This window comes from Cyrtonyx montezumae, unplaced genomic scaffold (assembly GCF_038088225.1).
Source record: "Cyrtonyx montezumae isolate F1298 unplaced genomic scaffold, pur_monq_1.0 scaffold_3, whole genome shotgun sequence".
NCBI lineage: Eukaryota > Metazoa > Chordata > Aves > Galliformes > Odontophoridae > Cyrtonyx > Cyrtonyx montezumae.
Genome location: NW_027072034.1, coordinates 129,004,033 through 129,139,157, shown reverse-complemented (window position 1 = coordinate 129,139,157; position 135,125 = coordinate 129,004,033). Strand labels below are relative to the sequence as shown.

Below are 135,125 nucleotides of genomic sequence, written 5' to 3'. Positions count from 1 at the left end.
TTCTTTTTTGACAATACACTTAAAATAATTGTATTCCTGAAAGTCTTTGGTAGAACTGAACTGTACCATTATATTAATCACAAGTGCAATCATTCACTACATTCATTGTTATTCACCTATCACTGTTGCTTGTCAGAGGCAAAAAGTTAAAAAATAAATGTTAAACCAAAAATCACTTAAAGAAGAAATACATATTCATAAACAGTTACTGACTTTGTTCAGGCATTGCTTCTCAACTATGATCTATCCCTGATCAATAGTGGAAGACCAATAGTAGATTCCTTAACTGAAAATGAAACTGCCTCAGCAGTTTCAAAGGGTTCATGTCTGGAAACGGTTAGAGAAAACACAAACCAGTTAATGTAGAGCTTGGTAAAACGCAGAAAAAAAGGCAAATTTTATTTTTGCTCTCAAATTTTTATAATTACCATCATGCAGTTAATTGAAACGTGAAGCTAAATGAAATCTAGAGGGGAAGAAAAATCACTACCCAATCCTTGGAAGACTATACCAGGAAGAAAATGCAAAATGAAAATTATGTAGGAAAAAAGCTCAATGATATTTTACAATCCCAGTGGCTTTCATGTTCTTCTAAAATATTCATAATGACTTTATACAAGAAATTGACTTCTCTGTTATAGTTTGGTGTGCAACATTGTGTGATGAAGCATTTCTGTCTAGGACTTTGCTGTCTACTGGTCACCTTAACCTTGTATTTATTCACAGCTTGAAACTGAATTTCCATTGCCAAGTCTTCCAGTGGTCTAAGAACTGAAACGATGTAGACCTGCTGACAGATCAGTCCTTCAAAGCATGTTTTCCCCACATGTGGTACATGGTCTATATGGTCTCTCTGAGCCCTTCTCCAAATGAGACCTGACCTCCATGCAGAAGGACACCCATGAGTGTCCCATCAGCATTGCCAGTATGATGTAGACAAGCTCCAGTGGCTTACAGCAGGCAGGAGAGTGCCTTCAAGGCAGCATCATGTAACAGAGGAACATGAAGGGAGGATGAAGATATGCTGATAATGGCTACACCAGATGACACTGCCATCCATATGCAGAAGCACTCTGAAAAGCTAGATATTTGTTTTACACAGAACATACATATGATACACCTTCGATTCTACTTCAAGCAAAGAGCATCAATGAGAAACTAGAGTCAAGAGCTCTACCTTCTTACAGGACTTCAAGTTCTGCACATACATCTTCACCAGGCTGGTGGCTGGAGAGAACACTGGGAGGACTGAGCTTGACTAAAAAATACTCAACTGGCACGTTTCTGTACAGAAAACTGTGTCTAAATAAATGAACTAATATGAGCTCTGGGCAAGTGACTTATTTTTTTTCTGAGTTCATACAGTTTCTGGGAAAATGGGAGTTGGTCTTTAACTGTAGCACCACAGCACACAGGAAAAACTTGAATGTCAATCACACCACCAAGATCCAGCAATACATCTGTCTCTGACTCAAGCAGGAAATCAGCAGATTTTCAAACAAAGCTGTCATGAAAAAGCAATTTAAAACCCCAAATCAGCTGAAGTAAAGTGCTTTCACTATTTTTAAGAAAGCAAAACTGTAAGGAAGTGTCAAAGTTATTAAAAAATAAATAAAAATAAACGAAGAAAATGTCTCTCTCCACCTTTTATTTATTTATTTTCAAATGCAGGCAACAGCCTGCTTTACTGTGCTTAAGAGAGCTGCTTCCTTCCTTATCCCAAGCTAAGTGAATAATGCCTTCCACTCAGGAAGCAGTGAGAAACCGTTCGGGCTCGCTATTCTTATGCTTAACAGAATAGAGCATCCAGTGAACCCTAACAACCAAAAGCTGCTAAGTTTTGTTATCTTTTTCCATAGCTGGTAAGTTTTATTATCTTTTCCCATGAGACATGAGATGCAAATTAACTTGACCAAGCGATTGAACACATCACACACATTCCCTGCTTGGATTTTCAGGGAGTTATAATTCATTAGTAGACACGTAACATATATGACTGCCTCACACAGGCTGTAAGTCTTGTCTACCCATGTTTCCACTCATACTGATCTCTGTTTTTTTCATACATTTCCTGGAGAAAATAATCCCACTTGATCAAACACATAAGATGCATGTTTCTTGAAAGTCAAATGATGTCACAAATGGAAAACAGCGTTTAAAATATAATGGAAAACAGCAATAGCAGTTGAAGACATTTTCCAGTATTTTGTCAGCATGGGCACTGAGCTTACTGACTTGCAATTACTTGCATTATTCAACCAAACCTCCAAATTACAGGGGAAAAAAAAAAAAGAAAAAGAAAAAGAAAAAACGTATATTCTGGTTTAATTAACCACTAAGCTTTGTTCCTGAGGCCATCTGCACTTCACTCCGAAGCAGCCATTGGCACTTTCCCACATGACCAGCAGCCATTAAAGCTCCACTTCCCCTCAGCATCCCTTTGTACAAAGCAAACACATAATCTCATATAACAATACCATCTAGTGGCAAAATATATTCATTACACTTAGAATTTCTCTTCAGGACTACCAGATGCACACAGCGAGAGTAGGGCTGACAGAAAACATCTCCTCAGGCTGCCTGACCACACATGTCTCAGGCCAGCAACTAAACACATGTGCAGTTCTTAATTTCACCTGAACACATTCCTAACTGCAAGCACTAATTGCTTCTAACAGATAGATGAGCGAGTACCCTCCAAAGGACATGAATATATTGATGCCATCAACTTTCACCTACAGAGCAGACACACACAACCAGGCTGAAAGACATGGCAAAACACAGCACTACCCATTATGAGTGTCCTGGCTACAACTGCAAAGTGGTGCCCACCACTCCTGTCTGTTGTCTAATAATATAAGAAATTCAATTTTCACCTGTTCTGAGTTAGAAAAAAATTCCAGTGCTCTCTCCACGAAAAGATAGAAGTTGTATCCAGATGGTAGCCTGAACCTACACTGTTTGCATGAATCCACTTGCATGTGGTATCTAAAAAGAATGAAAATTAAACATAAAGGTAGAAGCATTTAGCTGCAATCCCACCAGGAAAGTGTGAGTAATTAGAGACTGGAGAATAAAGGCTCGAGTGAGTCAGCAAAGCGGAAAGATGACAAATGGGAAACAGCAACAACTTGTTCTACAAAACAATGAATACTGGTTACACTGACGATGCAGAGCTAAAAAGCCAGTTGACGTGAAATAAAATTATTCAAAGTTAGAACCCTGTAGTAATGAAATGGGACAATTTGCTCTACTTCAGTGGGCTTTGTGGGAACATTAGTTCATTGTAAACAACATATTAACAGAGTGCATATTTGTGAAGGGCAAATTAAGTCAATATTCAAGCTGTAGGAATAATTTAGCACAGAAAGCAGTGCCACGTACAATTCTGGCTTGTCTCTTGGATGCTTATCTCTCAAAAAGAAATATTTTTGCCCAAAAACTGAAATATTTCTATCATTAGAAAAAAAAGAAGATAAATTAAACATGTACCCTATCACCTCTTACATTGAGATCAGTGTGTGACAAGCTGCAAAGTTCTGCTTACATGAGCTTCTACAAAAACTCAGTTGTTTGAAATATGCTCTTATAAAATCAATGTTACTGCTTACAAAAGCAGGAGGGTCTGAAAGCCTTCTTCGGAGGTGTTGCTTTTCTGAAACATATATGCTCATCCAATAATTCTGAGAAATATGTGGGTCGCTCTGAAAGTAATTCATCCTATTTATTTTCACAGAAACTACAAGAGATACAAAGAGCACAATAACGCTGTTTGATAGAGAAAATTCTCAGTAACAAAACAGTTTTTCAGCACAGTCATCACCATTAGTTGTGCACTGTCACTGACTTCGAACAAGAGCCTGCATGTCACGCTTGTAAACATCTACACCACTGGAAGTTCACCCACTGTTGCTGTCACTACTGCTGAAATATACAATCCACTGCTTCACTGTGCTCACATCCACTGGTTGGTCTCCATAAATATTCCAAGCATCAACGAATGTCAGTGGGTGCTATTTTTTCCACGTGGAGGAATTCAGTGCCATACCTTTGCTTCGTATGCACTCCCATGTCAGACGCCACCACCAGAGTGCCTCTCTGCTGCCATCTGCCACACGGCAACAACATCTAAAGGAATATTGGTGGAAAGGTTCATCCTCTACTGCCATACCACCAACATCTGCCTCTGAGATGTGGGCCAACACAATAAAATAGGAGGTATTACTTTCTGAGCATGCCTTGTATATAAATTAAGGGTTTCCCTTCATCATACTAAACCCTCCTAGTTATCCAGCTCAACAATACTGATAATGTAACCATCACGCTGAAAAAAACTGATGTTCGTAAGGACTACCTTTAAGCAATGACTGCACTTTAAAAAAAATCAGCAAAAAAAGCAAGTTTCCAAACATGAAACATTTATTAGCTAGCAATAACAACTTACTATTAAAAATGGCCAATTAGCAACAGCAGTGAATCCAACCATTGTTTAGAATGCTATTAAGAGTTTTGGATGTTAACAGGGGAATATGGTGACAACCTCTTATGAATAAAAAATGACTGTTAATATATTTAAGGGATTCTGGACATAAATGTCATTGCCATCACCAAGTTTCTTTCTAATCTGTATTTCTGCCACCTTCAAATATACAGTTATATTACCATGAGCTTCAATTTATTATTTTAGATATTAGTTATCAGCTCAAAGACATTTTGCTTTTAAATCTATTCATAAAGCTCTTTAAATGGACAACTGAAACTAATTTGAAACTCAGCCTTAAGAGAATCAATATTTAGTTGGTATCTGTAATTTATTCAAGGCTGTTTACATAGGGAAAACATTAGTTTCAGTGCAGAACTGAAGACAGAAATTGACTGTATTCTATTCTCCAAGGTTTAAAAAGCCGAGAGAATGAGGATCTAAAGACAGAATACTTGCTGGCACAAGACTGCTGAAGAAGTATACCTGCTCTGCTGAACTTGCCTGCACTCCGCTGCTTATAAGCAGGACACATAGCTAGGGATCTACAAAGTTTTAACTTGACACTAATGATTCCTGACTAATGATTTCATTCAAGGAAATCAAAATCAAAGGTCAGACTTAAAAACCTATTTATAGCACAGAATGGAATTCCTTTTCATTTTCAGAGAAACAGTTACATTTATGGACAAATGATTTGTCGTTGACTCTTTGCTTCTACCTGCACTTAAGTTAATGCCTTATGATACATCAGTGCATGCAAGATAAGATTGCCATAATTGTAATGATCATAGAATAAAGCTGCTTACATACTGTAAAAGCACTAGAGGTAGCATTCTGTCACAGAAAGTGGCTTTCCATCATTCCCACCTTCATAATATTTAAGATAAAAAGCAGAAGGAGATAATCACTTCCTAGATCACAAAAGCAAATAATGAGCAGGAAAACATTCACATCTCCACATCTGCAGAGATTTATTATTGAATTAGAGAGATAAATTCCTTGAAGAGGCATGTCTCAATATTTTAATGTCTTAAAAACTGACAAGTGAAATATCTTATGAAATTATTAAACTGTGTCAGCAGATGAAGAAACATGGCTGAAAAATTTTGTCATTCCTCCTCAACATTTTAGCAGAGGCCTGGAGGAGGCAATGAAGTGGAGTCTCAGCGAGGAGACAGGTGACACCAAGCCATGAAGCGGATATTCTGGAGGGCCAGGCTGTGATTCAGGGAGATCCAGATGGGCTGGAGAAATGGTCTGACAAAAATTTTGTGAAATTCAGCAAGGAGAAAATCCAAGTACGGGCCCAAAGAGTGGAGCTCCTCTGCATCATCCCAGGATGGAATAGACCAGCTGCAAGGCAGCTCTTTAAGAATCAGTGCCCTGCTGGGCAACTAGGCACAGACAAGTCATATGCATTGACAGCAACAACAGCCACCAGCCTCCTGGGCTGTATTAGGCAGAACACAGACAGCAGATAAAGGAAAGAAATCATCCCCTTTACTTGAACCTTAATAGGTCTTATCTAACTGCTTACAGTTTTGGATCCCCCAGTATAATAAACAGATGGACAAATTGGTGTAAGTTCAACAGAGAGCCCACAAGGAGGTTCATAAGTTCATAAGTTCATAAGGTTGGAAAGGACCTATAAGATCATCTAGTCCAACCATCCTCCTATCACTATCTCTACCCAACTACTAAATTAAGTCCTTTAGCACCTCATCTAAACGCTTCTTGAACAGCGCTAGGGATGGTGCCTCAACCACCTCCCTAGGCAGGCCATTCCAGTGCCTGACCACTCTTTCAGAAAAGAAATGCTTCCTGAGGTCTAATCTAAATCTTCCCTGGCGCAACTTGTGGCCATTCCCTCTCGTCCTGTCATTACTTATCAGGGAGAAGAGGCCTACCCCCTCCTCACCACAACCCCCCTTCAGGAAGTGGTCTTTGAGTCTTGAGTAGGTTGAGTCTTGAGCATCTGTTCTGCAAGGAGAGGTTGAGGGACTAGGCCCTGTTTAGCCCTGAAAGGAGACAACTTTGAAGGTACCTAACAGCTGCCAATCATTTGTCCTAAGAGGTTAACAAGAAGACAGAGCCAATTTCTTCATGGTGTGAGGGCAGGAGACACTGACCGTAAGCTGAAATAAATTGGTTTTATGGAAAAAAAAAATCCACTGTGAAGACAGGCAGTGGAGTAGACTGCCCACAGAGGTTGTGAGGTCTCCATTCTTGGATATTTACAACATAAGTGTAGAGCCTTGCACAACTCATTCTGACTTCACATCTAACCCTTCTTTGACCAGCAGTGGACTTCTGAGCCCACTGTCCTGTTAGCCTATGAACCTAAGACTAAGAGAGAGCCTATTTTCCTCATACCATCCTATAGGATGCAGCATCTAAGAGCTGGTTAAATAACTAGAAGAGTAGAAAAAAAATTCTATTACTTGAAAGCAGACACATGTCTCTCTTAAAATTGGGGTGAATAAATACAAAAAGAAATACACTGTCAGTGTTGAAATACTTCATTTTTGGCGTTTTACACATTGACAAATATTCCTAATGAAGTTCTGTTGATATTTTGAAAACAGTCATGCAGACGATGAATTACTCCCCTTTCAGCTATGTAGTTATGTTTTAACCTGAAACAAACCTCTAAGAACACCTGAATATTCCAGTTTGAATATTCACTGACAATGAAGAAACTGATATTCCCTTCAAAAAAAAAATTTATTTACTTCCTCAGAGAAGGAAGAACACACATAAACTTTTGCACTGTGATAACACACATCCAAGATTAGATGAAAACTTAAACTTTATTTTTTTGTTGTATTCATAAAGATCGGTCACTACAGATTTTATTTCATTAGTCACCTTGATTTTTTTCCTTATTTTGACATTTATTTGCAACCACACATTTCGAGAATTCTTGGAATGCATGCTAAAATTTTACAGCCAACATATTTTACACATGAGCAATCAAGAAACTTCTAGATAAATTACAGTAAGCTTTACAGCAATCTTTATCAATTCCTGCAAAATATTTTTTTCATTTGTTCTGAAAATTGTGAACCGTATTTCTACTACCTGGAGAATTCTGACTTTTTAACAGTTATTATGCTACAATCACCATCAAAATCACAACCTTGAAATAAACTCAACCAGCTAAGAATTTTAACATTCAACTTAATATTACAGCTTTTCTGCTCTGTTACCTTTACATCCCTGTGTCTAAGCCAATAAATCTCAAATATTTTTCTCTATGTAAGATTTATCCCCATGACAAATACATGGAATAAAATGATGTTTGACACAAAATACATAAGTAGTACATAATCCAATTTGCAGTACTTTTATATGAGCTATACATATTCCCAGAAATATAGGTGTTCAAAACTCATCTTTCTGCACTTCCCTCATAGCTGTATAATGTTTACATGTTGGATCTTCTCACATTCTTGGATGAGTGATAAGCAGATATAAGCTATTACTGCCTCTATTTTAAAGTACACAGGGCTGCCCTCATGCTACAACTTGGAAGTCTCTTATGAGAGTGAGCATTCGTAACATTTTGCTAAGTCCTTCTTACTAGCTGGTGAGGTTCATTAACCTCATCATAGGATCTGAGTAATCTTCTGCCTCAGTTCCCTGAAAATCTCACTTAGTTCTTGTCCTTAGTGAAAAAGGATCAAACTCCTCTTTCCATTTCTATTACATGCCCTTGATATCCTCCTGTCATTTCAGCAATTCAAAGTGCAAGACACACACTGCCGTGAAGATGAATAAGGGTCGGCTTCATTTTATAGGCTGCAGAAATCAGATGGAAGAATCAGTGCCTCTCTTAAGGCCACCAGAAATTTCCATATCCCATCTGAAGATAATCCCCTACGATATCCTATCCCATCCAAAGTTTTCACTCAGTGTTTGAAATAAAACTGATAAGTGCCTGTATGTGACAAACTTTTGCTTTTTACATTGTTTTTCTTTTAAGAAAAAAAAAACAAAAACAGAATTTTTATCCTTCCATTTTCTTATCTAGGTAGAAAGAATAAAAGAAAGACCCTGTGTAATACCAAGTTCTAACAAGATCTGAAATACAAAGCTACCACTATACCACTTCCATTTCATGTGTGCAACTTAAGTAATCTTACGATACAAAAGAAGTTTCAATTTTATATATATTAAAAAAAAAAACCATAAAAGATAAGGTTTATTCAATTTGCTTAATTATTAAAGAAAATTAAAGGAAAAGAATCAATCAGTGGTTATACTCCTCAGTATTGCTCTGCAAAAGTTTATTTGGTTCACGTTTCCTCCTACAGACAAAAACAAATAACAGGCACTCCTTCATATAGAGAAAGGTTATCACTATCTTAGAGCAGCACAAAGCTGATGCAGAAAATCATCTTCAAAACATAAGGTGTTTTTGGCAGCTCTCTTTAATGAAACAAATGTATTTCTGAAGACGGATGAGGATGAAGTACAGATCATCTGCAGGGTGAAAAATGAATAGCTCAGCACACCTGCTGTGGGTGCTCTGAACTGCCCTCTGGATGTGCCAATGATCTTTACTGACTGTAAGAAGAGCCATGGAAGGACTAATACAGCTGTCTGAAGTGCAGGAATAGTGATAAAGTTAAGAAAAATAGTAATGGCTTTTAGACTCCCGAAGTACTCAGTGACAATTTGTCCTACAGTGATTTGGCCTACTGTCTCACACTGGTTCTACATAACTTCTACAGAGACAAACTCTGCTGAAGTTTTGTTTCTCTCAGTAGCATTTTAGGAACTGGACACGTGATGCAACAGCTTACATTTAACGTAATTTTCTCTGTAGAAATTTTCGCTGTATGACAGTTCACTCAGACCTAGCTTTATCAATACATAGCATCTATGAAAAAATGAGTATTTACTATGAAACAGCCATGGAACATAATTGCAAAATGCAAAAATCAACAAAATGTCATTAAGATTACATTGAAATATAATCGTTTGCTTAACTACAGGTTCCTAGCAAGCCTCTATCTCTCCTTCTAGTTTAGCTGAAAATTCTCTCAAGTTAAAATGAAGATGAGCACTGTTAATGGAGGAGAGGAACCAAATCAGAGCCAAGACTGTCCTGTGCCAACACAGGCCTTGACATGGCTTAATTCTTTCAGGTATTTGAATACAACAATCCTATGCACAAGGATTTAACTTGGTTAAACGGTGATAATTCAGCATTAGGAGGCTCTGGAAACACAAACTGCTTATTTCATTCACAGCTATTAGTTTTCTAAAAATACCATATAAAGGCAGATCATGGTATTACAGCCATAAAAGCCGTAATGCTTACAAAGCTGCACATCCCCCTCTGTGTGCTGTTGGCACTGTCACCTGGCCCCATCTCTCCACCATTCTACATAGCCAGAGGTGAGCAGAGCTGAAGGCAGGCAGCTGGGGCTGGGGCAGGTGACCTAGGCCTCACCATCCACTGCTCCCTCCCACGTGTCACACAAACACTGCCCATGGTAACACAATGCCCAGATTCTCAATTTTCCCCATGATCTCTGCACAAGTATTCTCGGATCTTCCAGGGAACTATGCAGTTTGGTCAATACTCCATCTTACAGGCTATATAAAAAAAAAAACAGACTCCCACTTGTTCCACTTCACAGATTTGCCATGCCAAATCAAAGAAGGGGGAATTTGGGACCAGTGCGGCACTGATTTAGCTGGGAGAGTTGTTTATTTGAGAGGCTAAATTCAACCTTTGCTTGGTCGAATAACTTAATTGTGCTTACTGGGAGGCTGCTTTTTAAACGGTTCAATTCTTTCTGCTGCCAAGAATCAGAGTTTGCTTTCAGCATGTTGAAATTATCTCAGGGGAAGGCTTTTGTGAGCCAAACCATTCCAAAAGTATTCTTAATTGCTTTACACACTCTTGTGAAACAGGAGATCATGCACTGAATCCACAGTTGAAAACAGGAAAATTACAGAGAGAGAAGAGCGAAAAACAACCTGGCAGAGAATAGTAATAAACTTAACAATATATTTTCAACACTTTTTTTTTTTTTTACTTAAAATGCTAGGAGTTTTTAATAACTATTGTGCCCTCCACAGAGCATAGAGAACTGCAATCAGATTACGCTAGTGACAGAACATATACTACGCATCAGACACAAGCAAACAAATTGTACAGAAAAGTACAAATTATACTTGTAAACTGTTTTACTGGTTTATGTAGATGCATATCATCTTTATTTATAAATTGGCCCATAAATTAGACACAACAAGTAAGAAGAGAGTCTTCTGAAGAGTAAATGGTATTTTCTTTTTCTTGATTTACTTTATTAAAACGTCAGTAATCTGTTTTGGTTAGGATGAGATTATCTTTCATGCTAGAATAGCAATGCTGACACAACAATGTCAAAGCTATCATTGAAAAACATTAGTCTGGAGATAGTTTTCATCTACCATACTGAACTAAAAATGTATTTTTCAGGTTTTGGTAGCAATACCTCAGTACAAAGATAGACAAAAGGAGCAGTTTGAATATAGCCTCTCTAATCAACAGCTTTATACTCTCCAAAATATCTCAGATTATGCCAGGGAAATTCAGTGTTCTCAGGATTAGAGAACAAAGAGCTAGAAAAGTTTGAAGACAGATTAGTTAAAACCAAAATGTCCATAAGTATTATGAATCATTTAATACAGATATGGGTGCAAATGGGTCAGATAGATATTGGTCTAAATTCATACAAGATGTGACAGGTTTTGTCTCTTCTGTCAGTTTGAATAATTTGCAGAGGAATCTGCTTTTTTCCCCTCAGAATACATCTCATTCTATCACTCAGTAAATGTAAGTATCAGAGACTAAACATCTCCTAAATGTGTTCCCAAACACATTCGTGCACATGTCTGAAAATAATTGCAAAGCAAGCTCAAAGAGTTTAGGTGATTTGTAGACTTATAAAATAGGCAAATTTATAACAAATGATATAATAACAAATAACAAATTTAATATGCAATTTAATATATAAAATAACAAATTTATGACAAATTTATAAGTGTACTCTAACCATTTTTTCTGTAAACAGAATACAAGAGCAATTCACAACCAGTGGTAGCTCAACTTACAGCTGGGGAATATTAACAAACCAGGCATCTGGCATAACGTCTTCCAGGCTCAAAGCAATCTTAGTTGAACCACTTGCTAAAACAGACAGTTGACAGGAACATGCAATACTGGTTAGTCAGTGCACTGTATAAAATACTTCATCCTCTGACCATGTTTAAAATTAGCATGCCAGTCACCAAAAATAATAACAGTTTTTCAGTGCATTATGTTATTTCTGATTAGTGTGGCCTGAGTTAGCTTGAAACAATGCACATAGAAAGGTAAAAGGTCTGCAGTCTCTACTATTTCTGTGTAAATGATAACACATCCATGGGACTTAAAAGCTGCCATGGTAAGGTATGTCTGCTTGGAAATGATTTAAAGATGTTTGATCAAGTCCTCAATCAGAAAGATTTTATTAGACTCAATCTTATTAAGTATATTCAATTTACATTTCTTTCAGGCTAGAAATACATCTGCAGAAGCTGGGTATTTTCAAATTTGGTTGATATAACAGTTGGACATCTATGAGGCCTTTGACAAAGCACTGTCTGACATTCTGATGAAAATGAACTACACAAAATCAATTTGGCACATCTTAAATAGATTAAAAGCTGATTAAATGAGAGAAATAAAAAAATAATGCTTCTCCAGTGTTGCTGTTTCCAGTTGAATCCCATAGGATCTGTTCTTGATTCTAGACAAAAATACCCAAAGTTATTGTTCACAATACTTGCAGAACTCATCTAAATCCTACATAATATTAAGAAAAATATAGATTCTAAGAAGTGACTTGATTGTTTAGTAACTTGGGCTTATTTGAATTATTGGTAATTTAACAGAGAACTATCACACCTGCCGAATGAGAAAATCTACTCTGACAAACACAGCAGGAAAGATGGTTAACAATCTAACCATAAGAGTGCCACCTATGTCCCCCAAAATGTCATTCTCATTCTGCAGCAGAGTTCTTTGGAAAGAAAGAAATGTTTCTGACCCTTACTCCTTCAGAAATAAAGTAGTAGCTGTTGAAAAGAGACTGATGATAATTGGAACTAGAGAACTCGTTTAGAAAACAACAGGGTATATAAATTAGTTCCCTACTTCATCTATTTTCACATACATGGAAAGATAATCCCAGTATATTTTTATTAAATAGGAAAAAGTAGCCAGGCGCTACACAACGTATCAAATTAGCATCTTTCAGTAGATCTGCACAAACACTGCCATTGCAGCTGAGGTTGTAAAAGAGAGTCCGTACTTTATTATTATTTATTTCTATCCGGTAAACAAAGATGACCTACAACAAATCTGTTTAAACAAAGAAGATCCATCTGACTCAGAACAAGATTTTTATGGTTTCGGTGTCAGTTTATAAAATCGTCATAAATTCTCACCACCTCAAAAAATGTAACATCGAAGGATAAATCAAATAATTACATTTTTGTAGCTGCAGAACATTCTGTGTATTCACAAAATAAATATATATGGACATTTGTCTTAAGAAATAAGCAACACTTCTATGTTTTGAAACTTCCCTTTTATCCCAAAACAAATACATTTCTCAGATTGCAACCCATTTCACATTTCAGCCTCTCCTTACAGTACCACTGAACCTGTAAATCAGGTGAAAATCTGTTTCGGGATATGTAAAATAAAAAGGCTACACTGTGTGAATTACAATCTCTAAACATCATTGCTACATTATTTCATACTGCTGTTCACTGATCTTTCCTATCATTTCCTTTTTGAAGGACTGCATTTAATGGCTGAAGGAGAGTCAAGGCAAACATTACACTCAACAGTATTTTTCTCTTCCACAATGATTATACGGAGAGCAAGTCAAAACAAACGTAATGACTCATAAAAGATTAGCAAAATGTCACCTGTAAATTGCACTCCTGTGATGACATCTATAGAGGAACCTCACTGGTAATCTGATGTTTGACAAAGCAAAACCATGACAGGAAACAGTAAAAGTCTGGAAAAAAAACTCTCAGCTAAATGATGCTCTGAAGGGAATTCACTGAAGATGATGAATGGGAAAGAGTTCTTCCATACCAATAATAGTATCATGGTATGAATAAATGAGAAATGCACATACAAATTGTGCCTGCATGCTCTAATCACTCTTATGATGCTGCTTTCCTAAATTCGTTGGAAGATTTCCCTAACAGTTGCCTGGCTAAATCCCAAATGCAGCAGTGAGTACCTCAAACATACATTTAAATTATTTAAAGGCTGCTTACTTTTGAGTATCATTAGATAGACATAAGAAAAGCTTAAATCTGCATTTAGACAAACTATTTGCAGGGCATAAAAAGTAATTTTTTTTTTCAAAAAAAGTACAAAAAACTTAATCCAAAATTAAAAACCCCACTAAGAACAAACATTCAAAAGGTTTGCCATGTACTTTTGATTGAGCACAACAGAAACCTAATGACAAGCTTGTGAAACCTATTTGGAGAGAGATAACCTTTCATTAACCTAAGTACACTGTTAAAAAGAGGTTTTGCTTTGTATTTCTCATGTGGGAACCATCTACACTGGCAGATTTTTTTCACAATTGTATCTGATATTTTCTGACTTGAACTTGTTTTGATCTCAGTTATGGAACCTTGAAAACCAGATCAATGCACGGTTTTGAAGAAATTATAAATAATGTGAATCACATTTGCAGTGAAAAAACAGCCAGGGTTTAACAGTTTAAATGGACAACTTAAATTGTGCTTAAAATTTGTCATTAAGTAGAAAAAGCTGGTATGATTAATATGAAATAATTCCAAATTAGACTGTATTACTAGAGAAAATCAACAGCTGAAAATCAGTGAAGATGACTAACACCTTTTATCTTATTTGGTGTAGAGGTTATGTGTAGCATCTATATCATTCCTCACATTTACACTTAATTAGAGAAACAAGAGTAATTAAATAAAAAAAATCCCCCAAATGCCACATTTGCAGATCTTCCTATAAAACAGCTCCAAATAAAATCTCAGACAGAGACTTTATGGGAAATGAACGTGGTCCATGCCACCTGTAAATGTACTAAGAGTTGTTTTTACCGGGTAAAAAAAAAAAAAAACTAAAGATATTTTGCCATTCTCTCTCCTCAAGAAAACATATAAATCCTAATTCTGATTTAGACGTTTTGGTTTATTTCATAATCCACAAGCTGGCATGATACAGTCCTTTCCCTTCCCAGAGGACAATCTATTCTCCATAAGTTTCTCACAGTTGAAACCCAGTCTGCCTACCATGAGAGAAGGATCAGACTGAAAACACATCCCTAGTACATCATTTTAACAGTCACCAACAGCAGGTGCCTCATAAGAAGTCTGTGTAGAGCTTTAAACAGGGTAAACCTGAAGTGGTAACTTCCCCAGAACACGTTCCCAACCTTGACTGATTTGCACCTCGTGAAATTCCTCATGCAGAGAGGGCATTATTATATTTAAGGAGATTTGGTGAAGAGTTCTTCATGGAAGTGCCCAGTTATTTTTAAAGCCATGTAAACTTTCAAAGCTCACAACACCTTACAGTGAGGAGCTCTGAAGCTCAACCAGAAACCATGGAAAGACCGTTTGCTTCCCTACAATTCCCAGCCTGATTCTCCTCTCCTTTCTCCTCTTTCCCACACTGACTGGTTTCTTTCTTTCCCCTTCAGTGCTCTGTTCAAACCAGGGCAATTCAAAATATCCTGATTCTTAACTGATCAAACCTGCTTGAAAGTCAGCTGATCCACTACAAATCTTGATCCTTCAAAATATGAATTACATAGTTCACTCTGAAAATAATGCCTCCTATTTATTTCCATGAAAACTACAACAGATACAAAAAGCACAATAACACTGTTCGATAGAGAGAATTCTCAGCTACAAAACACTGTTTTTCAGCATAGTCACTGTCATTAGTTATGCATTATCACCAGCAATGAACAAAAGCCTGCATGCCATCCTCATAAACATCTGCATCAATGCAGGTGAGCCACTGTTGCTGTCGCCAGTGCTGAAACACACCACCCACCGCCTCATTGCACTCACATCCCATGTTTGGTCTCTAGAAACCCTCAGCAAGCATCAGTGAATGTCAGTGGGTGCAATTTTTTCCACATGGAAGAATTAAATGACATACATTTGCTTCATGCACACTTTCATGTCAGACATCATTTTGTCAGACTGTCCCTCTGCTGTCATCTGTCACACAGCAATAAAATCGAACGGAGTATTGTTGGGAAGCTTCAACCTCTAATGTCATATCATCAACACCCACCTCTGACATCGTGAGCCAACATTATAACACATGAGGCATTACTTTCAGAGCAGCCCTTGGACCAGAACATTTGCCTGTTGTCCAGGCTCCACTGACAGATCACTAAGGTTTTCGTCTTTAATACTCTCATTTTCCAGTTTTGTTATGTGAAGAAGCACTAAGGCACAGAATCAACTTATTTTCATTCCATGTTTGTAATCTGTTGCATCTTTTGTCTTGTTTGTTACTTAGGTGTTTAAGATGCAAGCTTAGATAAACAGAGATCAGCAGTACCGCTTTGAATCATAACACTAAATTTAACAGAAAGACTGTTCTGTTTTGAAAGCATGTTGTAATGTATTTCCTACAACCCACTTTGCTAAGAATATGAGACAAATACCTAGGAGTCATGAAAAAAATTTCAATTACTGGAGTTTGAATGAGATTCCCAGCTAAGAGAACGTGTTCTGCTGAGTGCCTGAAGGAAACCATGACCTCCACGTGGCATTACCTTGGAAGGTACAGGATCTATCATGAGCCTGAAGGAATAATTAACTAGAAATGATCACAATACTGAAGGCAGATGGCAAGCAACTAACCAGGGAAATAATTCCTTTTTCAACAATCTTCTGCAGTTTCCCATTCTAGAATGATCACATGAAGTGAACCTGAATCTAGGTGCTTCCCACAACTAAAAGGCCACCTCAGCCACCACACCTGATCTTCTCTCAAAAAGCTCACTCTGAAGTCCAAAATAAAATTCTGACTATGGAGAAAAAAATTAAAGGGAAGGTTTTTTATTCAGTTCCCTATTATAATAACAAAAAATTCCTAACATTCATACAGCAAATAGAGTTGATATTCTCTGATAGAAGCTACAGGGTTTTTTTTCCTCATTTCATTGGGAAACTTGGTCAGTTTATTCCATAAAAGGAATCTGGCTCCTACCAAGGCTCCGAAGTTTTCAGCTACCATCTTTTCCCATTTCAAAATTATCCTAAGGAATTCCCCTACACAGGAGGAATAACATCTCTGAATATAGAACATTCCTGTACACAGATAAGATACTCATATGCCTATCAAAATCATATACCAATCAAAAAAAACCAACATAGCTACTACTGCACTAGGCCATTGGTCTTGCTTTTTACATAGATCTCCAAGGAATTGTTGTCTCCTTGTTTCTCCAAGGAATGCAAGTAATCAGAATGTCACACAAGGCTTTGTGATGATTTTTGCTAACTTTAACAAAACTTGAACGAAAAATTGATTTGAAATAAAACATGGCTCTAAACCAGTTTTTCCCAGATTTGTATCTGTACAGAGATCTCAAAGCTTTGTTACATCTTTGAGTATTTGGAAATCACTTAATGGAGGCTCTGAACACTAAGCATTCAAAAGTTGATCTGAGATCTTTAAAAAGGACGCAAGCAGTCAGAAACCATAGTTAGAGATATAAAAGGTAGAAAGCTTTTGTGAAACTACTGCATTCATTAAACAATTCAATGATAAGTTTTCCAGTATTTCGTGGAGGCTGAAAAGCCATGATAAATTTTGATCACTGGCTGGCATGGGCAGGTCTTCTATAAGAGATCTAATCACCTGGTTTAGTGTGAATTGAGCAAGTCTTTTGCTAAATCAGTACAAATTATTTTAGTGTTTATGACAAACAATAAGGAAGTGTAACAAGTACAGACCATCACTTATTTTTTACCAGAGCTGACAGAGATACAGAAATCCTTTGCTGCACCCACTTGACAATGCTATAATTTGACTTCCCTACCTGTCTTGTAGGTGATACCACCTCCCAAATCCATCTTAAGCCTCTCTTGTGCACTGAACAAATAGTGACCTTCTCACAGTTATAATCTTGTTAAAACTGTGCAAAAACTTCTGTGTAGTAATGCTGCTGGAAAGTAGTCTAACTTATCTGAAGTTTTCAGTAGAAGACCTTCTTCTGTAGTCACAGGATGCATCAGGACAGATCCTGGTTCCAAAATAAAAGGCTACAGTGTTTTACGTAAATCTGAGTATTGAGTGAAAAAAGGGCAGTGAACTGGAGGTCATAAATATTCTGGCTATGCTTACTCCATATGCTCTGAAGTCCAGCTATAAATAGCCTTCAAATTGCTAACACATTTCAAGAAAGTTGAGTGACCCAGCTTTCACTTTGTAATGTGAGGGTAAAAGTCTAATGATGTCACAGAAGGGCAGAGGAAAAGAGCCGCTGAAGCCATGTAGACATCTGCTGAAAGGGGCCTAGCTGTGAATTTCCATAGAGAGAACCAGCTGGCTTTAGCACAGACAAAGAAATGAGAAAGTACAAGGCCAGCCAGAACAAGGTCATCTCTGTGTGGGGAGAGAGCAAAGCTGCTAACACTGATGTGAGTGGTTTATGGGAGGGAGAAGGGAACACATCCAGACACACCTCTGCTTCAGCACTTCCAATTCTCATCAAATTCTACAGTCAGACTGACATTAGACTTTTTTTTTTTGTGTCCACACAAGTCTTCATATTAATACGTTAAGCAAACAGAAATGTCTGCAAACAGAAACTGGGTCATTGGCAAACTCCTTTCTAGTCTAATATATTAATAAATTCCATTGACTTTGAAAAACATTTCTAAGGAAAAACTACAGACGCGTTGGACCTTATGCCCTTCATGTGCCCTCTGTTCTCCCAAGACTATTTTAACCTTCTTGTTTTCCTTCTAACAGCTATTACTGACTATTCCAACCATTAAATAATGCTCCCAGGGAGCCACTATCTGAATGCGTGCACAATCATCTGCACCTATGGTGCCAGGGTTGCTTCTGTCATACTGTCCTTGCAGCAGCTCTCATTGAGTTCTCAATATGACAGCAAAAAGGGCTCTGTCATCTGTTTGGCTTCACACACGAATGTCATCCATCACTTTGGAAATCACTCCTCCCACACCCAAAATTACAATTTTGGAAAGATGCTGAATTGTAAACAAATACCCCAAGAGCACTCCAAAGAGAATCTGACTCATTCCCCTTTTGCAGCAACAAAAGCAGGTGAACCACGGCACTTCAGCAGGCAGGAAGAAGATTCTAATCAACATCAGATAGTTACAGGTAATTCATATTAGCATGGTACTTTCCTTTTGACATTTACATATTAAAAGTTCTCAAAATATGCAAAGAAAGCAATAAGTTACATGCTAATTCTTCCTCAGGATATTACCAAAAAATATCAATTAAATTAATCTCCCTGTAATAACAGTCATTTTATTTTTGAAAGCAGAAACAAAATAAATATTGTTAAGAATATTCGTCTACTTAAGACAATCAAATAAAGCAGATCAGGAAATCTAGGATGTTACCCATTTTTCATAGGCGTGGTCAAGGAAACAGCTATGCTTAGGCCATAGATTCATATGTAAAGAACTTTTAGAAGCCTCTATATGAGCTAAGCTCATCGATCCAAGATTTTGTGGATTTCAAATTTTTGTAGGGCAGCCAAAGTTTCCCTTCATTTTTCAGCTCCTTCCAGAACCTGAAATCTTGCATCTTCTTCTGAAAATACTTAAACATATTTACACTGTAAACAACACTGTGCTGAGATGTATGAAGTGGGAAAGATGCAAAAAAAAAAAAAAGAAAAAAAAGCATCCCTACTGCTTTCCTTTTATTTCAAGTTAACCATAGAGGGCATATTTTATTCTATAAACAAGTATTGAGCTCTGAATTGAAAACCTACGTGTTTTCTGTTTGTTTATTTCTCTTGTCATAGTCCTCTATTGGGTTTTTTTTTGAGATGCACAGATGCAATTGTTTCACCCCGTTTCCTATAAAATGCTTTCTGTTAACACGAGGATGACCTTTCTCCATAAACTCCCATCTCACAGACATTGTCTCTATGTAAGCCCTTTGAAGGACACATTATAATTGAAGTAGGTAATTTTAATTGACAATATAAAGATTCTGAAAGCATTTACTCTGCTTCAGACAGAGCACAGAAGCTTCATACTGAACTAGAATATTGCTCAGTATTGGTTATTTATTGGGATTCCCAAGTTATTTTTCCAAGTGTCTGCTATTGTCAAGCAGCTCTCATATGGAATATGTTGTATTTTTGCAAATTTCCCATATACGTAAGCATCAACAATACAGCAATATCTTGAAATCAAACAGAATGTGTAAGTCAGGTAAGATTTATAAAAGGTGATACTTTTTCCCTTAATATTAAAACAGGTCAGTACAAGTTGTGCAGGTCATCACAGATAACTGCATTGCTATTCAAGCTCTCATTTTCCACAATTTTGAAAACTGCTTTTCAAAAATGTGATGTGGAAACAGAGCATTTTCAGTAATTAAAGGCAAGGTCATAAAAGCATTCCTTTGTAGAATTCTGAATTCAACACATATCAAGGTCCAAAATGTAATAGTCTTGAACTACAGGAAAATAAGGAAATTTGATCAGCTGAAATCCTCCAGCCTGCAGCCTCAGCTTAGGCACATTTATGCCAATAAATCAAAAACCACCCCAGAAAATTCAGTTCTGATCCTCAGAATACTATGCACCTGCAATGATAGCTTTGTTCAGCTTAGAAAAACTGATTCAAATGCTGTTGGGATTAGCTAACTTGATCACTGTTTCAAGGTTCATTCACCAGGGATTGAAACAGTGCGTGTCACAGCTAAAAATGAATCCTCTATCATCTCTTGTACTACAGAGCCACATCACTGTATCTCAAAGCTGTAACTACTCTCCCTAGCACCCAAAGTCCACAGCAATTCTGGCCTTGGATGAGCTCCACTGACACAGCGCCTTCTCCTGGCTAACTGAGCTTTCCAGCTAAAGCACGAAGGCTAAGGTCTTCTCACCCATACTTGGGAATAGCTCCAGTCACTGAACTAAGTAATCTGAACTAGTTACTTTGAGAAGGCTACTTGAATGCAAGACTTGCTAAAGTTCATCTCATTTTTCCAGGGCTTTCTGACTGCCTTTGGAGTAAGCTATATCTCAAGAAAGTTTTCAAAATTTTGATCTGGTAGTGCCTTCACATTTAGTGTTGAGTAGGCTTCATACAACTCTGAGTTTGGTCATCTCAGTAAGACACAGCTACAAGTACCTGAAATACAATTTTAAGTGGGGAATGTCATTAAAATTCAGAGTTTGCTTTTTAACACATGGGCCTCTGTTTTATGCGTAAAATCTTTTTACACGAACAAATGAGCGTAGGTTATGCAGGCAGTCTCACAATTTATATGCAGCATCTTAATTTCTATTTATTGAAAGTTTCTACTTGGAGTTGCAGAACTACAAATTATAACAGAAGTCAATGGAAGCTATAAGGACATAATATCCTCAACATAAAGTACAATCAGCTGAAAATGCAGACATCCTCTCCAAAAAAATTTTGACTGGAGGGAGAGGGAAAACTGAGTTTACTGGCTCTGAGAAAGACATCTGCATCACCCAAGGTAAAATCTGCTGTGCCCTCATGTGAAGGTTCATTCCCGTTAGCACTAAGCAGTACTGCTGATCTAGCCAACTACCAACATGCCAGCCAGACACAACATGAAATGAGGCGAGCTCCCCAGAAAGCAAAAATCCTGGTCTGTACTTAGAGTGAAAACAAGATGAAAGTGAAGATTACAGTGAGTTTTTCTGATGCTCATTTCTACACTGCCATGAAAAAGAAATGGGACTGTACTCAGAATATTATTTTTTTTCTGGGAAATCTTCTTTGGGGATTTGTAAGGAAAAGAAAAGTTAGACAAATCAGAAGATCTTCCAATGTTCCGTAATCTCTCTCCATTTTTAATACAAAATGAGGACTGATCTTAAATGCATCTGTACAACTATTGAAGTAAAACCTGCAAAATGCTACAAAGTTAATGCTTCGAATTTAATGCAAATAGTGAACCCAAGTTAATAGCAAAATATGCTTAATATGGAAAAAGGAATTCATGGCTCTTGACAGGTATTTACTATAAGTACAATACATGCATCCTCATTTATACAGGTCCTACAAAAGGTACCACATTAGTAATTTAGAAATACAGAAATCAGTTTTATTTTCTGTTCTTTTTCAAAGCCTATGGCTGTCCACAGCAAGTATGAATGCAGGTATACAGCATGTGGACTACTTCCTAGAGACCACTCGGGGTTATAACCTTGAAGTACTTCTATCCCATAGTTGGGATACAGAGAGTGGAATGAAGTGTATTCAGCAGAAAAGTCCTACTTCACACAAGTACTGCTGGGCAGCTGTTTGTATTGATTTTTGTGAAATACTATTGTATGATCTCAGGAAAAAAAAAAAAAAACCCAAAGCAGATGCAGTATTCCCTTATTAAAATAGGTGCCTTGTTTTAAGTTGTTATGGGCATTGTACCCATACACAGGTTTATGGGTTGGTCAAAAACCTACAATGGTTATTTTGAAACAGAGTTGAACAACGTTCCTCCTTCATTCATTTTTACCTAAATACTTCAGGATCAGTTCAGCTGTACAAATTGCTGATGCTAATTCTTTCCAATAATGAAAAGCCCTAGGGTATTAAACCACATCCATCAATCTAGGTATATCTATGCACTTTAACATTTAAAGACAGATTAGGTCATTAGTTATGAAACCTCTGATAACAGTTATCACAAGTTATCACAAATAATATAGTAGGAATTTTTAAATGCTTTTTCACTATATGGGCACTTTAAAAGCAAGTTTAAAACATTTTTGTTGCTATAAAAAAGGCAAAGAAGGATAATGCTTATTCAAATTCCTTTCCTTGTCATAAGTTATTTTATATCCGTCTTATATGTGTCATGAGAAACCTTCTTTTTGTCTCAAATATCTTCCATTATTTGCATCATTTCTTGCAATTAAAGCTAAAAGAACTCTTCACAAAATGGTACTTAGGATCCTCCCAACCATAATTAACATTTTTGTGTGTTTTGCCATTAATTGGGAAGTTAGAAAGCTGCATTACTCAATTCTCATTGGGCATTTAATCTCTAATTAGTCACATATTGACTTTCTGCTAATACAGGCGAAATGCAACAAGAGCTTCTCAAATACTGATGCCAGGGAAATCAAGATTAATTTTTCTTAGTCCAGAAATAGTAACAAGCCTTGAAGACCCTCAAAAAATCAAAATGCAGTCAACAATTATTTTGCTGACAGTGAGAAATGAGGACAGGAATGCTGTAGAAGAAAAAAAGAGGGGGATATGAGATGAGGAGAGAGGTTTACTGTCTAATCATGTAAGGGCTGGGGCTTAACAGTTTTGCATTTTTTTATCCAACGACTTCAACTGTTGTTGCCTCTCCTAAGAATCATTTCACAGGACACATGGAAAGCAAAACTTTTTAAATTTAAGACTGGCTAATATTATGCAGTAAATAGTTAAATAATCTAAAAAGTACTACAGAAGATGTCCTTCTTACATCAATTACTCCCATTACAGACAAAGAAGCTTTGCTTTGTTTTATTTTCTTGTTACGGTGGTGGTGTTTTTTTCTACAGATTATCCTGTAGCAGTCCTTTAGTTTGACTCTGTGAATCTGGGGACTGATGTCAGTAGAGCTATACTCCACGTAACAGCCAGACTAAAGAAGTTTAATGATTCTCAGTCAAATCCTTGATGGGAAAATCAAAACCATGAAGATCTCACTGTTTTGATAAAATAGTGGCAGACACTGACAGTTATATACTTCTTGGTCCTGCTAGTTCAAGACACATGGACCACTGCTGCAATTAGGAGAAAGTTCAGACTTACAGCTACAGACTCAGAGGCAGGCAGCTGCAATGAGAAGGACTGAAAGACTGGCTTCGCAGGGGTCTGCTTTGCAGCTAAACTAAAACAGACAGTAAAATTGTTTGCTTTATTTTTGTGCAGCACCTCATCCCTAAGTGCCACTGTCACAAAAATAATGAACATGGAATATGCCTCTAGACTATACATGTGGTTTACTGTTCTGAAACTCCACAAGCAGCTTCTCATACTCATTCAATATATACTAATTCATTTGTGTGAAAATTCTTCCTCTCATCTCCACCTATTATAGTATAGTACATTAAATTCTTGTTCTGAAATTAATTACCCTTCTAGACAGTGCTCAGCAACAGAAGTTGACCTGAGAAATAAATTCAATTACTGTCATGTACTTTATGATTTACGAGGGTTGCTCTGAAAGTAATGCCTCCTGTTTTATTATGTTGGCCAACAGCACCAGAGGCAGATGTCAGTGGTGGAGGTTGAAGTTTCCATTATATTTTGTTGCCATGTGATGGCAGCAAAGGGGCAGTTTCAAAAAATGGCATCTGGCACAGAAGTGTGTATGAATCAAGTGTGTATCATTTAATTTCTTCATGTGGAAAAAAATGTACACGTGTCAATGCTTGCTGAACATTTATGGAGACCACCCAGTGAATGTGCCCACAGTGAGGCAGTGGGTGCATTTCAGCAGTGGTGACAGTGACCATGGCTAACGTGAGCTGGTGCAGATGTTTATGACCACAGCATGCAGACTCTTGTTCATCAAGAGCCTGCTAGTGGCGGTGATTATGTTGAAAAACACTGTTTTGTAGCTTAGAATTTTCTCCATCAAATAGTGTCATTGTGCTTTTTGAATTTGTTGCAGTAACAAGGGGAATAATTAGGATGGCATTACTTTCTGAGTAACTTACATTGTTCAAAGGGCAAATTCACAGTTTCCACACCTGTTTAAAAAAAAAAAAAAAGTTATGCTCTATTTATTTCTCTTAGAATTATCAGAAGCATTCAATCTAGTTTACCCAATTTGCTAACAAGTTTTAACAGAAATCAAACCCAAGGTTAATTAATTTCAATAATTATTGTGTATGATGCTGTTATTCTTCCTGTCGCCTATCAGGTCTTGGGATAGGATTCAGTTCAAGGTTATGACATCTAAACTTGGACACTGAAACATAACTGCTCCATTCAGTTGACTAACAGTCACATCCATGAGTTTCATGTCATAGATCTGAAACAGTGCCAAAAATCCTATACAAGTAACTTAGATACTTTGGCACATTTTAAATTCTTAATACAGATTGTTAAACCACAAGTTTAGAGCAAATTATTCAATTTGACCAACTTGGGCAAATAGAACTCTACACATCTGTTGATAAGGGCCAAGATTCAGTGGTTCAGGTCCCTAACAAAACCATCCATTGTCACCTCAGATGCTCCAAAGGAAGAGACTGGCAAGGCATATCAGATTCTGCTTCCTCCTGGAATAGCAATTGGAAGGCACACAAGATACTCTAGAACATAGGTGTCCAAATTTTTGACTTGCTAAGTGAAGAGGAATTGTCTTAGGATAATGTTTTGATTGCTGTTGAGCAATGGGTGTGTGCCCAGAGAAGGCTGAGCCAGGCTGCCTGGAAGGGAAGAGCTGCCACCATGATGACATAGGGTGAGGGGCAAGGCTAATTATTAGCTGTCCTGGGCTGCAGGCAGGTTGCTCTAGAGTCTTCGAAGTGCTGTGATGCACCAGAATCTTATCCCTGATTTCCCTTGACTATGAAGTTAAACAACTGCCACAGAAGTAGACAGCTACATGTAGAAACATTTTAGGTTCAATTTCAAGTTGAATTCTGTGTCTAATGTCCTCTTTGGTAGGCTGTGAACAAATTTCCAACACTAGAAAACAATCAGCACTGCATTCCTCTTTATAACCACACAAAGCAGCAGTAAGATGACACAAAAAGACTTTTACCCTTTGTATATCACTTAAATCTCTAAAGAAGGATTTTCTATTATCATTAAATTAGGACACTGCAATTTTGAATGTATCTTTGCAAAGGTTCTTCGTGTAACAATAAAATGAATCTCAGCTACAGGGATATTTACTTTTAATCCAATGTAGCTCATTTGGGGTTTTGTTTGTTTGAAAAGATGTCTAGAAAGATTTTCTTTTCAAAAAGTTTATGATTGCTCAGGAATTTTATTTGATGATGCACCATTATTACTTTTCACAAAAAAAAACCTGGGGATTTAATATGTTTTTGAGCAGAGGCTTCAAGATTAAAAAGAATGACTTCAGCAAATAAAATTACTTTCATACATTTGGACAGGCAAAGAGACATAATACCATGGGACTACTTCTTCACCTAGCTATATGATTTCAAATTATAAAATTGAATCACTGGGAAAAATATTTTCAGGCCAATCGAGTAACACGATAGTAAAACACAATTTAGCTGTTCTCCTACTTCTAGACTTGCTAATATTGGTTAAAGGTAATTCCAGCTACAAGTTTTATTAGTGTTGAAAATGCTGAAAGGTGGTTCCACCTTCACCTTTTCAATCAAAACCAGCCACCCAAAGAGCTTGTATTATGAGAGATTCATAGAGTGAATTTCAGAGTATCCGCAACAGTTATGTGAAGGGCTCCACTTTCTTTTGTCTGACAGATTTAGGCCATCTGAGCAGGTTTTCAAGTTCGTTCATCACCTCAGAGACCAAAATTAAAAAGGAGGTGTGTGGCACTCAGTCTGAAAGCTTTAAAGTATTGAGAACTGCTTAGCAGAGTACTGAACACGTGGCGTTAACCACAGAGAGGCATTATGCTATTTTAATAACTAACAGTAACAACAGGATAGCTAGCAGTTATAAAATTAGATGCATCCTTGTCCTGTTGCTGAAGACCTTTAACATTTTCTCAAAAAGTTTCTCAGTTAAAGAGATCTTTGAGCAACTGCAGAAGGCAAGACAACCTGGGCTACCAAATGGAAGAGGGAAACTGAAGAGTAAGACAACCCTTGGTATTAAATCCATCTTATATTTTGCTATAATTGATTCTTAGCATTAAAAACAACTTTATTTTTTTTTCTGATTGTTTATTCAGAGCCAGTTACAGACCAGTTAGACCTATTAAGGAAACACAGAAACACAGTGTTGAAAGTGAGAATGTACTGGCAAAATAAAAACTACACTCAAGGAGAGAGAAATGAATAGAGGCTTGAAAGCACTCAGGGATAGAAGAAATGCCCTCAAACAGTAAAGAAAAATAGACCTAATTTGGGATTCATGACAAGTTCACTGGAAATTTAAATGGTAAATTAAAACTCTTGTGGAAAATTACTACTATAAATTATTATGCTGGTAAGCCCAGAAAAAAAAAAAAAAAAGAAAGCAAGTTCCACTCTAGTATTGCAACACTACTGAAGTAATCCAGCATTACTATTAATTCCAATTAGAAGCCCATTTTTTGTAGAAGCATGCATTTATAAGTATGAAGAAGTTCTTAATCGTTAGTACACAAGTACTGATCAAAGACAACATTTCATTCAAACAGTCAAGGAAAAAAAAATCTAATGGAATGATAGATTTGGTTTCGTCTAAGGAAATGTTTCTTGGACACAAGCCTAAGTTAAAGACTGTTAAAATTTAAAAAAGGAAGGGCATTTTCAACTTCTGGTTTCTCATTCTCCTCTTCCCCAATTATTATGCTGTCTTCTTTAATGCTAGAAAGTATTTACAACAGTGTAGAATGAAATGGCCAGGAACAAACCAGGGTTCTATGGTGACGTCATAGGCAAGCATGCCTTTCTCCTATATATGGCTAGAGATTTCTCAGAAACACAAATGAAATTTCTTCAATATGTGAAAAGAGCACAAAACAGAGACAAAACAGAAGGCATAGGTCAAGGCCAGTTTCATTTCTCTGAAACAGCAACAACTGCTCAATATTTGCAAGCATTAGCATTATTAGTCCTCTTGTATTAGTGTTACTTGAAATTTGGCCACCACCAAACAACAGAAAACATGACAAAGCATTAGGCAAAGTAAGAAGTAGTATTTTTCTCCCTGTCTCGCTTTCTAATTTCCTTTTTTTTTGCTAGGGTCAGTTCCCAATTGTTCTCAAAAGTTTCTTAATGGAGCAACTTCAGAAGAGAGAATTCCTGGATAAAAACTAAATGTCTTTATCACTGGAGAAAGTTAACCACAACTTTTCAAAATGAAACAGTGGAAGATTTTAAGCTATTTCCTTTTTCAGTGGACTCCAATGACAGGCTTCTTATTTCTTGGAAAAATAAATGATTTCAAGAACTCTTCTGAGATGAGGAGAAAGAAGAGAATAAAGAGAATAAGGATTTTATAAAGATAACCTCTACTAGACACAATTACAGTGCATGAGCCAACATATAATTATGCACTGAGCTCCAACATCACCTCTGCCTCCACAAAAGCCATCTACTACCAAAAACCCCTACGCCTGATTCATTCTGTGGCAAAGACCAACTGAGAAAATGGTACTTCACCAACAAACAACCCTGAAGATGTTAAAACAGAGAAAGGTGCACCTCTCTAAATTTTTACAATCCATCATTACTGTGATCTGAACTCCACATCCCACTGCTTAATCAGGTATGTACTGCAGACAGAAAAATTATGCACATTTCTCTCTAGGTTTCTGTTGATAATGCAGACTGATACAAATAAACTTTCTGAATGTCACAATACTGCTCATACATAAGCAGCTCGCAACTCTGTTAGAATTGTTATATTTATTGTGACTAAATGCCTTTTACAAGCAAGTGGAAGTGCCTCCGCCCTCCTCCTCACTACCATTCCACTGAAACACGTTGCAGAGAAAAGTGCCCAGGTGGGTTAGAATATCTCCAGAGAACAACACTCCAGAGGCTCTCTTCAGAGCCTGTTCCAGTGCTCTGTGACATTAAAAATAAAGGTTTTCTCATGGTCTTTCTTTTGTTCCACTTTGTGCCCATTGCCTCTTGTTCTGTCACTGATCACTGCTGAAAAGATCCTGGCCTCATCCACTTGACTTCAGCCATTAGATATTTAGAAGCATTAATAAGATCTCCACTCAGTCTTCTCTTCTCCAGACTGAACAGTCCCAAGCCTCTCAGCCTTTCCTCATACAGGAGATGCTCCAGCTCCCTATCACCTTTGTGGGCTTCTGCTGGATCTCTGTAGAAGTTTCCTTTCTTTCTTGAACTGGAGAGCCCAAAACTGGACACAGTACTCCAGATGTGGCCTTGCCAGGGCAGAGGCGGAAGATCATCTCCCACAACCTTTGTTACACTCTTTGTTACAGGATCCAGGATACCACAGCCCTTTCTTGGCCACAGCAGTGCACTGCTGGCTCACAGTTAACCCATCGTCCACCAGGACACCCAGATCCTTCTCCACAGAGCTCCTCTTCATCAGGTCAGCCCCTAATCTGTCCTGATACATGTAGTTATTCCTCTCCAGGTGCAGGACTCTACATTCGCCCTTGTTGTATCTCATAAGGCTCCTTTCTGCCCACCTTTCCAGTCTGCACAGGTTTCTCTGAATGACAGCACAGACTTTTTGGTGTGTCAACCATTCCTCCCAGCTCTACATCAGCAAATTTACTGATGGTGCATTCTATCCCTTCATCCAGGTTACTTATTAAGATGTTAAAAAATACCAGCCCCATGTGGAATACTGCTAGTTACAGGCCTCCAACTAGACTCCATACTGCTGATCACAGCCCACTAAGCAATGCCAGTCATCCAGTTCTCAGTCCACCTCCCTGTCCACTCATCTGTCCCACACTTCCTAAGCTTACCTGAGAGGATGTTATGACAGACAGTATCAAAAAGCTTACAGAAATCAAGGTAGACAACTACTCTCCCCTCATCTACCTCTCATCTACATGTTGTACCGAGGGACATGATTTAGTAGGAAATATTGGTGATAGGTGGACGGTTGAACTGGATTTTCTTAGAGGTCTTTTCCAACCTCGGGGATTCTATAAAGTAGTAAAGTTCAGGTAGTATTAGGTAAACTTATATTTTTTATTCCTTTGCTTAATGGTTAAGAAGTTCCGAGGAATAGCAGATATTTTGCTTTAAAAGTGCAGTTTTGAATCATCTTAATTGTTCACTAGTGAGAAATATTTCAGGTGACAGAATCAGGCCTGTCATGTTACTTTGACAAGAAAACAGAAAAGTTTGCTACAAAACTGAAGTAGTGTTGGACCAAAACTTTCCAGCTTCAAGAGAAAGTGAAGATGTCATTCAAAAGGGAATGGAAAGGCATCTAAGACACAGATAAATTGTGAATTTAGAGTGTCCATATGTTTATTGTGCATCGTATGGATATTGCACTCTTTTTAACCCAATACTGATTCAGAGAAATTTACCCCCAACTAATGCTTTTGATATTATTTCCAAAAAGTAACTGTGAGAACTGGACACAAGTTCTGGTAAGCAAGAAAGGCTGTTAGAGACATACTTTGAGTGCTGCTTCAACACAGGGTTCACAACTGAAATATGATGACTAAAAAACATATATTTCTACTTCCTGCCATGGCAAGGTCACGGACAAAGTTTCCCTCTGTCAATCATTTTCATATTTTGCTAAAGCATAACTCTAAGTAGTAGAGGAAGAAAATGAAGATTAGAACCACAAGCAAAGCTACTAGTAGAATGCTTATATATTTCCAGCATTTAGCTGGAATAATCAATAACTAGATATAATTAAGCACAATGACAGAATCAGAATTATATCACCTGAACTAGTAGATACTGCTGGATTTATTAGATACGCAAGGTGAACTATGAGCTACAAAGATTGAACTCACTCAACTGAGTCATTTGCAGTTTCTTACAAAATATTTGTTAGGCAACAGCTTAATTTTAAAAATCATTCTAACAAACTGAACATTCACATTAATGAATGAAAACATGAGAATAACATCCCAATTCCAAAAAGACTACTCCTATGCAATACGTATGGAGTACTGTTTGCATCTGCGTACAACTTAAGTTTCTTCAAAATGCTCTCCTGGGGTGGAATCAAAATAAGAATGAATTACTAAGCCATCCATCTATCTATTTTCATTTTGTGTGTTATTAAAATAGCATATGCGGTAGTCTTGTCTATATTACTGTTACAGCATGGTGGCATTGGACTGACATAACAGTCTTAAGGAGTTTCCAAATATAAATATATTCTAACGAGATAATCCCTAGAGAATAGATATGGAGGAATGCTATCTAAATAATGTCACTTCTATTGCAGAATTGGTTTCAAATTAATTGTTTCTTTCTAAAGCTATAATTATCAGGAGGAATGCAGTTAGTCAGAAAGGATGAAGTTAAAAAGTGCATAATGCTTAATAGCTCATTAAATAGAAAATATACTGTAAATTTGGGAATCAGAATGACTCGCAGCTAACTGTGAGATGATGGGTCATGGCACATGAAAAGAGACTTTTTTGGCAGGAAAGCAATTTGGTAATGCTGACTGCAGACTGCATTTTCTTGACATTCCGAAAGATCATATGACACCAATGCAGATAAGGTGAACAGTGAAGAGAAAAGGAAGGGCAAGGAGAGCTAGAGGAGAAAAAGTTACATTATGAGTGGCTGGGTGGATGATGAGGAAGAGGGGAATACAAGTGTCATTATTGCAAGTTCAAATTTCAAAGTGGGAATGAGAGTAAGATTGCTGAAGAGAGGGCATTCATGCAGCTATGGTGATAGCAGTGTCAGCATTTTTTTCACATGGGCTTTTACTTAGAACTCATATAGGTGAATAATTCGCATTTATTTATTTACAAGAAATCATGGTAACTGTTATGTGTCAATTGCTCCAAGTATGTTTTCAAAAGCATACTTCATTTTGTAAGAGTGTGAAGTGTTTATTTGCCAGACATCAAATCTGTATTTATAACAGATGCAACAAATCAAAGCAACTCCAATGAAACTCTGAAACATTTAGGAATAATTACACTTGTAAAAACAAAAAGTCACATCATTGCCTCAAAATGAAAGCTCAGAAAGGCTGAGCTAAGCTCAGACTTCCTCCTGGTACACTTAGACGTGATCAGCGACTCTAACAACTATATGAGAGGATGCGGGTGTGATCAGAACAGGACTGTGCAATTGCACAGTCACAACAAGACCAGGCCACGCAGCCCATACTGTCCTCTAGAAATGTGACAGTTGAAGCCTAACACATCCTTGTAACATCATCTAAAAGCACGAAGTGATGTATGGAGCTCTGCAGCATGTGGGCTCAGATTCCCAGGTGAAGCACATACATCTGAAAAGGGGAAGAAAGTTCCTCAGAGTTCTTTTTGACCACAAGATGATCTAAGTGGTAAAGTAATACTTCTATCAAATTATAATGTTTAAAAACAGAATATAATACTGTAATCTTGCCATAAAGGAAAATCAATGCACATTCCTTCTCCTCTCGGGGAAGAAACACATCTCCTAATGCTGGAGTTCAATCAGCACCTGGGTTCATGGCTACATTTCTTTGAGCAAACACCATGGTTGAGAAGGTCTGGGTGCTTTGGCAGTAGCGTGTTTGAAGTATTATCTTAATCCCAGTGCAAAAGAATTCCTTCATGGTTTTAGATTGAACAGAAAAAAGCAGGATCATACAATGAGAAGTGTCAGGCAACATTAACCATATTGGCTGATAACAATGTATTTGAATTTACAACTTGTTATGTTAGCATACAAATACAATTTTTCTTGTCTTGATTCCAGTAAGCTTATAAACCAGAACTTATCTCACTTTATTTACTGCCGCTATCAGACATCAAGATAAAATTTACCACCTTACTTGAGTATAGCTTATTTGTTACAATGTAGAGATTAAAAGAAGAAAAAAAAATCAAAGCTGAATAAACACAGGTAACACAGTGCAGAGAGTATTGTTCTACTGTCATGGCACAGAAATAGATCTTTTTTTTCTGTGGTTAAGCTTTAAACATGACCTCATTTCTTGCAGAAATATCACAGCCTGATATACTTTGTCAGAAAGGGGTATTTTACTTCAGTGCTACACCAGTAACTTCACATTTGAAGAATCACATGACTGTAATTGTAGTTTCTAATACTATAATACAGACCAGAATCTTTCTGAACATTACTTGCTGTTATATAGTCTGCTCTGAAGATAAGAGAAATGAACGCTTACAGAGTTGTAGGGCTGACAACCCAAAGAAACAACGCTCAAGTCCTGAATTTGTACCCAGAATACAGACACAAACAGCCATTTCAGCAGCACCCCACCCACATGCCTTCAACATGGATCTCTCCAAGCAGTTGGCAACATTTATTCAGGTTCCCTTCAGAAAAGTCTGCAAGCACATAATTAATTTGACTAGTCCCATTGAAGCCACATGCTTGCAGCTGAAATGCCTTGCTTGATCAGAGCTCAGTTTCTGCCTCGCTGTGCACACAGCAGGTGCACATCCTCATTTTTGCCAGCGGTCACTTTTATGGTCTGGCCAGATCTACAGTAAAAAACAGACTAAGACTACTAACTCATTTTAGATAAACCATGAAACAAGCTTCAGATAGTACTAACTCTCATCCATTACTGGAAAAGATCCAAATCCCAGTCAGTCTGCTACATACAAACAGCACAGAATGACATTATTTTCCACCAAGCCACCCTGACATACTTTGCAGTGTCATTAAGTGCAACGATACAGCAGCTAACAATGAATTATGGTTGAGCCTAGAATTCAAAACACCAAACAGATATCTTACCAGAAAGTCTCCACTGAAAGGGGATCAAGAACCACACAGTTCTAACACAGTGCTCACAGATCTCCCATTTGCACAGCCATGAAGGACCCTAATCTGAGCCTGCACATCAGAGGCCTTGGGATACGTTTGCTATGAGTGGTTTCCTATGGTGAGGGAGAAGCCACAGGCAGAGACTGTATCCAAGAAAAGTGCCCCATAGAGATGCTCAGAGGGGCACAAAAAGCCATTGGGTGATCCAGGGGCAGCACTATATCCCCTGCCCCGAACCATGGTACAGCAAGTGAGACAGACACGAGCACAGGATCAAACACTGCAGAGCCCTTCAGGTTGTAGTGAGATGTAGCAGAGGCCACCACTCCACCTTATCAATATGTGATGCAGAAACTGCAGTGAGGGGAGCAGGAGGGAAAAAGCTGATACAAAAGCATCAGTGCAAATGCGAGAGACTTGTCAGGTCTGTGCTCTTGTCTCTAAAGGAGCTGGTGTGAGACTGCATGTTACTGAGAGATTTATTTTAAAATGTATTATATCTTGTTTTTCTTTTAAAAGAAAAAAAAAGAATCGAAAACAGAACACAAGACAATTGCAGTTTGGTTCTAATAAGCCAGTTAAAATATACAGTGTTGCAATTACGCCTCCTTGTATTTCAAAAGGGAAATTGTTTTATCAGATCAGGACAGTGGTCCATCTAGTCCAGTGCCTCATCTTCAAATAGTGGATGTTAATATCACAACAGAGGCAAGAAATCTTCCACAAAGCAAGAGACCAGCATGCAACCAAAAATAAAGATTCAGTTATTCGTTTCAAAAATATTTCATATTAAGTAGTCCATTCCTCAATTGTTTTTTTTTCTACAGCTGAGTAGGTTAGTTGAACTGTGCTTGTGCATTTATTCATTTGCAAAGTTTGGCAGTCTAAAGCACCTTACACCACCTCAGTTCCGTGTCATGATTTAAGTACAGAAGAATACCAAACAACTCATTGTCTTAAAAAGTACTCTACTTGCTTTTATCTGCACGCTGCCCTGTCCTGTGGCTCTCCCTTCTGCATTGTTAGATGGATGCTCGCAGTACAGGAGGCTGTGTACAGTGCTGTCCTGGTGCTGTGAGACCTGTGTTCAGGTTTCCTATTACAAGATCAACAAGATGTGAAGCGGGACTGCTTGAATACGTAAGCCATTAACACAGTGCAGACTGCAAGGTTTGATGAGCTTTAAAAACAAGGGACAAACATCATTTCCTAATTTTTATGCATACAATCATATATGCAATTGCTTCCATAGTGCCAGGGGGAGGGATCTAATCTATAGGAAACATTTGCAATGGCTACATCAGGCAGTATCTACGGTTAGAATGATTCCTACAAATCAGTGTTGTAACACAAGCAACACAAGAAAAAGCTAAGAAAGCTTTTCTTTTAGTGACTTCTTCATATTTTTTCTAAGTATATGGTGTTCCACTGTAACTAGTACTGTAAACCATTATGTCTATTTTTTCTTTCTTCTTGGATAGCATTTTTCAAAACACGTTACATGAAAGAAGTTCTCTACAAATGCCTTGAATTGTTTATCTTAAAAATGTGACTGTTTTCCACTAGCAGTAAGAAAAAGTACATTAGGTGGCCATTATTATTTTATCTTCTCTTCTGATAAATAACTGACTCTCTAGGGTAACTACAAATGGCTGCAAGTGTGTATAAACAATCAAAGAACTGAAATCACTACCTCTCCAAGTTCTACCAAGAGCAAAAGGAGATCGCACTCGACACTGAATGGCATTGCTGTTGATGTTTCCACATTTATTCCTATGTCTAATATTATAGTTCTGACTCAGTTACGAAGAGTGTTTTGAAGCATACATTGACAGCTTGCAAAACTAAATAACTGGGCCACAATTCCTGTTATAATAGCTCCAACGGGTAGTTCTAAACTATTTCAAATCCACTTACAATGGCTCCTGTGAAGCTCAGTATAGTATGTAAATGTTTTCTCACCCTAAAAAAAAGCAATTGAAATCCTTTTTGGGTTCACACTTAAATTCAGTGATCTAAAGATAATGGAGCAAATCTCCAGCTGGTTTAAAATGTCAGCACTTCAACTACTTCAATAGAGCAATGAAAGTATACATCAGTTCAGGATGCCCCTCTTAATACATAAAAATGGTCATGAATGGGGCCAGATCAGTGTTCAGCTCTGCTGACATGGGAGGACCCTTCTGTTATATTCATCGAAGTATAACTTTTGTCTCAATCCCTTTAAAATACAGCACCGCAAAAGGAAAATGGAAAATGTGTTTAGAAATGAAAAGTGGTTGCTACCTGAATTATCTGGAGATACAGCAGAAAATCAATGACAGAAAGACAACAAACGCGTCATTCAAATGAGATGTGTAAATATGAGACTGAGCACTAATTAATTAAATTTGTTGAGTCTTCACTTGCTGTAGCCTTTGTATCATTGTGAAGACTTTGTTTGCTTTCAGTTATTTCCTTTGTTTGATGACATTCGACTAATAAATACATTGATGAATTGCAACAGTAAATGCCACCCGTTTATCACAAAAATAAGTGCTGGTGTTTCTGACACAGTGAAGTTAAAGGATTTTTTGTTGTTGTTTGAACTTTCAGTACTTAACAAGGGAAATAATACTGATCTCCTGGATAAACTTCCTGATTTTTATTTTAGTTTTCAGTGAACAAACAGCTTCAGAATAACACAACTTAATGAAGCGTTTCTAATAAAATACTGCAGAAGTGAAAAGAGAGACACAGAACTGCTTGCTTACTGATACTTGTATCAGTTGGAATAATTTTTCAAGATGGGAATCACATTTTTCTGTAGATGAGTATTAGGGAATGTGACTTCTCTGTCTTCCAAAGTCAGTGATTTCCTTTAACATGGATAACGAGTTTGCAGTTTTCCATTACTTATTAATAGTAAGTAAAACACACAATATAATTAATGCATCATACTGCTCATGCACTATTTATGCTTTACACAGGTTGGTGAGTAGTAATACAGCCAGCAATAAATTTACGTGCTAAGATGTTCAGATCTAAAAAAAATGCCACAGTACGTTTTTCTCACCAGAAACATAGAGCCTGCATTTGTAAAGAAGTCCTTTATCAAGCCTGTCATCACCTGCCACAAAATTATGAAAGTTCTTGGTTGCTACATGTTTTTCTGCTGCCACAATTCAGTGTAAAGTATTATTTGCTCTGTGTAAACCTAGACAGGGTTCAATGAATCATCACTTTGCAACTTGCCAGTAAAGCAATCTCCAACATCCATCTGTAGACACATCTATTTACTTCCGTGCAGAACTAGTTATTCATGTATTCCCTACTGGAATTATCAAGTGCCTTGCAAGAACCTACAGGCAGAGCTGAAACCCCTCTGCTTATAGGAAGAGATGGGAAAAAGGTCACCCCGCATATCCAGTGTGATAGAAGACACTGCCACATTACTCATCATTCTCTGATTATAACAGTATGACAGGAGTCAAGATTTTATCTCAAAGTCAGACGCTACCGGCAGCATATATAAAATTAATAGCACATTTCTGAGAACCCCCTTATGCTCTAACAACACATGAAGCACTGAATAGTAGTAATTCTGACCTCCAACCAACTAGTTGAGCAAAGCTCTCCTCTATAACTACGGCACATGGAGAGTTTACATTTATAACAGTGACAGTACTGTAGTTTGGGGAATTGGGACTCCGTAAAACTAAAAAACACACAGCTTTTAGTATTGCCTCAGCAGCATCAGCTCTCCCAAATAAATTTTTAATAATGAAATTTCTATGAATTATTTTACCACTGTTCATTACCCACAAAATAATTTAGAGGCACTGGTATGAAATGACTGTGCAATTACTGTGGAATAGCTAACCCTTGCCACTCCTGATACCAATGCCTCCATGTGCACTTTCCCAACTTCAGCTGAGCTGCACTCTCTGTGCCACTGAACTACTCCTTCGTGCATACTCTGCTACACAACATAATCTTCATTTACCAATTCGACTTCACTCGGATCAGCCCATAAAGTAGCTTTAAAGTATTAAACATGTAGCGGGCTGAATGCTAATGTCTGGAACTACTCGGTGAAACAGAGAGACCAGATAGCAATTATCATTTAGTCAATAGTAATTTAAATGCATCCAGTGCTGCCAGAAGACCCCAGGACCTCAAATGTTTTACGGGGCTTCCCGGGATAGGGGTTGAGTGTGTTTATTATTCCAGCTGAGGGTTCTCCAGGAGCTGAAGCACGGTTCTTTGAATGCAGAGCCGGAGTCGACCATGGGGTGAGTGGGAGCAGTGAAGTGCTCAGTGCTTTGCAAAAATACTGATTATCTCCGAGCAAATGCTGGAAACAGACAACTGTAACTACACATATAATTTAAAATGCTTGAAGCAATGATTTTCAACTCCTGGGAGGAATGAAGCATGCTGCAGATATGTGTCTGAGAACTCCTAACAGGGCAGCGCAGGCTATTTCTCCGTATTCTCTGCACAGATTAGGGGTGTGCAATCGTACAGTTCAACGGGAACAACACGGGTTATGTTAAAACTTTGCCTTGCGGAGCCATGAACGGCACGGAGCAAGGAGAAACCTTTTTCACTGCGGAATACAGAATCTGTAACGTTTAGTGCTAAACGAGTTCACTGAAACGGAAGGGAAGCAACGCGGACGACAAGATAGGCTTCGTACCCTGCACCACAACTTGGGGAGCGTTACGACCAGAAAGAAACGAAGCTACGAACCATCCCTTTATGGCAATATTAACCTCCACCTGCAGCCATCCGCCGTCCAAAAGCCCGCGTCCCGAGGGTCCAGCGAGTTAGCGGCCCCTTCCCCCCCTCCCACGCGGTCGGACCGACAGACCGGTGGGCTCCGCAGGTCCGCCTCACCAAACCAACTCCGATTACAACCAAAACGTCGCAGTTCCGCGGCCGGAGCGGCGACGGCAGCTCCCTCCGAGCCACGCTCCCCAACTTTCGGGCAGCGGGAAGGAGGTCGGCATCGCCCCGCGGTCCGGCCCCGCGCACGGACATCGCCCGCTCCGCTCCCACGTACCTGCGGCCGCTCCGTGCTGATGGAAGGAAGCACCCCGCGCTCGGCCGCCTCCCGTCAGCGGGGAGCTCCGGCCTCAGCGCCCGGGCATCGCCGGCACACGGCCCGCGGCATTGAGCGGCTCCGCGCCCGGCTCCACGCCGTTCGGTTCAGCCTCCTTAGGAGAAAGCGGGGATCCGGCGGGGCGATGGCGCTGGGGGTGTTAAGTGCGTGAGGAAAGGGGGGAGGGGGGGGGAGGGCACGAAATGTTTCTTGTACACGATTTCAGAGTATTAAAGAAAAATAATAAAAAAAAGAAGAAGAAGTAAAGGGATTCGCTGTTGGAAAAGCAGCGGGTGAGGGAGTCCTGCAGCCCGGTGCTGCTCCGCCGGTCCGTGCGGTCCCGATTCAGCCCCGGTGGCAGAAGATGGGAGGAAAACCCGGCGCGTCCTGCAGCGATCCCTGCGTTACAGCGGCGCTGATTGGCCTGCCCGCCCCGCACAGAGCCGCGTCCCCCTCCTGCTGCCTCCTTCTCTCTCTTGGGAAAAGTAAACGGAGAGAGAGAGAGAGAGGGCTTCACCTGCAACAGCAGCCGCCGCCTGCGCGCTCGGCTCCGCACCGCGCAGGAGCGCGGAGGGGCCCGGGGCTGCACGGGCAGCTCCCAGCGCGCAGTGCCGGTGGGCGGGTGGGGAACGCCCGTCTCCTCCCGGCCGCGCGTCGGCTCCGTTTGTCTCCTTCCCTCTCGGTCCCGCGGCTGTGTCTGAGCTGGGAGCGCTCGGCAGCGGTGCCCGCGCACGGCGGGGCTGAGCCGCCGCTCCGCCCGCCCCACGCGCGGCTCTCCCTCCTCTCTCCTCCCCTCCTTTCTCAGCAGCGGGACGGGGGGCTGCCAAGTTTCACACGCGCGCACACGTGGCCGCCGGAAAGAGCGGATCCCCGCGGTGCCGCACTGCCCCGGGACCCCTCCGGGCGATGGCCGGGCAGGGGACGCGGGGCCGGGCAGCGCCCCTGGGGCGCGAGCGGGGCTGAGGCCGGGGCAGGGCAGGGCAGGGGCAGGGGCAGGGGCAGGGGGGAGGCGGCAGCGCCCTCAGCCAAAAGCTGGACTGTGTCTCCCTCCAGAGGGAGACAGGAGGCACTTACGGCGGCTCCGGCGGAGGGAAAGCCCCGCTTTTCCCAGCGGTGCCGGTGAGTCCGTTTTCGCTGGCCTGGGAGGCGGCAGGTGGTTTTATTAGGAGTCACAGCCCCGAGGGCTCTCCTCTTTCTGCCCTGTTAACGGCCACTGCAGCTGGTTGACAGAGGGAAGCGCTGGTGGGTGAGGATGAGTAGAAGCGCAGCTTGCTGCTTTATTTCGCTGTGGTTTGTGCTGTTCAAAAAAAAAAAAAAAGGATGAAGGGAACTGGTGAGAGCCAAAGGGCCTTCATTAATCCCAGTAATATCAAACATGGGGTCAGATTCTCAGTTTTCTCCCAGAATGCTTGTCCATTCTTGTTTAAATGAGAATGATCACATGCTGGGTTAGGAAGCATTGATTTACTTAACCATCCATTTTATTGTTATCTGTACCAGCCACCAGAACAGCCAGTTTTTGGAAAAGAAGCTTTTGTTGAACCTTTAGGTGTCAGCACATCTTGCATGATGCTGATGGTCAGCCGTGTGAGAAGCAAAAGAAGGAAGCAGTACCCCAACTGTTACGGTCCATGCTGGTGTCTATGTAAGTAAGGATATGTAGAATGTTTGAATTTATCTTAATTTTTTTTTTTCCAAAGCAAATGCAGACCTGGAGGCCCACACAATCAAAAAGACAAGGCAAAACAAATGAGGAAAAAGCTTCATGCTCACTACCTCGCACACAGATGGGACAGAATACAAAGAGGCTCGTGTGGAAAGGGCAAGTTAAAAGTAGCTTGGTGTGTGGTTGTCACACTCACAGCTGAGGCAAGCAGTGCAGTGCACAAGGCTGGGTGCACCTGCAGCCAAGTGAGAAGGCCCTTGGTTATGTAGACACATGTGGTCTTACTCATTGGAGGCTGCTAAAATAACATCACAGTTTCCCATGTTGATAACTGTGTTTCTGCATTCACAAAGGGCTAAAAATAGTACAGAAGAGACTGAAACAACGATGACTACTGCAATCAGCAGTATAATTTCAGCACATCGAGTAGACCTAGGTAGTGTGAATCCATAGGGGCTGGATGCGCTCTCCCACCAATGCAAAATGGCCATGGAGCCTGAATACGTAACAGAATGGCTATCTGTTACTGTTGCATGGGTGAGTGTAGAACCACAAATATTCTTAACTGGATTAAAAGCAGCCAGATAACGCCTGAAGTACAGCTGTTGCACTTTAGACATAGCTAACACCTTGTAATTATAGGAGCGCACAGATCTATATTAGCTGCTTTTATCATTACACTCATGTTGACAGTGTATGGTGAGACCAGACAGTACTTGGCAGCTTCATGCTGATGTCCTGCTATTAGAGGAATCAGGAAAAGCATGTCTAGAGACATGTAACTAGTGTAGCCAAGTTAATGCAAACAAGTCACATACAGAAGAAAAAAAAAAAGAGAAACTGAAGGAAAAACCAGTAGAAAAAGCAATAGATGAGAGGTAGCCCACTTTGGAAAATGTAATTGTTCTTTACAGTGTGATGTTGTTGCACATGAGAAGCTGTTCCAGATCTCTCTGTCCAACACCCCAATACCAGGAGAGATGCACAGCACTCACGTGCAGGTTGTCTGATGCCATGCAGGAGTACACGCCCTCAGGAAGGTTCCTGTGCGTTGCCACAGTATGCCTAACAATCCCAGGAAGGACTGAAATAATCCATTACACCTATGCAGTACAGCTGGCTTTGCAGATGCTTACTTAGTAAGGCTGACTCATCTCCAAAGGTGCATTTGGGCATGCTGCACATACACGGTATGATAAGTCCACCATTTTATGGAAGTACCAGATCGGCAGTCTTTACGCTACACAACCTCTATTTATATCCTTCTGACTGGAAAATCCCCAACAGAATACTGCAGCCATAGAACACAACACAGTTACAGAACACAACTATTATATGAACATTCTTTCTTGCTTTATTTTTTGAACTAGTGTCACTACATCTTACTTTTCTGGCTCTTCCACACACTGAAAGAAAATCATGAAGCATAAAAATGGGCACTGGTTCTCACAACAGGTGTAACGTTTGGAACAACTTCAGTACTTCTATTTCAAGTTGAACAGAACAGCATAAAAAGGAGGAAAATTAAGAAGTTATTTCAGAATGTGGCAGTTGCATATATGTTGATTTAGTATGTTTTTACACACTGATTTTACTCAGAGGCATGCATGTTCTGAGGTGCTCAGTAGATGAAAGGAACATTTTGGTGGACATGATCATTTTACCTCTGAGAACTGGTGAGTTCCCTGGTGTCTACCAATAATTTTGCTCCTTTTTCTTTACCATAAGATCATTCCCCTCCTATAATTCACCATGCTATTGACTTAAATTAACTGCAAGTGCCAGTGACAGCACTATTAGGTTCTCAGTTTCTCATTTTGTACATAAAGGTAGTTTTTATTTGGGCCTGATATACAGCATTTTCCTGTATCCTTTTATTGCCATTCTCTAATCTGGAGGTGAAGCATTCAACTTGTCCACCAGCATCCACAGGCCTTTTTCTGCAAAGGGGTTTTATAGACAGTGTCAAGCTGGTGCTGTTGCATTTGAGTTATTCTGTACCAGGTGCTGGACTTGCACTTGTCTTTGTCAGACTTGAAGAGAGCTCACTTCTCCAGCCTGTTTCGATTTCTCTGAGCATTGGCGCTGCCCTACAGCATATCGACTGCTCCCCCACCTCTGTATCACCTACTGAGAGTGTTTGCCACTCTGTCATGCAGGCTGTTAGAGAGAGCCGTAAGCACATTGACTCCAGTATTGAACACTGAGGAATGCCACGATAACTGGCCACTGCTCGTTAAGTCTGCCATTTCAGCCAATTTGCACCCTTGCTGTAAGCCAGTACCATGTTATAAGCCATCCAGCATGTATCTGCACAATTTGGCTACAATAATTTTATGGCAGACCATATCAAAAGCATCGATAGAGTGAAGATAATCATCCACTGCACTCCTCGTCCCTACGCAGCCAGTCATTTCATTGTGGAAGGCAATCAAATTGCTAAGACATAGTTTGCCTTTGTTGAATCTACAGTGACGTTTCCAAATCCCTTTCTTGTCCTTCATGTGTGTGGAAATTGCTTCCAGTAGAATTTACTTCATAACTTTCCTGGGATTTGGTTTGTATGACGGTTGCTCCAAAAGTAATGTTTCCTGTTTTATTGTGCTGGCTCACAACATCAGAAGCAGGTGGTGGTGGTATGGCAGACCAATATTCCACTTCATTTTGTTGCTGTGTGACAGATGGCAGCAGAGGCATAGTCTGACACAATGGTTTCTGACATGGAAGTGCATCTGAAGCAAAGGAGTGGCACTGAATTCCTCCACGCAGAAAAATTGCGCCCATTGTCATGCACTGCCACTTGCTGAATGTTAATGGAGATCAAACAGTGGATGTGATCACAGCAAGGCAGTGGGTGGTGCATTTCAGCAGTGACAAAAGTGACATTTTCATGTCATGATAAGCCATGTTCCAGACAGTCATACAGATTTTTACAACTGTAGCATGCAGGCTCTTACTCATCACCGGCAAAAATGCATAGCTAATGGTGGTGATGATAGGGTTCTGTAGATAAGAATTTGTCTGTCAAATAGTGTTATTGCCCCCCTCCCCCAGTGCTCTTGGATGTACCTGGTCCCACAGGTTCGTTTTCTTAAGAGGGCCCCATTCATCTTCCCCTATCATGAATCACAGAATCACCAGGTTGGAAAGGACCTAGAATGGTACAGTGCTCCCTTAAACTCATCTGAAAAGCAGTTAAACAAAGACAAGGAAATCCTAGACTGAATACTGTTTGCCTGACCTACTGCATAGAATATCGCGCAGAAAGATCTATCTTCTTAAGCTATTTCATCAAAAAGAGCAAAATCCCCCAGGCTATAAGAACTCTAGCTATTTTGAAACATAAAGAACCTTCTTTCTAATACTTTGTAAAGCACCTAAGCTCCCTAAAGGGGAGAGATTTAAAAATCTGCACTCCTCATTTCTCATTTGTTACCCCTTGAGAAGTCATCACTGACCTTTTTTTTTTTTTTTAGGTCTTTTAAATATCATCATAAGGCACCATACTTTCTCCAGGTGTCAGAGACCCTGTGCTACCAGGTACAGTTTTTGAGTCTCACTCTTGGGAGGCAAGTACCAAAAAAAGTTAGGTGTTAGTAAATTTTGTGTTGTGGCTCCAAAACTTTTCTGAATCTACTTAATCTGTATAGGGAAAAAAATAATCAGAAGGGTTCAGATTAAAAGTAGAACAATATTCACCAACTTCTCCTTTGGAAATAGTCATACATTTTCTGCTGAACAGATCATTTGCTTGGTGACATTATGTATCTAATAAGCAATGTGTCTGTGCTTTATTACACTAAAAGGAATAAGGAATAATCCAGGGGTAAAACGTTGCAGGGTGGACATAGGGCCATCTGTATTGCACAATAAAGTTGTAAATTTCAGCAAGATTGAATGCAATGCTGGTTGCTTATTGGTGGAAAACCAAGTACTACTCTTGAGCATGGGAAAAGCCCAAAGCTACAAAACTGTAGTCAGGAATAAAATGTGAGTAGTTTTTCCTTTTTTTTTTTTTTTTAACTATTCCTTCTACTACATCTGCGGAACTCAACAGAAAACAGAAACATGCATTAAATCACATATTTCGAGAATGAAATAGGAGAGGTGGAAGGTGCTCATAAATGTCTGGCCTGAAGCCGGACAACAATATAGTGTAAAATGTTCGTTGGCCTTATATGCATTTCCCATTAATCTGATACAGATTAATAGTTTCTATTCTACTTTGTCTAACAGCATCCATTCTTGCAGCCATGTTTACAAAGAATTTTTTTTACCCCTGTTTAAGTGCATGTTAATTTTATCACAGTTCTGTGTTAAAAGTTGCACTATAGACAAAATGAGGAAGAAAAAATACCAGTTTTTAAAAAACTTTACAATCTTGCAGGAGAGTGATGAGCTGACCTCCTTACCTAATGAGGTATTAATGTCAATTTAAAATAAATAGAATTATTTCCAAAATGAGGTCTTGAATTATCTTTATGAATTAATCATATTTAAATAATTCAATTATGTTAAAGAAAACAGAGAGTCGGGTAGACCATGAGCAATAAAGGTAAGGAAGGATCAGGCTGATTTCACAAAATGAATCATACTTAGCTTTCTTCATGAAAACTCTTTGTTGAGGGCAACATATGTTGGCAGATTGGAGAACTCATCTGCAAGAAGAATTAGGCTTCAGTGTAGAGCCTCGTGGTGCCATTTATTATCTCGTGATGGAGCCTTTTCTAATCTGTGTGGTGTCATTTTAAAAACAGGCCTCACAAATTCTGGTAAAAAAAAGGTGTTGATGCTTATTAGCCCAGTAAGTCAGTTCCTGCACAGTGGGAGATAAATTAGGGAGCTGTAAGACATGTTGTTTGTTGCAAAAAAGGGATCACTGTGAACTTATCTGGGTTATTTTTTTCCAGTGAAATAGTGTTGTGTCTGTTTTATAGTTAAGACGCAGTCTTTCAAATTATATAATACAAAGTTTTGTGAGGAAATTTAGTGAAGGGTACAGTGCATTAAATACGAATAAGTTGTTCTGTCTCAGTATTTCATTCTGACTTAAAGTCTTACTCTGAATTGTAACCACTTGAATTTTAATAGGGAAGGAAAAATAAAAGAAAATTACATTCAAGAAAGTACTAGACTTGGGTATGTGAGTTAAAAAACATTAAAAGATGCCTTAAATGTTATTACAGACTTTACATTTTATCACGCTGTAATGGCAAGGTTAAAAAGGCATTTTTTTAATATCATTTTTCCACAGCTTGAATGTGGACAAAAGTAGATCTTCTAAGAGCTGAGGGCAAAAGTACCATTATTTAGAATATTATCTACTGCATTTATTTCATAACAGCATGAAACTGTGAGGGGAAAAAAAAAAACAGGAGACCAAAGACTATCACATTTAAATGGTCTGAATTGCAGATTTCATGATGTTTGCAAAAAAAAGACCACTGAAAAGGAAATCTTTTAAGGGGGAATGGGGGAGATGGGACAAGTGGATATTAATTCAGAATGAAAAAGACGTCTAGTTAATGAAGAATCTAAAAAAAAATCAGCTGTGTATATAAAAAAGTTACATTTTTCTATTTAGAATATCTGTGCTTTTCAATCCCATTACAAACGTGTAGCTAGTGAATTGCATCGTAAACACTCTGAATATAAGGCAATTCTCTTTGTGTAAATGTGAAAATGTGAAATGTGAAAGAAAACTCTATGTACCTAGAGAGGATTATTGCCACTTAGATCTCAGGATCTGCAGGGTAGGAAGTCATACATTGTATGAACTCTGCCTCTCTTCTTCATCAAACACAAAGCAGGAGATGCTAAAGGATCTGTGGCTTTGAGTTTTTCTGCTTTTGTGGCTGTCATTGTCTGGTTTCTTTGAAGGGAGTAAGTTTGTGCTCAGCAGTCCTTCAGATTAACCTTGCCTTATTCATGGCTCAGACTGCATGGCGGTAGAGTGCTATGATGTCTGATACTACTCAGAAGAGTGACTGCAAACCTCCCTCTGCTGCAACAACCAAGGCCATACTCGCCTGACCAAGGTGAAATTAATATCTGGATCCCCATGTTAAAAGCCACCTGTCAACGGTTTACGGGCAGGTTCGGGAGATGGGCCTAGAAACAAAACAGAGGCAACGATCTGAGGAGGAAAGCTAATTTACTAAATAAGATATCAGAAAGCAAAATAACACAATATAATACAATATAATTGGAATTAAAGCTAATAAATCAAAGAAAATGACAAAGAGAGTGTCCGATAAACCGAAGGCCTTACTCTAACGCTGAAGGTGAGACGGCAGCGAGCACCCACTGCTGAGTGGATCCCAAAGGAAAGAGAGTGTCCCGTGACCGCAGACAGTTTTTATCTTTCCCTCTGAGTGTAAACACATAAAAATACAAAGCATCGCAAAGTCCTCTGGGGAATGCAGTTCTTCCTCTCTTCTGAGACAGGTATACCTGCAACTATCGATGATCCACAGAGCTGGAGCATTAACTCTTTAACTCTTAATACACCACATGATGTTATGATGTGGAATACCAATGCCAAAAATCATAAAACCATGACAACACCTGATGGACCTGATTCTTCACAGCCCACACACATGCAGCTGGGGCAGTCTGTAGAAACTCTCACCCTGTAGGATATTCCACTTCAACTCTCTACACCATGCAGAGCTTCACCACCTGCAGGGTGCCTTCATGTGGTGCAACATCCATTCAAATTCCCATTCCTTTCTCACTCGTGGGACATGGTATAGATGGTATTTTGGCTTGGTCTTGGCTGAGGCTAATGCTTCTTTTCTGAAATCCAGCCCAAGCTCACTGCATGAATGGTGGGTAACAATTGGTGAAGCCCTAGGTCTTTGGGGACATATGGTCATGAGAATCATTATGACATTATAATTCAGACAAATGTTTAACCACTTATCTTTTCTCCTAGGACCAATCCTTGCTGTGTGCACTTGTAGCCCAGGAATTCAGTATTGACAAAGAAGGAAACAAGGACTTTCACTTGTGTTCTGAAGGGCACTCACATGTAGCAGCTGCAGTGGCAGGCAGGTACGCTACAATTTGGCTCCTGGAAACAGGCTCATTGCTCGGAGCTCTGCACGGACAAACTTGCCCTCCCAAGCAGCTCAGAGGTATCTTGGACAGAGATGCACAAAAAGCACAGCCTCTGAGGCAGAGACTCCACTGCTGCTGCTAGAGCAATAAACCCGCCGTGTAAATCTGCTTTGTTCTTCTCCCACTTTAAGCTCCATGGCAGATCCGCTGTTCCCTTCCTGACTCCAGAATTACCTCATTATCCTCAAGTGCCCTCGTTTTCGCTGTCGTTAAGCACCCACAAATGTCGGAGGAGCCCGCAGACTTCTAGGAAACGGGAGGAGGGGGAAGATTTCTGAAAAAAAAAAAAAAAAAGAAAAGAAAAAAAAAAGAAAAAAAAAAAACCAAAAAAACCAGGGCAAGTACTGGGAGATTTTGCCACTAGATGTCAGTATGTAGAACACAGAACCTATACACTACCTCACAAAATCCTGAAAAAGGACATTCCAGTTATTCTATTTCCTTTTCCTTCCCCCCTCCTCCTCTCCTGACACATATATGCACGTACACATAGAAAGAAAATCATCCTGGGAAGCACTTCTTTGTGGTTTGTTTTCTTTTTTTCACTGTAGTCTCACACAGATAAAAAGCAGAAGATCTAATACCCAGTTAAGCTTGAGGTGACATATCAAAGAAAAAGAGTTGTCTAAAAGTTGAAGTTGCTAAACAAGCTGAATAGTAACAAGTTCTGTGAGCTCCAGAGCTAATGAAGTCTGGTTTCCTATGGATTTTGCCTCATGGTTGATTGAAGCTTTTCCTATGCTGGGGAACTTCGAATTTTCTTTTTCTTCTGTAAGGATGGTCCCAAGGGACAGCCTTTCAGAGCCACATTTGTGGCTTTTCCCTCTCCTTTCCAGGCATCTTTTATTATTGTAACTGAATTCTTTTAACACTGCTACACATCTCCTGCATTTTGCAAAATACACAAAGTTTGCTTCCATACAAAGCGAAACAAAATGCAGTCACTTAGACACGTGGATTTACAATACCATTCATTTTACAATATAACTCTTCTAGAATTACTTAACACCTAGATTGCATGAGATGTAATCCTTTACACCAATTTTCCATATTCCTCCAGTGCAGTGAAACAGGCAGCATTGATACCAGTTGGAAAGAGTAGATTGGCCTTCTCTCAGCATGTTTCAACTCCAGCTAAACTCCATAATTTCTACCATGGTTCCAGAGAGAATAAGATTAAATGCTCAGCACTTTTCTCTTTTTGCAAGCTTATGCTTACTCCAGCTCTTTTTGATTGTATTTTTTTCTATGTTAAATTAATGAGCTTTGCTTTATTATCCTATCACATTTTAAGCTTTGATTAGTTTAGCTCTTAAAATGTACATAAAATGATTTTGATTTTATTAGCTATTATTTAAATGATCACCTAAAATTAATCCCTTTGTAGTGTGAAGCTGTTTTTGTTGCATTACAATAGTTGCTTATCCTTCCTGACCTGACAATATATGGCATCATAAAAATATAGCAACAGATTTTAAAAATTAAAGGGAAAATTTATGAAGCAGGAATGATAGCCATGCAGACTCATCTATACTAGTCTGTAATAATGATCTGTTCTGAACTATTTTTACAGAAAGAAGTCAATGCTGTGAAAAGTTAGAATGTATCTAAACTGGCTTTTACATGTCCAATAAAAAAAAAATTGCATATTTAGAATAACATCTTCAACAGGTAGATCACAGCCATTTCAAAGTTCTGCTATGATGACCCTTGTTCAGAAGCAAAGTCCATGTACCTTATTGATTTCCTGGGGTTAGATTTGCATGTTTTTCTGGGCTATGTGTTGTGGTTTTTAGTAGCGTGATAACATCTTAGCATACCCTCTCTGTACTGGAGTAGCATATGCTTTCTCAGATCACCTCTACTCTGTCACCTCTGTCTCAGCCCAAGCTGTCTCTGTCATGGTAAGCTTGTTCTTCCTTTTTACCCCTTTGCCATATTGTCAATACTGAACACACTGTGGGATAAGGGCAGCTTTCATCCCAGAGTCTGCCTTTCTTCCAGGATAATCCAGTACTCTCATTACATTTTTTGAGGTCAGAGGATTTGCTCAGTAACTGGAAACGTCTGAATTTGATCAAAAATGCTGACAAGAGTATATGAATTTTTAATGCCATAGCTTAACATAAAACAATATTTCTTAAGCACTTACACAAGTTTCCAAATGCCCATTCTAAAGAAAATTCAAACTAGCTCATTCCAATTTTCTCAACACATTAAAAGCAGCTTCCCCACCTGCCCCGTTACTGCGCCTCAAACTGGCAAACAAGTGGACAAAAAATGGGGGTTTTCCAACACAAACTGAAACTAAGCACTCTTGGATTGTCACAGATCAGCAGGAAAAAGTAAACAGGCAAAGAAAATGGTTTTTTTTCTCCTGTAAATGTGATAAGCTATGTTTTCTCCTCCAGTCTACACTGATAGAAAGCACATATGTATAAAGGTTTTCTAATATGTAAAAACCCAGACCTTAAGGTGAGCTCTTAAACAGAGGCCACAATGACTTATACCAAGAAAATGACTGCAGTTGAGAAAGCTGCTGCATACTCCCAAATCTAACTGTAGTTTGCGTGTTTGCTGTGAGCAGGCCATGGTGAATCATGAATATTCCTCTTAGAAGAAATAAAATGTGCAGATAGCTGCGAAGATTAGAACTCACCACCTTCTTAGGTGAAGTGGAATGCTATGTAGGATCCTACCAAAAGAGCCAGCTTGGAGGTGACAAAAAGGGAAACTTTCCACAGGGCTTGAAAATACACTGAAAATGTTCACCTTGAGGGAAAGAACACCAAAAGTGACTTCATCCTGGCTGTGTTTTTTCTCTTATCAAGCTCATGGGTCCTAAGCTCTAGCAGAAAGGCCCTTGAGCACACATGCTTTCTTTAGCCAAGCTACTAGTTTCTCTTTCGTGGCTCTATTTCCAAGTGAAATTCCCTTACACTCAGATACATGTGGGAGATAGGGAACAACTATGGGGAACCATGTGATTTATGGGAGAAGTGGGGCCTGAGGTTCTCCAGGGTCTGGAGACCATGATGGGGCTTCCAGAAGACCTGCCACAGGACCAGCTGCTTCTGGTGGCTGGGCCACAGCTGCCCCATAGGCCCCCAGCCTCCTGCTGCTCCTGGCTCACTCTCACACTGCAGAGGGTTTGTCCTCTGCCTGTATTGTCCCAGTGCTCTTCTAAATCACATTTTCTGGCTTCACTTCCTCAAGAGAAAAAAAAATGTTTTATTTATTTATTTGAAGATCTTTGTAAATTCAAACTGAAAGAACTTAATTTTACAGGGTTTGCTGTCAATCAGCAATCCTTTATATTGCATTACATGTCGAAGGTCATCCCAAATGTCACCAGTAAATTAATTATGTTTGTATTTGAACGAGGCATACAAGACTGACCTACACTGACTGACCACCTCTTGAAGTACTCATACTTCTTTTTTCAAGGAAAGTCTTGAATAAATGACAACATTTACATTAAACTCCCAAATATATCTATATTTCCAATGCTAATGTGTCATATTTTTAGATAATCTGTATTTATTTTAGTGTTAGCTAACAAAAACAAAAAATTGCAACACAGCTTTTCATGGTTAGAGGCAAACAGAAGAACAAGAATATGCCTTATCCCAATTGCAAGGTTAAGATGTAGACTGGGGTTAAAGTCTCCATGTCACTGATATATCTAATGTGCTAAAATTGGTGTCTAAACCCTTCTTATGACATACACCAAGAAGACTAGATACACCACTAATCACTTTCTCAATGCCAGACTTTCCCCTTCCCACCCTCACTTTCCCTATAAATTCTTAAGCCTGTGCCTTTGACTTGATTTCCATCCTAGACCAGACATATGTGCTGTATGAAGTAACTGAGATTTAGTTCTTCTTGAGAACATTATAGCAATATGAGACAAGTCAATGTTAGTAACAAAAAAAAAAAAAAAAAAGAAAGAAAGAAAGAAAGAAAGAAGGAAATGTCGGGGGCTTTTCTTGTACATCTGCTGCTCAGTGTAGGTACATCTGCAGTAGGTTAGCACTATGACACTCATTCTCATTCTTACTGAATTTACCATGTAGGTACAGCAAATGCTCCTGGATATTTAAACTCTTAGACATTCATCATTTTGCCACCCAGCAATTGGGAAGTGACATGGTTTGTGATATTCCCACAGCTAACTAGATACTGAGAGGTTTATTTTAGGCCAGAATCACAGACAGTTAAAGTTGAAGGAGACTGCCAAGTCCCCAGTGATGAATCTGACTCAGAGTTTTAACTCCCTCCTTATTCTCCTTTCACTTTCTCATGTAAACTGCTTCTCCTCTCCTAATCTTTACATGTAAATCACAAATCTGCTGTGGTATCAGTGTCCAGGAGACACATTACCCAGCAGTGAGCTAACGCTCAGAGCCCTCTCTTTACCTGACCTCTTCCATAATTCAATATGCCCCAACAACATACTCCATGTCAGCCTGGTCAATCATACAGCGAGAATCCTAATTCCATCACATGGGCATCATCGGGAATATCATGATTTTGACAGACAGTAAGATCTGCACACTTCCATAAAGATCCCCTTTGCCCATAAAACCAGCCTTTACCCCCTGCAGTACCTGGGTGGGAGGCTGGAATTAAACCCGCAGCAGGCAGACAATGGCCACTGTGCCCATAGTCAGTGAAAATCCCTGGGATGAAAACAGTGAGAAAGAAAACTTGAAATAATTGAGTATAAGTGTCTCATATTTGCCACACTTAATTCCCACTTCAATCATCATTCTTCATGTTCCATTCTAGGCAATTTAAATTGCTTCCCATGCCATGGGCTTCTAAAACCTCTTTTCTTGTCAGTTCTTAACAAATATTTTAAAGAGTCCCAAACATGATCTTGATGCTAAGTCTGTATACTACACTTCTGGTTTCACATATTTCCCCCCAAAAAAAGGCTTTAATATCTTTGATTTTCAAATCATTCAATAACTGCACATTTTTAAGTGCATGTAATGAATAGGACCTAGGGAACAAAATGGCACATTGAATGATTTCGATGTATCGATTAAAATGCGTAGTATTTTACATAGCTGGCAACCTATATTGCTGGGGAAAAAAGTGAAAAAAAAAGCAACTGAGAAGAGAAGCTGAATTCTGTTTTAAAATATTTCATTAATTCACCATTTAACTTGATTTTTCAGTAGATGTAGTGGATAAATGTGCTTCTCCAGAAACAGACAAAGCTACAGAAAAGGTTACATCACAGATGTACAACCTTTTGACTTGCCTGGGCCACACTGAGAGAACAGGAATTGTCTTGAGCCAGTAGACAAAGTTCACTCCAAAAATAATGCCTCCTTTTATTTCCATGGGAAATATAACAGATACAAAGAGCACGATAATACTATTCGATAGAGAAAACTCTCAGCAAAACTTGTGGGATAGGTGACCTTATTTTTGTGAACCTAATGCATCAATATCTGTTTTGATGTCAGTGGCTGCAGTTCTCAGTGAGTTCTCAAAGTGTTCATCAGAGATTTCTGATGAAATTTTTCTCTTTCTGTATTTCATCCTTGAAAACAGTTGTTCTCAAACATGTGCACTGCTGAAAAGTAATGACATGAATAAGGTGTGATGGTGAAGTGAGGAATGCTTTTCTCTGGTAAGAGAGGGCTTATAAAAGCAAGGAAACATGGTCAGATTTTTGAGTTGAATGTCTGTTTGCAACTCTATACACGCAATGTGGACATTCCCAAGTAGTGTATTTATGTCAGCTGAAAATTGAGTTGCAAATATACCAAATAATTATGATTTTTTTTCAATATTGAAACTCTTAAATTTGTTTATCAAAATGGAAAGCAAGGGTGCATATTTTTAGCCAACGAATCAAAGTGTATATAGCTATTTCCTGTAACTTGAGCTGACACTCCCCGTGCTTTGGTTTCAGCCCAGGCAGCACTAATAGTGCACCAGTGTATTGCTGCTGGTGAGCAGTGGGTGCACTCCAAGGGCTATGAGCACCTCCATTTGGCAGGGCAAAGCCACAGGAGCATTAGGAAGCAGATAGTGCTGGTAAGGTGGTGGGCTGTACTGCCAGTTGCACCGGGCTACATGTGGCCTGTGGGCCGCTGGTTGGACATGCCAGGGCTGCACCCTTCTTGTTGGAGGTAGCCCCTTCATTTGATTTGCCATTTGATGTGTTCACGTTACCTCTCTCCAGGTATTTTCATAATTTGGGGGGGTGAAAATACTTCATGAAAAAAGTTATTATTAAAGTTATTAGCTAACAATTCTCTTTCCCAGTGGATAATTATGCAAACAAAATTTGCCTGTATCATGTTTGAAGTTCCTCTCATAGGTACTAAAAGTAATTGTATTATGAAAATGTGTAATTTCATTTGTTTTCCAGACTGCACAGGTTAATCCGTAATTTAAGCTTACCTTTTAAGGTTGTTCAGATGTTTTTGTAAGATAACTTTGACTGTTCCGCCCTACAATTTTTATTTCCAACTAAAATGATACATAGTGCCTTTTTAATTAGGAGTTTTGACCTGAATTTATCAGGCAGCAGCCTAATGTCACCTTTTTCCTTCAGAAAAGACTTATTGGCAAATATAAATCACCTTCACCCAGAAACAGCTTCCAAGCTGATATAAGTGATGATCACTTTCTGATTGCCATTTATTATAAATGAATATTAATATAGCTTATAAAATCAAAAGCACTGCAGTCCTCAACAAATAATCTTAATGCAAAACACTGAGATACTACATAAGCCAGTTTTATTAACAAAACAAACAAGTGAAACCACTATTTCAGTCATCATGGCAATAGGAATTTTTCGCAGAAGACAGTACTTCATCATGGATGTTTAAACATCCAAAGATACAAAGGAGGAGATATTACACGCTTTTGAAAGTATAACTAATATTAATAAAAAAATAATACATGATTTTATTTTTTAAATGCACAATGACTTTCTGACAGAAGTAATACAGTCATGGAGATATCACTACATTGTTACTTCCAAATTATTCTGACAGTGCTTGCTACTTTTCAGTCTCATATTTGAGTCTCAAAATTCAGAAGATGCATGTAGTAGGACCTCATCATGCTTAGCTGCCTAAAAACTTTTCTAGGTCCCTTTTATGAACAACAGGGAGGCACCCTCAGACAGTATTTTATCATAAAACAGGTGTTAATCATCCTTTAGAAGAGGCTCTGCCTCTGTTGACTAATGAAGGATCATATTCAATTAGCTTACATGAGACACTAACATTTAGGTAGCAAAGTCATAGTTTATCACCTACAATGCTTATCTGATCTCACTTTACTACCCAAAGATTAGGTAGTATCTAATTTATTGTACTAATACTTAGAGCTAGGGGAGAGAGTTTAACAATATGTTCATCCTGTTTCATTTACTTTGATTCAATTGCAAACTTGGAGAAAAAGAAATTGAGAAATCAGTTGCAATTTATAGCTACAAGACAGCTCCCAGAGGTGCCAAATATCTACGGTACCCATTGAATCAAAATATTATTCCCACATAAGTTTCTACCTGATGATCTTTCAAGGTCCCTTCCGACCTGAACTGTTTTATGATTCTGTGATCATGGTTCATTATTCTTCTAACATCTGGGTTATATTGCTTAATGCCAGAATGAAATAAAAGACTCAAGTACTATTTCAGACAGTGTCCCATGCTTCTGTGTGGTACAGAAAAGTCATTGCTTGGCAAGTTTCAATTCTGTGAACATCAAATCAATTTTTTAGTTATCTGTCATACAACCATATTTTCACCCTTAAACTCATCAGTCTAGTTGCATTATTTGCCACAGTTAGTCATAGTGTACCTCTTTTCTCCAAGTTATTAAATTTTCGCTCTCACTCAGCTGTAAGTACTCACTCTGGAACATTTTTACATGCTTTACAGCACACAAGCCAAGTTTCTGTTGCCCATTTTACACACAGGATGTACTTTCATTGTTACGTGCAATTACATGTCATTCATTTTCATTTCAAATTATTTTCCACTTCTATATAAGATTAAAAATAGCAGCATTTTATTTCTTCTCTTAGAATGTATCATATATTAAGTTCAGGAGACATTAAATCATTTCTGAAAACATCATCTATGTATGTGCCAAAAGAATGTATGAATTCATAATAGAACATGATGTTAGCCATCAAACTAATTCTTTAAGACCAACACAAAGAATAGGAAATCTTTATTCAGAAAGTGATGAACAATTGAGAATTTTAATATTTCTGTAAAAAAATACATGGATTAAACTAGATTAAAATCCGTTTTTTACCAAGACTGTTCACAAAGCAAGAGAAAGTGTTTGTCTCCAGTAACAAGGTAATGCCCCCACCCCAAAAAAACAAGTGAGATGGATAAAAAAATCAGAAGACTCAAAACAGATCAATGGTCTGGCTAGGAACAGAAGCTAAACTCCTGCCTCCTTTCCCAGTCTTCTATTAATCTGACCACAGTTTAACCATCAAATAGTTCACAAAGTTGTTATACAGTGGGTTGAAGTGAACAATAATCGATGTACAAGAAATTAGAAGAGATATCTGTATCTAAATCTACATCTGTGTCTAGATTTATGTTTATATCTACATCTAGTTCTGTGGCCACATCTAGGTTTAGATCCTATCTGTACTTGTAACTATATCTGCATCTCCCTGTAGATATCACATAGTTAAGCTTCACAGAGTTCCTGCCAGCTAGTGAACAGATAATCACAAAAGGTATCCAAACTTGTCCAAGGTTTCAAGGAATTGGCATCATAATTTAAATCAAGGTTCAATGAGCACTCCAAGAGTGCTGAAGTTGTATATGAATTAGTATCACATGTAACTTATAAAAAAAAAAAAGCCAGAACAAGCCACTAGCACAGATATTGAAATAGGTATAAACTTCATAATTGTTAGTAATTTACATTAAAGAATGCAATTAATTATTAAAACCTCTAAAATTCAGTAGTTTTTAATGATAGTTTATGATTGTTTTTGTGTTAATCTGATGCTTTCTGTCCCTACCACAACATAGCTTTTTTGCAATATTAGAGACAGGTTTTTTTTAAGCGTAATCCAGATTCTTTCTTTCGAGTTCCTGTATATTTTATGAGTTATATAAAACAGATAAATAAAGCATACATTCTGATCAAGAAAAGTTAGAAAAGGAATTGACAAAACAGTTTGAAAGTCAAGAACATTTTTTATCTAGAATAACTAACAGGTTACTTTCATTGTTACTGCTGTAAAGGAGAACAGGAAACCCTTTTACAAATATATTAACAGCAAGAGAAAAACTAAGGAAAATTTCCCTCCTTCACTCAACGAGGCAGGGAAAGAAAAAAAAAAATTTGCTAAGGGATTTGATTTAGTAGTTGGGTAGGGATAGTGATAGGAGGATGGTTGGACTAGATGATCTTGTAGGTCCTTTCCAACCTTATGAACCTATGAACCTATGATTGTTCTTTTTGCCTTAAGTACGAATTTTGTGCTTGCTTACAAGCAAAAAAACAAAGAATAAGATCTGCTATGAACACAAGCACCTTCCCTTAGGTACTTGGATCACCTACTGAAAATGCCTCCCCTACCTCCTGCAGTTTTCTCTAGATGAGCTGACAGAAGCATCCTTTCTCTCTACACTGTGTAAGATAACTTTTCTTTCCCTTTGGCGAGTGAAGGTGCCCAGTGCAGGATACACACCGGGCAGTGAGGAAACACACTGAGGCTTCTAGAAGGAAATTTACACAAATGTTGAGGTATAGATTATCAAGCAAGTCATCAAGAAAAATCTTTATCCTTTATTTTTATTTCTTTACAATACCTATATTTAAATTGACTAAAAACAATAATAATTACTGAGACAAGTTATTATGTGCACTCATTTTTTCGTGTTTTAAGAAAATAATATACATTTACGAGGGTCAGATAATATGATTTTTAAAGGAAGTACTTTTTAGATGTTCAATAACCAAGTAAAGTAATCTTATCGCTTGTGGAGAAGAATGAATCATTGAATCACAGAATCATAGAATGGATTAGGTTGGAAATGATCTTAAAGCCCACACAGTTCCAATTCCCTGCCATGGGCAGATTTTCCAACTACTAGACCAGGTTTTGCAGGGTCCCACCCTACGTGGCCTTGTATGCTTTCAGGGATGGGGCATCCACAGCTTATCTGAGCAGCCTGTGCCAGTACCTCACCATCCTCTGAGTACAGAATTTCTGACTAACATTCAACCAAAATCTCCTCTAAGAAACAATTCTAAACAGTTTCTTTATAATTTTCACTGAAAAACTGATGAGGCAGAGCCCCAGTCCACTCATTAGCTGACCAAGACCCTGTGATCCACCACCGTCTATTTGATTTCACAATATTTTAGAAGTGGAGATATTTGTTTAATATGTCATCCATATATGTAAAAAAAAATTGAATATAGATTTCATACATCTTCAGCTAGTGTTTTAACAATGAATCATCCTTTTAAAACTCCTTTTAAAACTGAGTTAATAATAGTTGACGTTTTGTGCGTAGCTAATATATCTGATTTTACTTATAACCTCCAAAACCAAACAGTTCATTTAGTAAGCACAGAGGAGAAAGTGTGGATCCATTCTGATGTACAAATCAAATACAGAAACTGATAACAGTCACAACATGTCTGTTTAGCTTCTCTGTCACTGAAATTCTTGAAAGAAAAAAGCGTTATTGAAGGAGAAATACAAAAGTCAGTTATTTTGCAATCATTTGTAAATATACATTTCAGTCGAGATAACACATTGTGTAATAGACACTGAAAGTTGTTTTATCTTGTTGAAAATTGGTAATTATTCTTAAATTAATATCTGATTACAATGAAAAAAAGCCTGTTTTTCAATTGTCCTTCTTCCTTCAAGTCCAAGGCTATTACAATCACAGTGTTCAGTGTATGTTGAACAAATGCTTTATCAGTCAAAATAACTAACTACTTTCATTAAATTAATTCAAAATATGATTTTAATCGTGCTACATAGCATGTTTAGTTTATTACTTCTCTTAATTGCTTGTATATTCAATTAATAAGTCATTCTTCAGAATATCTGCAAAGCAAATAAAAAGAATGTCTCCCAGTATTTAAAAATTCTAGACTGGAGTAAGGGGAAAACACTGGCATTTCTTCCACTGTCATTATGTTAGGAAGACTTCTGGGACACCTTTTGTCAACACTGCTGAAAATTCTCTATCATTCCCCTGTATTCTGATCTATGTTGTTTCTGACTTAATTGTACTGTGGGCACTCTGCCATTGGACTAAGTACATGAAGCTCATGAAAATATTTATTTCTAAATATGTGGTTACAAATGTAGAAGTTTGATTAAAACTAATAAATAAAAAACTATCAATTTTTAATACTTGTTTTTTTAATCTCAACGGAAGTGTATTACTGCAGTTATATCTAGCAATTATAATTCTGTCTAGCTGAAACAAGAATTTAACAAGATGACATCTACGAATGGAGGAAAGAATGTACAGAGTGGATAAGGAGGTATTCATTCATAATTTTGTTTTCAGGACAGAAATGTTCTTCTTAATTCTGTATTACTTCCTCAACTCTCTGCCTTCCAAATTTATCCCATTCTTCTTTCTTTCCTTAAAAAAAAATATGTATTTTCATCTGCTTCTGCCCATCATTTATCTCATGCTTCCTTGTCTTCCACCACTTTGTTTAGTATTGTATTTTTGTTTCCATGTCTTGCCCTTACCTTACAGATATCCTGCTTCATCTTGATATTATACAACTGCAGTCCACTGTTATTCCTGTTTTCTTGCTTTTGATATTGAAGTGTTTCAAAAGAGGTGCATAATAATATCATTAAAATAATAACAATAAAAAGTTTAAAAAATCTATATAACCCCAAATGTAGGTTGTGGAACAAAACCAACAATGGTGGCACTGATAACTGACCATTCTATTTTAAAAGCATATTAGGCTAGTGAAATGAGCTCCAAGAGGGTTTCCATCTCAATTTTAATGTGAAAGTGAAACTACCTATTTTACCAATAATGGCTCTATGTGTGGGTGCTGTATGTCAAATACACACTAATCTGTATCTTTTTTAATAAGTCAGACTCGGAGCAGCTCTAAACTAGAAAGGAAATTCATATTGCCATTTAAATTACAAGCACACTGCATACAAGAGTGCTTGCTAGATCACTGAGAAAAGGAATCTGAAGTCCTATTTTCCCCCTCCATAATTTCATAATTATAGTGTAGAAGATTTAGGAAAAAAATAAAAGTGGAGAAGTGATTTTTTTTTTCTGTAGTACCTGTGAGTAAGACTTAGAGATATCTGTCATTTCTACGGAACTTACTGCATGTATGAGTTTCCTTCACTGAGCAGAGCTTATCATATCCCCCCAAATGAAGCCATACCTTAAGTTTCTTTATCCAAGTCCACTAATTGACTTGAAAATAAGAACTGAGAGCTTAAACTTTATGTCGTATTGGGAATCAATAGAATCATCAGTGTACACAGGTTGTTATCTGCAGCCCATTTGCTGAATGTCTGAGCCACTATACATTGCATTAATTGTTTCTTTTTCTAGGATCGATGTCTAGAACCACAAGAAAACATGTTCACAAAAATGCATCAGGTAGAAGTGAAGTCAGGTAACAGTGGAGTCCAACAATTTCTGGAAAGTCTGCCACTTCTGCTTGCTTTACAATATTCTGCATTCAGGTATACCAAAAGCAGTAAGATATAAATCTATATTGCAAAAGCTTGTTTTTCATTAGGGTAGGTTAGTGGTCATTCATCAGTATCATCAGCACAGAGAGTTTAACTATGAAGATCCTCAGGCACCTTTGAGGAAACTTGGAAACAATTCCATGCTGTCTTGGAAAACTTTTGTAAAAATACAGACTTAACACCAACTGGTATTTTTCAAGAATATTGAGAGGGGAAAGGCTATGTCAAGTTTAGACTGCTCTTCTGTTGTGAAAAGCACAAATGCTTCTTGTGCAGCAGTCCCAGAAAGAAACTTGGTTATTCCTCTTTCTGTTGCAATTCTTAGACAAATCTCTGATTCAGACAACTCCTCACATGCTTTTCTGTCTAATATCTGTACCACCTAATGTCCTTCTAGTATCTTTGCACCATAAACAGACTGAACTAAGGAACGGGATATTTTTTTCATCTGTAACTTCAACTATGCTACCCAATTTTTTTAGGCATGGGTGGCTCCACGTGAATCTTCTGGCAAAGCAAACCACAGACTGATGAGCAATTAAGCTGTTTACTGGCTCAGTGGATCAAGGAATATTTTTTTCAAAATCAACATGAAAAAGTCATTTTTGTAAAAGTTTAAGTTTGACACACGGAAAAATTTCAATACTTAAAATATTGTCCTTGCTTGCCAAGACTGGTGTATCTTTAGGTGTATCTTTAATTTGCTTGCCTGCCATCCTGGAAATTCATCCTCTTGCTCTTACAGAAGCCACCAACAGCCACTCCAAGTTCTTGGGAGCTCTACTCACATGTCTAGTATCATAGAATAATAGAATCTTAGAATGGCCTGGGTTACAGAGGACCTCAACGATCATTGAGTGTCAGTTCCCCCTTCCGTGGGCAGGGTCATCAACCACTAGAGCAGGCTGCCCGGAGCCACATCCAGCCTTGCTTTGAATGCCTCCAGGGATGGGGCATCCACAACCTCTCTGGGCAACCTGTTCCAGTGCATCACCACCCTCTGAGTGAGAAACTTCCTCCTAACATCTAACCTAAATCTCCCCTGTCTTAGTTTAAAACCACTCCCCCCGTCCTATCACTATAAATCCGTGTAAACAATTGCTTCCCATCCTATCTATATGCTCCTTTCAAGTATTGGAAGGTCACAATGAGGTCTCCCCGAAGCCTTCTCTTCTCCAAGCTAAACAAGCCCACTTCCCTCAACCTTTCCTCATTGGAAAGGTGCTCCAGCCCTCTGATCATTTTAGTGGCCCTGATCTGGACCTGTTTCAAGAATGCTGCATCTTTCTTGTGCCCCAGGCCTGGACGCAGTCCTCCAGATGGGGCCTATCAAGAGCTGAGAAGAGGGGGACAACACCTCCCTCTCCCTGCTGGCAACCTCTTTTTTAATGTAGCCCTTACTCTCTTTAAAGCTGCAGAACCTCACTTTACTTTTATTTCAACGTCATCATCTTTACTGGTAACCCTGACAAAATATTTACTTAGTTGTGGACTATTGTGGCTGCATGGGAGCCTCACTCCCATTCTCTATTTTTGGCTCTATGTATATCTAAAGAGCAATCTTCAGGGCTATTTACAACAGCTATGTGTTACAAGCTCATAACTGCTAATTAGCCAACAGCTAACAACATCTAATAGCTCATTGTATATGAATGTCAGCCTATGATACATTTGAGTATTAGTCAAACTATTCAGCATGTTACAATGACTGGGGTGGAGGAGGGGTCTTGGCATACGATGGGGGGTGTTACAAAATCATAGAATGGAGGCATAGAATAATTGATTGAAAAAGACCTCAAAGATCATCTAGTAAATAGTCAACCCACCACCATCACACCATGTCCCAGTGAACCATGTCCCTCAGTGCCACAACTACACACTCCTTGAACACCTTCAGGGATAGTGACTCCACCACCTCCCTGAGCAGCCTGTTCCAGTGCCTGACCACTCTTTCTGAGAAGAATTTTTCCTAATATACAACCTGAACCTCCCCTGGAGCAACTTAAGGCCATTCCCTCTCATCCTATCACTGTTACCTGGGAGAAGAGGCCACCCTCCACGTTGACACAACCTCCTTTCAGGCAGTTGTAGAGTGCTATTAAGGACTCCCTTGAGCCTTCTCTTCTTCAAACTGAACAATCCCAGTGCCCTCAGCTGCTTCCCATAAGGACTGTGCTCCAGACCCTTCACAGTTTGACTGTCCTTCTCTGGACACACTTGAAAACCTCAACATCTTTTTTTGCAGTGAGAAGGCATCATCTGCAGAAATTAATTCTGTTTCCAGTGATTCATAAGCAGCATTTCATGAGATAGATATGATGGTGTGGTTCTATCCAAGACAGAAGGGAGGGGGAACGCCTTGTTAGTGCCATGTAACAGGGATGTGTTTTGGTGTTGGTGGCACACCAGTTGTAGGCTGAAAGCAGCATTTTGGATAGGAGGGGCTGAAGCAAGCACAATGAATTCCCCGGGTTTTTTTTTTAAGGACCTGGGTTGGTCAAAGCAAGTCACCCCCCGCGTTAAATTGCAAGCAGCATTCACGCAACAATATGGGCTACATCATTATATGAATTATGGGAATCCAAACTACTCATTTGCTAGCAGGGCACACAGCATCTAATTACGTGCACGCTAATTAGAACACTGAAAGGAATGTCTCAGGGAGCCAAAAACTGCCACCTCCTCTTTCCGACCCATTTCGCAGCACTCCCACAGAACACGGGGAAAGCCGGAGCCCCTCCAGGCGCTGCAGACCAGCCAGGACGCGGTGCCGCAGCGCTCCGAAAGCCCCAGCACGCATGCGCACCGCTCTGCTGAGAGGAAAGACCTCCCCGCCACCAGGGGGCGCCGCTCCGTCCCGGCCCCCTCCCTGCGGATTGTGGGAAGGGAGGGGGCCGAAGGCGTCTCCCGGCAGCGTCACTCCCAGCATGCAGCGCGGCCCGCTCCTGCCCCTGCTACCGCTGCCGCCGCTGCTGCCGGGGGAAGAAGATGGCGGAGGGAGGCGCGGCGGATCTGGAGACCCAGCGCACGGACGTGGCGGCGCTGCTCAAAACCGCCCTCCGCAAGGGCGACACCTGGTGAGGCAGGCAGTCAGGGAGGGAGGGAAGGAAGAGGGGGGGGCCCGGGCTGAGCGACGCGGGCGGCTCCCCCACCCGTGGCGGGGCTCGCCTGCCGGAGGGATCGATCCTGCCCTCGGCCCTCCTCGTTCCCGGGGGCGGGCGGATGGCAGAGCGAGGCGTGGGGGGGTGGGTAGGGCAGCGCCATTCTTCCCCGCCGCGCCGCTCCTCAACCGCTTTCCAGAGAGCTCCGGCCGCCCCGGGTTGCGGCACAGCCGCGTCGCTCAGGCGCTCGCTGGGGGCGGGCACCGAGGTCAGCTCGGTGCAGGGCGGCGGGGGAGGGGAGGCCTGCAGCCAGCACGGAGGAGAGCGGGGAGGGAGGGAAGGAGGGATGGCCCCGCACAATGGAGCGGGGCCGCGGGAGGAGGGCTCTGCCCCGAGCCGGGCTGCAGGGAGGAAGCGGCGTCGGCGTCACCTTCCAGTCCGCGGCCCTGGAAGGCCTCGCATCGAGGCTTCGGCTGCGAACGTGTTAATAGGAGACGAAGCAGGCGATAAACACAGGCTGTTCCGCAGCGGACGTACGTTTCCCTGGTCCGTAGGAAATATCGCTGTGTGCCGTGCGGATTGTCAAGCGAATAATCCGTGGTCGGGAGGAATTAGGTTAAACAAACACTGTCCTTCCAGTGTGCGTTTAATGATTGGGAAGATAGGAGGTTGTACTTCTTTGAGGCCAGCTGGCATCTTGTGTGTTTTTTGTTTGTTTTTTTTCTTTAAAGAGGAGGAAAAAAGAGGAACTGACACTCCTTCCACCACTTAGCCTCTTCATCTCTTCCCTTGTGAAGTTGTCACCCAAAGACAAAGGCTGAAACGTTAGCTCAGTGAAAATTAAGTACGAATACACAAAAGTAGAGCTTCCCCACCTCATTTCAGCTGTCATCACTCACTGTTCCAGTTCCATAAAAGACTATATTTAACAGTGTTGATACTGCAGCATGTGTCAGAAGCATACATTCTGATGCATTATTCAAATACTGCTGAGTATACGTTCAGTTTTTGGCATGTGAACAGACTGCTCTTAAACCGAAGAAGTATAAGTGACTAGGAAAAGGAAATCAATTCATATGGCACTGTTAAAAATGACTGGCAGTAGTACAAGGGTGCTCAGGCTTTAATCTTCTAAGAGTTTTTTTCTTTTATGATTCTGTTGGGTACTTCCTGACTACTTAAAACTTCTCGAACAGTTAATATTATTAAAAATGAAAGTAACTTTATGGCCAGTTTACGTAATGACTAAATCAAGACGTGTACTGACTGAGCTGTAATTTTTTTTTTACTACACAAAATATTTTAACATGGAAAAACCAGTTTAGTGAAATAAGCTTGTAAGTTTTCTCTGAAAATAAGTATATTTCAGTGTGATTATGATACTGATATTAATCAAGTGTTTTCAGGCTGAATAAGCTGTGGCAGAGCCCTATTAACTATGACTCATGAACAATTAAATCTAGAAGCATAGATGTGTATATAGGCGCATTGATAGGATTAATACTTACAGCTACATATAAGGAGTGTAATTATTCAGAGATATTTTGGTACTGGCTTTTTGGTCTGTTGGAGCATTGGTAAGGAAACACAGTAGTTAACATGCTTGAAGTCATGACTCAGAATTGCAATTTCCATTCATTCACTCAGTAGTAAGTTTTTCTGAAAAATGTGAGCAATGCTGTATCAGCTTGTTCTGTTTGAACTTTCAGGCACTATACTTAAACACAGTGCTTTTAAAATGTCCAGCTTAGAAAAACTCTCAGGAATTTAGAGCACAGAGAAAATAAGCTATTTATAAAGCTTTTGAGGTTTCCTCTTCTGGACAATGGAAGAATAGAGCAAAGAGAGGCAAGTCATGTAATATACGTAGAAGGCTGTGAGCTGCTTCTTCATGTTTACTGCAGAGAGAAAGAAACAAAACTAATTTCTATGCAATGTGTCAAAAGTTAGGTATAAGGAAAGATTTTGTAGAATACACATTAATGCACACTTAATAAGCTGTAAAGTTTGCTATATTGGGTGTTTTTAAGAATACCTCAGACATAATAGGTAAAAATATGTTGCCTCAGTGGATGGACAGGAGTGGTGTCTGTCTTCTGACTGTTCCAACCTCAGGGTTGGGATTATGGGTTGGTTTGTTCCAGTTACCTTTCCTGCATGCTTTTATGGGCAGTTAATAAGTGTTTAAGTTAAGAGAAACTGAGGATTGTTCCATCTTTTCGTTTTTCTTATTTTTCTTAATGGGTGTATTAACTAAACATCAAATTTAAGCTTTTCCAAGCCAGAAACTCCTTAACTAATTAGTTGCTTTAAGTAACGATGACTGCTTTTGTTTGTGAATTCAGCACTAAAACCATACTCTTATTCCACAGAACTTGAATTGCATATAATTCTCTATTCTTGTAATATTATCCAAAGAACACACAGTTTCTATGTTTCAGAGAGCTATAATTTTGTTTTGAAAGAAATACACAATTCATCTTGTATCTTATAGTCTTAGGATCTGATATGATTACTTCTCAGCAGTTTGAAGTTCTACCAATGGGAAGTGAGAAGAATTTTTAGTGTCTGGAGAATTTAGCCTCTCATTTAGACAAAAACACTGATCATTACAACTGCAAACAAATGTGAGCTCAGTCAGTGTCCTCATATCCACGTTCAGGAAGCTCAGAACTATTGGTATACATATATATTTTTTAGCCATTGAGTAATTTGTGTGGCCAACTGGTCTTAATGTTGTCATTTAATGCCTTTGGAGCTGCAGTGGTATTCTTGAGAACCTTGCCAAGTATTTCTGTTTTTACTGTGTCACTGGGATACAGTTTTCAGCACTGAAAGTTACTGATACTGGAACAGTTTTTTCCACGAGTGGATGAAGACTGCCAGTTCTTGTTTGTGACTTCTTGTGTGAATTTCCTGCCTCTTACTGAGGAGTAGTATCTTGTCTTTACCTTTAAGACCACTTTCAACCCCGCTTTCCCTGCAGTTTCTGTTCTGCTGTGGCTGTCTTAGTCAGCAATGTTGTCTCAGTTACTTAAATAAGACATTACAAATGCTTTCGTATTCTTCACTTTCATACCTCTTGTGCACATTGGCCCTCTGTGGGCTAAACTTGAGAGAGGGACCACAGGTGTCACCTGCCAGTAAACAATTCACTTTGTAATGGGTAACATTGACTAATAATGACTAACAGCCCAATCACTTCCACCAAGTTTGCTCTCTTTTCCTCAGGATTTTCCCCTCTGTGCTTCTTCAGTGTATTTCTTGCCATATTGATTTCTGAGCAGATAAGAATGTAAAAGACGTTTATATTGCTAAAAGTAACATGGAAAATAATTAAGTTGTTAGAGTGGACTAATAAGGATCACAGGTTTATTTGGTGTCCAAGGGAACAAGTGTATTTCTTAGATATTTACCTAGGGAATACTAAGTAGCGGTACGGTACAGTAGTATAAAACCATTCATGCTGTCCAGTTTTGGCTTGACTAAAGATGTTCATTTGGAATGAGCTCAACAGTCTCAGATTTTATTAGAGGAGAAGAAACCCTTGCCTTACAGAAGAGAACTTAAGAGCCTTCATCTGTTTCAGTAGCTGAGTGCTGTGCTGACATACATGCAGAATGAGAGGACATCTAGTAAAAGAGGTTTTGGGCTAACAGATAATGAATGATTTCTAGCAATGCTTGCCAATAAATTTTGATGGTATTATTCACCTTTTATAAGATTGAGATAGTTTTGTAATCTGTCCTTTATTTTTAAGGCTTGCAAATTATTTGTGTTCTTCCAGACACATCTGAGTTCATTACTCCTGAAATTCTAGTGATTCCAGAGAGAGTGCTACTGTTATTGAAAATATACATTTCTTGGAAGGCAAAGGAAATATACAGTGCAAAAAAGATCACACAAGATGTATTGGCTATTTCTCATTTTAAGACTCATAGTCATTTAAAAGAGTATGTAAAATTTTCAGTGGGGTAAAATCCTTTCTAATTAGTGTTGATGAGGAGGAATATATTGCTCTACTTAAAAACCCTGAAGTGCCCTTCGTTGATGATAACCTGGATATTGAAATGCTTATCTATAAATAGCATGTTGTACTGTGGTCTTCCCAGTGTTTTCCATTTTGATAATCCATAATTGTGTTGTATGTGAATAGAATCTGGACTGAATGTTAATGAAAGATTTACTTAATTTCAGTGACATAGAGATGAGGTGTAATGTACCTGTACCTCAGTATCATTTAGAATGATATCTTCAACTTGTGAGAAACAAGTATGATGAACAAGGAGCTCTATCTCATTGTTCAAAGGATGGAAGTGACATTTGGGCTCTTTAATACGAGCCTGAAGTTGCTGATTTTTTAACTTCAGGATCTCATAGCTGAAGTTTTATGTTAATTTATTTCACTATATGAAGAAGGATGCAGTGTTTATATGGACATATACAGTGTTGTAAGTTCTCTTGGCAGATTACTTGCAATTGAAATAAGTAGGTGCAAGTTTCTTCTGTTAATTGATAGGGCAGAGTGAGACCATGTTAAGGTGAAGGGTGCGTCTGTGTCAGGCTTCAGCACTGGAAGTCAAACATTGATTTAGGAGTTAATATAATTTTTTGTTGAGAAACCCTTAGTTAAATGAAGAATTTTTGAATGTATTACAAATGCTTCCTTGTGTAATGTTCACAAATAACTTCAAGTTAACACAAAAATGCAGTCCATTTGTTATAGTTTACTTAAGGTTCTTGGTCAGCACTTGCTGGTATATATGAAGTGCTGCTTAGGCTCTTGCAGCACATTATGAGGAAAGAGCTTGGAGGTTCTGTACTGAGAATTGGTCTGATCTAATTAGTTTATGTGGAGGAATCTTTGTGCATTTACTTCAACAAAGCTTTCATTTCTTAAGAGACTTAAGATTTCTTAAAGTTGGGAGCTAAATAATATATTTTTTTTGTGGCTTTACCTTTTTGAATAAAGTTATGGTGGAATTTTTCTGTAATGAAGTAGAATAATTGCATGATTTAATCTTCAAGCACTTCTGAAATTCTGAAATTTAAATTTTAAAGCAATCTGTTAATCACATATAGCTCATTAAGCAGTTTTGGCTAGCCGAGACCAAGAAGAATTACAGATACAAACTTGTTCTTATCTCTGTTATTTTCATAGTTGGAATAGTGCAAGAATAAAAATGGGATACTGTGCAGGAGTAAAAATGGGATACTGTGCTCTTTAAGCAGGAGTCCTAATTTGCTTTCGGCATCACAGTTCCACTTCAGATGAAGCAATATAGAAGAAATACTATTGCACAGTGATAAGGGTGAAAAAAAAATCCTCATTCATCTCTCAGGACAATTTGCACAGTTCTGCTGCTAAAAGTGCAATAGCTTGTGTTCAGAAGGTAGGATACCCTAGCACTATGCAGTGCCAAAATGAGTGTGTCCCTCTGAAACATCTGTGTTGTGCACTGGAGTTGACTATTTTGATTTTGAAGGGAAAACCTTTAAAACCTTCAAATCTACCAGTTAGTATAAATGAATTTACATCGAGTGTTGTTTAATTTTTAAAATATGTAACTGAGTAACGCACTCAGAATGCTTTTGACAGAAGTGATAAATACCTAGATCAGATTGTTCAAACATATTTCTGTCAACCCATGTGCTGAGGTAAACAGCGAATCCAGTCATACTTCTCTGATCAGTTGCCACTGCTGAAATGCACCACCCACCACCTCACTGTGCTCACGTCCACTGGTTGGTCTCCATAAACATCCAGCAAGCAGCAGTGAATGTCAGTGGGTGCAAGTTTTTCAGCATGGTGGAATTCAGTGCCATGCCTTTGTTTCATATGCACTTTCATGTCAGATGCCATTCTGTCAGGCTGTCCCACTGCTGCCATCTGTCACACAGCAACAAAGTGGAATAGGATGTTGGTGGGAAGATTTGACCTCTACCGCCATACCACCAACATCTGCTTCTGATGTTGTGGGCCAACATAATAAAATAGAAGGTGTTACTTTTGGAGCAGCCCTCGTATAAATGTTATAATAGCGTCATTCTTCTGTTCTTGTAAGCTAGTGTGTGAAAGCTATTAAGTCATCCCTTTTTTGTTCTCTACACTGGATCATTCATAAGGATACAGTCTTTTGTTGGTAATTTTCAGTGAATGTTTAGACGTCCTGTTGAAGAACATGGTATAGGGAGGATGGTTGGACTGGATGATCTTGTATTTCTTTTCCAGCCTTGGTGATTCTATGGTTTTAATTGACTGACCTTTTAAGAACATATATTTGAATATAACATATGACTATCAGCTGGTAATTTTAACATTTGAATAGATTTTATAGGATGTAGAGGATGAAAGTATTTACTGTTATAGCTGTGTGGGGAGAAGGTGCTTAAAGTGTTGAGTGTAATTTGTAGATGATGCTGTAAGTGCAGTAATTGGTGACAACACAGGCAGGAACCAGACTAAGGCCCTTTGCAGAGATCAGCAGTCCTTTGTAAATGTAGGAAATAGTCAATATTTTGTTTCATGTTAATGGACCCAAAGAGTAATAACACCTGCAATGCTTTCGTGGTTGTGGTCTGTAGGTGCTAAATAACTGTTCTAAACTTTTCTACTTTTTTATTTATTAAATAAATAGTTGAAGGCCATAAGTAACTCAGGCCCAGAAAACAACCTCAGCATATGAACAGAGGAAAAGGAAGGTAGGTAGAAATGTTAAATATTGTGCTTTCTTGTCAACGCTTGTCAAATCATCACTCAAACAAAGTAATTATAGAAAAATGGTACCTGAGTGAGAAGGTGGGATCAGAAAATAGCTTCTGTGTGGGACGAGCGAGGTATCACCATCAGTTGCCACTGCTTTTTGAGGACATAGTAGCTTACAGTGTACAGCAGTATCAAGGGATGTTGTGACTGCATTTTTCAACTCCTGTGTGTGATCAGTAAGCGCATATAGCCTGAACTGAGACTGGAAAACAAGTAATCTTTGCTGGGGTTTATATTACAAGATTCAGAATTTCATCTTCTTATTCATCCTTTGTGGTGATGGCACTGAATCTCTGTGGTATGAAAACCTGTTGTGTATCAAAGGGAGAAGTAACATTTCAGCAAAATGTGCTGTGCTCCACTTGTCATGGTGTGGTTTTTCTATGTCATTGTGGTCAGATTAAATTTTAGGGTTTTTTTGAATAGTGCAGATCTTTGAAACATTGCATGTCTGCAGATGTAACGTAGGTCTCAGTCATTCCAGCTTCTCCATGTTCTGGAGGAACACAAGTCTGTTCAGTATCTGAACTTTCACTGCTGGTCAGTATTTATTCACCATTCCCCCCTTCTTTTGCGGTCTCCCATGACATCCTTAAAATGAGAATAATAATTTCCTTTACCTGAATGTATTTTAGGAGCTAAATATCATTAAGGCAGTAGAAATTGTGGCGTAAAATGAAAACATAAGAAATCTGGTGGCTATTTATCTTGACTTTATCATCTCTTGGTATTTCTAAGGTAAATACCTCTGTGTTATCAAAGCACTGTAACAAAAATTTTCAGTTGTGCTTGATTTTAGACACAGTTTTGGGGCTATTTCAGTGCTTATGCTTCTCTATTATCAACTTCTTGGCTCTAGGTGACTTATAATAAAACTTTGTTGTTTAAATCTAGCAGGGTGAGGTGACTGATTTATTTGGAATGCCTGTAAATATCACAGATCTGTTGGTTGAAAGTTAAACTTGTGGTGAGATTGTATTTGTTTTAAAGGGCTGCCCCTCAAACAATCAGGGAGAAGCAACAAACATTACTTTAGCAAATGGTTTTGTACAATGAATAGTCCGTTGTTTTGAACTTTGAGTTGTGCTGGGATAGCTTTTGCAGTCAGACAGGAGGTTCAGGAATCTACCATAGCCTTATACTGGTGTGGAGCCCCTTCCTGTAGTAGATGATAGTAACGAAAGTGAAATAATGTACCAAGACTAACATGCAGACATTTTGTGTCTTTGTTCTACTCACGCATGTTACACTGTTTTTGTATCTGAGACAGTACGTATTCAATGAAGTGTATCTGGTCTCAAGTGCATGCTACAAGTCTTTAATAAGTTTCTCTCTAAAAACTGCTGACATACGTATTAGAAATGAGGTTTTAACGGATACGGGATTTTAAGAGGAAAAGATATACCTCAAATAAACAAAACTACAAGTCTTTCATTGGTAAATACTTTTGTTTTCTGATAGTTGCTTGCATCGTGGGTATTATAACATTGATGAAAAGATAAACTAAGTTGCAACAGTTGTTAAAGTTTGCTTCCTTTTGTATAGATGAATCAGCAGTTTGTCATGTTTCTGGGGGCGTGAAGGACACAGAATGGGCTAGGAAAACACAGGTGATGAATAATTGGCTGAGAGGATGGTGTAGAGACAGACACTTTGGGTTTTTTGACCATGGGGCAGTTTACTTGGCTCCTGGCCTGTTATCTGTTGATGGAATGAACTTGTCTCAAAGGGGGAAACGAATCCTAGCACAGGAGCTAGCTGGACTCATTGAGAGAGTTTTAAACTAGCTGTGACGGGGGAAGGGGATAAAACAGGGCTCACCAGTAAAGAGCCTAAGGAGGCTGTGCTTGAGAAAGGGGCGAGGCAGATATCTCAGCTGAAGTGCATCTACACCAAGGCATGCAGCATGGGCAATAAACAAGAAGAGCTTGAAGCCATTGTGAGGCAGGCTAACTATGACCTTGTGGCTATTACAGAAACATGGTGGAACCTCTCCCATGACTGGAATACTGGGATTGATGGCTATAAGCTCTTCAGAAGGGATAGACAAGGAAGAAAGGGTGGTGACATCACTCTCTATATCAAAGAGTGTTTTGATGTTGAAGAGCTTGAGGTTGGAAACGATAGAGTCTCTATAAATAAGGATCAGGGGGATGGTCTTTAGGAGTGACATCGTGGTGGGGGTCTGTTATAGACCACCTAGTCAGGATGAAGAAATAGACGAGGTGTTTTATAAACAATTCGTAGATGTTGCACGATGGCCAGCACTCGTTCTCATGGGGGACTTCAACTTCCCTGACATATGCTGGAAATACAATACTGCGCAGAGGAAGCAGTCCATGAGATTTCTAGAATGTGTGGATGATTGCTTCCTGACACAGCTGGTGCAAGAGCCTACCAGGGGAGATGCCTTGCTAGACCTGCTCTTCACTAACAGGGAAGGACTAGTAGGGGATGTGAAGGTTGGAGATTGTCTTGGCCAGAGTGACCATGAAATGGTGGAGTTTGCTATTCTGGGTGATGTCAAGAGGGCACTAGCAAAACTGCTACCTTGGACTTCCGGAGGGCAGACTTTGACCTGTTCAGGGCACTTGTTGCATGGGTCCCTTGGGACTCGCTCCTGAGGGGTGAAGAGGTCCAGGAAGCCTGGATGCTCCTCAAGATGGAAATCTTAAAGGCACAGGAGCAGGCAGTCCCGGAGTCCCGTAAGTCGAGCCAGAGGAGAAAAAGACCAGTGTGGATGAACCGGGAACTTTTGTTGAGTCTCCGAGAGAAAAAGAGAGTCTATGTCCTCTGGAAGATGGGTCAGGCTACTTGGGGTGACTACAGAGAACTGGCCAAGATTTGCAGGCAGAAAGTTAGAAATGCTAAAGCCCAGCTTGAACTTAGACTGGCTACTGCTGTAAAGGAGAACAGGAAACCCTTTTACAAATATATTAACAGCAAGAGAAAAACTAAGGAAAATTTCCCTCCTTTACTCAACGAGGCAGGGAATGTAACCACAGATGATAAGGAAAAGGCTGAGGTTCTCAATGCCTTCTTCACATCTGTCTTTAATAGACAGAGCAGTTGTCCACACGGTACTTGCCCTGACCTGGAAGTCCGGGACGGAGCGCATAATGCACCCCCTGTAATCCAAGCAGAGATGGTCAGAGATCTTCTCCTCCATCTGAACTGCCACAAGTCAATGGGGCCAGATGGGATCCACCCAAGGGTGCTGAGGGAGCTAGCAGAGGTGATTGCCGAGCCACTTTCTGCCACTTTCTGGCATTCCTGGTTATCTGGAGAGGTCCCACAAAATTGGAGGCTTGCCGATGTGACTCCCATCTACAAGAAAGGTCGTAAGGAAGACCCGGGGAACTACAGGCCTGTCAGCCTGACCTCAGTATCAGGGAAAGTTATGGAGCAGATGATCTTGAGGGAGATCACACGACACGTGCATGGCAACCAGGGGATCAGACCCAGCCAGCACGGGTTCACAAAGGGCAGGTCGTTCTTGTCCAACCTCATCTCCTTCTATGACTGGGTGACCAGACTGGTAGATGAGGGAAAGGCTGTTGATGTAGTCTACCTGGACTTCAGCAAGGCCTTCAACATGGTCTCCCACAGTATTCTCCTGAGGAAACTGGCAGCCCGTGGTGTGGACAGGTTCACTCTTCTCTGGGTGGAGAACTGGCTGGAGGGCCGTGCCCAGAGGTAGTGGTTAATGGAGTTAAGTCCAGCTGGCGTCCTGTTATGAGTGGTGTCCCCCAAGGGTCAGTATTGGGGCCCATCTCGTTTAATATCTTTATTGATGACCTAGACGAGGGGATTGAGTGTACCCTCAGTAAGTTTGCAGATGACACCAAATTGGGAGGATGTGTCAATCTGCCTGAGGGTAGGGAGAGGCCCTTCAGAGGGATGTGGATAGGCTGAACAGCTGGGCTGAGCTCAATGGGATGAGGTTCAATAAGACCAAGTGCCGGGTCCTGCACTTTGGCCACAATAACCCCATGCAATGCTATAGGCTTGGGGCAGAATGGCTTGAAGAATGTAGAGAGGAAAAGGACTTGGGAGTGTTGGTTGATGCTCGGCTTAACGTGAGCCGGCAGTGTGGCCAAGAAGGCCAACAGCATCCTGGCCTGTATTAGAAATAGTGTAGCCAGCAGGAGCAGGGAGGTGATCATCCCCCTGTACTCAGCTCTGGTACGGCCGCACCTCGAGTACTGTGTTCAGTTTTGGGCCCCTCACTACAAGAAGGACATTGAGGCCCTGGAGCGTGTTCAGAGAAGGGCAACAAAACTGGTGAGGGGTCTGGAGCACAAGTCTTATGAGGAGCGGCTGAGGGAGCTGGGATTGTTTAGTCTGGAGAAGAGGAGGCTCAGAGGAGACCTTATTGCACTCTACCACTTCCTGAAGGGGGGTTGTGGTGAGGAGGGGGTGGGCCTCTTTTCCCTGATAAATAATGACAGGACGAGAGGGAATGGCCACAAGTTGTACCGGGGAAGATTTAGATTAGACCTGAGGACACATTTTTTCTCTGAAAGAGTGGTCAGGCACTAGAATGGCCTGCCTAGGGAGGTGGTTGAGGCACCATCCCTAGCGCTGTTCAAGAAGCGTTTAGATGAGGTGCTAAGGGATTTGATTTAGTAGTTGGGTAGGGATAGTGATAGGAGGATGGTTGGACTAGATGATCTTGTAGGTCCTTTCCAACCTTATGAACCTATGATCTTGGTGAGAATGCTGTATTGAGTATGTTCTAAGGATCGGAATATATAGTCTTTTCTGATTAATTTTTTTACTGTCTTCCTTAGTGATAAGAAGTGGGTTTTTATTAATGTACTTCATGTGCTTTAGCAGATTGATCCCCTAAACTGCACGAGTTATAATGACTTTTTTTTTGTTTTGCAGTATAAGCTTTAACATGATGAACCCGTATTGTATAAAGATGAAGGAGTTGTATTGTATATGAACACAAATTTCTGTTAATCTTAATTTTATTGGCAAAGTAATACTTTATCTGACAAGTTCTTGTGATGCTGGAAGATTACAGCTGCTGGGACTGTGTTCCACACTAAATCAAAGCAACTTCTTTTACCCATGTCAGAATACCATTGAAGTAAAAGTAACCAATGCTGAGTGAAGTGCCAGTGATTTACATAAAACTTGTTTGTACATACATATGTGCTGTAATTAACTGTAAGAATTCACAACTGCAATGTCTGTTAGCATTTTTCAGTATTTCTTCCTATATGTGTAATTTCTTGTACCTATCTTCTGAAACTTGTTCCGTGCAATGCATGTTACCTCACAGTTGCGGTTAGCTGGTCTACTGAATTTGCTCTTGAAAATACCTGAGAATAAACTCATTACTTGTTTAAATTAAGAAGTCTGAACAGTGCTGGTAGATCCTGTGTAGATGGAAGGCTGTTGTCTCTAAATAGAAATTAATTACCAGACTTATGTAAGTATCCTACTTACCTTTGTTCATGAAGAGTTAAGAGTTGAATTTTGCAATAGTGAATAAGAGCACTACTTCCTAAGCTGTGAGTTGTAGTCCATGAGTAGTTTGCTAGGCTCTGATAAGTCCATGTACAGAGCCATATCAAATATATAATAATTTCAATCCAGGTTTGAGTATTTGGATTAGGATATGATGTGGTCTGCAAGCAATCTCAAGCAGCTGACTGTTAGCTCTTTACCCAGGAGGATCATTTTATTAGGATTTCACTATTTAAAAATTATTTCACGAGGTTAGCTATATACTGCTTCTTACCACAAGCTGTATTAACTGAAGAATTAAGCTTTGCCCTTGAGTGCACACAAATTACATGATCTTCTCTTCTTTAACCTTTTCATTACTCTTCAGTAGAGTTCATTTTGCAAGAAATGCATGAAGCCAATTAGTTATCTGCTATTAATCAGTTTTACTTTTTTTTTAAACAGTTATGGAATACAATCTAAAGAGTGCTGTTTTCCACCAGTTACGTTATTTATTTAATTAATCATTGCATCTTTGTTTATATGTCAAATAAATAAATAATAGTCAAAGTTCTACTCACTGTTAATTTAAGGAAGGAAGAAAGAAAGATTCATAGTATTGGCATTCATGCATTCTTCGTTCTGCTTTTCTACCTTGTAATAATGGACAGACTTTGTTCATATAGTATCAGATTTCAAGTGATATTTTTAAGATTTGGTTGTCCTGAAGTGGTTTTCTTTTCAGGCAAAAAGTTTGACTCCGTTGTGTAGTTCTTATCATGCTTATATGCTTGCATGATTTACAGATAGCCTTTCAGCTTTTTAAGCTGAAAATATTAATCTCTTACTTGAGCACGTAAATACAAGTTTATCGATTGCAGTAGAAGAGATGGAAGTTCTGTGCTTTTGTGTTAGTAAACAGAAATGTGAAGTATTCAGTAAGGGTTTCTGTAAAGAGACACTACAGAGGAAAATGTGGTTAGTAGCAAAATTATTTAATTGGATGTGAAAGAGTGAAAGTAGACAACACATTGAATTGATGGCTGTTTAAAGTCTACAACTATGTATCCCAAGCTTTCTTGTGTGTATCCTAAAATCAAAATTGTCATGACTGTCTAATGCAAAGTGTTTGGAAAAGTCATGTGGTTCTATAGGAGCCATAACCAACCTATTGTTTTAATTAATGCTAATGTGATAATTTTCCTTCTCTGTAAAATTACAGCTTTCATTTCTCAAGATTCATTGTTTCATTCAAATTTAGATCTTAAGTGAAGGCTTATTAATTTAGATCTTAAGTCAATGGAGTAGGGGACGAGTCTGGTGGGTTTGGTAATGGGTCCCTGAGGATGACTGCCTCCCTTATTGCACACATTTGTGGATGTTATTGGCTAGTTCTGGACAGCTACAGGCAGAGGAGAAAGGTGAGGATGCCATTGGGCTTAAGCATCTCAGACTATATTCAATTGTATGTATACTATGTAGAATTAAATCACACTATTCAATGTTATCATACCAAATCAGTCTTTCATGATAGGATGTAGTATCTGTTTTTCAGAAAACAGAAGGCAGTACTCATTTGATTGCAACAGTTAGTTATTGTTTGGTGAAAACTTGTTGCAAGGCATCTGATTTTCTTTTTGTAATTTTCAAATGGACTATCTTTGTGGGTTTCATTAGACTTTCAAATTCTAATTAATGTGATCTTTTAATTAAGTAAGCAGTATTGTCTAATGCGAGCTTCTGTCCGTCCCGTTTTCTTTTCCTTTCTCATTTCTGGTAGTAGATAAATACCTTGTGCATGAATTTCATGGAGAATCTTGTAGGGAATAATAAAATTTAAAAGCCTTGTGAGGCTACTGTTTTGAATCCAAACTTCCAAAAAAAAGTTTGTGCATTCCTTGTACAAAACCCTATCTGAAGATATCTGCTTCTGACTTAATTTTTAAGGATGTATTTATCCATGTATATATTGTATACATCAGATATCTTATATCTGATTTAAATCTATTGCAGGTTTTCCCTTCTTACATTGCAGTATTTAGGAGGAATTTATTATAGTAAAAATGTATTTGAAAGCTGCTAGTAGCATTAAAAAAAACCCCAACTTTTAAAGCTTGTGCAGGAGTTGTTACAATATTGCTTCACTTCCTATATCTGTTGCATAATGGCAAATGTGAGATTTTGAGTTTTTCATGCTTCAAAGTTTCTTTGCTTTCATCTTGATATTTAAAAAACATAATCACGCTTTTTATTGTTGCTTTATTGTGGAGTGCTTATTTTAAGTATGCTAATACAAAATTTTACGTTGTCACATTATATACCTGTTCTCAAAAACTTGTTGGTTTCGATAGTAGAAGCTGATTTGTGTTTAATTTTGCAAGTTTGAGGGTTTTGGTTGAGAGTTTTGGTTACTTTGGTATTGCTGCAGTGATCATTAAATCTGGTATGACATTGTTGCAATCTGAAAGGATAAGTTCAACAAAAGTTTTAGTGTAGGAAAGTAAAGCTTTACTTTTCTACTTTCATGTGTTGTGAAATGAGGTTTTCTGTATGCGGAGAATCATGAAATTGAAAGGGACCTTTAAGGTCATGTCTTGAAACCCTCATGCCATGGGCAGGAGCACATTTTCCAGACCAAGTTGCTTAAAGCCCTATCCAACCTGGCCTTGAATGCCTCCAGGGAAAGGGCATCCGCAGCTTCCCATTGCAGTGCCTCACCATCCTCGCAGAGAAATCTCTAATGTAAAATTAATTTCTTTTAATTTTAAGCCACTTCATGTCCTATTACTGCGTTTCCTGAAGAGTCCCTCCTCAGCTTTCCTGTAGACTCCCTTTAGGTACTAAAAGGTTGCAGGGAGGTCTCCGTAGAGCCTTCTCTTTGCAGGCTGAGTAAGTCCAGCTCCCTCAACCTTTCTTCATAACCGAGGTGCTCCACCCCTGTGAACATCCAGCATTCTGAACATCCTCATGGCTTCACTCTGGACTCACTCCAGCAGCTCCTTGTCCTTCTTGTGCCGAGAACCACAGAGCTGGGCATGATACTCCAAGTGAGACTTCAGGAGGGCAAAGCAGAGACAGACAGTCTACTTCCCTGCCCCACTGACAGCTTCTCTTTTATGCAGCCCAGGATGCAGTTGGCCTTCTGAGCTGCTGGCTCATGTCAAGCTTTTCATCCACTAGAACCCCCAAGTCTTCTCAGCAGGGCTCCTTAGTCCACTCATCACCCAGCCTGTGTTTTTGGAAGCTCTTTGTTTGTTAGCTAGTTCATACTGCTCCACTAAACAGCATGAGCGACTGAACAGTCAAGAAATCAGAGTGTTCTAACAGAATGATTTTGATTTTTGAATTGTGACATCTGTGGAACTGGAACTAACTCAGATTCGTAATACCTAAATGCCAAAAAAAAAGGTAAAACTTATAACATTTAAATCTGCTTGTTTTTTTACAAGACATTTTTTCTTTTTACATACTATCTTCAGTGTAGCTTTCTGTTATCTTGTTTCCTTTTGCATTCTAAATATGTTGTATGCAAAACATGCCAAGGGAATTCTGCCAAAATAAGCAGTGCTGGGGCAGGATCCTTTAAAATTATTTACTATTGCAAAATCATAATGAAAGGTATCTCATCATGCTGGAGTATGGACTTCAGCCATGCTGGTTCATGACCAGTTTGATGGCATGCAGTGTACAAAACAGCCCATTAGGTCACTGTCTGTTTCTGAGCTTGGTAACAGTAGAAAGGGTCATTTTTATTTTGTTGCTATATACTTTTCATGTATATTGCCCTAGTATTTGAAACTAAACCTTTTTTTTTTTCTTTTTGCTTGTATTTTTGTTGTTTTTTCTTTTAAATTGTGGTTCAAAAACAGTTTGGGACTTTTCTTGTCAGATCCCTTTGCTAAATGTTTAAAATTACGGAAAGAAATCATGGTTTGAAAGGTCGTGTACTGAATAACTTCAGAATAAGGTAGCAAGTCCTAGTCAGGGTGACATTTGAACAGTAGCAACAGGCTGGGTTGGGAGAATAGAAACAAGACCAACTGTGAGGTGCTAGAGATACTTGCTACAGAGTATGGCTGGCATTGGGAGACTAAGGGAGAAATTTGGTCCTTAACAAGAGTTCTTATGCTGTCCATCCTGTGCCTGTGGTAGCTGAGACACAATTCTCCCTCAGCTGCTTGTTGTTTTGCACTCGGTAGTTAAAACTAGGGCCGTGCTTCCTAATTATTCCTAATGCTAGGAATCATTTGTTCACAGACTTATTATTACTGTTCATATAATAGCATTTTGAATCAAGACTGTTTACTGTGTGAGTTAAGATTCTGTTGTCACACATTTTGTACATTTGCCTTTGAGACCTTGATGTTTGATGATTTTGATGGAACATAAGGAAAGCATCCAAAAGCCTGTGGTGGTCTTATGTACAGCTGTCTAATGCCTTCTCTCTCTTACTTTCCAAAGGACTTTTCTGTATAAATTCATATGCTTAAGGAGTGTATTTTGTAGAAACTGAAAACCTGGGACTTACTGAGAAGAAAATCTGATAAGCTGGATACAAACAATTGCTCTTTGAAGCAGAAATTTGTCCTTTGCCTAAGGTTCACTGACAGTGTTGTTGGAGGCTGTCTTTAGGCTTCATCTGTGTAAGGGAGAAAAACTAGACTTATTTCTTCAAGTCAAGACTTACTCTAGGTTTGCTCATTCCTATTATAACTACAGATTTAAGGTTCTGTTAATGTATTTTTGAAACCTTTACATTAAAATATGTACCTACTCAGCAGTGTTTTTGTTCCTAACCAACTTGTAACAAAACAAGAGCTATGTGCGTTGGTGTTTCGATGCTGACTTCCGTGGTACTTGTGAGTAACAGCAGAAAGATGAATGCTTAATAAAGCTATGTGTATTAGGAGAATGGAACTTGAATCACCAGGAAGAGTTTTGAAATATCTTGAAACTTCGGTAGGGTATTATTTACATGCTGTAAATAGGAGCTCACTTGTCTCAGTACTGTAGAAAAGTGTGAAGATTACCTGTGATTTTCAGTTTGCCTTTCATCCTGATTCATGCATTCTGACATGTGGTAGGTTACTAGCAAGAGAGTTGGTATAGAGAACAAGTGAGAAGTTGGATAGAAAAAATAAGTAACAGAAGTGGAGTTGTCAGAAAAAGAAAATGGGATCACTGAACAAGTTTGGTATCTTAAATTTTGGACAAAAAGATAGAAAAAGTGGATATCACTGGGCTGGCAATGGTTTAACTGGGAAGGAAATACTGAGAAGATGGGTTTAGAGACATTCCTTAAATGGAAGTGTGAAGCTGATAGTTATACGTAGCAGGAACATCTAGTACTGCTTCAAAAGCAGTACAGTTCATGTATGTGTTGATGTTGACTCCAAGGAAGAAGACACTTAGGCACTCAGATTCTTGACAGGACATCAGAGTTGCAGAGTTTTTGACTATGCATGGGAATGTTATAAATAAAACTACAGCAGAAAAACTACTTCACTGAGATTTCTGTCTTGGTTGTTTAAGGACTAATTTCAAAGGTATAATTTGAGTCTCTTGAGTTCACAAACTGAGAACAAGAATTTAAAACTGTTGATTTTTCATGGGAATAAGGAAAATGTCTTTAAAATTTGCCATTCTTCAACTTTTGGTGTGCTCTATTGACAGTCTAGCAAAACTGTACTTGCCTGCCATCGTTAGTGGCAATTAAAGGTTTTGTTGGTAGGACATGCTGGTAATGGTTAGCTGGCCAGGTACAGAAATGTAATTCATTTTTCAGAGGCTGATAGGTATAAGTACATTAGTAAGAGTGAATTAGTGATATAGGGAGTAGCAGCATGCAGGTGACACCTCTGAACTCTTTACTTCCTTTTTTAATACCTGAAGTGATAAAGAATGGGAGGTATAAAGGTACAGGAGTCATAGAAACCTCCTCTCGGAGGCTGGAATTGTCTCTCTAAAACAAAAATATACTTTGTAACTTATTTTCTTTACATTTAATTACATTAAAATACTATAACTTTGCTTTGGACTTTGCCAATAATGAAATTATCTGTCTTTTTCCATTTAAGGTATCTAGTGGATAGTCGCTGGTTCAAACAGTGGAAAAAATATGTTGGTTTCGACAGCTGGGACAAATACCAAATGGGAGATCAGAATGTGTACCCTGGTCCTATTGATAATTCTGGACTTCTCAAAGGTAACTGCTTTGAACTGTATAATAAGCAGAGTTTTGTCACAGATTTGTCAAATTTGTCACAGATTGTTCATCTTTTGTAGTTATTATAAATGGATCTCATCATTTATGAAGGTGTGTTGCTGTTTTCAGACAGTGACAAGGGAGCTGGGATACATACATACTGAAATACATTTTAGAAACAAATGTATTAGAACTCCTTTGCAATGGTAACAAATATTTAATAATGTACAAATACATGTTTTGGTATGGTAAAGGTTATGGTAGCTTTGGAACCTCAGCGGATGAAATTTGGTCAAGTTGGCAAATAGCTAACCTTAGTTAACCAAGATTATTAAATTGGATGGGATTAGATAACATTTTAAAGTTTAAATCTAACATTTCTTTTCTTGTAAATGATTCTGGAACAATATAAAGTATTGTGGAGTGATACAGGGTAGTTTCCTAATGCTTTATTGTCTTCTGAATATGGTTAATCTCTGTCAGTGTTTTACTTACAAAGTTCTGGCTGACTTTTGCTGTACTGTAGTTAGATTTGTAGACAGGTCTCAAAATACTTTCCCAGCAATTAATAAAAAGAAATCCTTATGTCAAATTTTGTTTAATGTTTGGTTCAGTATTTAGATAACATTAAAGCTATAATTATTTTTCTATAATACGCAAAATCTAGTGGATAAAAATCTAATGTAATTGGTCTTGGTTGTAGACAAAGAAAATATAGTAGCACTATGTGGTCTATAGCAGTGCAGATGTTTTTATAGTTTCATAGGGTTTGTGATGAACTGTGACTTCATTCAAAACTTTGCAACTGTAATTCACTTTTTAGTACTTCAAATATTACGTTACAGATTGTTTTATTTGTAGGATTGTCTTATCAAGTTGCAGTAGTTGTTACTGAGTGCACGTTTCTGACAGCAGTATCAGAACCTTTGAGAAGATGCTGTATTGTCAATCATATCTACATGCTCTCTTCCACCCACAAACTTTACTCCACATGAATGATGTTTTGTTTTTTAACATGTGAGGATCAAGATCTTCTGTACATTCTTGTAGTAAATCTTGTGGTGAGGCAGGCATGTTCAGATGACATTCTCAGTTGAAATCAGATATAGCAACATCCTTTTTATCCTCAGAGAGGCAGCAACAGCTTATTCTTCTGTGTCAGACAACTTAAAAAGAAAAAAAAAGGTTATTTCTAGATGCTCAACAGGACAATTGGATAATTGATAATTTTCTTAATGGAGCTGGATAATTCATGGATAATTGATAATTTTCTTAATGTACACGTGTGTTTAGATAGCTTAAATATACTGTAGATATGAGGTCCGTATTAGGTTAGCCATGTAAATCCAAAATTGTGCTAAGGTAATGAAAAACTTTTTCCTTGGTATTGTTTTGATACTACTCACACCCTTTTAAAAATAAGCTCAACCTTAAGAGTTATGAACTTCAGAGTTTGGTTATGTATGGCTCTAAAATTGTGTCTCTGCATTGGCAGCACGACAACAGTTACTATAGCAGAGTACTAGGATAGGAAATAAGTATGTTTTATTGATATCACAACATAGTCTTATGTTTGTGTAACCTGACTTCAGTGGATTAAACAGTATCAGACAACTTCTTGTTTGTTTTAGTTTTTCCATCTTTGCTATTGCTATGGATGTAGGAAAGTTTAATATAAAGCAACTGATATCATATAGTGCTGTTGAGAATTTAAGTTTCTGTATAGTTTTGAAATAATTAGGAGCAAACCAGTTAAGCTAAGAGAATTGTTGAGGCTTGTGATTTTTCTTGCTAAAATTGTTCCTACTACATCATTTATGACTTGTATTGGAGAAAAATTTGTGCAAACCATATTATAGCCTCTGCTACATCAAGTCTTCTCTTATCTGGACGGATTACATTATAAAAACAGCATCCTCTTGTCATCTCTGAACTAACTGGTAGCAACAAGTAACACACACATTCTCAGTTCATGCATTCTATCTCCTATGCTTTGCTTACGTGTGGAGGCATTTAGTTGGAGGGAGAAGAGGTAGTCAACAGAAGTGATGAGATTATAGGAGTAAAAGAGTGCTTTGCATCTTTCTTTTTCAGTGTCTTTACATAATAGAAGGTACAGCAAATACTGAAGAGTAGGGAGATTCTGAAATTCTTGATAATCTGGAATCTTCTTTGTTCCCTCAACAAGGAAGAGAAGACATCTCTTAAACATCTCTTAAATGTCCTTAATGTGTTGCCTTCCTGTGGAAAGGGTGATATGTCAAAGCATACTTCATTAAATATTTACACGCAAAAGTGGTTATTATTACATTTTATTTTTTTTAATTGTGCCACTTTTATAATGCTCAAAGAAGTTTATTTTTATTGAAGATACCTTATGCTATTTCTCAAATCCATTTGAAGGAAATGGAAGAGAAGTCCTTAGCACTTTTCATGTGTATTATGCTGAGAGCTTTTTTTTTCTTTTTGCCTATAAATATAGGTTACTATATTCATTTTTCTTAGAAATGTTATGAAAACTTTCCAAGAGAAAGGCCAATACTTAATCACAAACTGCATCATTTAGCCTTTCTTCTGTTCTAATTATGTATTTTCAATAGTTTATTCATTTAGGACAACGAAGATAAATAGACAGTATACCTATTACAGTCACAGAATTGTAGGGGTTGGAAGGGACCTCCAGAGATCACGGAGTCCAACCCCCTGCCAAAGCAGCTCCCTAGCCCAGGTTGCACAGGTAGGCGTCCAGGCGGGTCTGGAGCGTCTCCAGAGAAGGAGACTCCACCACCTCTCTGTGCAGCTGTGCCACTGCTCCGGCACTGCACTGGGAAGGAGTTCCCACGCACATTTGTGTGGAGCTTCATGTGGATCAGTTTGTGGCCATTTCCCCTCGTCCTATCACTATACACTGCTAAAAAGTCTGTTCTTCATACATAGCAGTTTATTATCCTGCTTTGTTCTTTGGAACACAATGTATGGGTCTCCCTGTTAGATCTTTCCCTGTATAGAGGGGATATTTGCTGCCCTATGGCTGTGCACTTCCAACTGGAAAGAGAACTGTAATCGTCTGAGGCTTGCAGTGGTTCAGATCTGGTATTATTTCTTACACACACGGTATACCTGCTGTCTTACCACTGTAATAAGAGTTGACCCTAAGCTAAAAGCAGGCTTCTTATGTAAGAGGTGGCCAAGCTGTATTTCTTTTAAATGCTGCCTCTTTGTCCTGTGAAGAAATTAATAGGAACTATATTTCCAGAGCACATCAGATTATTTTAAGTAGGAGGATTGTACTATGTTATTTTCCCAATTTATCACTTTGAGCTTTGTCTTGATCTACTGTAGCTACTCATTCCTTCCTTTTTAGTCAAGGATCTGGCAGTAGGGTGAAAAGAAAGCTTTTGTAGTGATTTGTGTGCAAAATGGGTGGGAAAATGGATTTTCTGAAATCTATGTGTAACAATAAGGTAGGTGCTCATGATTGGATGGGGAGTTCTGGGTTCATGAGAACAGGAACTGTACTGTAATGATTCTAACTCACCTAAATGGTTTTGAAAGAGATTTGCTTAGGACTCAGAAAATATCGCTTGCCATTTACATGAAAAATAGTGTTTCTTTAAAAGCTCAGTTAACAGAGTTACAGTATTGAAGTAAAAATATTGTTCTCTTGCAGATGGTGATTCTCAGTCTCTCAAAGAGCATCTCATTGATGAGCTGGACTACATCCTTTTACCAACTGAAGGCTGGAATAGGCTAGTTAGCTGGTACACACTGATGGAAGGTCAAGAGCCAATAGCACGCAAGGTACTCTTAAATTTCCTTCTGGGGTGAATGTGATTCAAATATAGTCCTGTGAATATGTCCCACAGAAATTCATTAGAAGTTGATTTTATTAGAACTATGATTCTACGATTTTTGTAAGAATGCGTTAAGTCGTGACCCATTATGACTTCATACACACATTTTCCTTTGTTGCCTAATTTTTATTCAAATTTTAGAGACTCAAGTTTTGAAAATTGAGGAACAGTGTTAAACAAAGAATTAACAGTCCACTTCTGGAGATAAGCCCTCTATTTTTTCAAGAAGATTTTGCTTTGGAAGCTTTCAAGTCTATTAATGTAAATGATTTTGTAATTAAATGTAAAACCTAAAAAAAAATTGACTATATAAATGAAAAGTCCAATTCTAATAGTGCTTATGCTGGTGGAGTGATTTGGTAGATCCTTTCCCAATTAGCATAATTTCTGTACAGCGACTTGCTGTGGTAGTATTTTTTCTTAAAGCCAAAAAAAACCTGAACTGAACATAAATAGCCCCTGGTACAGTGGATATTGTGATCCTCCATCACTATTAGACTTGTGAAAATTAACATATTTGTCTGTTTGATCCAGAATGTACTGTCCTTACTGTTAAGATATTTTATCAGTTTATTGATGAGATAATTTTTGTTTGAATGGTTTCTTGATATTTTTAGAATAGTAATTAGAGTTCCATCCTTACTGCAGTAAACTACTGAGTTTTAAAATACATTTGGACATTTCTAAATGGATCATTGGGATACATTCTTTCTATAACATTGCTCTTAATTTTAATTCCTTAAATGTGGAAAGAAACTATTATAATTAGAATGCAGTTCACTATGCCCTTTGGTGTAATACAGTTGCTTTTTTTCCTCCTGTGTCATGATTGTGGTCTAAATACATGCTGACCACTTAATTGAAGCACCAGCTTAAGCTATAGAATGAATATTGTGTCTTCAAGATCCACCTGATCAATAAGGGAAGTTTGTTTTAATATTCTCTTGAGTGCATTAAGAGGCATTCTATTTTACACAGACATGGCTGGAGTAACTTTTTTTATCTAGTTCTGTGAAAGCTGAAATCTCTTATAATGTCTCTTATTTAAAGATGCATGTTATCAACTTGTTACTGTTGTTCCTGAGGATGTGATTGAGTAAAATGAATACTCTTGCATCATCATGGTAAAGGTTCTGTAATTTTTTAGCCTTTAAAGGGAAATAGAAGGAGAGAGAAAATGAAAGGGAATGGAGAAGTATGTGCTGTGTAATGAGTGGCCAGGTAGACTGGCATAGATTCTCTGTTTTATACTCTATATTAATGTGTTAGTTGTTTTTGGTTTTGTTTTTTGCATGCTAGTGATGTGGTTAATATCTTTCCTCCTGTTTGCTACAGCAACTTCTTGAAGGTGTGGAGGTGGGAGGGAAGAGTATTTTTTGAAATGTGAATCTAAATTTATATATTAAATTGGTGTACTTCTATATTTAAATTGATATATTGTTCTACTTGTTCTGAGTCAAATAACATTATGAATTTGTTATAGCATATGGGTAATACAGCTACTACGTTGTCATTTTTTCTTCTCAGAAATGTTCTGGCCACACTGCTTTGTTTTGTTTACTACAACTGTTTTGTTGTTACACTAGCTGCTGAAAATCCTAGTAAGCTGCTGAAGTAAAGATATATTTTTAAATGTCATAGCTGGAAGTTATATCAGAGGCAAACCACTGAACTACAATGGAATTCTTGACTCATTTTTGTTCCTATGACACGTGCATACAAGTTATATTTGTACAGTAGATAGCAGATCTCTCCTAGCAAGTAGCTGATGGCTTTTTTTTTAACCATATTTGTCAGATGTATCACATATCAGGGTGATGGTTATTTTGGGAACAGTCTACATGACTAAGTACTGCAGTTACACTTTGGAAGATCAAAGGGAAAAACATTTAAGAGGTGACCCTGATTATTTTTTTCTAAAATTTTATTTTATTTTTTAAAAATTCCTGTACTTTACTAATTTGTAATAGTAGTTAGAAAAGTGAATGTATAATAAATAGCTGTAATGAGTAGCTGACATTTCAATTGAACATATTTATTTCCAGAGCATAGCTGAAAGATTTGCGGGTCTTCTTTAAATAAGATCTGTTTAAATATCACATATGCGATATCTAGAATTTAGTAACATGTATTGTATTTTTGATAAGTATTTGTTAACTGTGAAAAATAGCTCTTCATGTGTTTTGGAGACAGCATATATTGAATGTGTCTTGAAATTAAAAAAAAAAAAAGGATAACTTTTGGTGCTGTTTATCTTCTGTTTAAGCATCTTATCTTGGGAATAAGTATGCCTGTTTGTGATTTCCACTGTACTTAAAACTTTGAAAGTCATGATGTTAATAAACACTGATAAGTTACAGTTTCATGAGGAAAAATTTTACTTTTTTACTATATTGTATTCCTAAAAAGTTATAGGAGAATTTTAGTTCTAGTTTTTGGCATTTATTATGTATCCTGTTTTCTCTGAACCTCAGTTTCTTGAAACGATCTCAAAAATGTTTTGAAGTGAGTATGCATAAGTGTGCTCGGACTGATACTTGATGCCAATCTGTTTTTCAGGTTGTTGAACAGGGTATGTTTGTGAAACACTGCAAAGTAGAAGTATATCTGACAGAATTAAAGCTTTGTGAAAATGGAAATATGAACAATGTTGTCACACGAAGATTTAGTAAAGCTGATACAATAGGTATGCACAAGCATTCTCAACCATATATAATTTTTACCTTTTTAAATTGTCTTTAGTAGCGAGTTCTGAATAAATAAATATGTAAAATGATAAATGAGCACTGTAACGATTACAAAGGATGGGACTACTCTTGGTTGTATTGAAATCAGAAATTGAACAATTTAGAATACTTAGATTATTAATATATTAAAAATAGCTGTTATATAAATATTTGCATAATTTTGCTATATTTCTAGATTTGCAATTTGAACAGTATGATGCTTTTTGCTATCTTTATTAGATGCCATAGTGCTTTTTCATAGCTTTTGCTGTGTAAAAAATACTACTTTTTCATATGCTTCCATTGATGTATTTTTAATTCAATTTTTAGTTAATACATAAAGAAAAGAATATACTACAAAGCCCAAGAATTAATTAGATTTATGAATTAATACCTAAAGCTGACGTACAAAGGTAACTGTTGGGCTGTGAGGTGGCAGGCCAGGCACATTCTCTACAGTAACTGAATCCTCTATTAAATTCAGATCTTATATTTACTCATAGTTTATTTTGACTGTTCCCTGAACATTGTGCCATTTTTGAGACTGTATTTTCATAATATTTTTGTCCCTGGGTATAATAGGTCATGTTGGAAGATATAATTGATCAAATAAACTCAGATTTTTGGTGTATTTGCGTGTGTATCTGGGATGAAATTCTTACAGTGAGTTCTATTTGTGCAGTTAGAATTGGACAAGGACACAAAGTCAAGTCCTGCCATTACTGTTCATTGCTTAATGTCAGGGGAAGTCTTTGTAGATTTTACTTGTACTGATTTAACTTAGTATTTTGCAGAACGCATACCATACTAACAGAATAATTTTCCCTTGTTAGTTTTTAAACTTAAAGTTAATTGGATAATCAGCTGCTTGTAACAGAATAAAACATCAGGGATTGTGAAATCTGTCCTTGAAACAAGCCTTCAGTGTTTTATGTTAATTGCCCTTTTTGGATCTACTCTAACTTGGCAATGTGTATCTCTTAGGTACACCTCTTAGGTGTCACTAAGCAAAGCTAGTAGCTTAGATAAACCAATTGAATGTTATTTAAAATAATGTATACCAAATGCAAGCTATTTTTTAGCCATATTGAGTTAAATTATGTCATTGAAATCATTGGTTATATAGGATTTTTTTTTTCTCTCTAATCAGATGCAGAATGAATGTTACTTGGATATACATTCATTTTTATTCTTAGCATAGAAAGAAGGATAATTATGATAACATTCTTGTGAAAGGTAATAAGAGGCAGACTCGCTGGATGCTGGCCTTAATTGCTTCTCTGAGTTGTGGACAAGATTCTCTTAGAAGCCTTAAAAACATGTTCTTTCTGAAGCTAAATCTTCTTATGCAGAACAGCAAACTGTGCCATCCTAACCAGGACATCCAAAGCAATTTACATATCAGGAAAAGAACTAGAAAAATAGACACCATTTTTGAGTGAAAGAATAACTGATTGCTGAAATTTTTCTCTTAACATCCCTTAAGTTGGTATCAGTTTCACTGTGATGAGGATACCATACTTAGATCTGTTCAAGAAGTTTTAATGTCTATTGTTGCTTACAGTATTTATTGCCCTCGAGAGGTCAGGACAAGACCTTCCTTGATTAAAATATGCAGAGGAGGTTTTGGAGTAAAATACTCTAAGCATAATCTAGTATTCATTAACCAGTCTTCAAATGTGTGTTATTCCTGGAATTCCTTTACTTTTCTGTACAAGTAGAAGCCAAGCTAAGTTAGAGAGAGAGAAAACATAAATAATTACAGAGGACAGACCTAATAATGGCAGAATACACAATATCCCTCAGATTGTGCATGTTTAAATGTATTGTTCATATTTATTCTTAAATAGGCACATTCATTTTAGATTGTAAGTCAGCAATTCAGTTATAGTTGTTGAAGGAGCAGGGATTAGGATTTTAAAGTCAGCATTGTTTAAGCTCTTAGGAAATTAAAGAAGAACCTTAGTTTCTCAGCCTAAAAGCAACGCAGTAGCCAAGTGGAGCATAGTCTTCCCAGAGTCTTGGTCATAGTATGTATTTTATAGTCACTAGATAGGACTGATGATTCATGTTCCATAATAGTTCTGTAAATGAAATTGGAATAGGAGATGTTAATTTAGTACTTTCTAAGAACAAAAGCTGAAATGTTCAGATATTTAACTTTCATGGTTATTAATAAGTGAATGAAAAAGTGTCTTCTGTACATTCTCTTTTTTGTGGAAGCCGTTGATAAATTTTGATATATTTTTTTAAGACTGTGCCAACTAGATTCATGCTCATATTCAAGTGTAGTTATTTGAAATCATTGGTTGAGAACTGATTCAGGTGGAGAAAAAAATAAAGCAATTCAAGCTTTGTTTGTAGTAACAGGACATGGAGAATTCTAGTGTTTCAGCACTGATGTTTTTATTCTGAGAATTCAGAGAAACATCTCTCAAAGAGCTTACATTGCTCATGTTTATAATAGTGTTTTCAGTGATCATTGAGAAGGCAGCTGTACTTTTCCTGACTCTTGTTTTCTCTGCTAGCTGTTAGGAGCATTGTCTGCTGGGGGACTTTATGTTACAAATTTAGAAACAGCTAAGTGAAGTTGCTGTGGTGTAACACTGCACATATTAGTTCAAATTAAAGAACTTTCATACATTTCAATTTTGCATAAAGCAAAACGAGTTAATTTTTGAAATTCCACATGTAAGCAGTAGTTAGACTGCCTCAAGATTGTGTTTCTGGCAGATAGGGTAGGAGCTGGTAGATCATTTTATGTTAAATATTTCAGAGATGTTAAATGGTTTGTGATCCTTTTAGAATGTATTTCTGTACTTCAGATTTACAGAGTGGTGTTTAATTTCTGTGAGCGTGTATGTTGAACTTAGTGCTAATTGCATTGAGACAGGTTAAAAAACAGCAGGATTGGGAAAGGAACAGAATGACTTGCCCTTCCTGCCCCTAGTTTTATTGCTGGTTTCACTTCTAATCATTCTCTGTCCACTCACACTTTTGTGTTACCACGCTTTGGGAAATGAGTTGACAGGTACCTAGGGTAGCTCCTGTCATCTCTTGTGCTCTTATGTATTTGGACTACTTTGCTTGGAGATCCAGGAGGAGATAAGATACTCCTTTTACTATTTCTGTCTTAAAGCATGCCAGCTAGCAACTTCCTGTTTTTTCTACAGCATGGTATAGTTGTATGACCATTTCTAGTGTTTGATGCATATTTTGAATGTAAGAAAGGGCTATTGATTCTCATGTTTTACTCAGTCTTACAGTGTTTGTCTTGATAAATGCTGAACTTCTGTTTTCTCCTTTTCAAAACAGATACAATTGAAAAAGAAATAAGAAAAATCTTCAATATTCCAGGTGAAAAAGAGACCAGATTGTGGAATAAATACATGAGTAATACTTTTGAACCTTTGAATAAACCAGATAGTACCATACAAGATGCTGGTTTATACCAGGGACAGGTACTGTGTAATACCATTTATTTAGTTGTTTGTTTGTTTAATATGTTTATTTCTTTTTATTTATTTATATATATATTTTTTAACAAAGAGTACAAAAATAAGACTCCAATTTCATTCTCCAGATTTAAAAAAAAAAAAAAAATATTTCAGGGAGAAAAGAGCTCAAAAAGCTGGTTTTGCATGAGAGTGCATTAATGAATACCTTTATGGGGAGATATTTTGCAAGACAGTTTATTTATTTGTTTTAACTTTACAGTTGAGAATAAACTATACAAATTTAAATTTGAACTGATTGAACAATTTCATCACTGGAATAACTTTTGAGATTACATTGATCCATTACTCTTCAAATCAAGTTGTTTTTTTTTCAACAACTGTTGGTCATACTGATATGCTACAACTAAGAATGAATACAATTTGATGGCAGTAATTGTAGGCAAGATTATATTAAAATATTTCCTTTTTCTTTGAAATACTTTAGCTTACTTAACAACAGTGTTTATGTTGTGCCTCCATTTTCTTTTATGGCGTGGAAGGAAGGTAAGTAAGCAGTCCCCAAAATAACAGCTTGAACTGTTGTGCCCTTTAACTTCAATTAAAGCCTCACGTGGTTTATTTTCACGATGCACATGTCCTGTTGTAAGGACCTGTATCTCCCATAAAATACTCGTTTCAAATTTATATCTTGAAATTCCCTCTGTCCCAGTGAAACGTTAACTTTGAAGCGTGCATTAAAAGATCTGCTGGTGATATCTGTACTTTAAGGAAAACAAATGTTGTTCAAAACAGTTTAACAGTGGTTTCTGAAAATGCTACATATCACAGTAGAGCATATATATTTGGGACAGTTGTCCTTGGCGACACACCAGGTTGATATTTTTCTTGTCAAGCCTCCTAATTTAGTGGTAGTTATTCTATTAGTATGTCTAATCTAATAGTTACTTTTACTGTGTAATTCTGAACTGTGTTTGTCATTGATGAGTGAGTTACTGTTTTGAATTCAGCAGTTGATTTCTGAATTGAGCCTTTAAGGATTTCATTGAACTCATACATCTGCATCTTCTGTTCATTTAGTAGTCCTGAAAACCAGTGGAAGTACGAATGGGTAGAATGTTTTACAGCATTCAAGGCTCAGAACAGTAAACCACTATTTTCCAGGCAGAAAACTCTTTGTGATAGAAAGCTGGTTTCCAATGGTGGTGTTTGCAGACTGCAAGAGTCAGTGTGATTTATGTAAGATTCTGAGGTCAAGTGTATACACGGATACATGCATTATAGTATTTGTGTAGACACACAAAAGTATAGCATGGCAGTTAGTCAGCATCCTGAAAGTTTGGTATACAATTACATTAAATTATTTGTACTTGAAACTAGGAGTTAGTTTAAGTTCAGATATTAGAATCTAGTTGCCATTTCAGATGATCTAGGCTATCCCAGCTGTCAATCCTGAAAGGCATGAGCTTTTTTGGGTCCTGTGTCATATCTGCCAGCATAGGGCAGATATCTCGAATACCCAAAGGGCAGTTCAAATGGCACTTGCCTGTGTTTAGGACTGAGTGTTCTGTTCTCCCATTTATACCAATAACAACTTGAATTAAATGTTGTTGTTATTTTTTTTTTGTTTGTTTGTTTGTTTTTTAAAGAATGAAATGAGGGAGCTATGATTTTAAGGATATTAAGGCAGAAAATGTTATGTTTTGTTTTTTATTTCCTACCTACTTGGGTTGTGTGTCAGGCAACATTTGTTCAGGAATACCCGTTTCTTAACAGTGCTTTTGTATAAACTTGATTTCTGTAGATTCATAGATTCTGTTTAGGCAGGTGGTCATCTAATCTCTTAGAGAGGTAAGATCTTGTCACTTATACCCACAGGTTGTTGAGGCGCAAAGTTGCACAAATCAAAATGTGCCCTGAAAAATTAATAGAGAATGAGGAAGAGTGCATTGTAATTGAAAAGAATGTCAACTCAGTCTCAGAGAACACTAACTTAAACATCAGCCTTTTCTGTCTCCATCCCATATAAGGAAATCCATTAAAAACATTGAAAAATACAGTTTTCAATTCAGTATTCTTATTATGCTGTTGTTGTTTTTTTTGTGATAGGTACTGGTAATAGAACAGAAGAATGAGGATGGGACGTGGCCCAGAGGTTCTTCAACTCCTAAGTAAGTCATGAGTTAATCATATTGTTCACTATATCTTAACTATTTTCCCATGTTATTTTCCCTTAAAACGCATTTGGATTTTTGTTCTGTTCTGAATATCATCATATATATATTTTATCTCGATAAATGAAGAATAGTATATATGCTATAAGTGCTGCACAATTAGAACACAGTACCAAAAAGGTGATTTCCTGCATGTTCATTGCACGATTTTGATGATTTTGGCTAGTGGTATGCTTTGTCCTGTTTAAAAATAGAAGGAACTTTTTAGTAGGGACCTGTAAAATGTTGATTATTTTAGATTTCTGTTTCAAGTGTATTTGTTAGGAAAACTTAGATACCTGCATTTCATCAGTATATTTGAATATTTCTGTGAATAGCTTTTCCTTTTATCTCTGGAGTACATAATATTTACATGCAAACATTATTGCCTTGTGTTGCCAGGGTGTTGCTTTTGTTCTTTGTTGGGCTGTTACTAGTTTACAGAATGTGTTATTTTTCTGTTCTTCCTGCTGTATTTATGAGCAGCACCTGCATATAATGGAAAGGGAACAGAAGAAGACTTTAGCATGGTTGGTTTTTTTTTTCCATTTAGTTGGATACTTTTTTCAATAATGGTTCTAGAATCAAAATCATAATCTCTACACAAGGGTTTTGAAGAGTAATTGGAGCTACTAGTAAACTTACATATCAGCCTTACATATTTAACTGGTTTTTCACCCCTTTTTTAGGTTCTTGAGCTTATCTTTCATTTAAATGCTGCAAGTTCCTCTTATTTCTTTTGTTATTTTTGAATTAATGCAGTTATATTTAGTGTTGCTAAAGATCAATTTGTAGTATAGTTACTCATAAAAGATGGTTTTTTAATCTATTTGACATTTCATCTCAAACATTTTTATTAGGAGCAACAGGTTATATTAAGTTGCTTAATGAAGTCTGAACTGTTCTATTTAAGCTTAATATGAACAGTTTAATCTTACTTAGCAAGATTTTATGACAAAAAGAGAACTGAAACTGTAGAGCAGCAGGAAGAATGATATGCCAAATACATGGAAGTGTAATCTCTGACCTTAGAAAGCATCTAGTTGAAATGTAAGCTCTGAGTTGAGTTGTATAGGTAGATTTTGAAGTTTAAAAGGATTTAGATAACTGAATGTTGTGGCTTATTTATTTATTTATTTGATAGCTTTGGTGGGAAGACATCTCTTTTGTCCTGCCATGTTTTTACTCCACTTTATGGAAAATATCAAGAAATTTCATATGATTGAGGTATATCACCTGAAAAATTCTTATCTGGGGACAAGTGAAATGACAATAGAAAGTTGTGGTGTCAGAGAAGGTTTATAAGAAATTCAGAAAGTGAGGGATAAATAGTTTCTATATGAAGTGATGCTTTTGCCAGTTGGCAGCTATCAGAAGCAGGGATTGAAATTTCATATTCAAATTCAAAACGTGTGCCATATTCAGTAGATTCACATAAAAGCTATTAACAAGCAATAATGGGGCCACGTTTTTACATCTGTGTAAAACCTTGTGAAAAATCTAATCAATTGCAAGAAGGGTAAAAGTCTGTTACACTTCTTTTAGAACTCCTGTATGAGATACACCCAGGGGTATTATTAGTATGGCATTGCTAACAGTGTATTCCCATACACCTTCTTGCAGTCCTGCCATTGTTTACACACAGCTGTTTACTGGCAGCTGAGAGTAGCTGTTTGCGGTGCTTTTTTTAGAAGAGTAAAAACTGTAAATATATTCTGAGGATAGAGGATAAAATGACATATTTTAAAAGATCAAAATTACTAGATCACTAGAAAGTGTGAAAGATTTCTAAAGCTTGAAAAGGCTCTGATTATTTCATAACATCAGAGAAGCTTTTCATAGAATCACATAATAGTTGGGGTTGTAAGGAAAGTGGAGATTGTCTAATCTGAACTACCTATTCAAAGAAAGGTCACACAAAGTAAGCTACTTGAGATATGTCACATTCCACAGCCTCCTTGGGCAACCTGTTTCATTGCTTAGTGACCCACGCTATAAAAAATAAAACAAAAAAATAATGTGGAATTACCTGTGCACCAGTTTATGCTGTGTCCTTTCAGTGGACGCCACTGGTGTTTCTATACCACTAGGTATTTATCCTCATTGCCAGAATCACCCTGGAGCAGTTCCATCTGCATACGCCTCTCCAGATTGAACAGTCCCTGCTCTGTCCTCGCAGGTCAGATGCTCCAGTTCCTTAATCATCTTTGTCACCTTTCACTGGACTTGATCCAGTATTTCCGTGTCCTCCTGTACTGGGTAGCCCAAAACTGAACCCTGCACTGTGTCTCTTCAGAATGAAGTGCCAAGAGGAAGGGATAAGGCCCACCTCCCTCCACGTGCTGGCATTCTTCTTCTGAATGCAGCCCTGGAGGCCACTGACCACCTTTCCAAGCTGCTTTCCATCTTGTCAGCCTTCATTTTTATTCCAGTGTGTTCCGTTCCCTGGGGCTATTCCTGCCCAGGTGCATGACTTCTCATTTCCTTTTATCAACTTGATGAGGTTCCTGTCTGCCCAGATACTTAGATGTTTCTCACATTTTCCCTGCCTCTTTCTTGGTAGCAGAAGCATAGCAGCAGTCTTTAATTTGATTGCTTCATCCGTCATCTTTTCTACCACTTACAGGCAATGAATGAAGGCAGAATTTTTTAATGAGAAACATGTTAAAGGTGTGATCATCTTTTCTGCAGCGAGAGAACAAATTTACTTTGAAAGTGGCAAAGTTATGACATCAGTTCAGTGTAGAGGAGAACACCTTGGAAAATGATGCTGTTTGTCTTGTAACTGTAAAGAATTAGTAGAAATTGAAATCTCTCTTATTAGCATACCAAAACTATGGTTTTCCTCTAAGCAACCTTGGAGGAAATTATTTTGTTTTTTAGCTCAGTTGTTCAGTTGAGAATTTCAGCCCTATATTCAGACATGTCATTGCTTACATTTATGTTGTATACTGTTCTTCTAAGTTCTGAATTTACATCATTTAGGATGTAATTGCAGCGTCTCCTGTAAATTAAATAACAATAAAATTTAGAGGATTTACTATCTGGTATTGTCTCATTTTAACACTGATTTCAGTATTTTTTAATGCCAGGAAGTAAGTGAATATGGTGTATAGAGTCAGTCTTCTGTCCTGGGAATAGCTAGACTTTGGCCCTCGGAGAGTTTCTATTTATATCAACTGTTTATATCAGCTACTGGGATTTTTGTTCCTCAGGAAGCTTGGCTTCTGTGAAACTGCTTCTGGGGAGCTAAGAGTGACTTCTCCTCAAATGTCTTTACTGTCATCTGCTCCCAGAATAGCTATTACTCAGCATTAATGGATAGTTCTGTGGAAAATTGTGTTATACTAACTTTGCGAATCTGTATCATTCTGCAGGAGATTATCCCACAGTCATGGCTGGGAGAATCTATTTGAGTAGTTTATTGTCATGAAGAGTATGTTTTAAAACAAGGGAACAAAAATCTAAGGCTGTAGTTCACATAACTGATGCAAAGTTTACAAAAAATCAAATTATTTATGTTCAGGGAAATACTCTGTAACAATTAAAATCTTAATACCCAGAACTTGAGATAAGTTGAGGGAGGGAACTTCAGTTATAAAGTTCTGTGAGGTACGAAATGAATAATGAGGACAGGTTTTCTCTATTAGTTTTCTGTTTAGAAGTTGTTACCTGTTTATGCACAAATTTATATAAAAGCAAGTTAAATAAAAATACAAAGGTATTGCTAACTAGAATCTTATTTTCTTCCAGTTTTAGGGAGGTGTTGCTCACTGTTTTATTAGAGAGCTTAAAAATGAAATTAAGTCCTTTTAGTTTCTTCAAAAATGCTTCTTACGTGGCCAAGAAATTTTCAACTGAGCTATCATATGCATCTGTGTATGATGAAGATAACAGATGTAATTATGACCTGCACTTTTAGATATGGCTGTGGAGTAAGTCCTCAGTTACCTAGCAATTTCTTTCTATGATTTACAGATTGCCTGATGTTATCTTTAACAATTTTTATGTGGAAGGGCATCACAGAATCACAGAATTGTAGGGGTTGGAATGGATTTCTAGAGATCGTTGAATCCAACCCCCCTCCAAAGGAGAGCTGTGAAGATGGGGAAGGCTCTAGATGGCAAGGTGGATTTGAAGCAGCTGATGTCCCTGGGTTTGTTCAGCCCAGAGCGGAGGAGGCCTGGGTGGGGGGGTGGGAAGGCCTTGTGGCAGCCTACAGCTCCTCATGAGGTGGGCACTATTTAATTTTTTTAATCACATTTTCTTTCATTTTTTGTTATTGTCTTAGATGGAATTTCCTATATTTCAGCATACACCCATTGCTTCTTATCCTTTTGCTATGACCTACTAACATACATAGTGTTTTTCATTCCTTCCCATTGTGTATTCATACACCTTGGAATGTTCTGCTTTTCAGACTGAACAGTCCCTGCACTGTCCTTGAATCAGATACTCCAGTTCCTTAACCATCTCTATAGCCTTTCACTGGACATGCTCCATTATTTTCATGTCCCTCCTGTACTGCAGAGCCCAGAGCTGAATCCTTAGTTCTGTTTCTGTCCTGGTGTGTACTGATCCCTAGGGCTATTCCTGCCCAGATGTGTGACTTTGCATTTTCTTTTATCTACTTAATGGGGCTCCCATGTGCCTATTTCTCCAGCCCGTGGAGGTCCTTCTGGACAGCATCACACCTACCTGGTCTGTCAAAAGTGTTATAAGCCTTACTGAAGTTGAGGCATCCATTCCTTTCCTCCCATCAACAAGTTAGTCAGCTCATTGTAGAAGGGTATCTGGTCTGGTTTAATTATTGTTTCCCTTTCATAAGGCCATGCTGACTCCTACTAGTCACCTTCTTATCCTTCATATGCCTGAAAGTGGCTTCCAGGATTAGTTGCTTTACTTTGTGGTATTAAGATCAGGCTGAGCAGCCCTTAGTTTAATGTGTTTTCTGTCTGACTGTCTTGAAGATATGATTACCATATTTTCCAGTCTTTAGGACTCTACCAGTAGCTGTGACTGTTCAAAGACAAGTGTGTAACATTATAGTAATATTGGCTATTGCTTTCAGCAGTTATGCATCTTGTCAGACCCTATCCTATGTATCTCCTGTGTGTTCAGATGTTCCTGAACCTAATTATCCTCCACTGGGATAATTTTTACTTGCTCCAGATTTTGCTCTCAGACACCTGTGATTCCTGAGAGTTGGTAAACAATAAGGCATTTAAGGACCTTAGCATTTCCTGTGCCCTTTGTCAGGAGCACTTCTGCCTTATTTAGAAGTGGCCCATGCTTTCTCTTGTCTTTTGATGCTTGTATACTTTTGGTATCTTTCTTGTTGCCCTTCATATCACTTGCCAGATTTAACACCAGGAAGGTGTTAGGTATTTGCCTGTTCCTTGTCGAAGTGTGTAGCTACTGTACATCCTACTGACAAGAATATGGTTAGTATCTGCATTATAGTTTGTAGCATTTTGTATCAGTTATAAATTATGAATCTTTTTACTTGAATACATTACCCTGGTGTCAGCCTGAATTGAGAATGGAAAAATAAGGGGGTTATTTTTCTATGTCATAGAATATCTGAAGTTACAGGGGACCTACAATCTTAAATCCAGTTCTTGAGTTTTAGTCTTGTATTTTGGTTTCTCTAGTCACTATGTCAGCTGAGAATAACTTGTAAATGAGAACACTATTCCTAGATTATTTTCTTTTTTTGTTTGCTTAATAGTCCTTTAGTGCTTGATTATGGGTTTTCAAGGAGCTATGGAATGTCTGCAAAGATGTGCTTATAAATCTGAATTAACAGAATAAATCATTTCCAAAGTGCATCTTGAAAGTGTATTTGGAGAAGGATAGTAGGCTGAAGTCCCAATTCATATTGACAATGGGAGTTAAGATGGCTTTATAGCTGGTAAGCAGGCACTGGCAAAAAGAAGTCTTTAGCTTTTCAGTGAACGTGCTTCATTTCACTGATGAAAGCAATAAGTAAATACATTAGGATTTGAAGATGAACCTTCTTCTGTCAATGAGACCGGACTACTTTACGGTTTTGACTAGAATTTTTCGTGTAGTCTTCTGTGCTCATTTAACAAAAACTCAGAGCAAAACTGTTCTTTGTTTTTAGTACCCAGAATCTTTCTGGTAAGTTGTCTGTGGGAAAGAATATAGTCTGGATTCACTTGTCTGTCAGTGTGGATAAAAGAGCATTCTTGTACAGTTTTGAGTTCAATAGTCAGCTATATCACTGTTATATAGATATCTACCAAGGTTTGAGATAGAGATGTTGAAAGTTAGTTATACTTATTTATTTTTCTGGTTAATGAAATGAAGTGCTGAAAAATACTGCTTTTCTTATGCAACAAGCTGATGCTTGGTTTAAAGAAAATAAAATGGCCAAGATGTTTTTTGTTGGTAGTTGTTTTTGTGCAGTGTTAAAGGACTGAAGGCAGGGAAATACTTTGAGCTTTAGCACTTACTTTCCATTCTAAGTCTTTTGTTATGTTTGTTTTCATTTTCTTTTTAATAATGGGAGAATTTCTGCCAGTGTAGTTTACCAAAGTTTTCCCACAAGTATTGAGATGAACTGGAAGCTCTTAAGGAGTTATGAATGAATGATATTAATCCTTATACCATAGGATTTGGTGATGTAAGCAGATAGGCTGCATACCTCAGGGTTGTGTGAATCTCTTACTGTTTTATGTATTGCTTGCTATTTGATAGCAGATGCTGAGGTTTTAAGTAGTTATTTGATCTTATGGGCAGCAGTACATCAGAGCATGGAGTAAAGCTACAGATGGATCTCTTCTGTAAGGAACAAACGAACTTATTTTTGCTGAAAACCAGATTTTTTTTTGTAGCTTTTTCTGGTTTCTTTGAATTGTGAGACAGCAATTATACATCAAGTTTTGAGTTTTAAAACAATATTGCAGTTGAACTTGCCTGAAGTTATATAAAGCTTCAAGTTTGTTTTGGAAATTTAGATCTCCATTCAAAACGATTCAAAGCAAGTAGCTTCTTTAAAAAATAGCAAATGTGCATAATTTAACTCATGTCTTGAATTCAAGTTAACTTGAACAAGTAACTTGAGGTTTTTATTTTTCTTGTTGACGTGTCTGTGTATATTACTTTGAAGGTGATGATCAAAGAAGATTCAGTTTGATAAAGGAAATCTACAGGAAAGCTATTCATTAATTTTTTTCTTAATGTGGTGAAACATCTTTTCTTTTGGAAAAGATTTATTGACCAAAAGTTTAAAATTAATGTGAAAATATAGTGGCAAAAATTTCTGGAGTAAAAATGTCTCTCTTTGCAGAGTTCAGTGCTTGTAGTGTGCTTAAAATATCACAAGCATACAAAATGTCTTAAGATTGTGAGATGTATTTCAAAGCTTCACAAGGACAGCTGGAGCTTTTTCTAACCCAGCTGGATCGCATAGAGCCCACAAAAGAAAAAAAACACAGAAGCATGAAAATGCCTAAAAATCATAATATATTCATTGCCTTTCATGTGGTTTTCTGTGAGATCTAGAAAAGAAGAGACAGGAAAAGAAACACATCTAGATTTCCATATATTGTATACATTACATTAAGGGGAACTTTATGATTGAAGTATCCCTTATTCTTACATTTAAGTATAGGCTTAATCAATGAGGATGAATGATAATGCTATTACTTCCAGCTAAAAAGGTTTTAAAATTTGCTTACTATTCTGCATAATAACCTGGAATTTTTTTAATGGTGTTAATAAGACAAATGTAATGAAATGGTTTCATGCTGTTATTAAACTAATATTGGAGTATGTCTTAATCATTTTTATATCACATTTCAACATCCATTTATGGTTAACTTTAAAAAACCATACAAATTTCATGTTAAGTTTGCATTCTAGGTTGTAGAAGGTTGAAATACCTGTTGCCTTACTATAAACTGAAAGCAACATTTTAGCACAGTGGTCTGTGATATTTTTTGTTTGCTTGCTGTTTATTTTTAATTGCACTCAGTATTCCTTCAACATGATGTGAAACTGTTGGGAAGCATTTGGAAAGCTTGCATGTCTTGGGTACTTTTACTGCTTTGCCCTTTTTTAAAAAGTATTTATTTTCCATGCTTGTTTATATGCGTTGTTCTTTTGTTAGCTTTCTTTCAAGGTTTTTAATATCTCAGAATTTTTATCTAATTTACCATTTTCATATTTTTAAAGGTCCCCAGGTGCATCCAATTTTTCAACTTTACCAAAGATCTCTCCATCTCTATCAAATAATTATAACAACATGAACAACAGAAAGTAAGCAATATATCTTAAAAACTTTAATTGAATCACCTCAGTGTGACATAAACAAATTTCCATGTTATCTAGCTTAAGGATTTTTATTTGCTTTGTCAGTATTTTGATTATGAATTGTTACTGATGGCTATTTCACAGTATAGGTGTTGTCAAACGTGATAGCAGAAAACAGAACTCAGTTCAAGATGGTTGGTAACTCTTAGTACTCATATACTAAAAACAGCATTGAGCACTGTAAGAAAATATATAAGAACTTTATTTTTGGCATGATAAACTCTAAGTAGATTAATGCACTGTCTGCTTTTACATGGGTGACAAGGTACAAACTACTTTTCCTGATTTGCTGATGCTGAGGTATGATAACAGTATGTATAATAGCACTTGTGGGTTTAAGACCACAACAGCTAAATTGTTTTAGCTATGATCATTGTCATCATAGCGATTGTAGCCACTGATTAACTATTAGCAATGGAACATCTGTGTCCAAGTGCTAGGAGACTTGGGAGAGATCAGTTTGATGTACTTGAGCATCACCATGAGCAGAGGCTTAGCAAAAGAGGAAAAAAAAAAACCCCTCACTTTTAAGGGCTTTATCCTGTATACGACTTATAAGTCTTATAAAGATTTGTGGTAAGACTTCAGAGGAAGGGCTTCTGTGTTCCAGTGACCAACCTTGTGTGTAGTCTTTTGATATGTGACACAACTGTAAAAGCTGGTGAATATAGAAGAACATGGAAGAATTTGACTGTAACAGATACTAGGCTTTAAATATTTGAAGTCATAAAGCACCATTGCTGATGGAAACTGGGGGAAAATTAAAGAGCCTTATTCTTGCAATTTACTCAAATTTAAAATATTTTTCCAAACGTGCGCTTTGTGATCAATCATGAAGATGTTAAGCATTAAAAAGTTGATATGAGTATTAAATATCTTATACAATATCTTCCAGTTAAATACTGCATTTGTCAGAAGTGATTTTTCGTAAGGGGTGAAGTGTCACTTGTGTTTCTACCAATGGTCAGTAGTCCCAGCTCTCAATGTTAAACAGTTGAGTGTGTTTAACTGCAGTCTATTGTACTGTGTGTGAATGTGTGGTAAATAATAATTATTTTGTATCTATAGTATGAAAAAATTACTTCCCCAGAGCTGAGCCTCTAGCTGAGAACTAATCTCTCCTTCTCCCATTGCTTATGCAAAAGACGATTGGGATGCCAAAAGCAAAACTTAGCAGACAGTTTCCTAGTGAGCACCCATTTTAAGTAGTCAGCAAGTTCTTTTTCTATCTTTAATGCTAGTATCTCTCTAATGATGCTGTAGTTATTTTTAAGAAGCACTTTGGAAACTTGTTGCTAGCTGTAGAATCCTTTAAAAACAATTTCCTCAGCTGAGTTTTTAATTTATGGTTTCTTCTGAAGCCAAAATGGAAGCCTTTGGAACTTAAGATAAAATTTTGAGGTGGCCTTGTTGATTTTGTTTTTTAAATTTGACGATTTTCAACAGAAATACTTGTTCAGAAGAAGTGATATGAAATTCAAATTTGTTAAGGAATTTATCATTTGTAGTGCCTTAAGTATAACTTAAACATTTCTAAATCAGAAAGTTAGTATATGTTCTCTATAATGTTATGAAACACCAGCCATTTTTCTCTTGTAACCTAAAGGAACAGTAGATATAGATGTTACATAAAGCAGATATTCAGTGCAGAAGCATGTTTTTCCTTACAATGGAATAATCCAATTATGGATTTTTAAAAATATTCTAAAAAAATAATGAATTTACCATTTGATAAAGTATGTGATACAGTAAAAATCTGTAGTAGCACTTTGGTCAGAGGTGCACGTTCAAGACTAACTAGATCAATAACAGAGAATTCATACCATTAGTATACTGTCTACTTGAAAGTACGTGCTGTTGCATTAGGAGTTTTTGATTTTAAAAGGTAAATGTATTTAATTGTGTCACACAGTTCTGGGTAGAGGTCAGTTTCCTCTTAGTTTCTAGTCTTCTCATAAATATCTCCTTCTCTAAGAAAGAACTTTTCCATTAATGTATGCTATCTTCTTTTCATTGGTTTTTTTTAATTGACTATTTATGCCGCCTTAGCCTAATTTTCATGTTTCTCCCTTACTGTCACTCACACTGCAGTGACCTTCATTACCTTCAGTACAATAGTACAGTTACACATCTGTGGCTCTCCAGGATCCATTGGCACCTACACGTGGACATGGGATGCTGTGACTTAAAGGAAATACCAGCTTTTGTTTTGAAGATAATTTTAGCTGACTAAGCTGATTTGTGAGACAGAAAAAGCAGATGAAAGGTTATGTGTAGCAATAGTTCTAAATGGTAGTAGTTTGCAAGCCCGTTACTCCAATTGTTAGAGTGTGACCACAGAATTCTAAAAGCGTTTTTAATCTGAAAATACTGTTTCCTTATAATGGTATAGGAATGTATACTGTAAGTATAGCATTAAATTAAAAATAAAAAAAAACATCATAGAATCACAGAATGGTTTTGTTTGGAAGGGACTTTAAAGATCACTGCCTCCTTTCTCTGGACCAGATTGCTCCTTTGGCCTTGAACACCTGCAGGAACAGAGTAGTCCATCCACTGCTTCACAACTCTCACAGTAAAGGATTTCTTCTTAATGTCTAATCTAAATCTGCCCTCTTTTACTTTGAAGCCAATACTTTTTGTCCTGTCGCTGTACTCCATGCCCTTTACTAATGACTGCTATTAACCTTGTATTGTTTGACCAGTCTTAAAGGAATGAAGAGGCACAGTGTAGTTCAAACAAAAATAACTCTTTAAGTGAAATTTACAGTCTGATAAAGCTATAAAGAGAAGTCTTCTGCACATAGTATGCACTATATTTTTACTGATGCATTTTGATGAAACATCACTGAAAGCTTCTGCATAAACGTGATATTTAAAAAGGAATTTACTGGTTTTCTAGCATCTTCTGCAGTCCATTGATGGCCATTATGATCATTAATTAATAAATGAGGAAGTATAGTTATTTCACTAGTTGAAGGAATAGGAATATTTGTCCTATGTAGAACAAGTGATAATTATATTCTCTAAATCACTAAAACATCCTTCTGTGGACCAGTACAGAAAATGAAATAGAAGTGACTTCCCCTTTTATGAAGAAAATACCAGTAGTTATTACCTCTTGCAGGAAATCACCACTGGAGATCTATCTGCATTACAGTTATCTTAAAGTATGATGTTACTCAGTTAATTTAAGGAAATCTTTCATGTGAAGGCACTATAACTGAAAGGCACCAATTGCATTTCCTAGCTTTCTAGGTCTCTCCTAAGGTGGCAGTTCTTGAAAGGGGGATGAAGCTATGGAAAAGAAAAAAGGAGAACAATAAGCCCCGTGCTGTTCAGTCTGTTTATAACCCCTACATCTCCTGAACTTCCAAAAGAGATTTCTATTAACCATGAAAAAGGTGTACTTTTTGAATCACACGAGGAAAGCAATAGAAAGCAAGCAAGGATGAAAGCAGCTGCTTACCATGTGCCCTGTACGTGTGCAACCTGTGAGAAGCACATTTCTTTTGCACCAGTGACCAGATTGTGCTTTTTCTTCCTGGGGGAACTTAGGCTGCCAGCTTAAGGGAGTTGGGGCTGATGACAGTAGGTGGGCTACAGTTGCAAAGGGAGATAGAAGGTAATTTTCCCTGGATGAATTCAGGTCTAATGATATGAAAGAGTTGATCACAGAAACAAGCTTGAAGGGGATGGGGCTTCTGAAGGTTGGAAAATACCTTCTATAAACTAGAATGAAGGATAGAAACTCCTCCTAAACTGAACAGGAGGAATGAGCTTTACAGGAATTTTTACTTGGAGGATGATCTGTTAGCACAGTGCCATTTAGCCAGTTTTGGGGCAAGCAAGAGAGCAGGGAAAATGTGTAAGTATGGGAAAGGCAAGTATGGACACGTGGCTAGGAAAGTCACCTACTAAATTAAAGTGCATAGATATAGAAAGAAATAGAAGTTTGGCAGTGGTTGCTATAAGGGATGGTGGAGCTCAGATATGTGAAGCCATCAAAATATGCAGAAAATCTTTTCTTCTGTTTTTCAGTAAATCTTGTTATTAAAACAAAACAACTCTTTTCACTGAGAAGTACTTGTGCACTGTGGGGACAGTTGAAACTCAGTCAGATATAAAGAGTGTTACACTTCTTAAAAAGGATTGGTCACTGTTGCATCCTCAGACTTTGAAAATCACAAACACCTATTATTTACCAGATTTGATTATTTGCACTGCATATTTTTCTTTGTCATTCTTAACATTTGACTTTCACATTTTTGTTCAAGTATCTTATAATGCAAGTATATAATTATATAATGCTCAGTGACTGCAGAAATCTTCTTGAAGTTTAGCTAGAGCTATCATGCAGATTTAATAATGGTCAATACCTGAATTAAAGATCTAAGCATTCTCTTTGGTTGGCCTTTAAAAAAAATAAAATTATATATATATAACGGAGCACAATCTTGCAAGATTCTTCTGTTTTTCTAGTGCTCTCTGTTAGGTTTTCTTTGCTATTTTGTCTGTTCTTCTATGTTTAGGATTTTGCATGACTTCATCTGGAAACAAATTGCTTTAAATCATACCATTTTACTTATTTCAGTCCTCTCCAGTTTCACCAAATAGATGCATCATGGAGATTGATAATGAAGTTGTAACGAGGCATTTTGTGCTTTCTTTTACCTCTCAAGGCTTTCCTGCATTTGCATGCTGGATTGTGCTGTCCTAGCAGGGAAACTATAAATAGAATGTCTGATGCAGTGAGGCAGCTATGCCACAGTGGCCTTGGAAATCTCAGCTCTCACCTGTAACTCTGCGTTCCCATTGCCACTGCCCTCACTGTTGCAGTAGCAGGATGCAAGAGGGCATAAATGATTGATTGCTGCTGGTGGTGTCTGAAGTCTGAGTGTGTTAAATTGGATGGAGCAGTGAAGAAAAGAGTAAGCTGTGAAGTTGCTCCAGTCAAAAAGGGGTAGGGATGTAATCATTGCAGTTGTTGCAGTGGGTTAGATTTGGGTTGTTTGCAGAGGTGACTTTTAAACTGAAATTAATGTTTTCACCGAGGTTAAATAATTATTTTAATCTTTTCTTTTTCACAGAATTTGCTTTAAAATTTTAATCATTTACACTTGTGAAATACTTGTATGTTTGTAAGTACTGCAGAGTACATGTTTATGTTGTGAAAATTGGATTTTTTTTTTTACAGTGTGAAAAATTCAAATTATTGTCTCCCATCATATACTGCATATAAGAATTATGATTATTCAGAACCAGGAAGGCATAATGAACAGCCAGGCTTGTGCGGCCTCAGTAACTTGGGGAATACATGTTTCATGAATTCAGCAATTCAGGTATGTACTCGAGAATAAAATTAGCTCATTTTATTATTTGGAAACTAATATAAAGATTTATGTTATGTTTTGCCATATTTGAGAACTAGCATTGAGATTCCAGTAAGGAGCAGGATAGGATTAATAGTGTGAAATCATGTATCTACGTTGGTATATTGGGAAGACTGATTTACATAGCTGCATTCCTTGCTTCCCTTGTTTCTTGCACTGGGGACAGTGATCAATGTCAGGAAGAGACTGAACCATTCTAAATGAATGAAACTTTTAAGTGGGATTCATTCTTTCACCATGATTGCTGTGGAGGCACGATACAAAGAATTTCATTTTGAGATATACTTGGTTACAGGTTGTAATGCTAGAATGTCAAAAAGTAAATAACCAGTGTTTTACAGGCATTTATTTCTATCCAATTATCATATACTTTCAGTGCATAGGCTACTATGCAAGGAACCATTGAATATATTTCCCTGTGTCCCTTGCCCTCAGAATAGCTGTTCTTTCATGAATGAGATATTTTACAGGAATGTTTCTTTACTGTGAATATAGCGGAAATGTAGTGTGCCAGTACTCTTACCAAGACCAAAAAACAAGGTAGCTGTTTTATTTCTAAGTGGAAGCTTCAGTGGGATAGTCATAGAATGGTTTTAGTTCTTCAGGTCTTTTAAAGATCCCCCAGTTACAATTCCCTGCCACGGATGGGAGCACCTTCCGCTTGGTCAGGCTGCCCAGGGTCCCCTCCACCCTGGCCTTGAGTGCCTCCACAGCTTCTCTGGGCTACTGTCTCAGTGCCTTACCATTCCCACGTTGAACAGCTTCTTCCTTATATCTAATGTACACCTACTTTTTTTTAGTTTAAAACTGTTACTTCCTTGTCATATTACTACACTCCCTGATAAAGAATCTCTCCTTATCTTTCCTGTAGGCCCTATTAGGTGCTGGGTCATTATGACCTCTCCCAGGAGACTTCTTTTCTCTGAGCTAAATTCATTACTGTCTGGAAGTACTCAGTAATTTAGTTTCTTCTTGTTTAATTCTGGAACTCATGTTTTTGTCTTCAGAGCAGTCATAGTTAAAAAAAAACAGTCAAATGTACTTTTTTTGTTGTTGTTGTTTTTATTTTTAATTTTTTTCTACAAAGTATATAAAAATACTGGATCTTTACCAAGCATATTTGAGATTTGACCTTTTCCATGATGACCACAGGGATTCCATACTTATGTTGAATTTCTTCTTTAGCCTGTTGAGGAAAGAGGTAGCTTTCAAATGTATCTGAACCTAAGTTGGAGATTTTTTTCAATTTTTTTTTAAGAAGCAGTAGTACTCCAGAGATACACAACTTTCTATCCCTTCTTTGTATAATCAGGGGTTAGGAGGGACCCCAGAGTGATCATGGGTCCAGCTTTCTGCCTTTGTCTATTGACGGTAGTCCTGTCACTGTGCACTTCTGAGGGGAGTCTGGCACCACGTTCTCTGTAGCCTCCTGTTAGGCAACTGCAGACAACAGTGAGCTTTTTTTCCGCTTAGTATTGTCTTTCTCAGGTACAACAGATGCTTGCTGCTTTCAGCCTTTCCTTGTATGTAGTTCTGTAGTCTACCTGACCTCCTTGGAAGGAAATCCATCCTTTCCTGCACTGGGAAGCTCTGAACAGGACAGAATTAGAATAACAGTCTCTCAAGTGCCAAATAAAGGCAAAGACTTGCTTCCCATTGCCTCTGGCTACTGTTACTAATGTAGTCCAGCATGCAATTGTCCATCTTTGCCGCAAGGATGCACTGCTGACTCATCTTTTTCCACAGAAAAGTAACACTGGATCATATTATGCAAAGCTGTTTTCTGTCCAGTTGACCCTCAGTCTGTAGTAGTATACATGATGATTCCGTGATTATTCCTTATTTATTTAAGGCATCCATAAGGTTTGATGTGTTCATGTTTCTAAAAAATATTTTCTTGAGGATACTTAAAAATTAGTTGAATAGTGAGGGAAGTAGTGAATGATTTTTTTTTAGCATGCTGCAAGAAAGACAGCTGAACTGAAAGTGGGAGGATTTGCATCATCCATTCTGAATGAACTTTGTCATTGTTCTGCGATGATTCAACAATGAAATTGACCAGCCCAATAGATGAGGATACAGCAGTGAATATTGTATTCCTGGACTTCAGTAAGCCCTTTCACAGTGTCCCTTGTAAAGTCCTTGTAGAGGAGCTCTTGATGTATAGGCTTGATGGACAGACAATACGGTGAATGAAAAACTGGCTGTACAGCTGGTCAGTGGCACAGAGCCTAGCTGTGGACCAGTGACACACAGAGTACCTCAGGGGTTAATACTGGATCCAGTTCTGTTTAACATCTTCATTAATTATCTGAATGGTGGGACAGAGTACACACCCTTAGCAAGTTTGCAGATGATACAGAGCTGGAGGGAGTGATGGATAAACCAGTCGGTCATGCTGCCATCCAGAGGCATCTCCTTAGTCTGGAGAAGCAGGCTGACAGGAATCTCATGAAGTTCTATAAGAAGTGCCAAGTCCACCACATGAGGAGAGAAAAACTCCAGGAATCAATACTTGCTGGAGGCCACCCAACAGGAAAGCAGAAAAGGACTTGGTAGACACAGAGTTGAACGTGAGTTAGCAATGTGCTCTTGCTGCTAAGGAAGCTAAAAATATTCTTGGCTACATTAGGTAAAGTAAGAAGCATAGGAGATAATCCTTCCCCTCTACCCAGTGTTGATGAGGCTGTACCTGGAAGGCTGTGAGAGAGGCTTTAGTCTCCCTCCTTGGAGACCTTCAGAAGCTGTCTAAACATGGTCCTGGGTATCTTGCTCGAGGTGGTCTTGTTTGAGCAGGGTGTTGGATCAGCCGGACCTACAGATTCCTTTCTATCTTGGTCATTATGTGTTATGTAATTCTGTGAATAAAACTCTGTATGTAACCTCTCTCGATTACTGAATTGCATCATTATACTGCTGTACAAGAAAAAAGTATATTTTTGTGAGCCAGAATCACTTTTAAAGATCAGGGTAAAAGTATATTCTTAGTTAAAACAACTTTCTAATAAAGCTACTTCTTTATTAGGCTAGACTGATTAAAAATAGGGATAATTTTGACTACTGGTTTAAAACTTTGTTAATCAAAGAGACTTGCATTTGCATATGTGTAGATTTTAAAATTTTCAGATGAGAACGTTTAGCATTTAGTATCTTACATAGCTTGTATCATTTTCTTAGTATCCCAATGTGTTAACTGTGGATTTTGAAGATTCTGAGGCTTGCAGCTGCTTACATTTTAAACTAAGTCAGCTTTGACTTCATTGCTATTCAGTTTTAGTGGTCAGGTTTTTGAATAAGAATTATAAGAAACTCTGCAGTGCAGGCAGATAACATTTTGCTGATACATGAGGTAATGCTTTGTGTAAGAAAACTAAAAGGCAGATTTAGTTTGGCATGTTGGATTGTGAGTTTGGCAATATTTTTTTCTTTCTTTTTAATGCTTTTTTTGGCATTCTTTGCAACGAAGTACTGAGTATCTTCCAGTTCCATCTACTATCTCTCTCCAGGAAGGGATTTTGAAGACCTTAATGTAATCTGAAAAATCAATGAAAATCGTTTTTAGTGAAAATTGAAGTCTCATACACTGCTCTCTTCAAGGTCTGCTCTCTTTTCCCTCTTGCCACCTCTTCACTTCTGCATTTTTTTTCAATTATGTTTTTAGTTATGTTCGATTATTCATGCTAGAGTCTCTTAGTGCTTGCTTAGGAATGTGAAATGCCTCTGGCTAAAGCAGTCTGAACACATTTGATCATTAGATCTCGGTAGCGAAGAAAGGAATGGGTGCACATAAGGTATGGATTGGGAACTAGGGAATTCTGCTTAGAAATGTTGGTTTCTGTAGTCTTTGGCCTGGGTGATTGAGTGCACCCTCAGCACACTCGGGGATTATAAAAAAAATGGGAAGAGTGCCTGACATGCAGTTTGCTTTTCAGAGGGACCTTCAGTGGGTGAAGTGGGTGAACTGGCAGATAAAAGCATCGTCAAACTGAGAAAAGGAAATGCAAAGTCATGCACTTAGGGAGAAATAATCCCAGGCAGTGGGAAAAGAATGGAGACCCAGAAGCTGGGAAGCAGCTTGGCAGGGAAGCACCTAGAGTCCTGGCAAACAAAAAGCTAATTGTGAGTCAGCAATGCACACTTGTGGCAAAGAAGGCCAAACAGTCACCAGGGCTGTATTTGGAAAAACATTGCCAGTACACTGACAGAGGTGGACCTTACCCTCTTCTGGACACCTTATCCTGATGAGGCATGCCTAGTGTGCTAGGTTCAGTTCTGGGCTCCCCAGTAAAGGGAATATAAATGGAAATACTGGAGCAAATCCTGTGAAAGACGAGAGAGTATTAAGGAACTGGAGCATACAACCTGCAAGGACAGAGCAGGGACTGTTTAGCTTGGAGAAACAGATGCTTGTAGTGACCTTACCAACATACAGAAATACCTGGAGCAAGGGAATAAAGATGCAGAGCCAAACTAAGTGGTGCCCTCTGAAAGGACAAGAGACAATGAGCACAACTTGAAATACAGGAATTCCATTTAAATATAAGGGTTTTTTTTTTAATTTGCGATGTGTTTTGTCAAACACTGCAACAGGTTGCTCAGTACTGCAGCGAAGTCTCCATTCTTGAAGTTGCATAAAGCCTGATTGAGCACAGTCCTGAGCAACCTGATGTAGCTGACATCATCCTTCTTTGAGCAGACGGTGTAGAAAATAATCCCCAGAGATGCCTTCCAACCTCAGCTTTTTATGACTATATTTTGCTTTGTTTACCTATTCCAGTTTAAATTCTTAAGGTGTCTTCCTTTGCAATTAGGTCAACATAGTTATTAGGATAAACCTGTCTTCTTTAAACAAAAGGGTTTGCTGTAGAATTTAAAGTTCTGAAATAATTTCATTAGATTCATAATATGTTCTCTGTTAAAAGCTCTGGCTGGATCCCTTCCGTTCACAGTGCTGAGTATTGTCCATGTAGTTTCCTTGAACAGAAGCAAGTTTAATCACTTATCTGCTGATTCCCACTTTTCTCTGATCTTTCTCCTGTCCAGACAGGATAGGATTTGAGACCCCTTTAGTGTTCCCAAAAGAGGCTTTTCTGCTGTAGAACCCACTTCATTTCTCAGACAACTTCTCTTTGCTGTAATCTCACGTTACAGTAAAGATAATTTGGGTCACAACTTTTACCAGTGTTCTTCAGACAGAAGAAGGATAATATAATATATCCTTATGCATCTTTCTGTCCAGAATGACAAACTTGTCTCAAGGATTTTGTATCTGAACTGCATTAGGTAGATAGTCCCAGCAGTTTTTAGTTTTTTACAAGTTAGTTAGACTTACCTCTTCAATCTTCTGTGAGATTATTGTAAAGAAACCTTTGTTTATTCAAGTAGGGTCTTTCAGTGTTACAAAGCTCAAGACAAGTATGGAACAGATGAATAAGATTCTGTTACCACAAATAGTTGCAGACTGAATAAGAGTGAGACCAAGAGGTTTGAGATACCGTTGTGTTTCTCCCAAGTGCTTGTACCTTATCATAACTTTCTTATTAAAGAAGCAATAATTCAAGTACTATTTCATATTCTGATTGTGTTGGAGCTTTTGTATAGGCTTTTCAAATTACTTTGAAGGCATATTCCATGTTCTAAACTTTCATTTACTTCAGTGCAAATACCTAAGGATTGATTTTATTATTAAAGCCTAAATTATAGAATCACCAAGGTTGGAAAAGACCTCCAGGATCATCTAGTCCAACCATCCCCCTACCACCAGTATTTCCCCACTAAACCATTTCCTTTAGTAGTACTACTCTTGTAGATATCAGTATGAAGCAGGAAAGATGAAAGGGAGCTTATAGACTTTATGAAAATGTTCTAATGTAAATGCTTGAGCCCACGCCAAGCAAAAAAAGAAAGATGTATTTGGCAAGTAACTGTTTTATTCACATTCATTCATGTACATGACTATCATGTAAGCTGTAAAAATAAGGAAAATAAGAATTTTCTGAAGCGTTGGTGTGCTGCCACCTGTAGATCTTTCCTAAGTACTGCTTTGCCATTTTGAGGGGATAATGATCATAAGAACCCAGTGGAATTTTTTTTTTATTTTGGTTTGTTGTTTTTTTTTTTTGTGAAAACCTGAACATTCATAAAGTTTTCATTTTGTGATTCAAGTTTTTTTTAACGCTTCAATTTTTATGGCTTTTTTTCACTGTTGGTGGATTATGTATACACTTAAACAATGGCTGTTAAGAACTCTGAAACACAGTTTTTCAGGAGTTTTCTTTTTTCAGGAAGCTGATTGATGCTGTGGCACTGATTTTATCCAAAGCATAATGATTTTCACCAAAACCTGAAATGAGTGGGTGGTTAGTGTTCTGTTTTGGTTGCTATAGGCATACATTGTTTGGATTAAGGAGGAGTGTGTTAACGGAATTGTTTTTCTCTCCACATTTGATACTAAGCACTTCAGACAAAAATGATTCTCCTGTAACTAAGATCTCTGTTTCAGTCACTCCAATCTTGGTTTCATACTAGGCACCTGAAATAGGAAATTTTAATATCTTTTTTGTAAAATTGCTGTTAAGTAGGACAGTTCAAGAAGAATAATACCTATATGAATACCCAATATTTAACGTAATTTCACGATCACAGTATCTCCTCTCTTCCACAATTTACTGACACAGTAGGTAATTTGCTTTGAAGCTTCATTACCACTCCTGTACAATATCTCCTATGAGATGTGAATTAATACTTCCTGATTACCCTAGGGTCATAGGATAATTTGGTGCAACCTCCAGTTGAAAGGAAGGTCAGATTTGAGTTCAGACAAGATTTCACAGGGTTTTGCCCAGCTGAGTCTTTAAAACCTTCCGAAAAGGGAGGCTGCTGCACAACCTCTCTGGGTGTTTGGCTCTACTGTTCAGTATCTTTACAATGGAAACTTCTTACCTCATCTCCTTCTCCTTGTTTCAGCTTATGCCCATTGTTTCTTGTCCTCCCACTGCACATCACTGCAGGGAGCCTGGTTCCATCTTCTCCCTGGAGGCCTGGGGCTCCCAGCACGAGAAATGCGCAAAGTTCTTGGAGTGGGTCCAGAGGAGGGGCCACTAAATGATCAGAGGGCTGGAGCACCTCTCCTGTGAGGAGAGGTCAAGGGAAGTGAGCTTGTTTAGCCTGGAGAAGGCTCCAGGGAGACCTCACTGTGGCATTCCAATAATTGAAGGGAGCATATAAAAAGGAGGGGGAACAACTTGAGTTGATAGTGATAGGACAAGGGGAAATGGTTTTAAACTAAGACGGGAGGGTTAGATGTTAGGAGGAAGTTTTTCACTCAGGGGGTGGTGATGCATTGCAACAGGTTGCCCAGAGAGGCTGTGGATGCCTCATCCCTGAGGGCATTCAAGACAAGGCTGGATGTGGCTCTGGGCAGCCTGCTCTAGTGCTTGGCAGTGCTGCCCATGGAAGGGGGGGAGGGCTTGAAACTCATTGATCTTTGAGGTCCTTTTCAACCCACACCATTCTGTGATTTCCATTTTGCTCCCTGTAGGAAAGCTGCTTTTTGGTCCCCCTGAAATAGTATTTTCTCCAGAAGAGAAAAAGCCCTGATATTTGGGCCTCTCCTCACAGGAAGAGCAATGCTCCAACCCATTAGATGTCTTGATGGCCCTCTTTCTTCATATATTTTCTTCTTCTATTGAGTTAAACAGTCAGAGTCCTTGGAGCTATAACGCTTTCCCATTAATTTCTGTGGATTTAGAGATGAATAACTTGTTTATTTCATCTTGTATGAAAGTTTTATAGGATGACAGGTAGAATCAGTAAGATTACAGTACTCTATTGAAGCTACAACACTGATATATAAGGCACTAAAAATAATCATTGTTTATTATTCAGTTTCTTGTGCATCTTAATGCCTCCCACACTGTACCAGTTAGGGCTATTAGCTTCAAGCAGTGAACTGTATATATGATGATTAGGTCTCCTTTTTTATTCAGTAGTTTAGAATTCCTTTGGGCTGTTTGTGTGCATATCAACAATGCATACATCAATAATGTAGTTGATGCACAAAGTGTTGTTTTGTTGTCTATATTTCTTGGAGATTAAGATCTTTTAATACTGATTATGTAAGCAGTTGTTATCCACAGAAAAATATTTTTTTCTTTATTAAAGTAATTAGGGTATAATGTGGAACTGTAATTCCGGTATTAACCTTTGTTCACATTAAAGGCTAATGCTTCTGTGTTTTGTCCTACATATAATTGATGGTTGGTCTCAAAGTTTCTACATTCTGTTGCTTTTTTTTTGTGATCATGGAGCTCAACTATTAGTTGGAGTTCAGAGACTGAGCACTTATCTTTACAGAAATTTTTTAGATTAAATAGAACTTGTGGAGGCTGTACAACTTGACATTAAGTGCTATCCTGTTACTTCATCTGTTCACAAAGTTTTCAGTGGTTTTATCATATTTGTTTGGCTTTTGTTATTTTCTGTTGTTCTTAAGCCATTGGTATGCATGCTAGTTTTTATCTGTGTTTTTAAAACAAAACAAAACCTAGGTCAAACAGAGTAGTATTGCTATCTAATAGTGTAGAGTAAATAACTCCTAATGACGATACTCCACCAGGGAATAGTATAGAAGATGGTATATTTTAAGTAGCTCTATACAAACAGTTATACAGGTAATACAAAAGAGAAGATGGCTCACCTTTAAGATGACAAGGCTCGCAGAGGACTCCACATGGGAGGGATCTCCAAGAAGAGATCCTTCCCTGGTGGTGGTCAGCCCTTAAATGGGGTTTGAGAGAGGAGGAACTAGGCTCCACCCCTTCCACCCACACAGGTATATCACCTTCACCTGTGCCCCCATGGCTGACTTGGTGCTCACCTCAGGTGACCAATCAGTGGTTCAGGCCGTGATTCAGCAGTTCCCATACACTCCACCCCTTCACGACATGAACCACTGATCAAGTAACCATAAGGTGAGTTCCCCTTGATACAGAGACCCAATACATCGCGACGCTTACATAATTGCCCGTCGCAACGCATGCTGATGTAATCTGATATGAGTGATGATCGGCGCATCCATCGAACTCTTCTTTGGGCCAGTGCTCGGTGGTATCTACTGGAAGCATGTAATCATACAGTGCAGGTCCATCTTACGTGTCATCAGTCCCGGTTAGACCATCACCAGATGCTTCACATGGTCTTATAACAACTCTGGAACACTGCAGTATTGTTTTGATTCCTTCTGGTGATTCATAGACTTATGGGGAGTAATACAAGTGTTTTAGAGGTACCAAGAGGGGAAGATCCGCTTTCCAGGGCAAGATACAGGCCGTATTCCTGTCTTGGGTTAACACTTCAGCTTGTACAGGGGCACGCCCTGGTCGCCTGTACCAAACCCTTTGACCCGATGTCTGTGGCTGTACGACTATATCAGGCACCAAAGGGGGTGTCCTGATCTGCCACAGAGACATGATAGGGGTCCCCTTAGCAATGAAGACTGGAGTGTTAACCATTATTTCAGTAGGCCATGTACCTATAACCGGAGGAGCTACCGAACCCCCCACCTCCAATAATCTCCCCCAAGGTGCAAGTAGGCCGCACCATCGTGGTCCTACCTGCACCTTCCAGGGCCATTTTATTCTATTGGTACCTGGTTCTAGGTCCTCAGGGGCAGGGAGCAGAAGGTTGTTCTCATTGCCAATCTGAGGTTTCACTTCATTATCGGTGCCCGTAATTTGGATCCTAAGTGGGGAGGCCCATATTGTTTGTAACATTTTCAAGGCACTGGGTCTGCCATCTCTAGGTCTTTCATTCAGGTCCCGCAGGGTCTCATGGAGTCTCTTTGTCCACCCCTGCAGGGACTGAGAGTCTGTCTTCAGGGCAGCCTTGAGAATACCATTGTAACGTTCGATAAGGCCTGCCCCCGTTGGATTATATGGCAGGTGGAATCGCCACTCAATATTATTTTCTTCTGCCCAGCGTTGTATCACTGCACCCGTGAAATGACTTCCTTGGTCACTCTCGATGACTTGCGGTGTCCCGTAGGCAGCCATCAACCTTGTGAGTGCCTTTATAGTGTATGCCTGGTTGGCTTTTGGTACTGGATAGGCCTGCATTAGCCCACTTGCGGTGTCGACACAGGTTAGGGCATATCTCGCCCCCTCAGACCGAGGGAGAGGCCCAATATAATCAACCTGCCACCTCTGTAGAGGATTGTGTCCTCTAGCAAGATGGGCTGTAGTTTCAGGCAACGACCTCGGTCTTATCTTAGAGCAGGCGTCACAGTCTCGGCATGCTTGAGCGATGTCCGATAGTTGTACGGGCAGTCCCCACGCTTTAGCGGCTGCCCACATGGTCTTCTGCCCAGCATGCCGCAGCTTTTGATGTAGCCAGTAAGCGATATTCTCAGATGGAGAGTTCTCAACCCATCTAACTCGGGGCAGTGTGTCGGCTTCATCATTTCCTGGTGACTGTAGGGGTTGATGACCAGAAACATGGTAGACACACACAGTTCTGTGTTTGACTGTATTCCATATGTCTAACCACATATCTTTGCCCCAGATCGGTCGGGAGTGGATAGTCCAATCCTGGGTGGCCCACTGTGCGATCCAAAGAGTGAGCCCCCGATACACAGCCCAACTATCTGTGCAAATATTCAGGATACCATCACCAGGTTCTTTGGTTATAACCATCCACACTGCCCGCAGCTCTGCCCACTGGCTGCTTTGACCATCCCCCTCTTCGAACCAGATTGTGTCTGTGGCAGGATGGTACGCTACTGCTCTCCACTTACTTGGGTTGCCCTTGCTGGACCCATCCGTGTACCAGGCATCTTCAGGAATAGGATATTTTCCTTCCTGGACGGGACTCTTCTGTGGTGGAGCAACCGAAGTTTGTTTTGGTGCATCACTATGATACGTTACTGGGCCAAGAATCTTCTGAAGCTCTTCTTTCAACGGTGAGGAAGATAGACTACTCCTCTGACTGAGATAGGCAACCCATCGTGCCACCGTCTGCGCCTGGGCCACCCCCGTCTTAGGAAGGTGGGTCAGATCTCTTACCCACCCCTGGATTGGCAATGTAGTCTTGACTATAACTTCGGACGTTTGGGTTATTGGCTCTACCGCTTGTAATGCGGAATAGGCAGCCAATAACTGTTTTTCAATCATACTATATCTTTCCTCTGCTCCATGCCACACCTGAGACCAAAATCCAATGGGGGTCCGAACAGAACTCTGACGTTGCCACAGGCCCCAGCCAAAGCCATCTTGAGTTACGTGAACATCTAGCTCAGCTGGAAGGGTAGGATCAAATATACCCAGTGCCTGGGCTTGTTTAACCGCCTGTTTCGCCTGTTGAAAAGCATCCTGTTCTGTTCTCCCCCAGTCCCATAATTGGCCCTTTTTGGTAAGTCTATATAAAGGTCTCAGCAGCTGCGCCAAATGAGGTATAAAGGAACGCCAATATCCCAATATACCCAGGAATTCCTGCAGCTGCTTTGGTGTTGTAGGGACTGGAAATGCCTGAACCTTATCTATGACGGCATCAGGTAATACTTTGGTCTTTCCTGACCAGACTACCCCTAGAAATTTTACGGACAGTCCTGGACCTTGCACTTTTTGAGGATTGATAGCCCATCCTCTTTCACTTAGGTAGGCAGTTAATGAATCTGCTGCCTCCCCTACTGCTTCCAGTGAGTCGGATGTTAACAGGAGGTCATCAATATAGTGGTATAGGTTCACACTGTTTGGTTTCCTCCAATCAGCCAGGTCACGTGCCACCAAATTATGACAGTATGTTGGTGAGTGCACGTACCCCTGTGGCAAGACCTGAAAGGTCCACTGCCTGCCTCCCCACGTAAATGCAAATTGATCTTGTGATTCTTTAGCAATAGGTATGCTAAAAAACGCATTCGCTAAATCCAGGACACAATGGTAGGTTTTAATTTCCCTACTAAGAGTGTCCATTAAGGAGGCAATATTGGGTACGGCCGCATGGATGGGCGGCGTGACCTTATTCAGTTCCCTATAATCCACCGTCATTCTCCATGTTCCATCCGACTTCCGTACTGGCCATATGGGGGAATTATATGGGCTGTGTGCAGGCCTTATAATACCTACTTTCTCTAATTCCTGCACTGTTTTTGATATTTCTTCTTGTCCACCCGGGAGTCTGTACTGTCTTACATTAGTAATCCGGCGTGGTTTTGGCAAACAAATGGGCTCATGTTTCGCATGGCCCCTCAATATTGTCCGTATTGCCCGGATACTAATGTACCTCTGCCGTAGTCTGAACTCTCCCACAGTTGTCTGGAGAGCCAGACCCCATAGAATGTCTATGCCCAAGATATATTCTGGAATTGGGGCAATCGACACCTTATACTCCCGGGGCGGGAGACGCCCAACCCCCAATTTCAGCCACGTCTGGGTGACTGGAATAGTCTGTCCCCCAAACCCACCAATCATCACTCTATTACCCTTAAATTTCGTTGGGTCTCCATATATAATCGATGTTTCTGCGCCAGTATCCACTAGAGCCATCACCTTCTGCACATTTGTCCTGGACCAGAATATTGTTAGTTCTACATAGGGCCTCCGGTCACAGCTAGAGGCCCTATGGGGACCAGAATTTTCCGTTAATCCATGAATTTTGCCAGATCTAAATCTTTTGCCACAGGTGGCTCAGGCACTGTAGCCTGTGACACCTGCGGATATTTTTTCCTTCTGTTTGGTATTATAAAGTCAGCCAAATTCCAGGTTGTTGTTGGTGTTTTTTCTATAATTCGTACTCCCGATTTTCTGGGAGCACTCTGAAATTTCTGATCATTTCTAAGCTGTTTCCACAGCTGTAACAAAACATGGTTGGGTTGCCCATCAATTTTGGTAAATGCAACCCCAGCCCGTATGAGATCATTAAACATAGTCCTCCGGGATACCCGTACGGGGCCTGATCGGGGCATCCGTGGAGCAGGCTTTTTAGTTCTAATAGGGAAGGCCTCAGCATCTTCCACTATACGAACATTACGCCTGGTTCTTACGCGCTCCGTCTCCCCTAAGTCTGCTACTAACTGGGCTGCCTGCTGTACGATGGCTTCTGATGCCACCAATGGATTTAATATGGAAACCAACATCCCATATAGGTGGGAGGGGGCCTGCTGTAGTATTAGATCTCTCATGCCCGCTGTAAATTTTTCCGTATCGGGGCTTTCAAAAGTGTCCGCATACAGAGCCTCCCTCATACCCAGTTCTCTGATATAGGTCTGGAGGTCCTCCATAGAGGACCACAAACCAGTATTAAGAGGGATATCGGTTTTGTTGGGCCATGTCAAGCGGCATGCAGCCATCAACCAATCTATAATAGAATGGTTTTCCTCATTATAATGGACAGCTGCATATAATCTTTGTCTTAATGCCGGGTTTATCGTTATAGATGCTAATTTTGACATTTCTGTTCCATTTACTAAAACACTTTCAGCTCCTGCATCCCATAACCTTAGGAGCCATGATGGTATGCTTTCTCTTGGTTTCTGATGGAACCGTTGTACTAGGTCCATCAACTCATTGGCTGTATATGGACGAGCGGTCACATGGAGGCAGGTTTCTGCAGGGGGCCATTGGTCAGGAGGCACCCCTGCTGGTCTATCCTGTACCTTCTTTGTTTTTTGAGTTATAATAGGCCGAATCTCGAATGGGTCCATCATAGATGGAGTTTCGAGATCTGCCTTAGAGATCTTTTCCCCTGTCATATCAGAGTCTTCTTCCTCTGATTTTGGGGTGTCTTCTACCAATATATTCCTTATTTGTCTTGTGGGGACATTTAGGCCAGGCTTTTTGGTTGTTAACGTACCCAGCTGTTGTTCCAGTTTCTCAATACGGTCTCGTAATAACTGATTTTCAGTCTCCAAATTAACATTTGCAACATCTAACTTGAGTATGGCCATTACTAATGGCCAGGCTACTGCAGAGGCAGCTAACCGCCGCTCCTTGGTAACAAGTATGTCTTTATCTAATCCTACAAAGTAGTCAGTCAAATAAGATGGAGAAGGAGCGGCAGTCCCTGGAACCCGCATGGGTCCCCATTTCTCAATAACGGATGCCAATCCATAGTAGGGTGACCCCATGAATCCTGGAATTAGACCAGGGATTGTCTGTTCTAGGGGGGTAACGTTCTCCCCCTTGGCCCATTTAAACATATTCCAAATAAATGACATTATGGATTTAGTTAGAGCTGCCTGGCTCGCCAAATGTAGAGTAAATAACTCCTAATGACGATACTCCACCAGGGAATAGTATAGAAGATGGTATATTTTAAGTAGCTCTATACAAACAGTTATACAGGTAATACAAAAGAGAAGATGGCTCACCTTTAAGATGACAAGGCTCGCAGAGGACTCCACATGGGAGGGATCTCCAAGAAGAGATCCTTCCCTGGTGGTGGTCAGCCCTTAAATGGGGTTTGAGAGAGGAGGAACTAGGCTCCACCCCTTCCACCCACACAGGTATATCACCTTCACCTGTGCCCCCATGGCTGACTTGGTGCTCACCTCAGGTGACCAATCAGTGGTTCAGGCCGTGATTCAGCAGTTCCCATACAAATAGATTGCCTTGTCATAATTTTTATTGTATTTATTTCTCTTACTGAGTCTTTCCATGAGGCTTTCTTGATACCTAGAATATATTACATCATAAGGACAAAATTACTTGATTTGCTTCTGGATGTTTTTTTTTTCCTCTGGTGTTAATCATGACCTTAAATACATTTCTTTTGTTAACCTTTTAAAGAAGAAAACATGCTTGCAAGTATTTTGCTTTGCCAGTTATGTTGAGAAGTTTATGCATCAGTGGAAATATGGCAAATTGTATTATTTTTTTAACAGTTGGAGATTGTAGAAAACATGGCAGCTCTGTACCTCAGAAATTACCACATTCAGATACTTGTCCACTTCTACCATCGGTATAATCTTAAGTTGGAATGTAGGAATAGTTACAAACAAAAAGGGAAATGTTCCGTTGTAACCTTCACATCATACATACTCAGATATAAATGAGTAGTCTGAAAAAGTGACAAAATTTATGAGGTGAAAAATGAAAAAAGTTTTTTTTTTCACCAAAAACTTTACTTTTTGGTGAAAAAACACACTTTCAGCACATTAAGTACAGTGCTTTACTAAGAGTATATAGAAAAATTTGCTATTTTTGCATTGTTTAGTTCCTTGTTCTGGATATTCCTCACACTAAGCTGATCGTCTGAACTGATTTGAACTCCAAAGTAGTCCAGACCAGAAGAAAAGTGAGGAGGAAAAATAGTTTTTTGACAGGTTAGTGAGATAAATATGTTTATTATAAATCAGATGAGTATCAGAACCAGTGGAGAAGGTACAAAACTTTTTTTTGTCAGCAGTGTCACATACAGTTTTTCTTGAAGAGCAGTTTTAGTTAATTGAGCATGGTTTGCACTGAACTGTTTCCAGGTACCTGATGGAACTTGGTAGTCTATCCATTCATTTAGGTTGATACTAAAAATGGTCTGTTGAAAGCTGACTGTTTGTCTATGGTTTTGAGAGACCAAATTATTCTCAAGCTGTGAGGATCAGTTCAGAACTAGCAACGCAGATCTTAGGTGGAAGGTGGTGTTTTGGGATGAGAGTAAGAGCTCTTTGCCATATGACAAGAGAAAAATGAGGTTTTGTCGGCACTTGATGCCCAAAAGAGGTTGTAATATTAGGATTTGCAATGTTTACAGCTCATAAAAGCTTCAGATGAGGAAGGAAAGAAAGGAAGCGGTGTAATATGGGCAACAAATTCAGCTCTGTAGCACATGACTGTTTTTTCATTTAAGTATTCCACCAGTACAACAATAGAGGCAATGACAGTAACCATTTTTGCCCTGCATAATGAAATTGTAATTCTTCCAGTCTCATCTTACATAGCAGCATATGCAAAGCCGAGGTTTTTCTTCCCTTTTTTTACAGAGAGGCAAATGAGACTGACAAGGTCTGATCTTTTTTTAGAGTCCTCAGTAGAGCAAAGAATGCAAAAAGCATTATAATATGCAGTGATATATCTATCTCCATTCTGTGCCTCAGCATATAAGGTATAATTTATGAGTGATGGAAAAGTTTTTTTTGTTTTATTCTTTTTCAAAGGAGTGTCAGGAGTAGCACAGAAATTCAAAGTGGTTTCCTAAAATTGTAAATGGTACTTCAGTCATTACTTCCTGCTATCTGTAAGTGCTGACAGAAAAGGGAAACACGTGCAGAGAATAAATGATGGTCTCAATCTAAACTAAGGCCCTTGCTTTCCTTGAGCTATTTTCAACACTGAACAGCTCCACAGAATTTAAAAGCACACAGGAGAGGCTGCACTAATTCTAATCTGAAATCCAGTCGTTTCAGCACAGTTTGTCTTCAACAGCATTCATAAGCAGATGTGTAGAAAAAAGAAGGAAGGGGCCAAATGTTATCACCTTCCCTTCTTTCACGTACCTGACAAAAAAAAAAACATTTTCACCTATTTCCAGCTCATTTTTTTGTGAATGCTATATACTTTGATTTTAGCAAGCCCCTCTGTCTGTTCTCATTACTTGTCTCTCTCTTTGGGGTCTTTAACATTTTGTGCCTTTATAACAACTTTCAGCAAGGACTTTCATAATGTTGGTGCTCATTTGTGAAGAACCACCTTCTCTTTTTTTCTTTTTTTTTTTTTTTTGAACCTGGATAGAAATTGTGCTGATGCACTGTGGTCCAGGGAACATTATCCATATGTGACTTAATGACAGCTGTAGCCATTCTTGGCTTAAAAATATTTATTTCTGAGAAAGACCTATTTTCTTCCTTGTAGGCAATAGACATTACAACTTAAAGGAATTTTTTTGCTATTTTTGTAAAGTTCAAACATTCTGTTTTCCTTATTTATTGTATTTTGTTTAGAAGCAAATGCAAATATTCACTCCAAAAAAAATCTCTATTTGTTTACAGTGTCTGAGCAACACACCCCCTCTTACAGAATATTTTCTCAATGATAAATACCAAGAAGAGTTGAATTTTGACAATCCTTTGGGAATGCGTGGTGAAATAGCAAAATCTTACGCAGAGCTCATCAAGCAGATGTGGTCGGGAAAATACAGTTATGTTACCCCAAGAGCATTTAAGGTGAGTGTGAAACTTAACCTAAACATTTGTTGTCAGTTTTGGTTTTGTAGTTTAAAAATTGAAAACTTACAGAAATAGGCAGGAATAAGAATTTGAAGTCGTATCTTCAGTATGTGATCCATTCCTTTAAGTGTATAACTGTTTCAACTGAATTTTGACTTCCTGTCACCACTGAAAAGCTTATCTTTTATAACTTTATAGGTATTCTTCTTTCCAGCTTTCTTCTGTGGCATTTCAGACATAGCTCTTCTGTGTAACAAATAAGATGCTGGACATATTTCTGGTTTTCTTTTTAGACACAAGTGGGACGATTTGCACCGCAATTTTCTGGTTATCAGCAACAAGATTGTCAAGAGCTACTGGCTTTTCTCTTGGATGGCTTACATGAGGATTTGAATCGAATTAGGAAAAAGCCTTATATTCAGTTAAAAGATGCAGATGGAAGACCAGACAAGGTGATCCTTTTTGGTGCTGGACATCTTGCTTTTAATCAGAGCTATAAGTTGCAAGATACTTTTACATGACTGTGTACTGAAAGATCGGGATACCGATGAGCTGTTGATTTTTTTGGCAGAGACTTCACAAATTAAGCCAAGACCTTAAAATTGAGATCTTACTCAGTTACTTCTATACAGTTTGGTTTCATCTGAAGAGAAGTAGGGGACTGGGTATTAAGGCTTTAAATCCTTTCTGTTCTATTCAGTGCTAAGGTCAGTTAGAAAAACAGTTTCTGTTCTCTTGTTTGTTTATATCTGTAGTATGTGGTGCTCTGTCTCTAGTACCCTAATTTCGGGGAAGCTCCTCCAGCATCAAGCCATGATGCTGGAGGAGCTTCCCTCAGTATTGATCCTTACTCTTGTAGTAAGGGTTACTGCAGGTGGAATTTTTATTTTGTCCTAACCCAAACCACATGAAGGTTTTTTTTTCACCCAAAACTGAAAAGATTTCTGTCATGGGGAAAACCATTTAAACTGTGATCCTGGTAGATTCATTGCAGAGTCCTTTGGAGTAGGATTTCAGAGTCTGGGTGGTAATTGAGAATATTCTGTCAAGTACTGTTAGTATTAATTCTCTACTAATTCTTTACTGCTTTATTATAACCCAGGTTGTGCTTTAATTACAGGTAGTTGCTGAAGAAGCCTGGGAAAACCATTTAAAAAGAAATGATTCCATCATTGTAGATATATTTCATGGCCTTTTTAAATCCACTCTTGTCTGTCCTGAATGTTCTAAGATTTCTGTAACCTTTGATCCATTTTGTTATTTGACACTTCCTTTACCCATGAAAAAAGAGCGCACTTTGGAAGTTTTTTTAGTCAGAATGGATCCACTTGCTAAGCCTATGCAGGTAAGCCACTTAATGTATGAAATTCCTGATCTGTGGGGCATTGAACATGATCCTCAGTTCCCTTATATTGTTAAAACTGAAAAGTTCAGTAAGCAAATTCACCAGGCTTTAGTTTTCTGATCTGTGAAGTGACGCATAGAGTGTCCGAGGAAGACGAAAAGCATGCTCTTGATTTCTGTCAGTTTCATGGATGATACTGGTGATTTCTTTGTCTGTGTTAATAGGACTTCTTAATCTTCAAAATATTTGCTGACTTCATTTTTTTTAATTGTAATGGATTTTTAGTGTGATGGATTGTATGTTTTTTTTTTTTAATATACATATGCCTAATCCAGACTTACTTCTTCAATTTATTAGCCTCAAAAGACAAGTGTAAGAGAATTGGTGATAAATGATATAAAAAGGAGACCTAAATGTATTAGGTTGTACTGAATTTTTCTATGCTCTCTTAATAGTCAAAATCTGCTTTGACTTAATAGTCAGAAATTTCAGATGAGATTTCTTTGTAAGGATAATATCTTTTGCCTTATTAGGAAGTACAGTATTGCAAACCTAAACATGGCATAAAAAAAATGCACATAGATAATGGTAACATAATAACGATGAATTTTTCTAGCAATACCGTACGGTATAACAGAGAAAAAGTTAAAGAAGACACAGGCAGACTTGTAAAAATGCTTTGGAATCTGAAATTGGGGGGAATTTCAGGAGCATTCTTGAAGTCAGGATGGGTTAGGGAAGTTGGAGGTAAAGGAATATTAACTACTGGGAGATGAGCCCAGTTAGTTATGAGAACAGGTTATATCATATAAAGGAAAGAATGCAATAATCAACCTAGACTTTGGATGTATCCTGACTGGATATGCACAAGAGATGCACGCTATTTGAAGATGACCCTTGTATGATATGAGTTGATAGTGCAGGAATGAATAGAGATTGAAAGGAGCATAAGTTCAGGTACACTTTTGTGAGAGTAACTACTTGTATAGTATATAGCATAGATACCAAACGCATACTGTATGTAGCAATTAATTACAAAGTTAGAATGCTTTATTTCTTATGCTTATTTCTAGCAAGTCTTTTCTTTGTTATGCAGATGACTCTTAGATGTTTGGACTTCCATTATGAGTTGCAGTATGCTGCACTAAGACAACACAGAGAGGTTTTCTCTGACTGTTAATTATGAGGTTCTGCCTTTGCAAATGAAATTGTAGAATTCAGCCAATAGCCACTGCAAACAGAAAGTACCAAAAGAAGACTATTAACACAATAGCAATTCATTTAACAATAGGCTTTCACCATCAGGAAAGGCCATTGAGATATTTTGAGGTATTTAGACAAGTACTCATGAAAGAATTCCGTTGTATAAGCATGCTGAAGAGAAGAAATATCATGGCTTTTCCTTCCAAAAGCTTTTGGCTTTGTCTTCAAGAATATGCAAAAATTTTGTTTCACCTTTTTGTGCTTTCTTTTTTGTGGCTGTGAAGTTTAGGCCTAAGATTTTACAAGTTAAAATAAAAAATTTCCAGTACTTTATTAAAAAAAAAAGTGTACCAGATTTAAGAATCTAGTCAGTAGCATACGTAATATTTATGTGCCTAAATAAGTAGGTGCTGTTGAAATACAAATGAAAGTTATTGGTGCTCTTAGTTGTCTTATGGAGAAAATAAAATGGAAGAGAAGCAGCATGTAGACTAGTAAATTCAGTCTAGTATTCAACATGTACACATTCGTATGAATAAAGCTGTGAAGATAAATACTGTTTTCAGCAACTTAAGGTATGAGTGGATTTATATACTTTGTACCTTAAGTTCAAGAATTGAATCAGAGTGTAAAGTATGCTGAACTAATTAAGGTTTTGGGTTTTTTTGTTCACATTCATCTTTGGTCTATAAAGAATTAAAGCAATTTTTATTTTTTATTTTTTTTAGTACAAAGTAGTTGTTCCAAAAATTGGGAATATATTGGATCTTTGCACAGCACTGTCGGCTCTGTCAGGTGTTGCTGCAGATAAGGTGAGAGTAATTTCTTATATGAAGCACAACATGGAACACCTCAACGTTCGTTAACCTGATTTAATCATACACACTCCATTTTCTTTTAGATGATTGTTACTGATATATACAATCATAGGTTCCACAGGATATTTGCCATGGATGAAAATCTGAGTAGTATTATGGAACGTGATGACATTTATGTGTAAGTACAGATAACATGCTTCATGGCTACTTTGCAGTTTTAGTTATTAGCATGAGATAAAAACCTAAATGTAAGATAAAGACTGTGTTGGGTTTTTTACTTATTTTTTCTTTATAGCTTTTTAAATGACAGTTGTCCTTTGTTTTCAATCTTTTATTTTTATTTTTATTTTTTAGGTTTGAAATTGCTATCAATAGAACGGAAGATACGGAACAAGTTATAATTCCTGTGTGTTTAAGGGAAAAGTGCAGGCACACTAGCTACAGCCATAGTGGTTCCTCACTGTTTGGACAACCTTTTCTCATAGCAGTGCCTAGAAACAACACTGAAGATAAACTGTATAACCTGCTGCTGCTAAGAATGTGGTAAGGTTATTGTTTAAAGAAAAATGCTAGTAGTTATAATCAGTGGATACTTATTTTTACATTCATTGCTAACAAATTGAGGAGATTTCAGTAATGAGTTTGACTGTATTATAGGGACATATATATATGGTAGGGATAGTGATAGGAGGATGGTTGGACTAGATGATCTTGTAGGTCCTTTCCAACCTAATGAACCTATGAACCTATATTTAGCAGCAGAAAGCAGATACATTTTAGCCCTTTTAAATATGAATTTATGAGGCTTTTGATATGATTTTTCTTAGCATGACCTTATTCAAAACTTGAGAAGAATTTGGAAAGTTTATCTCTTCTTTGCCTGATTAGGGAAGCAGTTCTGCTCTATACTTAGTTGTTAGGTCTTAGAAAAACAGAAATGTTTTGCCAGTTATTGTGCTGTGGTTACTCCCCCAGTAGCTACTATACAATTTCTATGCTAATTTATGTTGCAAAACTTGCAGCCTCTAATTGAAATGTAATTTCAAACAATTTATTTTTTATTGATGTAACTTTTCATGGAAGTGAACGTGTATATTTCTTGTATTAAAAAAAAAATATGGATAATGAACAGTTAAAGAAGTGATTTCTGGTCAAGCAAACTAATACCAAGAATCAAGGGGTAGAAAATCAAGTAACTGTCAAAAACAGAAGATCGCAGTCAAACAGATTTTTAGATTTGCCTGTAGCAAAAGATGTTAGGTATTTGACTTATTTATTTTGAATAAATCAGAAAGGATTGCAGGAATAGAGGATTAGTAACCTTTTAATTCTCAGGCATGAACAATGTAAGTTTTTAAAGATGCCATGGATTCTAAGTGTTGTTTTCATTTGTTACATTTAGCCGATATGTAAAAACATGCACTGAAACTGATGACACTGAAGGATCCCTACGTTGCTGTAAGGAACATGGCATCAATGGTAACGGCCCAAATGGAATACACGAAGAGGGCTCTCCAAGTAAGACTGGAATAAGTAAATTTGTTCATTATTCTGTGTTCAGTTCGAAACTGATTTTAATCATATATTGTCTTTCAGTTATTGTTATTCTACCTCGTATCTCACTCCTCAATTGTTGCAGGTGAAATGGAAACAGATGAACAGGATGATGAATCCAGCCAGGATCAGGAGCTTCCTTCAGAGAATGAAAACAGCCAATCAGAAGATTCAGTTGGAGGTGACAACGACTCTGAAAATGGATTATGTACTGAGGATACTTGCAAAGGTCAACCACTCACGGGACACAAAAAGCGATTGTTTACATTCCAATTCAATAACTTAGGCAATACTGACATAAATTACATCAAAGATGATACCAGACATATTAGATTTGATGACAGGCAACCTAGGCTTGATGGTAAGTCGTGGGGAGCAGGATGGGCAACATTTGATTCTGATATTTTTTTTCTCACTCCGCTTCCATGGAGTAGTATTTCATTCCCTCTGTAAACTACTCGATAAACCTTTTTTTTCCAAGAGTAAATTGTATGTGTGTAGCTGTTATTGTAATTAACTCTTGGAAATGCAGAAACTGTGTACTTCAATTTTTAATTCATTTGGGTGTTTACCCAAGGTTGATACAGTTTGATGTAAAACTAGAAATAATAGTAAGAGAACACATGTTTTTAATCTTAGAAAGATCTTTCCTTGCTTTGGATTGGGATCCTGAGTTGAAGAAGAGATACTTTGATGATAGTGCAGCAGAGGTAAGCTTTTCATGTTGCTGCCCTTTCCAGCAGTAAGAAATTTTAAGTAAAAATAGAACTTTCTGTGGAACAGAGATAGTAGAGCTCTTAAAAAAAAAAATAAGCAGCTAGGGTATCTTTTTTCCATGTTACTGATAGCAAACGTGATGCCATAAGCAAACTTCATTTACTCATGTAAGTCATTAGCAAATCTGAGGCTTACTAATTTAGCAATAAGTCTGAAGCTGTGATACAACCTTTTTGCTTGAACGGTTTCTGATCAGTTTTTCCATATGTAGGAGCTATGTAGTTACTGTTTATAGAAAGGCGACATCACTAAAATCAGTTTTGTTTCATTTGTTCTCTTAACTCAAGAAATACTTCTCTTTAGGATTTTGAAAAACATGAAAGTGTGGAATATAAGCCTGCCAAAAAGCCTTTTGTGAAATTAAAAGACTGCATTGAGCTGTTCACAACAAAGGAAAAACTAGGTGCTGAAGACCCATGGTAAGGACAAGACGTAAGAGTCATTCCATGTTGTGGTGTTTCTCAAAATGTATTCAAAACCAAACATAAATATTTTCAGAAATACCTAATTGATTTTTTTATGGTCTTTTGAGTCTTTCCACATGTTAAACTTCAAGCATGGCTGTATTCTAAAAGTATTTTTTATATCGATGGATCGTACAGCGAGAAGTTGTTACCATAAGTGGAAGGTTATGTTGGTATGAGAGATGATTTGTGTATTCAGAATTAAGAGGAGGGGTGAGATTCTTAAGGTGTTGTAGTCTGTGAAATGTGATCCATGGTGAGTTTATAAATACTATGCCAAATAGTGAGTTAAACAGATATTCTTTTCTGAGGTGGAAAAATGTATAACACTAGATGGAGCTTTTTTTTTTTTCATGCAAATCTGCACAACTTGCCTTGCACTGATATAGGAAATAGGGATGTGCTTGAAGAGATTCGTGGAATAGGAGATGTCTGTAATTGGTGGAACCTTTAAAATTCACGTACCAAACACACCATTGATTTTTATTGTGATTTATGGTCATTCCAAATTCTGAATTGGGGATGATATTGGAATAGTCACAATTATAGGATGCTCCCGGACTGTCATCCTTCTCTGGGGTTTTTCAAAGAGTCCTCCTCAAATGCTTGAAGCTGAGATTTCAGTTTGAAGACAGGGTCTGCCACTTTCATCTTTTGTGGATTCTTAAAATTTTGTAGACTTCCAAACTTCTATAACCAAATATTTTTATTTGTGCAGTAGTGGGGGCAGGCTTAAAACTTGCTTTTTCCAAGTTGGGTAGATTATGCAATGCTGGGCGGACTAATTTGAGATGCCATATAACTCAAGTACAGTGAAGTGCTTCTATTTTTATAGCACGTTTTAGGCAGAATGTTGAAACTGCAAACAAAAAAAGTACTACTGCTAAGCTCAAGAAGCTGCTTCTTGATACATGTGACAAGAAGTCAATCACTGCATCGTTTCTTGATATTTCAGGTCTTCCTGGCTCTCATCATCACTAATCCAGCACAGGACTCGGCTTTTTTCTTACTTGCCTGCTTACAGAATAGACAAGTTCCAGTAATCACTGCTGTGTGAATTTAATGGCGAGTGGGATGAGATGGGGAATGGGTGGATTTGAAATCTGGACCTTGAAAGAACCACAGCTGCTTGTTATTGATGAACTTTCTTACACTCAGTTTTCCCGATCTTTAATCTTTACAAAACGTGAGGAAACTGAGAAAAGACTGCAGAGATTATTATAGGAGAAGAGAGAGGGAGCTGCTACTGGTGTTTCAATTGCTGTTGAACTGCACTGTGAACCTGCTTCCAGTAGCACTTTGTTATAAACCAGAAGAGATATCAGTGGCACTAATAAGAGAAGATGAAGTGGCGTGTGTGTGTGTAAACTTATGCTAATTAGGTTCTTCTCATGTTATTGACTTTCCCTATGGCGGTGTATTTTAACACACAGACTGCATGTTTTTAAATTCGGTATGTTTTTGTTCTTTTAGGTATTGTCCCAACTGTAAAGAACATCAGCAGGCTACCAAAAAGTTAGACTTGTGGTCACTTCCCCCAGTACTGGTAGTTCATCTAAAGCGCTTCTCCTACAGCAGATATATGAGGGACAAGTTGGACACATTGGTTGGCTTTCCAATCAAGTAAGAAACCTAAGTATATTTTGATGCTAGAAGTGTAATACGTGACTGGGACATAGGAGCCAGCAGTGATGTAGAGTGGTTTTGTTCTTGGCTTCCATACGTGGATCTGTTAAATACAGATGACAATATTTTTATAGGTTAAGAGTTTGAACACCTTAAAAAAAAATAGGAAGAAAAAAAGAAGTAGCTAAGTATTAAGAACTCTGTCAGTGGTTCTGGGCAGATTTACTGCCTTCAGCTGCATTCCTCACAGTGAGAGGTGCATTGTCAGTGTGGTGTAGTATGCACGTGTTTTGGGGAAATTGTAAAGAGCTCCAAGACTGTTACAATGTGAAATGGTTTATAAAAATATTGACGTGAAATTCTTTCTGTTTGGCTGTGTTTTTTAATAGTGATTTGGACATGTCAGAGTTCCTTATCAATCCGAATGCCGGGCCTTGCCGCTACAACTTGATTGCCGTCTCCAATCACTATGGAGGAATGGGAGGAGGGCACTGTAAGTTATTTCAGATGTCATCATTTTATGTGACAGCTTCCTATATGTATTTTATTAACTGATCACTTTTAACCATTGGCGTTTTTAAATGGTTGAGGTATTTTTTTTTTTGCTTCCTTCGAGTGTTGTCATGAGAGCAAACGAATTACAGGAATCTGTATGAAATGAGATTTCAATAATTGCAGCTTATTTTATCCTCCTAGTTCCAGATATTGTGAAAAAAGAAGTAGAAGAGTTCCATAGGAGCAGCTGCTGTCTGACAGCTTACTTCGTTTTGTTTGTATTTTTGAACGTTGTAGATCCCCTTGAAAGCAGAGAGAAAAATGACAAAGGGGTTAAGGGTTTTTATTTCAAATATTCTTTCTCTGTGTGTATCCTCTTTATTCAGAGGGGGAATGTTATTGGTGGTGGTGTTTTAAAAACTGGACAGGTGTGATTAATAGTCAGAACAGGTTTTTGGCAGGTAACAGTCAGGTGTTTCACCGTAACAGCCTGTAGCATCTGATTGTGATGTACGAAGGTACAAAGATTGCCCTTGTTTTTTATCCTAGATACTGCTTTCGCAAAGAATAAAGACGATGGCAAATGGTACTATTTTGATGACAGCAGCGTGTCGACTGCATGCGAGGATCAGATAGTGGCAAGTACCCTTTGCTTTTCTAAAACTGAGGCTGTTGGTGGTGCTAACCTGAGGGAATTCAAATGAGGAGAAATCATGAACCTGGCGGTAAATTTGCATGCAGTAGGTTGTCTCGTTTTAAAGGACTGTACAAAACAAAAACATTTTTCTCCAACGTGCCGGGATAATTTATATGAAAGCTTTTGATCTCTGTGTAACTTCACCTCGTAGACTTGTAATTGATTTTAAATGTTTTGCCTGGAGTCTCATCCTCACATTACACTCTTTTACAGTCCAAAGCAGCGTATGTGCTCTTCTACCAGAGACAGGATACAATCAGTGGAACTGGCTTTTTTCCTCTTGACCGGGAAACTAAACAAGGTGCTTCAGCTGCCACAGGCATCCCACTAGAAAGTGATGAAGACAGCAATGAAAATGATAATGATATAGAAAATGAAAATTGTATGCACACTAACTAACGGAAGAACTAGAAGCCATAAAAAGAGACTTTCCTACAGGGGATACCGATTGAAAGAGTGAAATTGCCCACCAAATTAAAGAAAATAAAAATCTGAGATGGGGAATTTCAGATAACAGAATGTAAATCTTTATTACATTTTAACATGTGCAGTACTTGAAGTGAAACAATAAAATCTTTAACAGAAATTGTCTCTAATGCATTTACAGTCTTGTATTCACAAGCTATATATAGGAAATCACAAATAAACCCCTTTTAAGTTTTCTGCTGCTGTTCTGATGGATTATGTTTTCTTTGGTTTTGGATGTGAGTTAATAACGAAAATGTTAAATCTGTGGACTTCCGACGTTTATTTTCTTAGTACTGCAAGAATACTACTGCCAAGTCTAGTTTCTGGATGAACATATTCGTGTCCCTTAGGCTGTCACACAGACTATAAGTAAAAACGTCATAAATATCAGCAGTAGTTTTGAAACATCAAATTTCTGTGTTTCTCCCTAAAAGCAAAGAACAGAAACAGTAATACCTTTTTAAATTTGATCATGATAGAAGAAATAGCTTGAAAAGGTGTTTTAACCTTTTGTGATATAGTTGTGCATCCAGAATATTACGTTCACCTTACCGCTGCTGTGGAACAGGTTCTGGATGTCATGCTGCATTAACAAAGTTTTTCAATTAAATGTAAGTATCCTTTGTTGCTTGTTGGAATCTACTCTGCAAACATAATTCCTGTTATCTCGCTTATAAGACATGCATCATTTTAATCTGATGTCAGTCCAAAACTTAAAATTGTGCTGTAAGTTCTCTCTCCCCAGTTTTCCTAGTTTTGACAGCTTGCAAAGTACTCCGTAATAGGGTCAGAGTTAATAGTATTCTGTATCCATAGTAATGACTGTGTATCAGGCTTAGATGAGTTTCTCAGTATAGCCTACCTTTAAATCGTTAATGAACGAACTGGTTGTAAAGGTAGGCCTGTTAATTTTCTTTGTGCGTTCCTGTTGGAATTCACCGTAGCCTTACAGCTCTGGAAAGGTAACTCATCGTAAGAGAATTGGCGTTTGCATGTTCAAGTCAGAACCTGTACAGTGTATACGGCATAAAA

At 38.3% G+C, this 135,125-nt stretch overlaps 2 protein-coding genes across 12 annotated transcripts in view; one reads left to right on the top strand and one right to left on the bottom strand.

Moving 5' to 3' along the window:
* TAFA2 (TAFA chemokine like family member 2) overlaps positions 1–38,992 on the bottom strand; it is a 182,230-nt gene extending 143,238 nt beyond the window's left edge. For 3 of the 4 annotated variants that reach the window (XR_010622577.1, XM_065743371.1, XM_065743369.1), the window contains exon 1: positions 38,414–38,534. The gene's annotated coding sequence lies outside the window, so the exon portion shown is untranslated. Of the gene's footprint in view, positions 1–38,413; positions 38,535–38,969 lie in introns of those variants that run through there. The other variant, XM_065743370.1, reaches the window with a different exon arrangement.
* Positions 38,993–62,928: 23,936 nt separating this feature from the next.
* USP15 (ubiquitin specific peptidase 15) lies at positions 62,929–134,536 on the top strand. Of its 8 annotated transcripts, XM_065743386.1 has the most exons (22): positions 62,930–63,058; positions 81,386–81,513; positions 85,184–85,314; positions 87,927–88,053; positions 91,409–91,554; positions 93,658–93,719; positions 101,964–102,047; positions 107,299–107,443; positions 124,470–124,643; positions 124,940–125,098; positions 125,767–125,991; positions 127,923–128,006; positions 128,096–128,190; positions 128,367–128,555; positions 129,415–129,530; positions 129,652–129,927; positions 130,206–130,276; positions 130,647–130,762; positions 132,281–132,430; positions 132,823–132,926; positions 133,478–133,566; positions 133,839–134,536. In XM_065743386.1, exons 1-22 carry the CDS (start codon positions 62,970–62,972, stop codon positions 134,022–134,024), a joined length of 2,946 nt encoding a protein of 981 aa, XP_065599458.1. In that variant the 5' UTR covers positions 62,930–62,969; the 3' UTR covers positions 134,025–134,536. The 8 variants fall into 8 exon arrangements, with proteins under 8 accessions (XP_065599451.1, XP_065599452.1, XP_065599455.1 ...); XM_065743379.1 differs by having other exon boundaries at positions 62,929–63,058; positions 133,478–133,882; XM_065743387.1 differs by lacking the exon at positions 101,964–102,047.
* Positions 134,537–135,125: the final 589 nt, after the last annotated feature.

Excerpts from the sequence above, each read along its gene's own strand:
- USP15 (XM_065743386.1), top strand. The coding sequence starts at position 62,970 with ATGGCGGAGGGAGGCGCGGCGGATCTGGAGACCCAGCGCACGGACGTG. Across the intron at positions 81,514-85,183 it reads TAATTCTGGACTTCTCAAAG|ATGGTGATTCTCAGTCTCTC; the intron begins GTAACTGCTTTG and ends GTTCTCTTGCAG. Across the intron at positions 125,992-127,922 it reads CACTTGCTAAGCCTATGCAG|TACAAAGTAGTTGTTCCAAA; the intron begins GTAAGCCACTTA and ends TATTTTTTTTAG.